The 137,696-nt window shown below is 40.4% G+C and overlaps 6 protein-coding genes and 1 non-coding gene across 13 annotated transcripts; 4 read left to right on the forward strand and 3 right to left on the reverse strand.

The window, feature by feature from the left end:
• The first annotated feature begins 317 nt into the window (after positions 1–317).
• wu:fa25f02 (uncharacterized protein C11orf24 homolog) lies at positions 318–14,080 on the forward strand. 4 transcript variants are annotated; one of them, XM_022218509.2, is made up of 4 exons: positions 318–544; positions 8,156–8,226; positions 8,355–8,532; positions 8,993–14,080. In XM_022218509.2, the coding sequence occupies exons 3-4, from the start codon at positions 8,361–8,363 to the stop codon at positions 10,072–10,074; spliced, it is 1,254 nt and encodes a 417-aa protein (XP_022074201.1). In that variant the 5' UTR covers positions 318–544; positions 8,156–8,226; positions 8,355–8,360; the 3' UTR covers positions 10,075–14,080. The 4 variants fall into 4 exon arrangements, with proteins under 4 accessions (XP_022074201.1, XP_051808012.1, XP_022074202.1 ...); XM_022218510.2 differs by lacking the exon at positions 318–544 and adding an exon at positions 560–4,074; XM_051952052.1 differs by having other exon boundaries at positions 8,156–8,532.
• Positions 14,081–16,087: 2,007 nt separating this feature from the next.
• Positions 16,088–25,151, forward strand: fem1b (fem-1 homolog b). Its single transcript, XM_022218504.2, has 2 exons — positions 16,088–16,836; positions 19,327–25,151. The coding sequence occupies exons 1-2, from the start codon at positions 16,589–16,591 to the stop codon at positions 20,960–20,962; spliced, it is 1,884 nt and encodes a 627-aa protein (XP_022074196.1). The 5' UTR covers positions 16,088–16,588; the 3' UTR covers positions 20,963–25,151.
• Positions 25,152–29,417: 4,266 nt separating this feature from the next.
• Positions 29,418–31,825, forward strand: pdcd2l (programmed cell death 2-like). The gene is made up of 2 exons (XM_022218503.2): positions 29,418–29,987; positions 30,671–31,825. The coding sequence occupies exons 1-2, from the start codon at positions 29,483–29,485 to the stop codon at positions 31,279–31,281; spliced, it is 1,116 nt and encodes a 371-aa protein (XP_022074195.2). The 5' UTR covers positions 29,418–29,482; the 3' UTR covers positions 31,282–31,825.
• A 1,021-nt stretch (positions 31,826–32,846) lies between these two features.
• Positions 32,847–70,637, reverse strand: LOC110968593 (nuclear factor of activated T-cells, cytoplasmic 3-like). The gene is given in 12 exon segments (XM_022218501.2): positions 32,847–33,551; positions 41,747–42,521; positions 44,753–44,808; positions 44,891–45,031; positions 45,244–45,416; positions 48,856–49,055; positions 52,583–52,633; positions 52,635–52,687; positions 52,690–52,745; positions 54,077–54,475; positions 55,616–56,297; positions 69,306–70,637. Coding segments are annotated over 12 exon segments (2,796 nt in total). The 5' UTR covers positions 69,379–70,637; the 3' UTR covers positions 32,847–33,414.
• A 3,530-nt stretch (positions 70,638–74,167) lies between these two features.
• dus2 (dihydrouridine synthase 2) lies at positions 74,168–100,931 on the reverse strand. Of its 3 annotated transcripts, none has more exons than XM_022218506.2 (16): positions 100,823–100,931; positions 100,019–100,156; positions 99,884–99,929; positions 99,029–99,120; positions 98,895–98,938; positions 94,253–94,313; positions 94,130–94,177; positions 93,913–93,978; positions 91,032–91,102; positions 90,259–90,345; positions 88,962–89,130; positions 88,357–88,478; positions 86,866–87,006; positions 85,190–85,277; positions 78,231–78,304; positions 74,168–75,023 (listed from the first exon to the last, which is right to left on the reverse strand). In XM_022218506.2, the coding sequence occupies exons 2-16, from the start codon at positions 100,139–100,141 to the stop codon at positions 74,735–74,737; spliced, it is 1,521 nt and encodes a 506-aa protein (XP_022074198.1). In that variant the 5' UTR covers positions 100,142–100,156; positions 100,823–100,931; the 3' UTR covers positions 74,168–74,734. The 3 variants fall into 3 exon arrangements, with proteins under 3 accessions (XP_022074198.1, XP_051808199.1, XP_022074197.1); XM_051952239.1 differs by having other exon boundaries at positions 88,986–89,130; positions 100,019–100,153; positions 100,823–100,919; XM_022218505.2 differs by having other exon boundaries at positions 100,019–100,153; positions 100,823–100,919.
• Positions 100,932–106,354: 5,423 nt separating this feature from the next.
• Positions 106,355–137,202, reverse strand: slc7a10b (solute carrier family 7 member 10b). Of its 2 annotated transcripts, XM_051952237.1 has the most exons (12): positions 137,056–137,202; positions 136,930–137,024; positions 131,213–131,417; positions 125,593–125,744; positions 116,139–116,264; positions 115,871–116,024; positions 114,838–114,961; positions 113,706–113,809; positions 113,520–113,616; positions 112,381–112,530; positions 111,879–112,056; positions 106,355–111,783 (listed from the first exon to the last, which is right to left on the reverse strand). In XM_051952237.1, the coding sequence occupies exons 1-12, from the start codon at positions 137,163–137,165 to the stop codon at positions 111,653–111,655; spliced, it is 1,626 nt and encodes a 541-aa protein (XP_051808197.1). In that variant the 5' UTR covers positions 137,166–137,202; the 3' UTR covers positions 106,355–111,652. The 2 variants fall into 2 exon arrangements, with proteins under 2 accessions (XP_051808197.1, XP_022072278.1); XM_022216586.2 differs by having other exon boundaries at positions 136,930–137,197.
• On the forward strand, positions 116,948–117,054 carry LOC127535286 (U6 spliceosomal RNA). The gene has a single exon (XR_007944134.1). It is a non-coding gene; the product is annotated as a U6 spliceosomal RNA (small nuclear RNA).
• Positions 137,203–137,696: the final 494 nt, after the last annotated feature.

Consider the following 137,696-nt stretch of genomic DNA (forward strand, 5'->3'; position numbering starts at 1 on the left):
ACAGGTTAGGGCACTCATGGATTTTTTAAAGGGGACCGGGGTTTATAATAGAGTATGATGGTTAGGTAGGGATAACGATAGGAATAAGGGGTTGTAGTTGGCTTGGGTGTGGAGAGTGCAAGTTAGAGGTTGTTTTTTTTTGTCTTTGTTTGGTCTTTGTAGTGTGCGTGTGGGTGTGTGTTTGTAGATATGATAGTTTGAACTAGGTCGGGTGAAGGAAAGTCTGTAAGTCTACTGAAAGTTCCACACTCCGGAACAGAAGGTGGCGGTAATGCACCAAGAAGCTGGATGCCAACCGCCGTAAAACAAGAAGAAGAAGAAGAAGAAGAAGAAGAAGAAGAAGAAGAAGAAGAAGAAGAAGAAGAAGAAGAAGAAGAAGGAGGAGGTATCTTGTTGTGACCAGTAGGGGGCAGAAATACGCAGTGGATGAGTGGACACTACCGGAAAAGAAGCGAGGAAGCAGCCAGGCTACCTCCAGCCTATAGGAGGTGTCGTGTACCTGCCAGTACCGTTCTTCAATTAATACACACACAAGATACAGCTGGTAAGTCTCCGAAACCACGTTCATTATAGTGAACATATCAGCTTTATATTGTTGTATACAGATTAGCGATACTAAAGAAAACGGCTTGTTAGCCTTAGCCGGAACATGGTGTGGCAGTTCACCGTCCTCGCTGCTGATGGGAAATGTTTTGTCGTCAGTTAATGCTACCGTAAAGTAATTTATTGTTCCCTTTATTGGCAAATCGTGTATCTGTTACATTATTAAATCGCCGTTGACTTAACTCTGAGGTTTAAACTATTTACGAGATGCTTTCTGTCACTGTGCTCGCAGGAGTACAAAATGGGCTAAACTTTGAGATGTGACCTGACGTTAACGTTGTGGACTGGTATCATTGCCGCTCGGCCCAGTGCTAGCTGTAGAGCTACAGTTCCGGTTTTGATCATTCCGTCATTACTGAGAGCTAGGCACGAGTCAGACCCAGCCACGTATTTTTAGTAACACTTGCAGCCTGTGTAGATGCCCCATGCAGCGGTGTTTGTGCATGTGAAGAAATTCCGACTGCATGTTGGCTCTTATTGTAGTCTTAACTTTAGTGATGTTGACTTCACCGATAGCGTGTCTCACACTACATGTCTCCACGTCAGCGTCTGTAAATGACCTTTGAACCTTTGACAGTGTATGCTGTTTACAATCGGGCTACTCGTTGTGTAAAGCTGCCATATACAGAGAGTCCCTTTTAAACAGGCAACTCCTATTAAGCACCTTTTCAGGCATGCAACATTGCTCTCTTCATCAGTCCCTGATAGTGACGGCACTGTAGTCAGTTAGACTAAGGTCACATTTCCGATAATGTTTCTGACTCCTGCATTCAGATAAACCCGCCAGAGAGCGCTGTGGTACTTATGGGATATTTGTTAGTCACGCGAGACTAGAAAATGCGAAATATTGCAATAACAGACTAAAACTAAACTGATAGCAGCTGATCAAAGTGCCCACTTTACTAACAGCTCTGGATTTTTAGGAAGTGAACCTGATAGCTCAGGGCTCATTCTGAGGTTGTCCACGATGTGACAAATATTAAACTGCAGCTGATAAACTGTAGCCTAGCCGCGCTAGGCAACGAATTTAATTCTCTGCCAGGGTGGGTCTAGTTACCCTCGGTACACCTCGAGGTTGGATGTTCCTAAAACTGGCTGACGAATCACCATGAAGTGTAGAGTCAGAAGGCGGGCGTAATTAAGTGACGACAGAGGCGCGACGATTCTGACAGAAACAACGAGCCTAGCTGCGCTAGACAACCCACGGCAACGAATTTAATTCTCTGCCAGGGTCGACAACAAAAATGACAACAGTCGTTGAGCTCCATTAGCACAGACTCTGAATAATCTTTCTGTTAACATGTCTGTAATATACTTGAGCTTCAGCCATTGACTGTATAAATAAGGCTTCACCGAACTACCGTATCCTCTGATTTCCAGCACTCAAGGAACTACTTCAGCCTATTGGTTGTATACCTACCTACCTACCTACCCAATTGCCGCAGAGTGATTTGAAAGACAACCTTTTAGCCCGCCTCCCTCCCTGTCGAGAGTTCCTAGACCCTTGTGTCTTCAGAGCTGGGTCTAGCGCGGCTAGGCTAGATAAACTGTGCTTCAGTGTGACAACTCACCTGTTTGAGGTGAGCACAATTAGAATAGTGGTGTGCGATACTGCAGGATTTGGTATCGATCCGATACAAAGTAAATACGGGGCCAGTATCACTGATGCCGATACTCCAGACTAACTTTTTCAGTAGTTGGTAGGTGTAGAACAAAGGTTAGGTGCTGTATACGGTCCAGATCTGGAATGAAGATGGGGCTGTAAATGCTCACAGGGTCTAAGAATCAGACTAATTCCTGGGTAGGGTTTCTGTGGGTCAGATGAGGAAGAATCTGGGTTGCTGATAAAATCACAGTGTGAGGGATACCCTCCTTAAACAGTATTCATTTTTGACAGTTTAGTCAATATTTGTGCAATACTTGTCACTGAAATAGGAAATGCTGTTTTAAGACGTACTTTTGCATTGGATTTTTTGCACAGAGTTACTTTTGTAATGTTGAATATGATCTTTAAAAGAAAAAAATCCCCCATGGTTATCATCTTTGATAATTTAGTATGCCAGACATTGTCAGTCTGTCGGTCCCACCTGGTTACAGGTGAAACACCTCACTAGCTGAACATTTACTTCTTAACAGACTGTACATTTACCGGTGTTCCCTAAACGCCTCACAGTGCAGACTGCAGTACTTGCTGCTCAGTGGCTGTGGTGCTCAGACAGATGTGTGAAAGCAAAAATTACTTTGAAAACACTGAGATAAAATGTTCTTATTTCAGGTTAGTTCAAGATGAAAGTGACTGATTTTTATCGACGTGTTGTTTTCTATAAATGGAGAAAACAGTGCATGTTCTGTGCTACGTCTTTTAAGAGCATAGCCCATTTTTAAATTTTAAAGACTGCAGTCAATTGTTTTTGTATAGTTAGAAGCTAAAAATCCTGGTTGGGGTTAATGATTATTTAATTGTTAGCCGTGCTACAGCTCTAGTACTTGTAATTGACTCACTGATTCAGTATCTTCCTGCCTGCAGTCTGATCATCAGGTCTGTCTGACTCAGACTTCTCCTTCTCTGCCTGCTATTTCCTCAGTTTTGGTTGAGAACGCACAGCAGCAAAACGTCTCATTTTACGCATCAGGCAGGAACAGGCTGAGAGAGCAAAGAAGAAATTGAAGTTTTACCTTCCATCACTACGATGTTGTATGATGCAGCTGCTGAGCCTGCTTGCTTGTTTGTCTGGTGCCACTGAGTCACATGAAGGTTGAACGTCCAAACACAAGAGGAGCAACATGCTGCTGCTCGGTGACAGGAGGAGCTCTGACAGACAGCCAGGTCACTTGTTTGATGAAGCCACTTCAGTTCAGGCATACAGGAGAGAAACTGAATCAAAAGTATGAATCTGATTACACTGGTATTGTTCAATATCAGTACCAACAATGGTATCAATATTATCGACATTGGATCGATCTGGCCACCTCTAAAATACAGAGTATGACGTGCTGTTAGATTCTGATCAGCCCTTTCTCCATGTCAGATAATCTGTTGTCAGACCTAATTAATGCAGTTACTATCTCATTGGAGACACTCATGGATCCTGCTGCTGTCTGAAATAGTCTTAAACAGCTAAAAACTGAACTGTCATTCTGTGTGTGATATCTCACCTGTCTGATGTAATGCCAAGTATACCTACATAGTGTAATTTGCTGTCAGATCCTGGTCCAATGTGAGCTGCTGTCCATGCTCTCTTGGCCACAATCTGTAATTATAGAAATGTAGTTAGTCACCGGCACTATTATTCTATGTGCAAATGTGAGTACCTCTGTCTCTTTGGAGATGCACAAATGGATCCTGCTGCTGTCTGATGCTGCAGGTATTTATCAAACTTAGAGGTAATGGTTCTAGACAGCTGGAAGAGACACATTTCAGCTCCTCGTAACATCTTGTGGCGAAAAACACTGGAATTGCATTCATTATTGGTGAGTGTCTTTGATCTTGAAACTATTTGTCTGTTCTCATTACATTGAAGCTTTACTATTATGGACATATCATTTTGTTGCCTAATAGATTTGAAATTGCAGTCCAAGTACATGAAAAAGGTGCGCTGAGATTATGACAGACAAACAGTGTATCAAGCATGTCTGCCCTGTTTTCAGATGAATAATGATGCTGAAACGTGGAAAAAGAGGGTTTGAGAGATCCGAGTATTTAGATCTCAAAACTGATATTCAGATATTCGGGTCTAGCCCTAGATGTAACAGGACATCTGAGTATTTTTTAGCATACCGCATTTGGCATTCTATGTATTGGGACATACTAAATCTTTTTCTTACATACTACACAGTATGGGAGTATGGCTGTTGGAACATAGCCACTGATTTTCTCACGTGCTCTGTTGATGACCCTAAATATTGTACTTCCAAAAATAATAAATTGGGATCTGTACATTTCATGCAACCATACTACTACTCCTGTAGTGTAGTTGGCTAGAATTTGCGTTGGTGAAGAAACAAAATTTGAGCTGCAGGCACACGTCTATTCTGTAGACATGATGTTCCACTTAATTTGTGTTTGTGCTGTTGGGTGAATGTAGGACCTATGGTCATTCTTTACATTGCCTCAAACAAGTATTGCCATTCACACAGAAGTGTTTGATTGAAATTTAAAACTACTGAATATGTTAAAGAAACTCCTTATGTTATCAATTGACAATCTCTTGACTGTAAAGGAAACAGGCCTGTACAAGCAACAGAATTGGGGATTCTTTCCTGGTTTGAGTAAGACAGTGGTCAGGGTCTGCTCCAATAACTCTGGTATGCTGCCTGTTTCTGGAACATACTTAAACATTATGAGCAGAGGTTCAGTTTAAGACTAAATGCCTTGAAGAATGCTTTTGGGAATCTGTCATGGCCTGGTGATTTTGATGAGGGGATTACTGTTATAGTCTGATGCATCATTAAATGATGATACTGCTGCCTTGAGAGTACCAGCTGAAATCTGCATTATTTTGACACTAGTTGGTGGTCAGTTTGGTCTGTGGTGGACTGACTCCCCCGTCACCTGTACAAAGCCTTGAACCATGTTTTTTTTTTTTTTGCATGTTACACATGTAGTGAGAAACTGAATTCAGTTGGTGTTACGTTGGTACAGCAAACCTTGTAATGAGTTTAAAAGTTTGAAAGCTGTCTTTCAAGCCTGCAAATATCTAACTTTGGCCTGGACAATTCAAGATTATAAATACCAAGATTGTGGCGAAAGCCTTGAAGCTTCCATTAGAGTTTAGTTTTACCCAGTGAACGGTGACATTGTTCCCGATTGAAAAATACTTAAAACAAGAAAAGCACTCAAAGAGCTCAGTACTCCGCCAAGGCTGCTCAGTCCTTGTATGATTTCCAACAGATAAATCCTCATGCAGCAGTGGATTTGTAGTAGGATTGCAATCATGTGATCGTCAGCAGGCAGCTGACGTAGCGTTCACTTGTAGTCATAGTTACAGTGACGCCATACCGCTATCTTGCAATCATACAGAAATCTTTAACAAATATGTGGATCCAGACTATAACCCGCATCACTGGCAAAATCTAATCAGATGGTCCTGGACCCGTTATCCTGACCTTCCCTGAAAGTTTCATCCAAATTCGTTAGTCTGTTCTTGATTAATGTTGCCCACAGATGGAAAGATGGATTAACAGGCAAACATACGCCAATTGTCACATAGCGGAGTAAAAAAATCTGTTGTATAATTTTGGCTTTGATTAAAGTCATCACGTTTCCTATTCAATGTACAGAAACCATAAATAATTTTAAAAAAGCCATTGTTTTACTGATTTTTTTTTAAATTAAATTGCTTATGAAAGGTAGTCATCTACTTGTACATTTTTATTTATTCAATTTATGCATTTTTTAATCTTTTGAGTTGCAATGCAGGGCTGTACAGTGCGAGCGTTTCACTCGCATATGCGCCTAAAAATAGATCGGTGCGAGTAGAAAAAATAAAAAGGGAGCACGCGTGCGAGTACAGATGTCAACCCTATCATTCGCATTTGCTCCTAAAATAAATCCACACAAAGTGGATCAAACTAAAAGTCATAGCCTACACCTTCTTCTTCAACAATTTTTTTTTGTCACATCGGCAAGCTACAACACGACATGGTCAGAAAAACCGTGAGCTCCTCTCGACTCTCAGACCGTCTCCCCCATAGATATGTTTGTATATATCTATGGTCTCCCCCACACAGTACCGAGCATCACACAGATCACCGCACTTTCTTAAAGCGACAGGCTCCTATTTTGTCTTTAGCTTTTATGAACACATTAACTTGAAATAACCAAATTATAATAATGCAAATGACACTAAATTAAGCATGTGAAACAGTTTAAATACCATAAAGTAATAACTGAACTAAAACTGTCATCAGTTAACCCAATCTATGCATGCCGCACCTATAATCAGACTCCCCTACAAATGCAAGATATGGCATCAAAATATGTCTGGTATTTATGTATAAAGTCTTTAATATAAGTATAGTTCTTAAGTATAAAGTTATTTGTGATTGTTGTTATTTTTATTGGGCCAGTTAACAATATAATAGAATTGAAATTCTTTATCCCACACCTGGGAAATTATTTGCTACAACAGCTACAACACCAAATTACAAGTTTTTTTTAAAAAAAAATCCTATTAAATTACAGTCTGTAAGAACAGATCGCAGTATGGCAGATTAAGAACAGAGAGACTATTTCAAAACAAGGACTTTAGCAGAAATATGCAGGTTGAGTTAACTGTGCAGATTGTATGATATGAAATAAAATCTGCAGTCAGATTTTGTTGGGCCACTTAACAAAATATGACTCCCCTTATTGTTTTGGCAAAGAAGTGGCAACCTCCAAACTTTCTCAGCTACAACATCTGTACCTCTGCTGCTGTTGTATAATGTCTTGTGTACATGGTGGCTTCCACCAAGTTTTTTGCTTGGAAATTGGAAAAATGTAACACAATGCCATCTGAGTGATAATGGAAAATATGACAAAAGAAAGAAGTCAGTAGACCAATCACACTCCAAATGAAAGGAAGCCATATTGGTGAAAGTTTTGTTTTCTTTTGTGAGAACAAAATCAATAATTCTTTACAAACTAATTACAAAATACACATACATATGTACACCTCCTTTTATGAGAACAAAATCAAACATAATTCTTTGCAAACTATTTACAAAATACACACACACACACACACACTCTAAACATGGGCTTTGGTGTTTCCTTGTGACGGCTGTAGTATAGATGTCCAGCTGTAAAAAATACATTGGTTTATTAGTTCACAAAGTCCTGAGGACCAATGAAGCTGATGTATCTGACACTGGTGAGGGATGATAATCTATTTTGTGGGAGAAGCTTTGTTTGTGCAATGTCACTGTTAGAACTACATCCATTTATTTGACCACCACCGAAGACCTCATGAGGATCAGCTTGGAGGGGCCATGTCTTGAGGACTTTGATCCAAGTCCTGCTGTGGACCACTGGATGAACTCAGCCAAGCGTGCCAGGCAACAGGGATGTTCTCTGTGCTAAATAACTGAGCCTACTGCTTGGCTTGTTGTGTGAATGTTAATAAAATTGTGCGATTCATAGTGAAAATTCATAGTGCTCCTAAATGTTTTTCTGTGCTCCTAAATTTTTTCATTTAGGAGCACCTGTGCTCCTAGTGAAAAAGCTAAGCGTACAGCCCTGCAATGAATGTACAGTAACTGCTCGTATTTGACTGATGAATGGATATTGCTTGTTAAGGATCAAAATGAAAAATTTCTACAAATGATCTGGAAGAAACTTTTTAATGACGCATAGAAAGATAAGATAATCACCCTCTTTACAAGGTCCAAGATTACATTATCAAGCAAATTATTTCAGCAAATACTCTGTCTGTACATAAAGTAATGTTAATGTGGTTTTGCAAATATGAACCCATCAATCATATATCCAGTATAAGTATGACGAAGTAGTATTTCTTCCCTATGTTTCAGTGCTGCTGTTCATACATGCTTGTGTTGATGTCTTGTGTAGGTCCAGGAAGCGGATGCTGACTGAAGTCCTCCTCGGTTCCATCCTCCAGTTCAGCTGAGCATCAACTCCTTGTGTGTGCAAGCTGATAGTGTGTGAACCTGAATGTACTTGTTGAATGTGTGTGAAATTTCATTCTAGTCCTATGTGAGTCTGTAAGGTAGTGTATGTCAGCGTGTATGTCTGTCTCATTCCCTCCCAGCCCATCATGTCCCTGTATACCTCTGTGCTCCAGCTGAGTCCATCAGTGTGTCTTCACCTTCTCTACCTGCTGGTGCTCCTCACTCAGTCCTGCTCCACAGCATCTAGAAAGGAAAGAACTCCTCTGGACAGTCCCCTAAACCAACTCAACACAACACAATCCGACTGCGTCACTGGATGTGAGTATGTAACGGAATTCAATTAAAAGTAGCAGTGCCTATGTTATCTTGGCAGAAAAATGTCATCAAATCCTTTACAAATAGACTACCGGTCAAAATTTTGAGAACATCCCAATTTTCCCAGTTTTTTATTGCAAATTATGCCTGTTAATGTCTCATTGCACTCTGAAATTAAAACATAGAACAGATAAACAAATGAAGTTAAAAAAATCAATTTAAAAATCAATCAGTTAAAAATCAGTTTCAATTTTACATTCATTTGAAGTGGATAAACTGATGGTGTGCAATTATTGAGAATAAAATCAAAATGTAGGTATTTGTTTTGTCAATGACGCCGGTGGAGAGTTAAGATTTTTTTGTCGTTATTTGATGTGGTTAGGTTAAGATGTTTTATAATTGGTGTTTTTCCTCCTCCTTTTTGAACTTGTGTCATTCATGGATTATGTTTTTTTTCCCACAGGTGCTAATGATTCTGTCAGTAAAAATGCAACAGCTGATGATTTCTCCAACACCCAAAACCCACCAGAGAAGAATTTGTCCTCTGTCTCAGACCTTAATAACACTAGTCCAGTATTCAACCAATCTTCAGTTCCGGTCATGATGACCAACTCCACCGTTGTGGACAACGATAATCAAAATTCTGTTTTGAAAGGGAACACAGAAAGCACCCAGGAGATTCAGCCCTCCCCCAGCTCACCTTTATCCATCAACGCCACCACTGTAAGCTCCAAATCGATTCACCCTGTTACGTCCGTTATCCCACCCAAACAACCAGCAGGAGAGCTCCATTCGTCCACTACCTCACCATCCAATCAGCAGCCAGCATTACCCAACCATCAGCCTCCATCACCAGAGACGACCACTTCACCTGAATCTGCTCTGCTTTTTACCACCATAGGCTCACCCACTCAGTCAGCAAGTTCTGACTCCATTACCAGCACTGGTAGAGCTACAGCTACTGCTGCAGAGACTGTTGGGAAAACAAACACTGTAGCAGGTACTTCAACACCACCACAGTCTACAACAACAACAACACCACAGTCTACAACTACAACAACACAGTCTACAACAACAACAATCAACACCACACCAACAGATCAACCAACAACAGAAGCCTCACACCTTCCAACAACGCTGAAAACAACGGTTCACACAACCATTATCACAACCACATCTACAAAAGTGTCGCCATCGTCATTAGCTCCCACGCCAAAGCTAAGTACTGCAATGCCATCAATTCAAAAGACTTCTTTAACCACTGGGACTGCTACCGTAACTGCTACCAGTGCCATTACTTCTACCAGTCACAACAAGACTTTTGCCTCCTCAACAAAGGTTGCTGTGGTAGAGGTTGCAGGGGCTGCTCTGACCAGGAAGTTGGTGGATACCGCATCTTTATTGGCTGTCCTGCTTTTTGGCTTGCTCTTCTTCTTGGTCTCGGTAGCAGTGTTTGCCACACAGGCCTACGAGAGCTACAGGAGGAAGGACTACACACAGGTCGACTATCTGATCAATGGCATGTACACAGACTCAGGGGTGTGAGAGGAAGAGGCTAAGCACAACTCACGGAGCTCGCTTTTGCACTTGGAATCAGAGACTCTAGAATGGAAGATAAACCGAAAGGTAAGACTGACCAGTGGCCCACCAAACTGAATCCAAAACAGGCTGATTTGTTTCTGTTATAACAGTTCCACTTGATGCTTAGTTCTTTCCTGCTTCATTCGTTGAAGATTTGAATGTAAAGAGTTCAGTCTCTCTCATTTTTGCCAAACAGTACGCAAACTGATGAGTAAGTGAGCACATATGGAGTCTGGTTTTCGCTGTTCACCCATGACATAAGCTTCTTCACATTGTTAGTTGGTTCCAGTGTAGCAGGACCAATCAGGATGCTTCCACAAATCGGCAGATGTTCTATTCAGCAAACCTTTCTTAGTTTGTTGTCGTACTAAAAACGTTATTAAACAGCAGTTTTTTTTTCCTCTTAAAGATGAATGTCACGACTGTCACTTTTTCAAAAAAGTTGAATTTGAACACACTGAGACGTAATTCATTTCAGTTCATTTGAATGCCATCCCATACAACGTAGTGCAATTTTTCCCCACATTCAAACGTGTTTGAATTTTAAATTAGTGACAGCCCACATGCGGACCAAAGTTTATTTGTGAGTATTATGTACAAGATTCAGATTTTGTGGTGATCACCTCGTTACTTATTTTTTTCTCCATAGAAAGACATTAACATAAACCTAATGGCCTACACTTGTAGCTTTACACTTGTGACCATTTCTACATGGGAAATGAAATCTTGCTAAGTTACTTGAAATTTGGTTTTGCACATTTTGATAATTTTGTTAAATGTAGTGAAAAACAGTAGAACAGTTAATTGCAGTGAACATCAGTTTGATCAGTTTAGCCATTCTATATATCATTTTGTAAGCATTGCCCAGCCTTTCGCATGCGTTTCCATTTCCTCCTCTGTCAAATATTTCACTATTACTGCATTGTCAGTCGTTCTGATGATGCAAAATTTGTCATTTTGTCTTAATGTCCAACCACAAACCCAGACTCACTGTTGTCTGTGAAAGTGATCATAGCTCAGTCAGTTCCTCTGAAATTTAACAAAGTTAGCACTAAGCTTTGGTGAATTCTGTGATGTTTTGTTGTGAAACCAGCTGATTTTGGCTCAGTGCATTCATTATGGTCAAATGAGAAACCTGAGGAGTCTGCTCACTTTTAGTTTGGCCTCAGATGCTGGTTTGCTTCAGTCTGAGGATGTACTTTGGTGGATAAAACAAATTTATAACTTAATATAACTGTGAAATGTCAGTCTAGTCAGTCGCAGTCGGGTGTTGTGTTAAATATCTGACCAGAGTGGACGGCTAAACCAGAACCAGCCCGTTTTGTACTTTATTCAAACTGAAACTTCAGTCGTCCATAGATGTGTTGGAGCTTTCTCAGAAAGACATTTGAATGTTTAACATAGGTACTCCTGCCAGCTAGATACAGTGAGAAGTTTACCCTGTGGCCTTGTGTGTTGAAGCATCAGGGCCAAAGTTCTTTCAGTGCCGTGTCCATTTCATGTCAGGCAAGTTCATACCCACATGAACTGACTAAAAATGACGTGGGGTCAACATTTCTTTTGATGCTTTTACCACATTTATTTTTCAGTGCTGTAAAAGGCAAATTCTGAAATTTTTGGAATTAGATTTGTTGTAAAACCCATAATTAGACTGCACTAGAAAAGACTAGTTCAAGTTCATGATTCAGGATGTTTTTGGTTTAGCGAGTATCAGACTAACTTAGCTGTGGTTTAGAATGAGTTGGGCTAAACCTGGTTTGCAGATTTAAGGTAAACCTTGAATACAGTGATGTCTAGTGGCTTTTAGGTGTTCTCCACAGGTCACAGGAACTAGCTAGGGCTACTAAAAAGTGAAGAATTGTCTCATATTGGGATCTCCTAGTGGTTTAGAGGTTCGAATCATTTCAATGAACACAATGCCTGCTGGAGTATTTGTTCACATTTACTGTAGCTCGGCTACCACTTTCCCCTGCTCCCAGTCTTTGCACTAAGTTAGTCTATACGCATCCTGGGCTCTTATTAGAAATCTCTTTACAATTTCAAATGAAAAAATAAGCACATCTTTGCATTTCACTGTGGTTTAAAGCAAATAAGATTTAGAAAAAGATGGATGCATTTTTCTTAATCGTAACATTTCACTTTAATACTTAAATGACATTCCATTAGCCTTCTTTAATGCTGATGATTTTTTGCGTTTATTTACACTTTTCAGTGTCTTCCAGTGAGTTATGGGAACAAGGCCATGCCAGATTGTTTATTTCATTGCGTTTTATATTTTGGCTTATGGTGAATGTATGTTTTTCAACGTTAGCTAGTTTGAATATATTAAGCGGTATGTCCTTCTGTAATGATCCTCTGTCTGTACCTGTTAATGACCAACGTCTATGTGATATACATTTCACACATTCTTTATTTACCTTCATGTGTGCATCACTGTATAAGTTACCATGTTAAGATGATTGTGAATTTTAAGCCATTCATTAACTTACTTGCAGTGCATTTTTGAAACACACACTTTGCATTCAACAAGGAAAAATCTTACCCAAGTTCCAGTGCAAAATTGTTCTGTTTATCCCATAAGGAACAAAAACATGAGACAAATCCTAGAAGTCAGTATCCATGAGGGAGACTTTTGGGCAGATTGTACTTTTCCTTTTCTTCTAAGGTTTTTGCATTTCATGGAAGTTTTCTAAATGTTCACTGTTGCACATTATTGTTTGACAAGGAAAACATCAAGCCATTATCATTTGTGGCCTCTGGAAAGGTCAACATGAACTGTACTCCACAGCAGGAAAAGAGCATTGAATCTGAAAAGGCAAAAAGAAGATACTTTCAAATTGAAAAATGTTTCTAACCCACTGTGTATTCCTGCAGGATGTAAAATACATTGAACTTGCCAGTTGTCTGTAAAATGTTCATGTGTTAAAGGTTGATGTCATGCCGAACTGATTTGCCATTTCCTTCAGTATTTTTGAAGGAGAAGATCCTCTAAAAGAGTACTTGAAAAATATCTGGTTTTACAAATGTGCTAAAAGTTCAGATTGTTTACAGAGAACACAAGAGATTGGAACGGTGACTTAATTTTTTATAGTTTTTGAGAATTTTTGTTTTCTCAAGAAAACAACCTTGTCAATGAAAAGCAGGCCTTTATCCCATTACCTTGATAAAATGAGATCCTTGTCTTGTTGAGGTTAGAAAACTAGATCACCGATGATTGGAAAACAAGACTAAAACAAGGCCTTATTTCTGTGACTTAAAAAAAATATCTCATTCCATTTATCTTGAACAAATAGTGTTTGGTTTGGTTGTCTTTTGTGTCACTTATACAGCAGAGTAAGGTATTGGTCCCATTATTCTCAACAAAATGTTAATCTGTTTGGTTGTTTATATTTAAATAACAAAATAGCTCCTTAAATGTAACCATGGCCGCTCTCAGCTTCCTTACAGAAGTGGAATATTTCTGTTTATTTACTTGTTTTCTCACCATCACAAACTGTTTCCAAATTGATGTATGTTAGCATCAACATTAAGATATTGGGTAAGCATATGATGTCTCATGGTGTCTGTTCACTAATGATCACTAGAAAGGTTATATTGAGGTTGCAACAACTATTCATTGGCCATTAGAAACAAAACTTTCCTGAGCTTTGTGTTATTGATGTGATGTCTTCAGGGATGACACAAATTGCTCTTGTGGCAGGCAAAATGTAGTATATGATGTATTAAAATGTCTTGGATGATGTCATGTCACTGTGTCCAGTAAGTCAGCAAGGCATTTTCAAATGATGTTGGGTTTTGGGTGTCAATAATACCAGTTTTCAGAATCCTGGTGGACTGTGTTAAGGATGGATTTGTGTTTTCAATGAGTGATGTGCAGGAGATGACACCTGCCATGTGCCAAATGAATATTGTACTAATGCACTTTGAACAGATATTTTTACTTTGCAGAAAATAAAAAAACAATACCCAATTTTTTCTTGTTGGTGTTTCAATAAGTCATTTTAGTATAATTCTACACTACCATTCAAAAGTTTTGGTGTCACTCAGACAATTTCATTTTTCCCATGGAAACTCACACTTTTATTCATTTGCTGACATAATTGCAGAAGGGTTTTCTAATCATCAAGTAGTCTTTCAACGTGACTAGCTAATACACTGCACCATTAGAACACAGGAGTGATGGTTGCTGGAAATGGACCTCTGTACCCCTATGTAGATATTCCATTAAAAAGCAGCCGTTTCCAGCTAGAAGAGTAATTTACCACATTAACAATGTTTAGACTGTATTTCTGATCAATGTTGTCTTCATTGAAATGAATGTCCTTATTTCAAAAATAATGACATTTCTAAGTGACCCCAAACTTTTGAACAGTAGTGTATGTTTGACTTTTACCTGTGAGCTGTAGTACAGTTCCAGTGTAATGCTGTCGTGAGGAGAGCAGTCATTAAAGTGGCAGTGCAGAGTGATGCTCGCGGTTCAGTTTGTGTGCTACCCTCTCCCTAACCCGTGCTGCTGCTTCTTTTCCCTCCATTCTTTCCTCAGTAATGGTTCCAATACCCGTTGTAGATTAAAATGCTCCCATCTGGACTGCTACAGGACTGTAGCTTTTTTCTTTTTGTAAGTAGTCCATTCACTACTAGGAAATGGAGACGAGTGATAAATCAAGACAAAACAGAAATAGCACATTTCTGGAGAAAATCGCTGGAGCAAAGTTCAGTCATTTTTAATTTTGGTCCAATAGTGCTGTCATACCATACACTGACCAGTATAAATATCTTGGTTTTATGCTGGATAAACACATGACTTTTAATGAAGCTGTTCATGTTTTAGCTCAGTCACAAGGCAGAGCTCTGGAATTTGTATCGAAAAAGGTTAAGCACTAGGTAATCTAGGATTCCATACTTATACACAACTATACAGTTCATGTGTGTGTCCGGTGTGTGACTATGCTTCTGGTGTTTGGGGCTTCCAAGAACATACGTATTATAGTTATAATACAGTGCATCATAGAGCAATTGGATCATTTCTGGAAGTCCATAAATTTACTTCAGTTTTTGACATTACTGGAGATTGGGATGGGAAACCTCCAAACATCAGACAGAAATGCCAAATGCTTCGCCTTTGAAATAGACTGGTGAAGATGCTTAACCTGATTCAAAGCAACATTAAAAACTACAATGAAAGCAGCTCTGTCCTACCTGAACTCTCTCATTCAGGTCTACACTCCCTCCCGCTCACTACGTTCAGTCAACAAAAGGCCCCTGATACAACCTCCACAACAGGGTCGGTCCATAGCTAGACTCCTTCCCTCTGTGGTTTCCCAGTGGCAGAATGAGTTACCAAACTCTGTTCAATCTGCAGTCTTGCTCAGTCTTTAAGAAAAGACAAAAAAACAGCTATTCACCGAACTCCTTTGCATTTGACAGATTGTAAAAGCAAAACAAAACAAAAAAAAACATCCTAGTACCTCCCACACTGTACACCAAGATCCTACTTGTTTCATGGCACCTATCAAGGTTTCCTCCTTGTTTCCTCCTAACTAGATCTCTTGCATTTACTCTGAGATGTTCGTCACTTTGGATAAGGTCGTTTGCTAAATGAAATTGTAGAACTGTAGGTACAAAGTCACAAACGAAAAAGAGATAATAGACCAGATGGGGACACACAAACCAAACTAAATTCATCTTTGCACTTCAGTGGAAAGCTTATGGAAAATGTAGTGATGCAATTACCTGTCCATACTATGGGCCACAATATACAAACAGAAGACACGAGATTAAACACGTGGGCCATTAAACAATCATCAGAAATAATTTTGGAAATTCTGTTTTGGAACATACCTTAAACTATTTGCAGGACACGAAATTGACAAGAACATAAGCATTTTGTAACAGTAGGTGGCAATAATGCGCTGTCTTGTTGCAATTCGCGGCTAAAATTAAGAAGAAGAAGAAAGAGGAACCCATATCTGCTGGAGAAAGTACTAGTCGGAGGTGTTTTTAAGTTGAACGGCAACTTCCGGCATAAGACTAGATAGCGAAAGGTGATAGTACCTGTGTTTGGTTCTGAATTATATGACACTTGTTTTAGTTTTTAGACAGAAACTGCACAGTGTGAACATTTACAGCGACAGACAATGCACAATTATGTCGAATCTTGGCCCTAAAACAGGTGTTTTTTGACCAGCTCGCTGTCGTTTGCGGCTAGCTAACCGGCTAGCTTGCTCAGCTGACGCTTGTCACTTGGAGACGGACACCCAGAAGCTGGACGCCTGGTATCGGGCGTTTACCCTGTGAAGCTTCACCAGCTTAGACCAGGAACATCTCTGTTGGGGCTGTAGAGGAGACGAGCCCTTTTTCATGTGATCACTGTGGCTTGTTTCTACATTTTAATGGGAGGCCGCTTCCTTTGGAGGAGTGGACATTACGGGCGTCAGCTGCGAAGGAAGCGGAGGTCCTGGCTGCCTGTCGGGCTCAGATGGAGTCTCTGGCCGGCTACGTGTACAAGGCAGCCAGTGAGGGCCGAGTCCTGACCCTGGCCGCATTGCTACTCAACCACTCCGAGTCGGAGACCCAGTTTTTGCTGGGCTATGTAACCCACCTCGCCGGCCAGAGGTCCACCCCACTGATCATCGCGGCGCGGAACGGACACGATAAAGTGGTCCGTCTGCTCTTGGACCACTACAGAGTGGACACTGAACAGACCGGCACGGTTCGGTTTGATGGGTAGGAGCTGTCATTTTCACGTTTTCTTTACGTTGACAATGTTGCAATGAAGGTTAGGTTCACCTAAGTCACATACAACTTTCTTTCTCACTTATGTCAGTGCTATCAACCTCAGTGGCATTTAGATATTATTCTATTGAAATATCCCACTACCTCTGGGTTTACTGACTATAATCCAAATCCAACATAGCTACTACTGAATAACCTCTTATGTAGCAATCCAAGTAGTGGCGAACAGTTCTAATTGAAACTACTTATACATTGCTTGTACAATATTTATCCATGTACAGAGGCATATTTAAGACCTTGAAACACTGGAGCCCAGTCTATAAATCTTTAGATAATTATCCAATAATTGCACCATTTTCAAATTTTTCCCTCCTTTTTTTGGAAGGAGTAGTAAAATAGATATAAAATGTGAGACGGTGTGCTCTACCAGAAGGTTTGATTCAGGTGTGGAAGCTACCTCTCACTACAAGAAATCATAAAGAAAATAAATACAGTCTGAGCTGCCATTTATCTTTATTATTTATATTTTCAGCAGCAGGAGTAAAACCTGAAGAAAAAATCAGACTTGACACAGATAAAACAGTCATATGTCAGACTTTATGTTACCAGTGCTTTGTTCACTTTTAAAAACTCATCCACCCTGGTCCCTTTTGTCTTCTGTTGTGTGATAAGGACTCCCTTTGTACTGTGACAAATAGTTTCTTATCTATCTGACATTTTCCTCTTCTTCACCTTGCCGATAGCTCTTTTGATGTCTTGTCGCTCTCCTCTGCTCGCTCTTCCTGTTCATCATTATCTGTCCTTTAAAGTGATATGGTCAGCATGTGCCAGTTAAACCTGACCAGCTGTACATTTACTGCTGTGACAGTTCAATCATATACACCTTATTTATCAGTTTTTTTTTTTATACATAGACTTTGATAACATCTGTCTGCTTGACCTACGGTCCTCTGCTCTGCACCTATTGCATTTTCAAATTCTCTTTCTTGCTCTCTCTTACTTTCCGTTTCTCTCTCTGGAAACATCACATAAGATTTCCCAGAAGCACCCTAAAAAGTGTTTTGTCATGTTATGAAAATGCATAGAGCCTTTAACTTTTTCAAGCACACAGACATCTTTCACATCAGTTTTGAACTAGAATCTATTGTCAATATGTTCCTTGGGCTATCCAAGGTAGCAGATACACCATTGATTTTAAGTTTGAAAAGTTGTAAAATGTGAATGGAAAAAAACTAAATTGCCTTCACCTCTGCTCCATCCCATGTTAGGCAGAACAGACAAGTGTCCATGAAGTATTTGCACTGTGATATTCATTTGAGGATCCAGATTTTGAAATACCAAATGTTTTTGATAGTTCACTATTTCTTTATTTGTAAATCGTGAGTCAAAAACAGGAAGTTAAATGGTATGTAATCTGTCTGATTTGTGTCACTACCAAGTCTGTGCGTCACGCTTGATTAGCTTACAGCAAATATGCTGAAGTGAGGGACCTACCTAATTTAATGTAATGAATATGAGCTAGAACCTCAATATAAGTTTTATTTTTTCCAGTGAAGTATTTTGGAAAAATTGAATGTTAAAAGTCTTTACTTGTTTAAATGCAAAGAGAGAAAAACTAGAAAAGCACTCAGATCACAGTACTTCACCGAAGCTGTTCGTTCCCCCATATGGCATTGACAGAAATGCAGCTTATTTTTTTAAAAAATGAAAATCAGCATTTGTTTTAGTTATTGACGATGAGAAATCACAGCAACATAGAATGTGACATTTAATATAGATGTACCCACAAACAAAATGACCTTGCGCTGAGCACAGACATGTTATGCATGTGTACGTTATGTAGGGATAACGAATCATGTGACCTAAAAATATGTAGCGAAAAGCAGGAATTGATGGGACTCAGAAACACCCCCACTATTTAATCAATTGTTCCTTGTATCATTTCCAACGGATAAGTCCCGATAAGTCTGCAGCGGTGGATTTGTAGTAGAATCGCAATCATGTGATCGTCAGCAGTCAGCTGATGTAGTGTTTACTTGTTGTCATAGTTACAGTGATACCGTGCCGCTGTGCCGCTGTCTCACTATGATACAGACATCTTTAACAAATCTGTAGATCCAGACTATAAACTGCATCACTGCCAAAATCTGATCACTTGGTCCTTGTGACATTTCTGACCTTCCCTGAAAATTACGTCCGAATCTGTTTTTGAGAAATGTTCTACACAGACAGACAAACGTACGCCGATTGTTACATAACTCCACCGCGTTTCTTGGTAGAGTAATGAGGCAATGAGATAACACTGAAACAATGCCACTCTATTGCCTACAAAGAGTTTGGAGGGAAGTCAATTTTTATACTTTTTTTGTATTTAATCCTGTTTTTTTCAATTGTTGAAGCTTTTAGGAATGCTTCCTCATCTTGGGGCAAGCGCTGTAATAATAATGATGATAATAATAATGTTTTTCATCTGTCCTACAGCTATGTCATTGACGGGGCCACAGCGCTGTGGTGTGCTGCTGGAGCGGGCCACTTTGAAGTGGTGCGCCTGCTGGTCAGTCACCATGCTAACGTTAACCACACCACCATCACCAACTCCACTCCCTTGCGGGCCGCCTGCTTCGATGGACGTTTGGACATTGTCCGCTACCTGGTGGAACACAATGCAGACATCAGCATCACAAACAAGTTTAACAACACCTGCCTGATGATCGCTGCCTACAAGGGCCATGTGGATGTAGTAAAGTTTCTTTTGGAGCAGGGGGCAGATCCAAATGCCAAGGCACACTGTGGAGCCACTGCCCTGCATTTTGCAGCTGAGGCTGGTCATCTAGAAATTGTAAAAGAGCTAATGCACTGCCAGGCAGCAATGGTGATGAACGGACATGGCATGACGCCGCTGAAAGTCGCTGCAGAGAGCTGTAAAGCTGATGTGGTGGAGCTGCTGCTGGCACACGCTGACTGTGACGCTCATAGCCGCATTGAGGCCCTGGAGCTGTTGGGAGCCTCTTTCGCCAATGACAGAGAGAACTATGACATACAGAAGACCTATCACTACCTACACATGGCCATGATGGAACGCTACCGTGATCCAGATACTGTCATTGTCAAGGAGTTGTTGTCACCCATTGAGGCCTATGGGAGACGTGGTGAGTGTCAAACGCTCCAAGACCTGGAGGCCATCCGAGTGGACCGGGATGCTCTGCACATGGAGGGGCTTATGATCCGGGAGCGTATCTTGGGCTCAGACAATATTGACGTGTCACATCCCATCATCTATCGTGGTGCTGTCTATGCTGATAACATGGAGTTTGAACAATGCATTAAACTGTGGCTTCATGCCCTTCGCCTGCGTCAAAAAGGAAACAGGAACACACACAAAGACCTGCTGCGCTTTGCTCAGGTGTTCTCCCAGATGGTCCACCTAAAGGAGCATGTGCTAGCCTCTTCTGTCGAGCAGGTGTTACGCTGCAGTGTCCTGGAGATTCAGCGCAGCATGGCTCGAGTCGAAGTGGCAGGTGAATCTGAGCTGCCGCAGGCCATGGACAATTATGAGTCAAATGTTTTTACCTTTCTGTACCTGGCCTGCATCTCCACCAAGACAACCTGCAGTGACGAGGAGCGCGCCAGTATCAACAAGCACATCTACAATCTAATCCAGCTGGACCCACGGTCACGTGAGGGCTCTTCGTTGCTACACCTGGCTATTAGCTCCAGTACGCCGGTTGACGACTTCCACACCAATGATGTTTGTAGCTTCCCCAACGCCCAAGTCACCAAACTGCTGCTGGACTGCGGTGCGCAGGTCAACGCGGTTGACCATGAAGGCAACACCCCGTTGCATGTCATTGTCCAGTACAACCGACCCATCAGTGACTTTCTAACGCTACATGCCATCATAATCAACCTGGTGGAGGCAGGTGCTCACACTGACATGACCAACAAGCAGAAGAAGACACCGCTAGACAAGAGCACCACAGGAGTGTCAGAGATCCTGTTGAAGACACAGATGAAGATGAGCCTCAAGTGCCTGGCAGCGCGCGCCGTCCGACACCACCAAATCACCTACCACAACCAGATTCCAAAAACGCTGGAGGAGTTTGTGGAGTTCCACTGAAACAGACCTCAGAGCTGAAGCTCAGCATGAATGAAGGACAGACTTCTGTCTTTTTAAAGTATTTCTAAGCAATCCAGATCATGCGGAGCATGATGGTGTGGTACTAAAAGATTTTGAGCAATTTTATATAAAATGTGTTTTTGTTTTAGGTTTTAATTGCAAAGTAACTGCTGCCATGGAGGGACGAAAGGCAGTCTGTCTGTCTGCATCTCTGTGGCTGGTGGGCAGATAGTCACTGCTGAAGCTCATTTACTGCAACACATCAGAGGAAAACAACGGGCCAGCAGCTGCTCTCTGAAGGTCTGGCAGAGGCCTGCAGTAGGTTTTTGCGGTGAGAGGACAGTAGTGACGCTGCCCTGCCTGCCTCTTATTTTGCCTTATCTCCATGCCAGGGAACTGTCATGTACGCCATTTAACTGTGATTCTGCAGTCTGAGAGAATGAGAGAGTGGGATGGAGAGATTATCAGACAGAGACAGAATGAGTGCCTGCAGGGGAACCAACATACAAACCAAACTCACCCGCTTTCAATGTATTCATCTCACAATTCAGCTGTCACACATTATTTTTATATGAAAAGTTTCTACTGGGTTTATTTTTACTGTAACGGCAGCAGTGGAGCATTAAGAGAAGATGCTGAAAAGACAGAATTAGGAAATGAAATCTGACTGTCTGATATAATTTATACTAACAATCAGATTCTTGGTTTGATGTTTGAAGTAATTTTATTTTGAAAAATGTACTGGTAAGCTTTTGGGGAAGATATGTTTTTCCTCTTGGCCATTTTCACTGAAATGACACTAGATGGCCAAAACTATGCAGGCAGCCCTATCTGTATGCTTTGATGGCAGTTTTGTCTGGATAAACATTTTAGAAAGCCAGCACATTAACATAGTTGCTATTTTTCCAACAAAAACAAAGGAAGTGAGCAAAGCCTCCTACATCTTAGAGTAACTAAACATATCTATGCCCATTAGATTATCTGAAAAAATGTGTGAAGCCTGGTGTTTCTACTTTTTAGCTCAAGAAACATTGTATAGTTTTCATAGGACTGCGATGTTTTTTCAGTATGCGATGCAATATATACCAAAATCTGAAACCGCAGCAGTGGAGAATGTTCTAATAGCATACTGGTGCAGCGTTCAGATGTCCACATACTTTTGGCCTCGTAGTTTGCTTTTTCAAATAGTTCAAAATATATTGACCAGATTCCCTCAGAACGACTAGCTAGGACTAAGATTTAGATAAATACTCTGCGCTTGCTGATGCGTGTTTTTATTTTGAAAGATGGATCTGAGGACATCAGCACATGGACCGTCATCTCTAAACAGTTGAGGACTACACCAAGTGGTTTGCATTTCTCATAGTGCAGCTACGCCTTTTGCTGTCGCCCTGGTTTTTGTCTTCAGTATGTCTGCAAACACCTGAGATTTTATTACTCAGTCTGCATGATGTCACTAAACATTCATTCTCAAAACGTGCTTTGTTGTTTTTCTGGGCCTGCCTATTCAAGTCGATCACATTTTGGATCCCGTCTAACTTTTTCTGTTGCTTGCAGTGTTTTCTATATTTTAGACCAGGGCTCAGGGTCTTCTTTTAAATGTATCCCTCACACCCTAATCTATGTTTTTCCACAGGTTTTTTGAGGGCCAACATCTAAAATCCATGACAACCTTTAACTTCAACAAACCAGTTGTTTGGTTTTATTAGTGATTCATTTGTTGATCAGTTTCTCAAGTAATTGTTTAGTCTGGAAAATGACAGAAAATTGTGAAAAATGGTTTTTATAACAACCTAAAGCCCTACTTAGATTACATCACTTAAATTGTTAAAAAAAAAAAAGGGCACGGTTTCCTGGTTCAGTAAGTCAAGAAAATGTTTGATATCTATTTTCTCTTGGAAAGGATCCCCGTAAGTTGCATATTGACACTTTGTAAGTCAATGCATCCAATAATCCAGCAGTTTTTTTTTTTTTTTTTTTAATTTTGTGAATGGCACTGTTCAGTTCATTGTTTTCTATTCTTTTGTTTTGAAAAACCATCCATAAACACAAATTGTTAAGGAAGGAGAAAGGATATTAGTCAGGAGATAAAAATAATCACATTTATGTTTGATATAAAGTTAACAGCTGTTCCTTTAAGTTTTCTACCAATCTGTAAAATGACACAATCTGTTGGGACAAAAAAAGAAATGTTGCACTTTTTGAAAATGGACCATTACATGTCCAGACCGTGTCATGTCTGCCTGTTAGATAAGGAACTGCAGCCGTTTTTGCTTGTCTTGGTGTAGACTGGATAGGAGTAATGTCCATCCTGGTTCTGTCCTAAGGTTGAACATACAAGAAGTATTTTTTGTAAGTAGTGACCCGTTGGGGGAGATTGAGTTACTTTTAAACAGATGCTAAGCTAAGCTAACCAGCTGATGTCTGTGGCTTTATATTTACAGTAAAAATATGACTGGTATTGATTAAAATACTAAGTAGAAGAAGAGGATTTCACTATTTTCATCATCTATTCTTCTGTACATTATTTTTATGTTTAAATCACAGATTTTTTTTTCTTTTGTCCAACAGTCCAACCCTAGAAACATGCAATTTTAAATGATATACAAGAAAGCAAAGCAGCATCTCCATCCTTGCAGCGCTGATTCTCTGGTTTCAGTTCCTAATTGTGAACATTTGCTGCTGTTCTGTTTTATTGTTGTACTTTTTTTTTTTTTTTTTTGGACCGCTGTTCAAAAAAAGTTCTTTTTTCACTGTTGGATATATTAATGGACATTCCCCACATTTTGTACTATTTATAGACTGAAGAATGACTTGAGAAATGTCATTGCTGTGGAGGAAAATCTTTAGCTGCAGCCTTAAGTAATACGGCATGTCGCTGAAAGTTCTAGTTTCACTTTACTGACAGGCTGTTGATTGTCAAGGTTGTGACGGAGCACCTCTACTCTTGATAGGGAACATCTGGATAAGTTTGTTTTTTTTCACTGTATCCACCACAAGTGTTTTTTGTTTCTTTAAGGTGCACCTTGTCACAGTCGGACTGTCGTTTGACTTCAGCTTTCAATAAAACCTTTAAGTGTGGGATCGAATGAGTAAACTGCAGGAAATACTAAATAAGCTGTTTGTGAACTTCCAGTCTCTGTACGCATGAATTTATTTGGTTTGCTTCAGGCGTAAAATGAATCATAATTTGGCAACTCTTGGCCTATTGGTCACTTTGTTTTCTTCGGATACTGGTACTGCTGAATCCAACGTTGGGAATATCTCATAATCCGGCATTGAAAGTTCAGGTGGAATTGTTTCATGTCCCATTTTTGTTTAGCATTCTGAAGCTGGTCCTATGATAGAAATAGACCCACCATTAAACATTAACATTACTCCAGTTCATTGCTTTTGTTGACCATGTTCTGGGCATCGCTGGGGGGTGGGGACTTCTGCTTGAATGTTTTAAGGTTTGATGTGATAATGTGCCATTCAGTGCTGATTTTATTTTGAGCACAAAGGTTTTTATGTAAAAATGCAGGAGCGTTTTTGTCCTGATGGGAAGCTGGGAGCTTTTGAGTTTTAAACCAGGTTTCTGTGGCTGAAATGAAGCCAAAGGTTCTCCATGTGTCAAGAAACTTTAGAAGATGTCATCTGTTGTGTACTGTCTGCAGAATGAATGCTGCCAAATTAAAGGTCTTCTATCCGCCTTTAATGTCCTCTTATTGATTTGCTCTCCAGAAGTGAATTTGAACAAAAGCTACTAAAGGGAGCATGTTGACAGCTTTAAAAGAATCAAAAATGTTGGTGCACTCTGGTTAAAAGCCTGGCAGCTACGTTCTGTGCCGTGTGAAGTTGATTAATAGATTAACCAAATTGTTATACTGTAATAACTTTTTATTAATATAACAATGTACTTGAAGACCATATTTTGCATCTGCATTCTGCTTCTTACTTTTCTTCTTACCTTTCACAGCTGCAAATATTGTCTTACCAAGGCTGGGTTCTTATGGAGGACTTGTACAGTATACGTTAGAAATGAGTCCACCCCTGTCCAATATCATTTACATTTTGAATGATTTGAAATTGTCACCTCTGAATGCATTATTTGTAAGGTTAAATGTGAAGTATTTCCTCTTATGTCAAAATAAAAGTTATTTTACTATATGATTTACTATATTAAAATGCAGGTTGGAACTCAATGCAACACTGTTATTACCTGTTATTACTCATTTTTTCAGTTCTTGTGCCAAAGGTTTGCTCTGTCCACCTTTGTTTCTTAGGACAGACTCATTCCTCCACCGCAGGACACCAGCATTGTATAAATTTCTGGATATGTACAGTACTGTTCAAAAGTCTGGGGTTACCCAGACAATTTCATATTTTCTATGAAAATTCACACTTTTATGTGTTAACGTAATCACACAAAGTTTTCTGATCATCAATCAACCTTTCAGCTCCATTAGCTAACACAATGTAGCATTAGAACACAGGAGTGATAGCTGCTGGAAATGTTCCTCTGTGCCCTTATGGAGATATTCTATTAAAAATGAGCCGTTTCCACCGAGAATAGTCATTTACCACATTAGCAATGTCTAGACTGTATTTCTGATTCATTTATTGTCATCTTTATTGAAAAAAAATGTGTTTATTTCAAAACTAAGGACATTTCTAAGTGCCCCCAAACTTTGGAATTTTAACTTATTCCTCAGGGACATTTTTCACTGCTCTTAATCAGAGAGGTTATGTTTTTCTAGCTTTGTTTTTAAAATACCCCAAAAATGGCCTATTGACTTCAAGTCAGCCAGCATATTTGGTCAGGTCTTTCACTTTTTCCTTCTTTAGAAACCGTTGTTACACCGTTGTATAACTTGTATGGTTGTCATGCTGGATATTCCTCTTCTGCAGATTTAAGTCATTTCGTCAGCCAGTATCTCTTGGCTTCTAATTGCTGCCAGTATAAAATTCAAAACTCTGACACTTGCATACAAATCTACAACAAAAACAGCTCCCTCCTACCTGAACTCTCTCATTCAGGTCTACACTCCCTCCCGGTCACTACACTCGGCCAACAAATCGCCTGATACAACCACCACAACAGAGCTGATCAATAGCTAGACTCTTCTCCTCTGTGGTTCCTCGGTGGTGGAATGAGTTACCAGACTCTGTTCCATCTACAGAGACTCACTCAGTCTTTTTAGAAAAGACTAAAACCCAGCTTTTCGATCAACACCTTTGCACTTGTAAGCCTGCTAAAAAGCAAAACAAAGAAACCCCATCCTATGACCTCCCACACTGTCTCTAGGCACCACAGTCCTATTATTGGACTTGAACTTGTTTTATCCAGGTTGCTTTCTCCTGACTAGATCTATGCTTGTGCTGTATCTACTCTCAGATCTACATCGCTTTGGATAAAAGCGTCCGCTGAAGGAAACTGTAGAATTTAAAAAAAAAAAAAAGTGATTCTATGATTAATCAGTATTTCATCAAGCAAAGTTTACTCTGGCCGGTGTGTGCTGAACAACAAGGAAGGGTGTTTTTCTTGGAAATTGTCCTTCAAGTTATGTAAAACAACTTGATGCACAATGCAATGTGCTGAGGTTAGTGATCTTGATCTTCATGCTGCCTAAACCCTCTCACAAACCCCAAATTCCAGTAGAGGAATATTAATGTGGATGCAGACTGATGCTCTGATGAACTGACAGGTGTCCTGGCACTGAAAAGGTCTCTGTAGCAGGAAGGACTGTCATACACACGTGGACAAAATTGTTGGTACCCCTCAGTTAAAGAAAGAAAAACCCACAATTCTCACTGAAATCACTTGAAACTCACAAAAGTAACAATAAATAAAAATGTATTGAAAATTAAATAATCAAAATCAGCCATCACTTTTGAATTGTTGATTAACATAATTATTTTAAAAAACAAACTAATGAAATAGGGCTGGACAAAAATGATGGTACCCATAACTTAATATTTTGTTGCACAACCTTTTGAGGCAATCACTGCAATTAAACGATTTCTGTATTTGTCAATGAGCGTTCTGCAGCTGTCAACAGGTATTTTGGCCCACTCCTCATGAGCAAACAGCTCCAGTTGTCTCAGGTTTGATGGGTGTCTTCTCCAAATGGCATGTTTCAGCTCCTTCCACATATGTTCAATGGGATTCAGATCTGGGCTCATAGAAGGCCACTTTAGAATAGTCCAACGCTTTTCTCTCAGCCATTCTTGGGTGTTTTTGGCTGTGTGTTCTGGATCGTTGTCCTGTTGGAAGACCCATGACCTGCGACTGAGACCAAGCTTTCTGACACTCGGCAGCACATTTCTCTCCAGAATGCCTTGATAGTCTTCAGATTTCATCGTACCTTGCACACTTTCAAGACACCCTGTGCCAGATGCAGCAAAGCAGCCCCAAAACATTACTGAGCCTCCTCCATGTTTCACCGTAGGGACAGTGTTCTTTTCTTCGTATGCTTGGTTTTTGAGTCTATGAACATAGAGTTGATGTGCCTTACCAAAAAGCTCCAGTTTGGTCTCATCTGTCCAAAGGACATTCTCCCAGAAGCTTTGTGGCTTGTCAACATGCATTTTTGCAAATTCCAGTCTGGCTTTTTTATGAGTTTTTTTCAGCAGTGGTGTCCTCCTTGGTCGTCTCCCATGAAGTCCACTTTGGCTCAAACAACGACGAATGGTGCGATCTGACACTGATGTACCTTGGCCTTGGAGTTCACCTTTAATTTCTTTGGAGGTTGCTCTGGGCTCTTTGGATACAATTCCAACGATCCGTCTCTTCAATTTGTCATCAATTTTCCTCTTGCGGCCACGTCCAGGGAGGTTGGCTACTGTCCCGTGGGTCTTGAACTTCTGAATAATATGAGCCACTGTTGTCACAGGAACTTCAAGCTGTTTAGAGATGGTCTTATAGCCTTTACCTTTAAGATGTTTGTCTATAATTTTTTTTCGGATGTCCTGGGACAATTCTCTCCTTCGCTTTCTGTTGTCCATGTTCAGTGTGGTACACACCTTTTCACCAAACAGCAGGGTGACTACTTGTCTCCCTTTAAATAGGCAGACTGACTGATTATGAGTTTGGAAACACCTGTGATGTCAATTAAATGACACACCTGAGTTAATCATGTCACTCTGGTCAAATAGTTTTCAATCTTTTATAGAGGTACCATCATTTTTGTCCAGGCCTGTTTCATTAGTTTGTTTTTTTAAATAATTATGTTAATCAACAATTCAAAAGTAATGGCTGTTTTTGATTATTTAATTTTCAATAAATTTTTATTTATTGTTACGTTTGTGAGTTTCAAGTGATTTCAGTGAGAATTGTGGGTTTTTCCTTCTTTAACTGAGGGGTACCAACAATTTTGTCCACGTGTGTATAACTGTGAAGACCTTGTGTCCTCTCCTCAATCTCCTGAAAGTTAAACCTAGCCTCCGTGATGATTCCAGACTCATTGTGGTGAATCATTCAGGTGAATCTGGAGAAATGCGTTTTAATGATTCACCCTATATGTAATTTGGGAATGAATGTTTGAAAAATATTTTTTTAAAATACCAAATTAGTCTGGAGTTGTCCCTAAAATGCCATTTCTCTCTTGTCTCACCCCCCTGATGACCAAATTGAATCTTAAATAAAACAATTAAAATGAAACCTAAACCTCCCTTTTTATAGATGTCTCTTGTAATTATGGGAACATTTTATTAGTCATCATAATATTTTAAACAGAAGAACAGTGAATCACATGATACGCTGGAATTAAAATCATCAAACAGTTTTCCAAAAGAATGGGTAGAGCAAAGCTATGTCCTCTCTTCTATTTTTCATAATTTCATAACAATGTTAGCCTTGACTGAATGTCTCACTCTGCCTCATGCAACCCCGTTTTGCATATTATAATGATAAGATTTTTTATTTTTTTTTACTTTTTTCTATCAGTAAGTTTGTCCTCTTGGTCAGCAGTAACAGCTAGCTAAATATCTAGCCTCTACTCCTGAGAAAAAGCTGACATTAGCATGCTTTACTGTTACTGTGATTCGGGTAGGGTTAGAAAACAACAAATAAAACATGGAAGAAAAATGGTACTTTTGATGTGTAAGTTCAGAAAATCAAGCCTTCGATAGTTTATTGCCTATAACCGATGAATATGTATCATAAAATTGTAAAAGAGATGGTTTATTCTTCAAAAATCTTGAAGCCTAAAAGTCCTCCAATTCTTGAATGACCTATGCATAGATATATACAAACATATATCTATGTATGGACCTATGTGCTGTTAGTGTGATCTACAGGGTCTCGGGTCCGACCATAGACTTTATATGGGTCCGGTAGGAACTTTTGTCTCCCTTCTTCAAAAAAAGTTTCATTTTCACATTTGTTTGAGTGTTTTTCCTTTACGTGGTATGTTCACTATTGTAAAGCCCAAATTATTTGCATGTGTGTGTCTGTATTTGTACAACTTCGACTTGTTTCCAGCCGGGCTTGTTTTTGTGAGGGACCTCAGGCTCCTACTCCAATCTAGCACACGTGTGATGGCCGCAGCCATAGCGGCTCAGGAGTCCACTCTGCTCGGTCTGTGTGATGGAGAAGTTGACTCTAGAAGACATCAGTCCTCCTATCAGACTAACAAAGTCGGGGGTTCTCCGGACTGGTTGCCGGTCATCTCCCGGCAGTTTCTCCGCTGTGGTCGCTGCGGTGCTCCGTTAGCCCTTGTGGTGCAGGTGTACTGCCCGCTGGAGGACTCCCCTTACCACAGAAACCTCCACCTGTTCGCGTGTACAGATGCTGAATGCAGCGGCCGCTCGGACTGCTGGGTGGTGCTCCGCACCCAGGCTCTGGAGAAGGAGGTGGCGGCGGTGCAGACTTCCAGCCGGCCTGCCGCGGCTCAGGAGGCCGCTCTGTCGGCCACGGATTGGTGTGACACCGCCGATGACTGGGGGGTGGAGGTGGAGGTGGAGGAAGGTGACGATGGTTGGGGGGGAGATATGCAGAAGGAGATCCAGGTTCAGGAGGAGGCAGCAGTTCCTGAGACAGAAGGTAAGTTTGGGCAAAGTATCAGTGCTGAAAATAACAAATTTTTGCATAGTTTTGTCGAAGCAAAACTGCGCCGTTCTTACTTTTTTAACCTGTTAGAGACATTTCATGGTTGTTAAGAGCTAGTTGTTGAGATTTGATTCAATTTTGGCCATCTGTCCAGGCAAAGGGTGACTGTTTTGAAGAATCTAAAATTTATTTCACACTTTTTTATTTACTAAATAGTTCCATATATGTTCATTCACTGTTCTGATGCCTTCAGTGAGAATCTACAATGTAAACAGTCATGAAAATAAAGAAAAAACATTAAATGAGAAGCTGTGTCCAAACTTTGACTGGTAGTGTATGTTCCATGCATCAGCTGATTAGTTGCGTCCCTGCCATCATATAAAAAATTCTTCTGGTCCAATGTTTTTCTTTATTTTTTACATTTATTTGTGTATAGCTGGTAGTGTGTTTGGTGTAAATTATTGTTGAATCCCTCAGTGAAAATCCTTGCCAGTATGCATCATATAAATCTACAACTTAGTTTTGTGTTTATGCCTGTCTGTTCAAACAATAACTTCTTTTCAAAATGGTGAGGGATGTGTTGTTCCATATCTAAGCAGGCACATACTCTAATATACATATGTAAGGTGAAGCTCTTGTGCTTACTGTGAGGTTTATTTTTTCTCTCCATTGCCCAGTAGGGGCAGTCAGTGAGATGGACGTCAGCAGTGGACTTCAGGGCCTCAGTCTGAGGGAATCGCCAGAGGACGTTGCTGTCTTCCGTCCCTTCTTCATCAGTGTGGTGGACGAGTCAGATCTTTGTGGGGAGGAGGACGGCCTGGAGCACGCTCAGCAGCTACTGAGAGAGTACGAGAGGAGAGAGGGAGTGGCGGTTGGAGAGCTGGAGGAGAGTGGGCTCAGCCGCGAGGAGAAGTATGAGAAGACCAGAGCCAGACACGGAGATGCCGTCTTCTCCAGGTTCATGAAGAAAATCTCCCTGTGTCCACAGCAGATCATGAGCTATTGCCGTGGCGGGAAGCCGCTTTTCATCTCTGAGCCGCCATCCAATATGGCTCAGCTGGTTTCAGCATGCAGCTCCTGTGGAGGGCCCAGGACCTTTGAGCTGCAGCTGATGCCTGCACTGGTGAGCCTGTTGCAGAGAAAGGACAGCAGTGTAGAGGCAGAGCTGGAGTTTGGGACGGTGCTGGTTTACACCTGCACAAACAGCTGCTGGACACCCGGATCAGAGACACCCGTGAAGGAGTTCTGCTTTGTTCAAACAGACCCGGACCAGCAGCTCTTTAAATGACTGAAAAGGTCAATAAGTCTGATCCTCACATCAAAACATCCCAGTTAAAGAGGACAGACACCATCATTCAAAAGTTTGAGGTCACTTAGAAATGTCCTGAAAAGCATTTTTTTCAATGAAGATAACATTAAATGAATCAGAAATCCAGTCTCGACATTGTTAATATGGTAAATGGCTATTCTAGCTGGAAACGGCTGATTTTTAATCTAAAAATAATAATATATATATAATAGAAATTTTTAATATCTACATAGGGATGCAGAGGCCAGAGGGAAAATTTTAAAATTCTACACCATGAAGCTTAAAATCCAAGGGGAGTAACAATTTGAAAAATACATGTTAGAGTGCAGCTGAACCAATTTGATCACTTTTGAGGTCTTCATTTTACCCCAGAATCAGTGTAAGCTTTACACAGGAGTAGTGTAAGGCATTTGGATCCCATGGATTAGATGGACTGATTCTTTAGAGGGATTTGGATGCTGAGAAGTAGAGGTTAGTGATCATAGTGCTCAGTGAATAAAGCTCAACCAGCTTAATGACTTTACACACTCAGGTGTTTGAGTTTTTCTTGGCTTGACCTCCTCTATTTTTTCCTTTTATAAATACTACCATTCAAAAGTTTGAGGTCACTTATAAATGTCCGTGTTTTTGAAAGAAAAGCTGCTTTTTTCCAATGAAGATAACATTAAATGAATCAGAAATACAGTCTAGACATTGCTAATGTGATAAATGACTATTGTAACTGTAAACAGCTGATTTTTAATGGATTATCTGCATAGGAGTACAGAGGAACATTTCCAGCAACCATCACTCCTGGGTTCTAATGCTACATTGTGTTAGCTAATGGTGTTGAAACGCTAATTGATGATTAGAAAACCCTTGTGCTATTATGTTAGCACATGAATACAAGTGTGAGTTTTCATGGAAATTGTCTGGGTGATCAATACTTTTGAACGGTAGTGTATGCTTTTTTTTTTTAAATCATACGCTGTCATTTAACACTTAAGATGTCAGTATTCTGTTATTCATGGCCAAAGAATGATCTGAGCACCTTGATTGCGATGGTTCCTTTACCTCCTCAACCAGCTGACGTTGCCTTGTTTTTGCAGAGTCCATTTGTATAAAGCCAAGAAATAATTTTGCCTTCAAATAGATCAGTGACATATTTTTTCCTCAGCTTGTTTGAACACACTTCAAAAAGTATCTGTAAAGCCACGGGGCATGGAGCTTTCTAAAGAGAACATTAGCAGAGGTAGGTTAACCCCAGGCTGAGCAGAGCAGCAGCAGGGTTCTGACAGTGTGATTTAATATTTACCATTCTTCTTCCTTTGATAAGCTGCTGCTGTTAAGAATCATTAACAGTCCTTAGCTTTTACCATGATGTCCTGACATGTTGCTGCTCTAAAACAAAGCATCACCGGTGTCTTCAGCATATTGCTACATGAATGACAGGGAAATGGTGCACATGCTGCAGTACATGTGTTGGTAAAAAAGAAATGTTGGTTCTAAAATCCTTAGTCAGTCAGACACCTGTCAGTCATCAAATTACTCACCCAGACACAGAATACCAAATATTCTTCTTTTACTTTCACCTCACAGTACATTTTTACAGTTCAGTGTCTGTAGCTTCACTTCACAACAGTTCAGGTTGAACAGCATTAATGTATTTCAGCGAGGAAAATGTAAACCACAGAGTATAATAAAGCTATGAAAATGTACACGATGAGCTGAAGGACTACAGTTTTTACGGGACCAGATCCAGAGTATCAAAAATAGATTTTTTTTTTTTAAATTTACTGGCCAATAAATAGTGACAAGACTTGCTTATTTTTGTGCAACTTTAGCCTTTGTAAGTAAATTACCAATTGATACAGTTGTGTAAAATTCAAATTACAGCCCTGTTGTAATGTTCTACAGTTATGAAAAGTTTAAAAATCTTTGGTTTGCCAGTAAAGTCACACTGAAATTCCTGAGACAGAGGAGGAAATGGTAATCTGATGTGGTACCCTGATGATATGAGAGGCTGCTGACTAGTTTTCAGGCACTTGAGGATCAGTTAGGAGCACTTTGTGCACGGGTGACCGGTGATTTTGTTGCCAAGGACTGCAGTCGTCTCCTGAGAAAGCTGTGGAGCTACTGAGGGCCTCCGCAGAACGGCAAGGCAGCATCACTGGACTTGTGCTCCCAGTCATACTGGTGGTACTGGTCAAGCTGGTCGGGCTGAGCACTGCTGCTTAGACTGCCAATGTCTCTATCGATTATCTCATTCACTGCAACAAAAACAGAACCAGGAGACAGAAATGCTATGTCAGACATAATTATTACTTCATCAGAAATCTGGATCATGCTTGGTTTTCTGCTTAGTTACTACAGTTGAATGGAATAACATGAAAAGAAACGACTGACACCTTCGTAGAATAATGTTTGGAATTTCAAAACAAAAGTCAAAACACATAAATCTCAACGGTTCTGTATGAAGCCTCTCAGAACTATATCAAGCATCACAGACCAATATCAACAGAATACAGCACACTCAGAGGGTGTGGCTTAATTCTCTGCTAAGGACACCATTGCTCCACTACTGTTTAATTCGGTTCAGTTAGCAGCAATTCACCGCCACAGTCATGGCAGCGCTCTTGACAAATGCATGTTTAAAATGGTATCTTATAGAGAGATCCAACACATCCAGACTATTCCCTTTGAGCAGTTCTTTGTTGAGTTTATATAACTTTTATTTAACCCTCCTGTTGTCCTCATTTACGGGCACCCAAAAAAAAAAAAATCTGCCTGAAAAAAATCCAAAAATTCAGCAAAAAAATTCCTCAAATTTCTGAAAATTTGCAAAAAAACTTTCAGGAAGAAAATTCCATACATTCCTTGAAAATTTCCCTTAAAAGTTTTTTTTTTTTAAATACCCCAAATTGGCAAGAAGTTCTTGTAAATATTCTCAAAGAGTAAAAACCTTCCAAAAAAATCCTAAAAATATCTGAAGCGATTACATATGTCAGTAAAACTTCTGTTTTATTTAAGAACATTCACAAAAAAAATCAAACTAAATCCAGCTAATTTGCTGGATTTTTTACATTTCTTTTTTCCCACCAAAAAATGTTCAAAGTTTCCCAAAAATGTTGAAAATGTGGACATCAGAAGTTTCACTGTGAAAATATAGTTTTTTTCACATTTTCATACTTTAAAACGGGTCAATTTTGACCCGCAGGACGACACGAGGGTTAACAGGAAAGTTAGTTGAGAACGGATTCTCATTTTCAATAATGACCTGGCCAAGAGGTGGCACACAAACAAAACAGATTACATGTACAGCAAATCACAACATTTGGTACAAAACAAATTACACAATGATTTGTTAAAACAGGCTAAAAACAGCTACAGTCGTACTGAAGTGTTACTCGAACTGACTTTTTAAACGACGAGAGTGATACATATGAGGTGAGTTTTATTGATTGCTGCAGAGAGGTCCAGTCATTAGCAGCTGAAAACTGGAATGAGGTTCAACTGAGAGTGGTACGGACTTTGGAAATGTGGAGGCTGATGAAACTGTGAGAACGAAGAGCATGAGTGGAGGTATGAATGGTAAGTAATTTGGCTGTGGGAAGTGAGAAGAAAAAATACTCTTCACAAGAAGAAAGCTCCAGTAGAACCAGGCTCAGAGTGAGCAGCTGTCTGCCTCAGCCACACAGAGCGACAGGTTAGAGAGCGAGTCAAAAGAACAGCAGAGAAAACACATAGCTGCTTGCTGCTAGAATTAAGCTATAATAATTTTCAAAATCTGGCACCTTGAAATTCCACAAAAGCTTTCCAACATCCATATTGCAGTCTCCAAAGGCAATATTTTAGAAGTATCAAAAAGCTGTGTTTTAACCCTCGTGTTGTCCTGCAGGTCAAAATTGCCCCGTTTTAAAGTTTGAAAATGTGGGGAAAATATATTTATATTTTCACAGTAAAACTTCTGATGTCCACATTTTCAACATTTTTTGGTGGAAAAAAAGAAATGTGACAAATGTTTCATAAGAACATTCACACACACACAAAAAAAAAATCAACCTAAATTTTTTTGTGAATGTTCTAAAAGAAAATATTAGAAGTTTCACTGATATATATGTAATCACTTTAGATATTTTTAGGATTTTTCTGGAAGATTTTTACTCATTTTTTGAAAATATTTACAAGAATTTTCTTGCCAAATTTGGGGGATTTAAAAAAAAAACTATTAAGGTAAACTTTTAAGGAATTATTGGAATTTTCTTCCTGAAGGTTTCGCAAATTTTCAGAAATTTGGGGAATGTTTTTGCTGAATTTTTTGATTTTTTTCAGACAAGGAAACAATATTTTTTTGGTGCCTGTAAATGAGGACAACAGGAGGGTCAAAGCGAAGTCAAAAAAGGCTGAATGTACTACTTCAGATTTTTCCTGACCAAGTGACCTAAAGAAAGACCTTTTGGCTTTGTTACTTTAAACAAATGTTTTTTTTGCTTGCATGTCTGACAGACACTAAATTAATAATTATCTCTACAACTGAAATAAACGTACATTTTGAATGGCTGGAATGGCCCTTTTGCCATTGACCTGCTGCAATGGCAAAGGGGGACGAGCTGTGGACACATCCATAAATCCATAAACTTTTATCGTTCATGTTACAGATCAGAAATGAAACAACACAAATATCGACACTCTCTTAAAATATTGGCGCAAGTATTTTTTTTCAGAAAACACAAAAAACTGCACTACCATACTGAACCTTGACCTAGGCCATTATACCACAAGGTTAGAATCACATGATCTGTTCAACTGAGGATGAAGGCGATTTTACCAGAGGTGGCCAGCATCGTGAGGACATGATTTAGGTAAAATACGTAGTAACTTTCATCAAAAATGACTTTGGCTATTATTTTAGGAAGGTGACAATATTTAAAATCTGGATTCTATGCTGCAGTTCCATGTACAGCCACATGAGGGTGCAGCTGAGAGCGTTTGGCTTTTGCTTCAACAGGTTTGTGTGTGGTTGTAAAGGACAAACTGGCCTTACTAAACGCTCTACAATTCATCTTCTGATTATAAACTCTCATACATAATTGATAAACGAGTACTGTGGGATAGGACACATGCTGTGTAGACTGGGTTCTCAGTGGAGGTGTAAAATTATGTTTATTATTATTAACAGCAGCACTAAAAGATGGTCTCTGCTGTGTTTATTTGCAGAGCAGCAAATGGCTCCATCTCTGCTCCATTCAGTCTATTCATATCTCTGCTCTGAAACTTGAAGCTGACGAGGCAAACACACACATCAACAGTTCAACAATTAGTGCTGGAGGAAGTACTCAGATCTTTCACTTTAGAACAAAGAGCAACATCAAAATGTACAAACAATATTTATGCAGAATGGGCAATTTAGGATAATGTATTTTTAGATTAGTGGACAATAATGAAATGTGCTACACTTCTAAATAAGAGTCCTTTACAGGTGTTTTGAAGATTTATAGCGGCTGGATGATTTATTTTTTATGAAACAGGAACAACACTCACAAGAATAATAAAAATGAGGAAGTTTATATGTGAGCTAACGTAATCTGCCATTAAACGTTGACATGTTGCACTGATGACGCTACAATATCAAAAATTTCAAACAGATTTTGAGATGTGAAAAGAGGCTTACCAGGGAATCTCAAATATGTTGACTTTTAAAAATGAAACACACTGCCTCACACTTCTCCCTGTGCTAGACTGTCAAAACAGAAGCTCCCTGATGTTCAAAAGAGCTCACCAGACAGAACTGTCTCTTTCGGTCTCATATATATTGATGAAAAAAAACATCTGTATTATTGCCTTCCAAATAAAAGTCTTTACCCATTTTCAGAGCTTAGTGAGAAACTCTGCTGTAACTTGGATTTTTCTTTTCTTCAAAGTTTCAATTCTATAACCAAGAAGACAACCTGGTAGTTACAGGATGTCACCAGAGTTTTTTTCAAATATGGCAAGATACAAAAAATATGCATATACCGGGCTTTGCAAAAGTTCTGTTACACTCGGTTTCATGATCTTTAGAGACGTTTACATGTCGGAGTGAAAAATTCCATTAAATAAACTGAAAGTTCTACCTTATAGGCAGGTGTCATTAATACAAATTTTTTCTCCAGTGAAGTTGTATCAAGATGGAAGTCAAAAGAGTTGAGATATCTGCTCTCCTTCGTGCTGAACATCAGCCGGATGACCGTCCACAGAGTCGCGGAGAGGCTAAAGAATGGTGAAAATCTTTCAGGTCTTCACCATTCTTGAGCCTCTCCGCGACTCTGTGGACGGTCATCCGGCTGATGTTCAGCTGCTTGGCTCTGTCAGACTTGTTGTGGCCAGCATGAAGGAGAGCAGATATCTCAACTCTTTTGACTTCCATCTTGATACAACTTCACCGGAGAACAAATTTGTGTTAATGACACCTGCCTATAAAGTAGAACTTTCAGTTTATTTAATGGAATTTTTCACTCCGACATGTAAACGTCTCTAAAGATCATGAAACCGTGTAACAGAACTTTTGCAAAGCTCGGTATGTTTTAGTGATATTTAAAGGAAATTAACAGGGTGTGTCAAATATTCTGACTTTGGAAAATAAAACACGCTTTTTAAAGTTACACACATTTGTATGTATATTAAAATATCTGACATCTTGTAACTATACTGGCATGGATTTTAGGAGGAAGTTGATGAGCCAGATTTAACAAATAAAAGGCATTTCGTCGTTATAGGAAGTCATTAGGATCCTGAAAAGTATGCTAGACAGTCAAAATTGACCATCAGAGTATGTGAAATATGCTTAAAGTTCTATATGCACTGATACAAACTATACATTACATAAATTATATATATTTAAACAGCAGTAGCTGCACTGGTGCACTCAAAATGTCTTCAGAAATAGTGGCCAACAGTTACTAATGTATTTACGTGAGAGCATCACGTGAATCAAGTTGCAGCCGGTAAAAGCAGGCATCATTTTTAATACTGTATACTGATGGGTAGTTTAAGCTATAGTAAAACATAATTTCTTTTTATATGTTCTATCAGTAATCAGACATTGAAAAATAACTGTAATAACAACTACATTTTCCACCCCTGTCAACAATCATCACTATCATGCTGCCTAACTATATCTGAATCTACATACAGCTCTGCCTTATAACACACAGATCAAACTCAACTTCTTACATATAAAACCTTACAGCTGACACTGCCCAACCTCACTGATCTTCTCCAGCATCACCAGTAATTGTAAAAACTGACTGACACATCCAAAGTATTTGCAGGAAGTAGAATGGCATTGTTTCAGTGTTATCTCACTGCGTTATTACTCCGCTTAGTAAGTTATGTGATGATCAGCGTACGCTTGTCTGTCTGTCTGTCTGTCTGTCTGTCCGTAACATTACTCAAAAACAGATTTGGATTAAATTTTCTGGGTTTAGAAATGACACAACAACCATTTGAATAGATTTTGGCAGTGATGGGGCTTGTAGTCTGGTTTCACAGATTTGTTAAAGATTTCTGGATCATTGTGAGATAGCAACATGGCATCACTGTAACTATGACAACAAGAGAATGCTATGTCAGCTGCCTGCTGACGATCCCATGAGTGTGATCCTACTACAAATCCACCACTGCGGACTTACCCGTTGGAAATGATACAAGGAATGAGCAGCCTTGGTAGAGAATTGGGCTCTCTGAGTACTTTTCTTATTTTTATAATGCATTACTTCTACACTGACTGGTGACCTGTCCAAGCTGTCCTCTGCCTTCACCCTAAGTCAGCTGGGATAGACTCCAGCACCCCGTGACCCTAATGAGGATTAAGCAATGTATAGATAATGAATGGATGGATTACTTCTACATTTCCATCAGTCTTAACTTTGTGTATGTTGTGAACCTGTTAACATGTGACGGTAAAGCCCAAATTTATTCATGCCAATGCCAATTTAAACTAAAACCAAAGAGCTCAGGGATCTCAGTATTAGGGTCCATCAATGATTTGTACATGCTGCTGTGCATACTGCCTCAGTGTGCCTCAGTGTGTTACAGAGGCTTATATTTCTCCAGCTGGGACAGATCAGGCTGCTGACAGTCAAAGTCAAACTGAAATGCAATTGGATTGGGAGGATGGGGGGCTAAGAGCGGGGGGGGGGGGGGGGGGGGGGGGGGGGTGTTAGATGACCCGACAACAGCTGGCACCCGCTAACTGAGACACGGCAAACAAATTTAACCCTCATCTGCTTCATTCAGACCAGCAACCAAGAGCCACAGCTTTTATCAACCCAGATCAGAGGGAGAAACAGGACTCGCACACAACCACACAGCAGCCCAACATATAAATAACCAACATCACAGAGCAACAGAGTGTGAAGACACACCTCAACAGTAATTCCAACATGTAGATCTAAATCCCAGAACACGTCATCAGTCCCTACAGAGCTGCAAGAGAGTTTTCATTTTTCTATGCAACCTCAGTGTTCTATATTAAAACAATTACAAATACTTTGTGGAATATTCATAGCACCTGAGTGCAGACAACACATAAATGAAACAATCATTTGTAAAATCAAGAAATTAATAAGCTGTACTGTAAAAAAGAAAAAAATAGACTGAAATTGATTTCTGGTGAGGCTGCATTCTCTCAATTTGTTTGCTGTAAGACCATCAGGAGACCATCGATCTCATTTTACAGGAACAAAATCCTTTAGTGTAAAGATTACACAGTTTACATTCACTCCAACAGTGCCCAGCAGGCACTTTTCATAGAATCTGGAGGTAAAGAGACTAAAGAAAAGTCTATTTGACTACAAAACAAGATTAACTTCGGTAGAAAATTGGAATTAAAAAAAAATATCTAGACTCCATATAATTATTAATTTAATAGCGTTCATAATTCTATATTTCGACATGTTTTCAAGTCCTAAACTAAGTTAAAATATATTTATTCAATATATCCCTAGAAGTTCTCTGACCAAGTAATCAATGCTGTATTCTGACACCAGAATTAATTCCACTACAATGAAGGTGACAAAATTGATAATACTGCATTAGCTAGACCACTGCTGCAAAAGGACAAATGGCAGCAGATGTCAGTTTACACCTCTCTGTTCCCATAAAGTGAAAAAAATGTGTAAAATATACTAACATTAACTTGAGCTTCAGTTGACAAAAAGTTGAACTAGATCTGAAAGTACAAATTATTACTCCGCCAAGAAACGCGTTTGTCTGTCTGTGAGCAACACTACTCAAAAACAGAATGATGGATTTGGATGAAATTTTCAGAGAAGGTCAGAAATGACACAAAGACCACCTCATTAGATTTTAGCAGTCATGTGGCTTATAGTCTGGATCCATAGATTTGTTAAGGATTTCTGTATGATTGCAAGATAGCAGCACGGCGTCACTGTAACTAGGACTACAAATGAACGCTACGCCAGCTGCCTGCTGATGATCACATGATTGCAATCCTACTACAAATCCACTGCTGCTGACTTATCCGTCAAAAATTATACAAGGAACAATTGATTAAATTATGGGGGTGTTTCTGAGTCTCATCAATTCTTGTCGTCTGCTACATATTTAAGTCACGTGAGTCAGTATTCATGCATAACGTACACATGCATAACACACGCCTGTGCTCAGGGGAAGGTCATTTTGTTTGTGGGTAAACTAGTATTAATTGGCCACATTCTATATTGCTGTGATTTCTGATCATCGATAACTAATAAAAAATGCTGCATTTCTACAAATATATGCTGCATTTCTGACAATGCCATATGGAGGAATGAACAGCCTTGGCGGAGTTCTGTGCTCTCTGAGTGCTTTTCTTGTGCTTAGTGTGACAAGCAGTCAGTGATTTGAGACTCATCTGAGCACCTGACTTTGAATGACTCCATCATGATTTGCTATTATTAGTATGTACAACTGATTTTAATTTAGATATGGACTCTTAATATGCAATTTTAATCCTGTAATCACTTCAATGGCCTTTAGAAGGACTGTGTCTCAGCAGTGGAGGGATCTATTCCCCTTCCAGTTAACATGGGGACAGCTACTATGTGTTTTTGACTTGATAAATACGCACCATTTACAGCTTGTTCCGCAGCAGCTATAGCAGACTTTAACTGCGACACAAAGCTACTGTACAGTAAAAACATGTTGATACTTCAACAAAAACCTTAAACTGATCTCTTTGTTTGTCATTTCAATTATTCAGCCCCTTTCAGCAGAGCTGCAGATACACTCGCAGATCAAAGAAAGTATGAATGTTATAATCATGTGAATCAATGTTCAGAAGCAGATTATGTTACAGGAATAGTTTGAGAGGTTTTTCTAGATGTTTTGGAATTTGTTTCTTTAAAATCACAGGACTGGCTAAAGCCAAAGACCAAGTGACATACTTTTTTGTGAATTAATGAAACACTGAGATTCTAGTTACCATCATCCAGTGTGATCTCCTGGAGGCCCAAGGAACCCAGATTTCGCTGATCCTCTGGTTCCTGCTTGATGCTCAGCGTCTGTCCTGGGCTGGACAGCACAGAGTCCTTCTGTGGGTCAGTGGCAGTTACGAAGGTACTTGTCGAGCTTTGTGAAACTGCAGACTGTCCCGTATGTAGTCCTCCAGAGGAAATGTTTGGAGAGATGGTGAAGGTCTGAAGAGGAACCGAAGAGCCTTGAGGAGGAATCGTGGTGATCTGAGGAGGGACTGGGGTCTGAGAAGAGATGGTGAAGGTCTGAGGAGGCTTGATGGAAGTATGAAGTGCAATCAAGGTCTGATGAGGGCTTAGAGGGGTTTGTGAAAGCATGGATGTACTTTGGAGTGGGATGGAAGAGGTCTGAGGAAACATTAAGGTCTGAAAGGAGACAGAGGAGGGTGGAGGGTGGTGGAGACGGGGGGCATTGTGGGAAGCAGGATAACGCACCAGGAGGTCACAGGAATCATAATAAGCCACATCTGAACTTAGCACTTGGTCATGGGAGGGTGTGTCAGAGGAGGGAGAACAGAAGCCAGGTGCATTGTGGGAGATTAGGTCTGGCTCCCAAGGCTCCTGTTTGACTCCAGCAGCCACCGGAAGGTGACCTCTAACCTCAGGCAGATAGGTGAAGGACTGTGGTACACTTCTTCTTCTCTTCCCATTTGAGACATAGAACTGGACTTGGACTGGACAAGTTGTCTTCTTATTGTAAGGAGGAATCTCCACCACAACTCTGGTCTGAAAGACAGAAACACACAAGTGAGAGGACTGTGGCATCTCAGGGTTAATTGACACTGCTCATCCAAATAACACATAACACTATCTGATGTTTCAGATAGTTGTGTTCAATGCACAAAGGAAACAGTTATATTAATATACTGTTTCTAGGGATGCCTAATTGAACAGTGATTCTGTAAGAAGTTTGTTAAATGTATAAGCCATGACACTGGTACAGACTTAATCTGTGTATTGTTTAGTCAAAGTCAGAGTACCATTTCACAGTAGAGACACAGTCTACATTGTGTCTCAAACCACATTCACACTAACAGTGCCCAGCATGCATTTTTTGTAGGATCTGGAGGTGAAGAGACTGAAGAAAAATCTATGTGACTATAAAACTGGATTAACTGAAAACTGGAATTAAAAAATATATATCTAGAGTCCATATAACTATGAATTTAACAGTGTTCATAATTCTATATTGCAACATGTTTTCAAGGCCTACACTAAGTTAAAATATAGTTATAAGTAATCAATGCTGTTCTGACAGCAGAATTCACTCCACTACCATGAAGGTGATAAAACTGATAATACTGCATTAGCTAGACCACTGCTGCAAAAGGACAAATGGCAGCAGATGTCAGTTTACACCCATTTTTTCCCATAAAATGAAAAAAGGTTGCAAACTTTACTAACATTTACGTGCATTTCAGTTGACAAAAAGTTGAACTAGATCTGAAAGCAATTTATTACTTAGCCAAGGACCACGGTGGAGTGATGTGACGATCGGCGTACGTTTGTTCTTCTGTCTATGCACAACATTACTGAAAAACGGACTAAAGGATTTGGATGAAATTTTCAGGGAAGATCGGAAATGACACAAGGACCACCTTACAGATTTTGATAGTGATGCAGTTTATAGTCTGCATCCACGGATTTGTTAAAGATTTCTGTATCACAGCAAGATAGTCGAACAACGTCAATGTAACTTTGACGACAAGTGAAAGCTACGTAAGCTGACTGCTGACAATCACATGATTGCGATCATACTGCAAATCGACCGCTGCAGACTTATTAGGACTTACCCGTCAGAAATGATACGACTGAGCAGCCTTGGTGGAGTACTGCGCTCTGAGTGTTTTTCTTGTTTACTTTTGTAATCTGTTTCTATACTTGTCTCCTCTCTGCTCTATGTAAACACAGCTTGCAGTTCAGCTGAAATATCCGAAAATCTTTGTTATGGTTTTATGGCTGTGCTAAAGAGTGCAGACTTTATTATTGTCTTTACAGGATCTGGTGCAGACTGAATTTTTGCCAATTTTTAAAATGAGACTGGTAGAATAAAGTGAATTTGATGACATACCATGATTTTGAGGTTAGATTTGGTACATTTTCTGGGTGTCAAGGTGACAAATAAAAGAAATCTGACATCACTTTGCTGTGACATGTCAGAAAATAGTCTCCTCCAGCAAACACCTGACAACAGGGTCATCACATTAGCAGTACTGAAATAAGTATTCAGACCTTTTACTGAACTCCAAGTAGCAATACAATAATTTATAAATACTAATTACACGTAAGTTTGATTTTGGCAACAGTTTAAGTCCTCTATTTACCCAAAAATTTAACAGATAGCCTATAATGTACTACATAGCAGGGTAGTACACAGTATAAAAGCATTATACAAAAAACAGAAGTTTGTTTGGAACTGGGGCTGTTTGTCTTGAACATTTTCTAGTCAAAACACAAGTACCTCTAAACCTTGGAATAGCCTCTTTCTATTATTATGCATTAAAGTGGAAAAATATTTCTCTCTGTATGTATTACTGTATATGACACTGTATTTTTGCATCTATAGCACATGTTAAAATTTAAAAGTGGAGACCATAGGAAATGAGCTGGATACAACCAGCTTTTGAAAGAGAAACAGCTCAACTGAGTTTCCTAAAATGCATCCAAAAATACCACAATCCTTGTGGGAGAGAGTTCTTTAGACGGACAAATAAAACTGAAATTAGACCTTTTAATAAGTTACAAGAGCACCATGTTGTCATAAAAAGGAGCAAATAGTTGAATAATTGTAGTCACTGTAGAATCATTTCAGTACAGCCCCACATTTTATACCATGCTGTCCGGTATGTTTCCTATTATTCCTATAATTTGGCACGCTGTATTTATTATTACTCTTGCTCCCATATTCCAATTTTGTCACAAGGAACCCAAAAGATCCTGATAATGTTGGTACTCACTGCACTGCTTTTTTCTGACAGAACTCTAGCGTCCATTTCCCACAGTGTTCTTCCATCTGAAGGGACAAAATACGTAAAAGTTGGTCAAAAAATGTAATTTCACCTAAAGTAACGTAAATTGTTTTACACTGATCTTACCAGGCCCTTTCTCCATGAAAACAACTCTGGACTGAGCAGCGATGTTGGATCCGATTATGACTAGCTCCTGCCCTCCATCTACAGAGCAGCTGGTTGGACTGAAGCTCTCCAACTGAGGAAGATCTTGGCCTGAGCGCTGGGCTAAAATGCAACAGAATTGTTTTACAATTGAAGTACAACTGTGGTTTCTTTCTATAACATGACAGAGCATTTCTGTACAACAAGAAGAAACACAGATTGGTATATGTTAAAATTTAGCACAAGCATTGAGAAACATCTAACATCAGCACAAATGAAAACATTTGTCTGTGACTGAATGTATTGCACTGTTGATATCACGGGATTTCACTCACAACACTCAACAGGAATAGATACTGTCTGCAGCCACAGCATCTGGCCATCCAGATGAGGAACAGCAACCCTGAACACAACTCGCACCCTTGTATTCTTCCGGCCGATATCCGTCTCTCCTTTCTTCAGCTCAATGTCAGCGTTACGCAACTTCAGGATGCCAGCACAGTCAATGCTTCAGGAAAAAAAACAAAGACATAGTTTTGATCATAATGCATTACTTGCTACATTAACAGCATCGCATGAAATTTCTGTCTGCTAGTAAGGTTCTAGAAAAATTATTGGGCTTCGTTTTTTGCATCTTGTGTTCTCGCATGGACACTGGCATTCAGGGGTGAAGTCCACATTCCTGTCAATTCCAGAGGGCAGTAGCTGAAATGTATGCAAGCTATGAGATGCAGGGTACAAGTTACACAGAGGAACACTGTCTCCTGGAAAATCATCTCATTAGAGTTTTGTGTGTGAAAAACAGGATATAATAGCTCCCCTAAATAGATGCTAAAAACAGAACCATTGCCACTACTATATATGGCTAGTTCTGCTATTGCAGCTACTACTACTGCCAATTCAATTACTGCTACCAGTACTACGACTACTTCCACAATATCACAGAACAATATTCAGACTAGCATTACTTCTACTGATACCACTTCTGTTCTAACAACATGGCTACAACCACTACAGTGCTGTGAAAAAGTATTTGCCCCACAGATATCTTCCACTTTTATCTATTTGTAACACTTAGGTATTTCAAATCGGGGGGGGGGGGGGGGGCAATATTTGGATATCCGGATACCGCCGTAGCGAACGAATATCGGATATTCGGGATATTCGGGTCCAGCCCTACAAGAAAACAGAAAATGCAGTTTTTAAATGATTTCATTTATTGAAAGAAAAATGCTGTCCAGACTCACCTTTCCCTAGGGTTAGAAAAAGTAATTTCCAATCTACCAAATGACCAAACTTATTTGGCAACTAGGTTAAATCTCAACAGCCACACTCACAAATGATTACTCCCTGGCTTGTTGAATCTAAACATCACTAAATAGAATCTGTCTGGCATTGTGAAGCAGCTAAAGCCACATGATGCCACGTTCTAAAGAGATTCAAGAACAGAAGTGAAAAAGTAATTGATTTCATCAATCTGGAGGATTACAGAGACATTGCTAAGGCTCTGGGACTCCAGAGAACCACAATGAGAGACATTATCCTCAAATGGAGAAAATATGTAGCAGTGGTGAACCTTCCCAGGAGTGGCCGGCCAACCAACATTTCTCCAAGAGCGTGTCGAAATCTCTTCGAGGAGGTCACAAAAGAACCCAGAAAAACATCAAGGGAACTGCAGGCCTCACTGGCTTCATTTAAGGTTTGTTTACAAGACTCAACAATAAGGAAGACACTGGGCGAAAATGGCATCCATGGGAGAGTTGCAAGGAACAAAACAAACCTATCCAAAAAGAACATACAGATAGGTCTGGAATTTGCAAAAAATATATCTGGATGACCCCAAGACTTTTGGGATAACATCCTGTGGACTGATGAGTCAAAGGTCAGACTTTTTGGAAAACATGGATCCTGCTATATCTGGTGTAAAGCTAATACTCCATTCCATATGAAGACAATGATTCCAACCGTGAAACATGGTGGTAGTAGTAAACGGCTTGATGCTGCTTCCACAGGACCTGGACGACTTGTCATAATTAATGGAGCCATGAATTCTGCTCTCTATCAGAAAATCCTCCTGGAGAATAACCACCATCAGTTCATGACCTAAAGCTTAACACAAATGGGTTCTGCACCATGATAATGATCCAAAGCACACAAGCAAGTCCACCTCTGAGTGGCTCAAAAAGAACAAAATGAAGGTTTTGGAGTCACTGAGTCAATATCTGGACTTGAATCCAATTTGAGATGCAGTGGCAAGACTTTAAAGGTGCTCGAAAACCATCCAATGCAAGCTCTTCTGCAGAGAAGAGTGGGTCAAACTTCCTCCATGGTGTAAAAGACTGATCACAAGCTATCACAAACATTTAACTGCAGTTGTTGCTGCCAAGGGACCAACCAGTTAATAGTTAACCACGCCTGACGAACGTCAGCGGGGTTACTGCATTCGGTGCGGTATCTGGCTGGGTAAGTATGTATGTATGTATGTGGCTATGTCCGTTCCGATATCTCTGCAAGTGCTGAAGTCAGGATAATCAAACTTGGCACTGAAGATCAGTCTAAGGTCTCCTGCTCAGTTGTGGAGTTACAGGTCAGCAGATCAACTAGGAAGGGAGATACGTACGATGATCAAAATGGATACATATTGCATCATTTGTATAGGGAGGACAGGGTTTTCGCCAGTAGAGGGCGTGGTTCTGCCCTCTACTGAGGGCTCGTCTAGTTGTAGGGGGCGATTACTTTTTCACAAGGCTGATACAGGTTTTCAATAAATCTTCAATAAATCATCATTTAAAAATTGCATTTTGTGTTGTGTGGGTTATCTTTAATATCAAATAAATTTAAATATTAGTTTGATGATCTTGAACATTTAAGCGTGAGAAATATGCAAAAATAGAAGACATCAGTCAAATACTGTTTCCTAGCACTGTACTTGTGTCAAAGACAACTACCTGTAATAGCATGATAGCACCTGAAAAATATTTTTAGTATCATGCTCAGCCTAGAACTATACTTGGGATTTCATAAGCAATAGAGAAGTGTGTCACCTACATGGAAGTGAATGGAAAGATGTAGTCTAGAAATGAGCACTGTGGCACTGAGTACTGTGGTGCATGAACCACCCCTGCAGAACCTGTTACTAGAGGAGAAAAAAGTACCCGTTGCACAGTGGGTATTTCCTAAAGAGCCCTGAAAAACTACTGTGCAGATGTCAATGCTGATTTGTTAAAATTTGTAGAAGACAAAGGATAACGAGTTAAGCTTGGACAGGAATATGTGGTTTTTTCTGCCATCTCGATGTTCTTGTCAAGATGCAATCTTCTTCTTCTCCTCACCAACAATGCCATCATACAACATAACATTTGCCATACAGGCTAACAACAAATTCCCCCCCCCGTTGTTTTTTCTTTTCAACTTTGTCAGCGCTAAATAAGTGCTTGGTTTTGGACCACTTGACTTATTCTACCCCTAAGGTGGAGTCAAATTAAGCGCCGAGGTGTTCTCTGAACAATTGAGTCTTCGATTGTCTCTTAAAAGTAGAAAGGGACTCCGCAGAACGCACAGAGTTTGGTAGCTTGTTCCACCATTTGGGAACAACAGAGGAGAAGAGTCTGCCTAGAGATTTCCAGCCATGCTGGGCTGGAAGCACCAGGCGTCTCTCACATGCAGAGCGAAGTGGGCGTGAAGGGGAGTAGACCTAGGCCGGGGCGTTCTTGTAAATGTTTTGTAAGCCAGATAACTTTAAAGATAACTTCAAAAAAACGTTGCTGTGTAAAATCAACTGGTAAAAGGGCCCCTTAGACACAAGCTTACAGCTGCTGATGTCCAACAGACCGGACTCTATATTATATCAGAGTCAAAAGAATATCATCAGTACAGATATCAAGGTGACCCTAAAAAAAAAATCAATAGTGATACCAAACCCAGGTTTGGTACTGTGGCTACTGTACCTGGCGGCCATGTTGTTTTCTGGAAGCAGAGGGATCTCCAAGACTTTGGTGCAGCCCATTATTTTTTCCTGGCACATGGTGGTAACCGTCTTCCCTGTTACTCGGTGGACCTGGTAGAAGGAATGGGGTCGAAGATATCGGTCGTCCGCGGTGCCTATGAACAATAGCAGGCTGACCGGCTGCTCGCTGTATCCATTCAACTGCAGAGAGAAATTCAACAGTCTGACAAACAGGTGCTTGTTATGACAAACAACGGTTATGCTGCTTGATTTGTTGAAACTTGGAAGGTCAAACATCTTTATACTATGTCTTCAGAAAAGGTGTTAAAATTAAAATTCGACTGTAAAGCCAAGTGTGATATCTTTGAGTTGTTGAATTTGGCAGCATATCGTGGTGTTTCATAAATTGATTAGCCTAAGAGAACTTTTGGGAAATATACTTAATTGATTCTCGCAGAATGCCACACGTCTACATTGATACCAAAGAGAACAAAGAAAGCAGAACACAAACAGAAACGTAACAATTATTTTTATATTTATGCAAATGCTTAATAACGTGGTTTTTAGTGAGTTTTAAATGTGTTGCACGTATTTTTGAACAGGCCAGCCTTGCTAACCTCCATGCCTGGATTGTTTATATGAAAAACGCGTTGTTCAGCTTGTATAATAATATATAAAAGCAATAACAAAAGGTTATGAAATCAGTTTTAAGTACAGCTAAACATAAACTGGGCAAGTTCACTGAGAAATAAATTTATCAAGCTTAAATTAAATGTAAAGTAGGTTTGAATATGAGATAAACACTGACTTTTACTTTAATCATTTAAAAAAATAAAAGGCTTGAAAAACACAATGAAAGTGAAGTCGGCAAATTTGGAAAAAGACTGTTGATACTAGCTAGTTAGCTCATTTACATGGTATGGATGCATGATATATTGTTTTAGCTTTAGGCTGTGGGTACCAGACATGAAGTGTGTAATGCAAAAACATCACAGGAATTACAATGACAGGTAATGCAAATGAACTCAGACATATCATGCTCCAACTTTTTGCTGCTTAACAGAAAAATAAAATTCTCACAGTTCTCATTTCCTTGTCTAAGAGAGAAGGCCTGATACCAGTTAACACATTTAAGTTGGTTTTAAAAACATAACCATTTCTCCCTGTCCACAAACACACACAAAGTTCACTGGATCAGTGCTGTGTTGATCAACATGTTCAACTTACTTTCTTATTTACAGAGCCAGGGCTGCAAAAACACTACATTGTTTTTTCTGTTCACACAAAGAATGGACAGCTGGTGGGTTGTAATTAGATACTACCTGAATTTGACAAAGGTCTATCAGAATAAAACTGTAAACTCCACTTTTAGGTCAGTTGCAATTAGGCATCAATTCCATTCTATGCAATTATTTTTATACAGTGCTAAATAATAAAACATTTCATCTGAAACACTTCACATAGTAAGGTCTGGACATTACAATACTGTGGAGCGAAACTCAACAAAAACTTCTGCTCTCTTTGTGGATTTCACACATATACACACACCCACATGTGCATGCACGAACAAAACACAATTTTAACACATCTTGCAGCATGAAGCTCATCTAGCTTCAGCAGCAGCCTAAGGATGTGACACCCAGAATAGCCCTGCTGGTGTCCGTTACATATGAGGCCTTGATAGAGCTTTACTTGCCTCAGCCTGCCTCTGTTGTCTGATTCGGATGATCCACAAGATTGCTCACCCACAGCACCAGCAAAACACAACTCTGACAAAAACCTCTGTCTCTCTATGATTTTAACTCAAGGGAATGATCACAGACTCAATCCTTGTTTTGAGTTTTTAAGAATATATACAGTATTTGAGAAGAACAAACATTTCCTTCTTTACATGGACTCTAGCACTCTGATGAACAGGTGGCCATTGATGGGTGTCGTCTTTTTCTGAATTCATGTATTGTTATGCCACATTCATGTCAAGTCAGAGTTGCATTCACAAGTTTAAAATGAGGAAACAGCATTTATATCAACAGTCACGTTTCAGTTTGGAAATGGAATACCTACCAGACCCTAACCCTGGAATTTGGCAACAGCAGAACTGTTACTATTTCAGTATGTGCAAATATGCAACATACAAATACAGCTGTGTTTCCTCTCTTTCTTATGGTGTGATATTGACATATCTAGACACTAACTTTGCAATGCAATGATGAGTTCAAGGGTAATTCAGACATGAGAGATGGGTTTGTAGACACACACAGCTGTATGCAGGTTGTAACTGACTTAATTTGGTGTGAAAGATTTTTTTTCTTGTTGGCAATTCATGGCTCAGACAAGTAACTAAAATAGTTCAAAGTCAGGTTGCGTACTTCAGTTTGATATGCCCTACCTCTTGCTGCAATGACTGCTTCCAGAGCAATTCAACTAAGATGAAGGAATGTGAATATGGGATGCAAAGGTTAAGGATAGTAATACAGACAAGAATGAAAACAAAACATGCTATCTCCATATCAGACTACTAATCAGTGTAATGAAACCGAAGATAATGGACATGTTGATATGTTGACTGTGTGCAAAAATCACACACTCGTTTCATAACAATAATATTTTTCATTATTGCATTTGGAAAAAGTAGTGTTGCAGCCCAGATTGCCTGCATTGGGGACAACGCTTGTTACAGTGTTGTGCTGTCAGTACACCGTATCTGTCTTAAAGGGGAACTTCTTTTTTTTTTCAACCTGGGGTCTGTTTTTCATATGTCATTTCATACATGTGAGTGATGGAGAAATTAATTTTCGACATAGCTCCAGTATTTAGCCAGGCAGGCAGCTTAGCAGCTCAGCTAGCAGCTCAGCTAGGGAAAGTATGGGGTAGCTGGCCCCCCCGCGTCAAAGTCCGCCCTAACGTGCTTTTTGTCCCACAGTGACCGGCTCAGATAGTCTCAATGAGTGTCCCACAACATACTAGAGATGGGAAGTGAACGAAAACCTCCACATTACCTGGCGATCGCTCTTTGTTGTGGTCTGTATCCAAATCTCAGGATGCTAGAAAGCAAATCTCGTTCCGAAATCGCGCGATAGCTCGCCAAAATCACGTAACCAATGTTTGGTGGAGTGTTTTGGTATAAAATTAGACCCTCCAGAAAAATGCAGGCAAAAATCCTTGATTATGCGGGCTAAAATCCTTGATTATGCAAATAAATATGCGGGGATTTTATGCAATTTTATGCGGGGAAATTGCAGAAAGTTGCAAAGTATGCGAATAGTTGTGAAATATGCAAATGTGCCGTCTGGCCGTGGAGGGATGTGTCCTCTAATCAGACACTGGGACTGCTGCGTGGTTATTGGACTGACAGCCTGTGTTTTGGGAGGGGGAGAAGCTCACAGCAGCATCTGCTGCTCGTTGAAAACAGTAACTGCGGAATGATCCGAGTTTTCCTGTCAGTCTCCAAAACGGCAGAAAAGTCGCTAGATTTGTGGCTAGTCGCTTTTGACAAAAAAAGTCACTGGGACGCTTTGGAAAGTCGCTAGATTTAGCGAGAAAGTCGCTAAGTTGGCAACACTTGTGCTTCTAGTGTGTGTGTGTGGTGTGTGTGTGTGTGTGAATGCGCGAACTGATGACGTCAGGCGAGGACTGACAACAGAAGTCAGAATCAAATTGTGAGGTTTTCTTTATAAGTGACAAATAAGAGTAATACAATGTGTAACGTATTGTGATGAAGGCCTCACCTTGATAACAGGATATCCTCCAGTAGCTGCCTTGATGGACCCTCGGCTGCCCCTCTGTCTCGTAATGTGCCCTGTGGTAGGACCTGGGCTGGACCTCCAGCGTCACTCACACTGGTCGTATTGATTTGGCAGAGGCCAGTCCAAGGGAGGGGGTGATGAGGTCCTGGAGGAGACAACAGACACATAATTGTCAATTGCTTCAATTGCTGATGAAACCAATAATTTATACTGTTGCTTAAAATGGATTCACTCTGATGAGCCTAAACATTATGGGCCACAGCTGCCTATTATGTTGTCAGTCATTCATGGTCAATCAAAACAATTGACACACTGAAGTATGGTGCTCTGAATGTGCCCTGTGGTATCTGGCTTGAAGGGAAGACCAAATTCTTTAGGTTCTGTAGGTTGCAGTTGAAACAGTCACTGTCATTGTTAGTGGGTACTCTCCACTGTACACTGTAGCAGAAATACCTCACAAGCCTTTTAATAAAAGATAAGGATTACATTATGTTGATGACATCCTAATGGCCTAATGTAGTGATAATTCTTGAAGAAATTAAACAAAACTACATGATTTCTCAGAGGCTGTATGCCTATGAAGTAAGATCTGAAATTGAAAGACTTTCCAATATTAAAAAATATTTTATTGGTTATATTTATCAATATTTTTGATTTTGGGGTACAACTTGGTATATCAGCTCAGTTATAAAAGTTTAATTAACAAAAAAAAAAACATTTTTGTGACCAAGTACAGTAGTCCTTAATCTATCATGGGGGTTACATTCCAGACCGTGATAGGCAAAAGTCCACAAAGTAGCAACCACACACACATATATATATATATGAGTGAGAGAGAGAGAGAGAGAGAGAGAGAGAGAGAGAGAGAGAGAGAGAGAGAGAGAGAGAGAGAGAGAGAGAGAGTAAGGCTTTATAAACCCTCCCTACACTCTTGTAAACCTTTCCCACACTTGTATAAACACTTCCTATGCGCTGAAACATTTTCTATACTCTTAAACCTACATAATTTTAACAACATACAAATTCTATATGGGTTCACCAGTGAATATACTAAAAATTAATGAATGGAATGGAATAATGAAGATGATGATGAATTAGCTGTGCAGTACTGATGATGGTGAGATGAATGTACTGCACAGTGAGAATGGACAAGGTGAGATGCTGAACGCATGCTACACACAGAAGACGGAGGAGACAGAGGAGACGGAGGAGACTGATGCTACGGTCGCTGAGTCAATTTTCAATTTCAGTGCCCGAAAAAACGTGATGAAATCATTCCTGCTCACTGCAACCATGCTGTACAATGATTCCCCTCTGTAGACTTCTGAAAGATTTTGCACATTCAACCTTTTTTTTTGTTTTTCCTACTTAACTCATATCATGTTAATGTAACTTACGTGCATTTTATGATATGTAAATTGCTTCTGTAGCACTGCAGTGCCCCTTATGGGATCAATCAATCTATTTTTTGCCAACCTGAACAACGGTGATGCTCCAGGTTTGGGTTTGTTCCAGCTGAAGTGGGAGGGCACCTGAAGAAACAGCACAGGCAGGCCATCTTTTTCCTGTCCCTCTTCTCTGGAAGAATCCTGAAAGGACTCCAGACCAGAGTCTCCTCGACCAGTCAGGAGGCCCAGCTGGCTCCCTGATGTCCTCCTGGTCTTGGAGGGGACATCCAACTCCTGAAAACCAGACATAAGGAGGGGTCCGAGGGCACCAGCGGGGCTTCCCACCCAGGTGTCATCCGTCACACTGCCGCGTGGGGAGGTACCTGGAGTGGGGCTGGGTGAGTGATGAGGGGAGGGTGAACGGGCATAAGGGTCAGCACCGGAGTGGCGTCTCTTCCCGCATGGGGAGGTTGGTCTGGATGACGGCCTGAGAATGGAGGTCAGGATTAGTACAATTTTACAGATGTTAAAAACCAATGCTGTATTAATTAAAATGTACACCCAACATTTGACTCAAAATTTAAAAATCAACATTAACTTTCTGTACAAAATAACTGCAGTCTGTCTTTTCCAAACTGTAAAACTTTTGTTCACTCAAGTTTTATGTCTGCTCCTTCAAGGCGCATCATTTCTTGAGTAGTAAAATTTTAGCAAAAATATGACGTACTTTATAAATAACAACAAATTTGGTACCCGTCATTGCAGCCTGTGTCACAACATGAAATGGACTTCTCTACGACAAGATTGCTGGATGCTTGAGCCTGTGCTGTTCTAGGATATGGAGCAGGGTTATAGGCAAGACACAACAAAGGTCTGTGGAGCATTCACTGCTTGTAGCATAGGGAGTGAGGGTGATAATTGGATTTTTCATGCCAAGACAGTGTTAACTTTTTTTTTCAATGAAAATATCCATCTATACAAGATTTTAGCACCATAGCAGAAATCATCTCCATCCATATTAGCACACCTTCTAAAGGCATACCCCATGGCCATTCATGTACACTGTAAAAATGTACCAGTGCAAACTATTCCTCCATTTCTGCCCCTAAAGCACTAGAAGAGTCAGCATTATCTAGAAAAGTCTCCTTTTAGGTGTTTAGAAAAGGGGTGCTAAAATGCCAGATTTGTGTGGACTCTTGGAGGAAACGTAGCAGAGGAATATGTGTTTTAAAATGAAAACAAAATAGTGTGATAGTGTGGATGTAGCCTTTTAGAGACATGGTTTTCCCACACTAATGGCTCTTGTAGTTAGGTTCCATTTCTGCCCATCAAGGCTTAAATAAAACTCCGGAGTTTTCAAAAGTAAAGTGAAGTCAGCAGCATTTAAAAAAATCTTCATTTAAGGGTTGTAAATACCAGAGTAGTGTGGACTTTTGGAGGAAACATAGCAAAAGATATGTGTTGCAAAACAAAAACAATGTAGTGTGGGTGTAGTCTCAGTGTCACATGTTTCAGCAATACTAATGGTTTGTGTCCTCTTGTACTTGAGAAAACGCTCAAGTGCCAGTACCTTTTTAAAATATGAAAAGCTATCAGCTAGACGTTTTGAGACCATGATGACTTGTACCTGGAAGTGGGCCGGCAGTTCAGCCAGTTCTCCTCGGTGACACTGGTGCGAGGGGAGTGTGAGGGTGACTGACGGGGTGACTGACGAGGTGACTGATAGGGTGACAGCGCTGGGCTGAAGGCTGAAGGATGCTGGTACTTTTGCTGCCAAAGCTCAACCCCAAAGGCCCCGCCCCCACAGCCTGGGGACCCCAGAGGTGACCCAAGAGGGGATCCCAGAGCAAGGCAGGATGCATCGCGCAGCTCCCCCTCCACGTCATCATAGACATTGGAGATGGACTCGCAGGAGGATAAGTCAGACATCCAGCTCCTGGAAGACAGGCTGCTGCAGGGGCTTGGACATAGTGCTGGGTCTCGGTAGCAGGGGTCCAGAGGCAGGTAGAGCTGGTCTCTGGGCCAGGATGCCTCAAGGTAACCCCCCTCTGCCCCACCTACTGCGGAAACTACTTGACTATCGCAGGGCTCCACATGGTTGTTAGGGGCAATGGAGGTGATTTGAATGCTGGGGCAGTCAAAGGCTCTGGGGTTGCCCCTGGTGTTGTACTGGTTCCCTTCAGAGCCAACATACTGGTAGTTGTCTGTGGTGGGAAAATATGACGGGTGACTCTGCAACTCCTGGCTGAGAAGTTGCCCGGCCAGAGTCTGTGTCGAGGAGGGAGGCGCCTTCACATCTAGATCTGGACCTGTGAGGTGTAAGAGAAGATGAAGATGAAGCAATATGTAAGTCAGATGTGTGATCATTTGCATTGTAAAGGTGTGTGTATGTGTGTGGTAGGGACCAAGCAGCAAAGCAGGGACACAAGAGAAAATTTCAAACTTAAAGGCTTTATTTTGCCAAACAAAACTGTCCACAGAAAAACTAGGATTTCAAAAGATTAAAATACATCAGCAAAGAAAAAGTATCAACAGAAATTTGAACTCTGGGCCCTTTAAATAAACTGATGTCAACAAAACAATAATAGCAACAGAAGTCCTAACTGAACAAACCTGACCTCCTAAATGACACAAAAGAAGGGGTATATGTACACAAAAGCTAGACTACAAATGCACAAAAGGTGAAGGGACCTATTCCCTCCACCAAAATATACCCAATTGCCACTTAAAGACATAATACACCTATTAATACTAAATAACAATACCACCCCAAAACTCAAACAAATGCACACACACTGCTTTTCTTGAAGCCTCTGCAATTCAGAACTCCTCTTCCCTGCACTCTGAGTTTGCGCCTTCCAATTCCTGTCTGCCAGCATAAAAACCTGCCTTAAACTCCACCTCTCACTTTTTCCAGGAACTCAGCAGCATGTGGAGCAACAAAGACAAAGGTACAACGTATTAAAAATTCAAACCAGTTTGATAAACTTGTGATCACTAAATGCTAACCAAAATGCAAGAACTGAAACTGATAACAGTATCATAATGTAAATGACAGAAGTTAAACATCTGCAACCAAAAATTGTGTTCGTGATTATTTGTTTGAAATGAAAAGAAACATTACTAACACTACATGGTGCCAATTGTTGATGGGTACATCACAGTGTGTTGTAAATATTAGTATGTACAGTAGTTCTCCAGTAGACACCTGACAGTTATTGTTCACCAGGATATAACCAGCAGGAAGATTTCAGAGTTGAGGAGGTGAACCATCTTGAGCCAATCCCCTCCATCAACATTATATTTATGAAGTACAGTAGCATCAGTTTTTATCATCTTCTTTTAAAAATAGATTTTAGAGACTAATCGATTGAATAATCTAAAAAATGATAAGACACCACAACAAAAACAGCTTTTAGTAGCAGTTCTACTTCTGTTTGTATGGCCAACAATCAAAATCTATGGATGTCATAAAACATATGTCTAATGATACATGCAGCAGTATGATCCACATACAGGCCCCAGTCACCATTCTTAGCAAAGAGATGGAGGTTGTCTCCAGCTATAGGTACCTGGAAGCGCAGCTGGATGACAAGTTGGATTGGTCCAGCTACAAGAAGGCAGTGTAAAAGATGGGCCAAAACAGGCTTTACTTCCTGTGAAGGTTAAGGTCTTCTAACATCAGCAGGCCTCTTCTATGTACATTTCGCCAGACTGTGATGGCCATTGCTTTGCTACTTGGGGTTGTGTGCTGGGGGGAGGGTGCTCACTCCAGGGACAGAAACCAGCTGAATAAGCCAATCAAGAAGACGAGCTCCACAACTGGTGTTGAGCTAGAGTCAGCGCAACAGATGGCTGGGGTGAGAATGCTCAAGAAAATGAACTCTTTTATGAACAATGCCTCTCACCCGCTACACAATCTGGAGGTGTTTTGGCAGAGCACCTTCAGCCACGGACTCATCCCCTCTCAGGTGTGAGCACAGCAGGAAGTCCTTTCTACCAGCTGCAATCAGACTTTTCAATTCACAGTAAGGCATAATAATATTTTAACTCATGATATGCTGTGAATATGTTTGAAATTTTAAACCTTTTTTTGAACTTATATACTATGTATTTGGTCATACTGATGACTTTTAGTGTTGGTGTTCTGTCGGGTTTGTGGGTTGTCTGACTGTAACAAGTAATTTCCTGTAATAGATCAATAAAGTATTATTCTATTCTATTCTGTGAGAATATCTCTACAACAAAACTTGAAGTAATGTTAACTGTTTGCAGTTTTTGTGATATTGGTCTGTGCAATGTTAAATGTTCAACTGTCAGTAGCTGCAGTACAGTAAGTATACAGCAGTAGTTAACGGCACATGTACTGGACTAATTATGGTGACAGATAATCTCAGACAGTTCAGTAATTTTACTCACACAGCAGCAAACCTCACCACAACCCTACTATTAATAAACCTGTTTCTCTCTGTCGCACTCATGCATGCACACACACACACCTTGCACGATGTATGCAAAACAGCCAAATAGATGATCCGTGAGGAGGCGATACCCACCACCAGATGGGTGCCACAGAGCAGTTAAAAAACCAGGAAGTAAAACCCGGCAGCAGACAGGCAGGGCGACACACTGTCTGCACAAAGCATGAAACACAAGCAGCCAATGCAATGTGCAGTACACATTTGTAAGGACCAGATTAAGTTCCCAATGACTTCTATTACTCAGATTTGATTTTTTCATGATGGAATCATTGAAAGGCATGCCTCTTTGTCACACAAAAACTAATCATGTGTTTTGGGTCTTTCATTGATATATTTTAGGTTTTCTGGAAATATGACAAAATCTGCTGGGTCAATAATACTAATATACTAATAATACTAATATTTCGTTCTAGCCTTTCTTTATCCATTTCTTTACCGCTGTTGATATGTATTTGGGGTCCCTGTCTTGTTGGAACACCCAACTGTGTCCAAGATCCAGCCTTCTGGCAGATGACTTTAGGTTTGCCTGAACAATGTGGAGTTAATCCTCCTTCTTCATTATTCTGTTTACTTTGTGTAAAATACCAGTTCATAATACTACCACCACCATGCTTGACCAGGTTTGGTGTTCGTGGGATTAAGGACCTCACCTTCTCTCCTCCAAACATATTTCTAGTCATTGTGACTAAATAGCTAATTTCTGGTTTCATCTGACTATTGAACTTTCTTCTAGAACACCATTTCATTGTCCACGCAAAGAGCAGCAGATTTTAGCTTAGCCATTTCTAGAGGAAGGGCTTCCTTCTTGCACTGCAGCCTCTCAGTCCACGGCAATGAAAAACACACTAGACCTGTGTCCCAGCAATTTCTAATTCATTGCAGATTTGCTTTTTGATCATTCTTGGTGACTCTCGACCATCTTGATCAACTGTCTCCCAGCAGCAGGTGATAGTGTTTTCTTCCTGATCATGGCAGTGGCACAACTGTACCACTCACTTTATACTTACAAAAAATTTAGAGCTGCTTTTGATCACAACTTTGCAGAGCTGGAGGCAATGCCTTTAAATGTCTTGTTCAACCAAATATTGTTTTGATGATATAAGACAAAGACAAACAGCAAATCCTTCCATTTGTTTGTCAGTTTTTTTTAAATAGTTTTGCTGAAAATGTATTAAAGTAGTTTAATTTTCTGTCAGTCAACTAACTGATGAAGCAACTAGTCTTTTCAGCTCTAAATGAATTAACTACAATCCATTAATTAAATATAAATTATTCTCTTCAGTGATTCAGCTGCTGATTAAAAGGATGAACTGACTATTCCTTTAGTCAATATAATGTCAGAAAATGAAAAAATAAAAAACCCAAAACTGCAGTTTAGACATACAGATAGGTATCTCGTTACCACAACAGTATGCTCAGCACTTTGACAGGGAGGGGAAGATGCTGTTATGAAGCAATCAACCATCTGAAACCAAAAACAATGACTCTTACATTTTCAATTCCATAAAGCTCGAGTATGTTTCTCATGTATTTTTTAAAAGATTGACTCATTGATCAGAAACAGGATTTTTTTTTAAATTATTCACTAATCTGCCTCTTAGTTTTTTGTTTAACAATTCCATACGTAAATTGTTACATCATGTTAAAAAAATGACCATTTTGTTTGTATTTGCTTTTTTGTAAAGGCCATTGAGAGGTCTTCAAATGTGTTTATTGAAAACATTCTATTTAATATCAGGTGCACAAAATGAAGCAGTATTTCAGTCCAACTGAAAGGCTGAAGCCAGCAAACGGTTGCCATTTTTGTTTGACTTAAAAGATGGATTGTCAAATAGCTGCTTAATTTCTAGTCCACAGATTACTGTAATAGTCACCCTCAAATTTTCAATTTCTTAAATATCAAATCTTGGTGCATTTTTTTGTATATTTTTTTAGATTTTGGACTGTTGCTAGGACAAAAAGTAATCTTGTGACATCAACCAGGGCTTATGGACATTGTGATGGAAATTATTCTCTATTTTCTGACAATTTACAGTCCAACCAATTTATTAAAAATGTACTAAAAAATAATCTTCAAATGAATTGATAATAGTAGTTGAAGCCTCATTTCTCTTCTTCAAATATACATGAACCCTCCATGTTCTGTAGTCACTGGATTGCGAGATTAAAACACTTAAATAGACCAATAGTGATACGTAAAATCTCAGCTTTAGTGCAATATTATTTCAGTCAACATCAAGTGGCTGGTCCAGTAAGGTTAGGTGAGTGATATCCAAAATTATCTGTAAATCTTTCAGACTCAGATTCAGATTCAGATTCATTTATTAATGGCCACACATCAAAGTTGGTGGAATTTGTTTTCGGTACAGCATTTCATGCTCACATCTACTGTGTCATTAAATAATACAATGAACAATACAATATGAATACAAATACATGACAAAAACAAACAAAGCACAACATGTCACATCAGGGCATTGATTTGTTTAGTGTCCGTATGGCTATGGGGAAAAAACAGTTTTTGAATCTGACCGTCTTTGCATTTCAGACAGTATTCACAAATTCCAAACTTGTCGAACTGCCTACTGAATAAGAAAAATTTTTTACTTCGGTTTGTGGCGACTTTTTCAATGGGGTTTCTGGAAGATAATTTAGTTTCTTCTTCATTTTTAGAAAATACAACTGCCTTTATAACACTGCCTTATCACCTTTGGTTAAAGTGCAGGGGACAAGTCAAAGACTGAACTAAGCAGACCCAGGCAATAAATCAATAACAAAACGTATCTATCAATCGACAGTTCAAACCAGCAAGCAGTCCATAATGGAGAGCTATTCTGCAACAGTACTGTACTAAAAAAGCATTAAAACGGCACAAGGACATAATGCACACAGTAGCGCAATGCACTGCTAAAGACACACAGCCACTCAGAGCATTTGAAAAGCCTGTCTTCAGAAAGTTTCTGAGTGTTGTTGGAACCTGCTATGTTGGTGAAGACCAAAAACACTTTTCAAACCCTGTATTTTTTTAACTTTATACTGACTGTAGAGAATCTGTGGAAAAAGAGCTGTCATCTTTCCTGTACTTTGCCACAACCTTTCACATCTGGCTAAGTTGCACATTGTCACATTTGAGCTGTATATTAGCTTAACTGTTTATTTTATAGACACTGAAGTCTAAGGAGCAAATGCTTGGAAATGGCATATTTTCCAGAGGGCCATACGGGAGAAGTGCATCAGACAAGGCTAGTCTGATCCACTGGTCTGATGGGGTCTGAATGGAAACAACCAGGTATGCATCGCCACAGACAGTTGGACAAATACAGCTAAAGCCACTTCACTGAACAACTGGACTTAACTGCAATGTTTTGTATATCGCTTGCATTCGGCTTTAGATGAGCAGCATTGACAATTAGTAGTTTCACAGTCTTCCAGGAACACTTTTAAAGTCACTTAGAAAACACACAACTAATTTTCAAGTCATCATAGTCTCAATTTCAATAATAAAGATAACTTTTTCATCAAAAACTTGTGTGTTAAAACAACATTACAATTTCATCTGTTACCTTACATGATCTGTTTATGGATGCTTATAATACCAGTTTTCTTTCTTCTTTTTCAGGTGCAGCAGTGAAGGACAACAAAGTGAAAAGGGCTGTTGGGGTGTGTAAGAAAGGGGTGGCAGTATTTTCATATTTGTGGGGGGAAAAAAAGAGAGATCTGACAACAGCTCAGGAGCATCTCAATCTCCCTAAGCACCAGCTTGTTACTGAATCACCAACCAGGAGGAGCTCATGCCTCTCAAGAGTGGTAGCAAGAGCACTGCCATCACCAAAGTCCCCGCTTCAGACAAAAACACTCCACACTAGAGTCCATGCAAGAAGCAATAAGTCCTCTACTGGAGTTAACAGATTCACTTTCTGGAGAGCTCTATGTGACTGTCATATGTGAAGCCGCTTCTCCAACCATTCAGAAGAAAAATGACTGAATGTTAGTTAAAGGGATACTCAGCTGACAAAAGAATTAAAAAAACTAAGTACCGTATTTTCTGCACTATAAGGCGCACTTAAAAGCCTTTAATTTTCTCAAAAATTGATGGTGCGCCTTTTAACCCGGTGCGTATTATGTGTGCACTGAGTTCCAAAATCTGACTGTTGGACCAATTCCCACCGACATAGGGACGTAATACGTACACTACACACGCTGGCAGCGATAAACCTATTAGAGAACATTACATAAAGCTACGTACAGTACTGACTACTGTCCGAGCTTTCGTGAAAGCCGGCATCATTGCTGAACAGCCACCCGGCAATGAGACTGACTCCGACAATGACGAGAGTGAACCCGGCATGTTTGATGTCGAAATTGCCCAGCTGTTCAATTCAGATACAGAAGATGAGGACTTTGATGGATTTGTGACAAAAGATTGATCAAAAAATGTGAGTGTATTTTTAAATATGTAGTAGAATAAAGTTCAACCAAACTCACTGTTTTGCTTCTGTTTCCTTGTTTTAGCATGCGCCCAATATTACGGTGTGCCTTATACATGGCTTAAGTACAGAAATAAACCCTGTAATCGAGAATGCGCCTTACAATCCGATGTGCCTTATGGTGCGGAAAATACGGTAATTAAGTAAAGTTTATTTATATAGCACCTTTCACAGATAAAAATCATAAAGTGCTTTACAGTAAAAGAAAAAGTAAATAAGACATAAAAAACAGTAAAATAAACCCCCTCAATGTAGAGCCCCGTTGCTCATAAAAATCACACAAATAAAATTACACACATAAAATCACATGAAAAAGCTAAATCATGGCACACTTCAATGAAAAGCATCCAGGCCAGGTTACTGACAAGTCGCTTGATGCAAGTTTCAAGGGTCAGTACATCAACCCAGAAAAGTAGAAGCCATTAAAATGAGGTCATTGTCCAAAATTATCAACAATGTCCAAGGCCTGTCCCACGCAAGAGCTACAGGTCCAATAGCAGTTGCAATAGGAGGACCACCAATACCACTGAGTATGAAGTGGCAATGACTGTCCTTAGACAGTTTCTTCAAAAACTAAACCTGATGCAGATGCCTCGCATCTCACTGAAAGGCAAACAGTCAAGAGCAGACCAGGAAGACTCTGATGTCTCCTGCTGCAGACAGTGAGTCAAAACCCCTGGACTGGCAACATAACCACAACTTCCCAGAAGTGTGCCAATAAATATTTAAGCACACCAGTCATCAGTACCCCCTCTGAAAGAAACGTCAATACAGCGGGAAATGTTGTCACATGTTGTCACAGCATTAAAACCAGAGTGAAACGACTTGTCTTTCTTGCTCACAGTTTGAAATTATTGGTTATTGTAAGGTCTTGGCAGTTATTATTACAACATTTCTGTGTACTGACCCACATATCTTAATTAAGTTTATACATCTTGATATTAGGTCTCTCTACCTTAAAGATGAATTAGATTTGGTAAGTTACATTATATTTTATGTCATTTATATTTGTGTTTTAGAGGGTTTTATTATATTTGCTACATTTTACAGAATGTCAAATTGATCTACCTCAAACTTTACTCTAATTTTTGACACTGATAAAACATTCTTCTATTTTCTATGTTGCACAGCTTTTGTGAAACTTTATTATGTGTAAAAGTTTCCTTCAAATTAATCCCTTACTCTCGTATCTGAATATTTTAGGATTATTTGCTCTTTATTTAAAGCTGCTGTCCGGAGTTTCCGTTTGTTTTCAATTTATGTATCATTTTTTAACAAAGCTTAAATGTGTTAGTCTAGTTCGATACTATAATATAAAGTTAGAATAACGCGATATGAAAATTTATTCCTGAGCTCCGCCTTCCTCTCATAGACCCCCATGTTATTCCAAAAAGCGCCGGTTGCTGCCGACCAATCAAGTTCGAGCTTCAGCTTTGTCATGCTGTCAATCAACGGTTACGCGCACAGCAAGCAAGCCCATGCAGAGGTGGACGAGCTACGCACTACGCAACCGCGCGCACATTTGTTTTGCTTGTGGAGGAGAGAGCATCAGGGCTCAGCAACTTCCAGAAAAGTTACCAATCCCACGGCTTGTCAGGCCAAGAGACTGCAGGACGTTTTTTGGCTCGGGGTGCTCGCGTCGCTCCCCGACCACGGCCTCCATAGCCCGCCTGACGGCTTCGTTTAGATGCCCGACCTCTGGAGGAAGATGTTGGGGCGTCTGGGACATACTCTTCGTCAGAGGAGTCATGCAATTCTGAACTCTAGATAGAAATAAATAAACAATGTAACACATATACACGCGTAAATGCACTAAGTTTGATAAACAACGTCATCGAGAGGGATACACGAGTGTAATCACATATTGAAACTTTACGAGTTCGTCCTAGCAGATTCATGTTATTTTGGTATTAGGACAAGTTAGACTCAATACAGCATTCTAACGTAATTCCTTTATTATTTACTAAATGTACTAAATGTAGAAGAGTGGAAAACAGCAAAACAGGCAAGATACTGCAGCACTCCGGGCACTTCTCTCAGGTACTGCGCGCGTGCACAAATAAAGGGGCGAAATCAGAGGGAGGGAGGGTGGGACCAACAGTGTTTTGGGAGACGTTGCGATTCAAACTCCGGACAGCAGCTTTAATGTGGATCAAGGTGAGCTCATTCTGAAATGACCATTTTTATTTATTGGTGTTATTGTGTATAATTATTATTTTGCTGAAGATAATTTAATGACATTTAAAAGTATCAGGGTTTCTTTAATCCTGAATAAAGTTGTTCAATTCAATTTTTTTATTGTCTTGATCGTCATTTAAAAAGATCATGATATTTTCAGTAATTATTGATACTGATTTTTACAAAGGACTGCACAGTGGCACAGTGGTTAGCACTTTCGCCTTGCAGCAAGAAGGTCCCCGGTTCAAATCCCGGCCTGGGCCTTGGATCTTTCTGCATGGAGTTTGCATGTTCTCCCTGTGCATGCGTGAGTTTTCTCCGGGAACTCTGGCTTCCACCCAGAGTCCAAAAATATGCTGAGGTTAATTGATTATTCTAAATTGCCCGTAGGTGTGAATGTGAGAGTGATTGTTTGTCTGTATATGTAGCCCTGTGACAGACTGGCGACCTGTCCAGGGTGTCCCCTGCCTTCGAGTCAGCTGAGATAGGCTCCAGCACCCCCCGTGACCCTAGTGAGGATAAAGTGGTGTATAGAGAATGGATGGATGGATGGATGGAGGATTTTTAGAAAGACTGTCCACGGCTAACCTTTGTATCTAAATAAATAGGCCTAAATGGTTGAATTCTAAAGGACTCTTTCTTTCCTCCAGGCCTTTATTCATAATTGGTCATTTAAAAATGATCAATGATTATTGATTAAATCAGCCAATACATTTTTTTTATTGTGAAAGACTTTTCAGCGACATCGGCCAGCTCTAGTACTAGGTATTTGTAAACTGTGTCTTAGAATGCAAACCTTACAAACTGCCTGTGGTCCGGGTGAACTGCTTACATGTAAACCAATCCCCCAGACCAACTGCATTCAGAAGATGAACATTTTGAACTTTGTTCAAGTAAGTTTGTAGATATTTGTTAGCACACAAAAGACAGATACCTCCTCCTTTTACTTTTCCTTGCATCCAAAGCGGAAACCAATCACTTCGCTCCCTTGTTTAGGACACTGTATTTCCTCTCAGTACTGCTATGGCCTCATTCGCTACTACAGTGTTGACCATCGAGACAAAATTAAGAGGCCTAAAACGAAACTGCAAACAGTAACCCATGGGAAGTGTTCGCTCTACCAACGGAGAGAGTACACATGCACGTCTCTAAGGGAGATCTGCTGCCAGCTGACTGAGTTTAAGTACTGTAGGTGGAGGGCTGACACCCACAGGTGTGCCGGCTAGGAACAACCTCACTTGACTGCTCTGATTTATTTGGTCTGTGTTTTTTTTAAATGAAGTGTATTCTTTCTTTGTTGTAACATTTGTGTTCATGCAAAGAAGTGGGGGCATCTTTATTGGGGCATTGAAAGAGTGACAAATATTGTGAACATTTTTTTCTGGTGACCAGATAAAACATTAAAGCACCCAAACTGAGGGCTCACTGAGACAACAAAACTACATTTATGTGGATGGGGGAAATAGTGCTTGGGAGACTGTTTTAGGGGAAAGCAGTGCCGTTTGGGGCTCAATCCCTGAACAGAACATGGAATGCACCTCTTGGGCAGCAACAAATGAGGGGTAACAGTGTCTCTCTCTCCTGCTGGAGCCCCTCTCCATTCAGTCCTTGAGTTAGGATGACTGATTTTTCTTCTTCCTTGGTGATGAGTTATTCTCATGACCTGGATGGGGGCCATGGTGGTTTAGCTAGTGGCTACAGTTTCAGCACGAACTTTGGCTTGCAGAGGGCACTAGCTTCTTGAGAAGGGGTTGTGGTGCTGCAAGCTTGCGAGAGCTGGAAGAGGATTTTTACACTTTACATCCTAACTGGGCATGATGCTACACAGAAATTCTGTCTGCTTCTTCCTCAGCTCAATTTTCACCTTGATGGCATCTAGCGATTGTCCAAACAAGCTGTCAGTGGTGACTGGTTGATCCAGACAAAAGGACCTGTCTCCATCTGGAACATCAGACAGTGTCAGCCACAGGTGTCTCTGTGCCACGACTGTGAAAGCCATTTGCTGAGGGAGAGCACTGCACAGAAGAACGCACAAAGTATCTAATCTGTAGTGACTCTGACTTCATTGAGGAGAGGTGCCAGTGGACTCTCTGAGGGCATCAGAGACCCAAGCTCCGACACACACACACTGCCTAATGTGTCTGCAGCATAGTGACGGAGTTCAGCACGCCTGAGCTTGGTAGATTTCATCCAGCTGCAATGCAAAGCGCTGGAGTGCTTAAACGGGAGAGTTGTGGGGCTGCCGACGCCGTGGTTGTGGGACGGAGTCATGTAAACAGCCAGGGATGGCTCCACAGTCAGTGCATTAACCACACCAGCTTTTTCAGTCCTATCCCAATCCAAATAATGTCTATCGCAGGCACTGTGATGCAGGTGGACAGCAGTTTGTTACATTTTTAAGATAATTCTGAGACAAATATAAGTACATGGGCATGTTGTTTTCACCGTCAGTGGCTGGGGAAGACAAAATCAAACTAACCGTGGTGGTTCTAAGCTAGCGGAGGAAATGGCCATTCCACCTCCTGTCTCTCAGCTGCACAGCAGTACGGAAAAGAGAAAGCTGTATTGTTGTGGCTAACATGTGAAGCAGCCATGGCATCTTGACCCAAAAACAAACTTGCGTGCTCATCCTCACATAAAACATGTCAAAGCTGAAGTCAAGCACATCGCCATCATCATGTTGAGCTGCTAATCCTATTTAGCTCCGACAGAGACTATGCCTTGAACTTGGCCAAACAGTAAATATATTCCGTGCGGTCAGCCCAGCCAGCAGCAAAGAATTCAACCAGAATCTTCATGCCATCAGACCTGGGCGAAGAAGGTTCTTTTGACTTGGAGAGGAGAGGGTCATGCCATGAGTCCTCGGTCTTTCCTAGCACTTTTTCCAGAATGTGGGTCATCTATCCTGGGTTAAAGGTCGAAACTGGTGACAGAACTTGGACATCTCAGACTCTATCAACACTCTCCTGGCATGGACAATTCCCAGGCAGACAAGACATGCTTCGCGCTGGTCTTTGTCAAGAGCCCCACCCCTGAGGACAGGGTTATATAGAAGACTCCTTCGTCTTACGCTTGGTGCTCATATCGAAACAAAAAGCTTATGACTTTGTAAGAAAACTTAAAATTAGCGCTTCGATGACAGCCAAACTCACTATAAACATAATGGTGGCTTGCATCAACAGGGACACTTAAGATAAGCACAAGCCCAGCAGTAGCCTGCAGAACACAGAACAAACTAAAAAAGTTAGCCCATTTCAGAGGAGGTGGGTCAGTGGAGAACTGAGGGCTGACTGTGATGACAGGTGCTTATAAATGCAGACAGGACCTCATGCATCATCACAGATCATCTGCCTTAAAGGTGTGAATAGAAGCGTCTTCAGTCAGGCAATATGAGGGTGTGATATCCCGTACTGTAAGTGTTGCACTGAGTGAACGGCCTGAAAGGAACTAACAATTACACAAACAATTCATCAAGACAAGTTACATATCAATCCTGAAAATTCTAAAATAAATATCCTTTAAAACGATTTTTTTAAGTATAAGTTAAAGTATTCTGGATATGACCAACAAGTTTTACCTTTCTACAAAGATGTTTCAAATAATGCACACTTCTAAAATGATCAATACTTGACACTGTCATAACTTTTACTGCGGAAAACAATGTTTATATTTCGATTCTATGAGTCTTTGGAGAAAAACTGAACAATATTCTTCACCATTTTCAGTTCCTTTGTAGAGCAAATTGAGTAAATAATTAATAGGTTGATTTACAACGGAAACGATAAGTACGCAACACTTTGCTACATAAGATATGATCATTTAATACTTGTACTATAATCATACTGACCAAAGTATGGGAAATGCGATGAAAAATAGCAGGTACACAGCTAAAAATGTGCATAATAATGGAATATTTACACTCCATCTTTTTAAAATAAGCATTTTTACGGTTTTATTACAACTATAAAAACAACAAAAATAAAAACAGAGTAGAATATGAAGTCTTTTGATAAGCTGCAGAGGTCCTGTATTGAAATGTAACGTTTACGTGTCGTGCTGTTTCGTGTATATTAACCAGACTGAGGTGTTTTCAACCTCCAGTAACTCTCGCTAGCTTTTAGCTCAGTGCAGCTGACACATTGCTAAGTTACGTCGCCAGAAAGACACGTACCTGCAGCCTGTCTGCCGTCGTCCTCAAAGATAAGTCTGAAGTCCAGCTCCTCTGTGCAGTTTACTGTGGACATTGAACTCAAGAGACGCTAAATATCCTCAAAGAGAGACTTTCCACCGAGCTCTGTCTGTCCGTCTGTCTTCTAAAACTGACCCGTCTCACTCACTTCCATCCGACTGAAAGCAGAACTCCGCTTCAACTAAAGACGCGCCAACAACCCGTCGACTAATTCCGAAATAAAAGTTGTTAACCAACAGCTACACGATCAATAAATATGCCCCCGCCCCCTAGTATTAAACCACATCAGTGTGGTTGTTTTGTTGACTGCTTGTCTTCGCTGTTTGTGTTCGTTTGCAGCGAGTTTACTACCCTCCAGCTTGATCCGTGTGCTGCTTTCAGGCTCTCCTCGTAAACTCCTCTCCCGAGGTGATGGCGGAAATGAGTAAACCGGCTCTGAAATACAGTTCAAGAAGCTGGTGTGGTTTATTTACTGCAAAACAGAATCCAAGAATTGACAGTGCAGATCTTGCTGTTGTATGTATGTGATGGCCTTAATCGTTGACCATAAATCTTTATTTTTAAACCAATTCAAGAGCGTTTAAGGTTTTGTAAGATATTTGTAATTCATGTTAATTTGGATGTCTCCTGTTAAAATGAAAAAGGAGTCAGTGACTTTCTGTAAGACATAGTGACAGCGATGTATCTTTTTTTAATCTATTTATATGCCTACACATTGCCCTAACTACAATGCCTGTGGCTGACAGGGTTTTTGTAGTGTTCCTTGTCATACATGGAGAACCCAACATTTCCCACTGGAATAATTAGTCCGCTAAGGAACACAGCAGAATTATGTGATGGTAAGCGTTGGTTTGTCTGTTTGTCTATCTGTCTGTTAGCAATATTACTCAAAACCGAACTAACGGATTTGGATGAAATTTTTAGGGAAGATCAGAAATGATACAAGGACCAAGTAATTAGATTTTGGCAGTGATCAGACTTATAGTCTAGATCCATGGATTTGTTAAAGATTGCTGTATCATTGCGAGATAGCGTCATGGCGTCACTCTAACTGTACTGTGCTCTCTGAGAGCTTTTCTAGTTACACACTGTCTATAACCCCTTGACGCCTATTGTCACAAATTCGCAATTTAACACTTTCATTCAGACTGCAGCCGAGATAGCGTATCCATTACGCCAATGCCGGCTTGTATATATTCAATACGTACGTTGGAACATTTTGCAAGCACTTATTTCTCGTAGGACCATTCAGAGTGGAACCTAATTATTATATATCTGTTTTATTGTTGTATATTTGTTCTATGTGTAATAGACAAATTAACAATTTCCATCAGCTGGAAGCAAAAACACACAAAAGTTTTTTTTTTAATTTAAGGTGTCAAGGGCTTAAATTTAAGCAATAATAAAATGGAAATTAAAAACATGCACATTTGTACAATAAATTGTGCACATTATGTTAACATTCTATTTTTAATCATAAGTTATTTACGGAATATGAAAAAAATATTCTCTGAAAGTTGTGGTGGAATAGTCAAAGCTCTACACGTGCAGTATGGCAGATGTTCATAATGTAGTATTCTAATATTATTACAATAATAATTACATCTGTACATGCAGCTGCCCTTGCGGCTGAGAGACTTTTATGTCCAGTTTTGGCTCAGCTAAGTTTATCATGCATCTTGTCAATTAGCTGGTTTGTTAGATTTGCAGAGAGATGTTTAAAAGACGTGCAATAAAAAATTAGCAAAAAACAAATGCTTGCCAATTCCAAAAAAATTGTTGTGTTATTTTTATCCCTTAGATGTGCCAGTGATTAGACCAACACTCTTCTTTAAGTGGGTCAAAAATGATCTGTAGAAAAATCAATATGTTTTTATGCCATTTTTGTCATTTTTGTTCTGAATAATCATTTGTATTATTGTTTGTATTATGTTTTGGTCCACACAAGAATGATTTCATGTTTGACATGCAAATCTATCAATCAATATGTAGCTATATAACAAATGCACACATACACGTGTACACACATATACTCAATACATACATAGAGTAATGTTGGCAAGTTTAGTTAGCTAGGCAGTGTTGGCTAAAGTAGACTAATTTGATCATATATAATAATAAGACATCCTCTTTCACACATAAGTCATGAATGTGAAAGTATGTTCAAAAGGATCAATTTGATGACATCAAATTTTATCTGAGGTAAAACATGTATCAGGTCTTTTGTGTAAAATAATCTTCTTTATCGGTGACACGTCTGACATAGTGTGTGTGGTCCACAACAAATATATTGCTGACAGTTATAACTGATAGGAATCTCAGCATACAGGTCATTTTTGACCCACTTTTTCAAGCTTGGTGTAGTACTACAAATATAATTTCTTAAAAAGTATAAAAGATTACCTAAAAGTTTAATAGAATGATATCAAAAACTTCATTTTTTTTTAGGAATGGCTGGAAAATGGAACTTTTCAGAAAAAATAAATTGCAAGAAAACGACCTCATCAGGTCATTTTGACTCACTTATGCATCTAAGAGTTAAGTACTCCACACACAAAGTCGTATCAGTATAGGTTATTTTACATCTTTAGGGAATTACAATAGTCGCATTTAATGTGCGGTCACGTTGCACTGCAGCCGTTCCGTTTCAGTCCCTCTGTTTACTGTGCTGGACGGTGATGTCCATATTTCCCAGCACACTCGAAGGGAGCATCAGACCGCCCCGTGGTGACGTCAGCAGCAGGTTTTGTTGCTGCTATTTTAAATTCTAACTTATTTTCCTATTTTTTTTTATCATAGATATACCCTGGTCAAGAGCTGAAGGGGTTCAAACAGCTACATCTGAAGAAGAATCCTCTCTCAGTAACATGTTGGTCTACATCTAAATAAAGAAAAACTAGACTAGACTTGTTCTCATATACTGTTTTGTTTGTTCTACTTAATATTAAAGCTTTATATTTGTCTTTTTAAGGAAAGTACAGCTACCCAATGAGAACAATGACTAGTCAGGGGTGTCAAACATATGGCCCATGGGCCAAAACCGTCCCACCAGATGGTCCATTTTAGTCCGTAAGATGACTTTGCAAAGTATAAAATTTGCAGAGAAAACATTAACTGCAAATGTGTAAATTTGTAAAACTGCACATTTTTAATAATTTCTAGATCTTGACAAGTTGTTTTGATCAAGTAAAATACCTGATTGTTTAGTTCCAGATTAGTTCCAGATACCTGAGACTAAATGTTTGGTGCGTTTGTAGATACTCTGTGATCTGGAAGTTGTAATGTGTAAATGATAAACTGAGATGTAACCTTGTTGAAAGTGAACTTATTTTTCTTAAAAAATTTCAGGATGATCATAATGTTTTGTAGAAAAATAGCACATTAAATGTGATTATTTTCAGAATGTACTTTTTTGACCCAAAACAAAGAAAAATTTGGAGTTGTGGTTATTTATAGGCTATTATACGGTGATTTTACTGGTCCAGCCCACTTAAGATCAAATTGAACTGTATGTGGCCCCTGAACTAAAATGAGTTTGACACCCCTGGTCTAACTTATACATAACCAGATACTTAATAAAGCAGGCTTGTTGTGGAACTCAACATGTTTACTGAACCATATGAGTTTATACTCATCACAGTAACATTAACTGTAAAACAAAAGGCCCAAATATACAGGTACATGATTCCTTAACTCTAGTATTTAAATGGTTTTTAAGTAGCCTCAATACTACAGTACGACAGCTTTTCTGTTTGAAATTCAGTAACTGTTACTCTGCCAAGGAACGTAGCAGCGTTATCTGATGATCGGCATACGTTTGTCTGTCTGTTGGCAACATTACTCAAAAACAGATAAATGGATTAGGATGAAATTATCAGGGAAGGTCAGAAATGTGACAATGACCACCTGATTAGATTTTGGCAGCGATGTAGCTTTTAGTCTGGATCCATGGATTTGTTCAAGATTTCTGTATCGTGAGATATTGGCAAGGTGTCACTGCTACGTCAGCTGCCTGGTGATGATCACGATTGCAATCCTACTAGAAATCCACCACTGTGGACTTATTGGGACTTATCCATCGGAAATGATACACGGAACGATTGATTCAATTGTGGGGGTGTTTCTGAGTCCCATTAATTACTGCCACTCCTGCATATTTCAGTCACACGTTTCAGTATCCAGGGCTGCACAGTGGCACAGTGGTTAGCACTTTCACCTTGCAGCAAGAAGATCCCCTGTTCAAATCCCGGTCTGGGCCTGTGATCTTTCTGCATGGAGTTTGCATGTTCTCCCTGTGCATGCGTGGGTTTTCTCCGGGAACTCCGGCTTCCTCCCAGAGTCCAAAAATATGCTGAGGTTAATTGATTATTCTAAATTGCCCATAGGTGTGAATGTCAGTGTGATTGTTTGTCTGTATATGTAGCCCTGCGACAGACTGGCGACCTGTCCAGGGTGTCCCCTGCCTTCGCCTGAGTCAGCTGGGATAGGCTCCAGCACCCCCCGTGACCCTAGTGAGGATGAAGCAGTGTATAGAGAATGGATGGATGGATTTAGTATCCGTACGTAACAGTGCTCAGCGCATGGGATTTTCACTGGCCCTATCTGGTGCTCCACTGATCTGCTGCTGTTTTATTTCATCAAGATGAATAATTCTAAATGCAGCTTTGCTCCTTCTTGTGTTTCTGATAAAGAAGAAAATCCATCAGACTACAGGAGCACTGACAGCAGTGATCAGTACAATCATTTCACACAAATTTTAGCTATTCAGTGAATTTCTAGAAAATTAAATAAAAAAATAACAACTCGGGCCATTCCTTTCACATTAGAATAAAAACAGTACTGTGTTGAGGATTTGGAAGATTTTTAACAAGAAAACTTAAAGAAATAAGGAACCAACACAAGTACACATACAAACATATGGCACCATATTATACATCTCGACACAAATACTGAATTTACGGCTCTTTCAGAATCATGATTTTAAAAAAAACACAAGTTGCTCTGTAAGGCACCAGGGTTACAATTCCCGCTCTTCTCTGAAATACCTGATATGACGACCCTTCAACATAAAGCCCTACTGACTGCAAATCCACATTTGAACCTCCTCACCACTCATATTCATTAAAATGATATGTTTATAAAATAAAGAAACTACAAGGTGAACTTTGACTCTTACAGCTAATTGGCTCTGAACAGATTCCAGTTTGACTGAAGCCATGGCAAAAAAAAGTCCAGAGACTTAAAAGGCAGCTTCCAACTTTGTCTGAGTGTCTGAATTTAGTCTTAATTTTTAGATTAAATAAAAATGACCTTGAAATGATAATATGACCAATAACTGCTGCTCTTTATCACTAACATCAGCCTCAGTGGAAGCTTGAATTGCTCTCGCAGGTCCAGTCTTCTCTTCCTGTTTAAAGAGTCAACTGTTCTGGACTCTCTGGCGGTTTTTCATTTGTGGTTGGTTTGTGACCGTCACCATTGGTCACCACCGTGGGCTCTGAGGTTTCTGTTGAATGCAGGATGTCAGCCACATGTCGTTTCTTGCTCCTGTCTTCCTCTGTGGTGCCATTCATCCTCCCCTCCCTCTTCCTCTTGCAGACCAGGCCAGAGTCTTCCTCACCAATACGGCCTTCTGGTATTCCCAGAATTCGCAAGCAGACGATGGCAGCTGCTTGTTCTGCAAATTTCTTTGATTTCTCCCTAGAAACAACAGGATCATGTAAGCTCAGCACCTAAAAGATTACTACATATTACTGTGTGTTTTCTGATTTACCCAAATTTCCTGTTAACACTGCCTCAACAACTGGGATACAATTATTACCTCCACCAAGGAGGTTATGTGACACCCAGCGTTTGTGTGTCTGTCTGTCTGTTAGCAAGATAACTCAAAAACGCCTGGGCAGATTCACATGAAATTTTGAGGGGATGTAGACTATGGTAAGAGGAAGAGCTGATTTCATTTTGGTGGCAATCTGGAATGGATCCTGGATTCTGGATCACTTTTAATTTTTTAGTATGTTTTAGTATGTGGTCCAAAATATGACAAAAACATCATAGGTTAGTATGTCGTCCAACAAATTGGAGCAAGGTGCCAAGATATTTCAACTGGTTAAGAAGGTGATTCGTAAACAGAACTGTGTCAGAGACACAGGTTCGATTCCAGCTCATGATCCTTTACTGCATGGGTTTCCTGTTTTCCTCTCTATCCTTGGCGGAGGTCTGCGCTTTCTGAGTGCTTTTCTAGTTATGAGTTCTGTGACGATCGGTGTTGGTTTGTCTGTCTGTTAGCAACATTCCTCAAAAATGGATAAACGGATTTGGATGAAATTTTCTGGGGAGATCAAAAATGACACAAGGACCAAGTGATTAGATTTTGGCAGTTATGTGGCTTATAGTCTGATGCATGAATTTGCTAAAGATTTCTGTATCACTGCAAGATAGCGACATGGCGTCACTGTAACTATGACAACAAGTGAACACTATGTCCCATGACTGTGATCCTACTGCAAATCGACCACTGTGGACTTATTGGGACTTGTCTGTTGGAAATGATACAAGGAACAATTACGTAAATTGTGGGGGTGTTTCCGAGTCCCATCAATTCCTGCCACCTGCTAAATGTTTAGGTCACATGATTTGGCAATTACGCATAACATACACATGCGCAACACACGCCTCTACTCAGTGTAAGGTCATTTTGTTTGTGGGTACATCTACATTAAATGATAACATTCTATGTTGCTGTGATTTCTGATAGTCAATAAGGAATAAACAAGTGCTGCATTTACAAAAAAAAAATGCAGCACTTCTGACAAAGCCATATGGTGGAATGAACAGTCTTGGTGGAGTACTGTGCTCTCCGAGTGCTTTTCTAGTCTTTATACACACTTTCTCATTCAATGGTTTGTATTTAATTATTTTCTACATACAGGTTAATACAGAAGACAGCAAAACTATAAAAGAATAAATATGGAATTATGTTGTAATAAAAAAAGTGCTTATCTTTATTATTCATCTACAATGTAGAAAACAATGTAAATAAATAAAAAAACATTGAATGAGAAAGTGTGTCCAAATTTTTGACTAGTAGTGTACATGTAGCCTAAAATAACTAGAGAATCTGTACATCACATGACTCCATGTATGGTGTAATATGATGTTTCACTTGTTTCCATAGTATAACTCAGTGTGGTCAAAAGTTTCACAAAGTGTGCTTAATCACACAAGATGTCACAACAGCTGCAGGAAATGAACAAAGCACAAATACTTAAAGCCCACGAACATCACCAAACATTAGGTTTCCTCCTTTGTACTTTGTCACACCTTTTCTGCAGCTGTTTTCATGTTGTTGTTTGTTTATGGTTCTCTCTGCTTTTAGTTTTGTCTTTGTGTAGTGAAGCGAAGTGAAGGCTTGATCGGGTGATACTTCGTCACTGCACAATATTCTACTTCTTCATCCATCTGTATTGTGAGGTGCTGTGAGCTTTACTGCATTTAGCTGAGTCAAAAATGACAGTACCTCCCTGTTCACTTCAGACTTCACCCTGCTGTTTCTGTCACATCATCATGAAACAGTGAATCCATCAGCAGCCATGCCATCACACTGTCTATACAATGTTTTATAGCTGATGTTTGGTGCTCATGAGTTGTTTAAATCTTCTCCATACTTTTTCTTATCAGCATCCTGATGCAGGTTGATTATAGTGTTATTCATCCAAAGGATGCAGTTCCAGAATTTGTAATCTGACTTTTCTGTTCTTGAGGCTTACGATTGCTTTGCACTTTGTGGTGAACCCTCTGTATTTGCTTTTGTGAAATCTTGTCTTTATGATAGTCTTGGATCAGGATATACTTTCCTCCTGGACAATCGTCTTTCCTTGGCTGGATGTTGTCAAAGTTTCTTTATACACCATGAAAATGATCTCCTATACATGCTGAGGCCTTAGGTTGAATAGCTCTCCTGTGTCTTTTTTCTCTCATTGTACCAACTTGTTTTTTTTTTTTTTGGCCACTCTTGTATTTTCTACCATGTCTCTGATGGATGTGTTTTGTGTTTGTAGCCTAAACACCGTCTGTTTTACTGGCACTGAGAGCTGATTTGACTGCATGTTGTGGGTTTAAACAGCAACAGTTTATTTTTTACTGATCAAGGGAAGTTACCTGGTTACAAATGGTAACCATGTATAACTGTTCACTGTAATAGAATGCACACTTTTGCAAGAAAGAGTGACTAAGTGTCAGGCGTCTATAAGTAGACTTTCACAGAGAACAGACGCCAATGGTGCCTGTAAAGAAAAAATTCAAAATGAAGACTGATGTATGATTTAGAACCTGGAGGGCAGTGAACTATTAAAAATCGGTCGTTGAAGAAGTCATAATGAGAACATTTTTGCAGCTTTTTGGAATATAGAAAATGAAGTAGCTGACATTAGTAGATGTAATTTTAAATTTTGTGCAGTGGTCTACTGTGGTTAGAGAACTCCAGACTGATGCAGGATAGTGAAGCACATAAGATCACACTGGAAGCTGCCAACAACCCAGCACACAACTGTTTCATTCATATTCCAGGCTGGATCAAAGGGAATCTTTCTGAGATTTTAGCCCATCAGTGACCTTATTATGAACATCAAAACTGAATGAACGCAGCTAAATAAAGCAGAAAACAATATCCACTGAGCACTGAAAACTGCTTTCAGTTTGTGAGCTGAACACAGGTGGAACATTTTATGACAAACCATCAAACTTGACAATACTGTGCCTGCAGGTCAGCTTCAAACTGTGATTACAAACTACTCCTCTCCTGAATGGAAGTCTGAAAAAACATAACTGCACATGTTGCATGGCCTAAATGCTTTCTCACAATTTAAAAAGGGTTAAAAGAATAAATAACTTGAAGTTTGTACTGACCACAGTGAAGATCTGTACTTCTTCTCTGCTACAGTCACAGTGGACTGAAAGGCTCGATCCTGAGAACGCTGCACCTGAAAACACAACATACACTTTGACAGACTGTTCACAGCAACAACCAGTGGTGGAGTGGTGCCAGGACTAGAGAGAATACTCTTAAGCTATGCCCCAAATCTTTTTTAAAGTGACCCATTCAGCAAAACATAAACTTTTATATGTACACTACCATAAAAAGTTTGGACACACCTTCTCATTCAATGGTTTTCCTTCATTTTCAAGACTATTACATTGTAGATTTTCACTGAAGGCATCAAAACTATGAATGAACACATATGGAATTATGTAGCAAACAAAAAAGTGTGAAATAAACATGTTTAATATTTTACATTTTTCAAACTAGCCACCATTTGCTTTGATTACTGCTTTACACACTCTTGGCATTCTCTCCATGAGCTTCATGAGGTAGCCACCTGAAATGGTTTTCCAATAGTTTTGAAGGAGTTCCCAGAGCTGCTGAGCAATTGTTGGCCCTTTTGCCTTCACTCTGCGGTCCATCTCATCCCAAACCATGTAGAGACCAGCCGTTCACCTTTCCTGTGTTGCACAAAGATCTCAAATTTGGACTCATCAGTCCAAAGCACAGATTTCCGCTGGTCTAATGTCCATTCCTTGTGTTTCTTGGCCCAAATAAGTCTCTTCTGCTTGTTACTTTTCCTTAGTAGTGGTTTCTTAGCAGCTATCTGACCATAAAGGCCTAATTGACACACTCTGAACAGTTGATGTAGAGATGTGTCTACCACTAGAATTGTGTGGCATTTATTTGGGCTCGACTCTGAGGTGCTGTTAACTTGCCATTTCTGAGGCTGGTGACTCGGATGAATTTATCCTCAGCAGCAGAGGTAACTCTTGGTCTTCCTTTCCTGGGGCAGTCCTCATGCGAGTCAGTTTCGTCGTAGCACTTAATGGTTTTTGTGACTGCACTTGGCTATTTTGAAGAATGTAAAATATAAATGTTTTGACTTCTTTTACAATTGTTTGTTGTTTTACTCTTTATTTCGGAACTTTTAAAATTCTCATCTGGCGACCCGTTCAAGCACGGCTCTATTGTTTACACTCGAGATCAGCTGTTGGCGCTGAGGCAGACCAGGACACAGCGGTGGGAGAAACCAGACATCCTGGCTGAGCTCCTCAGGAGGAGGAGGGGAACCCGGGCGGGAGTGAAGCGTCGCCAGAAGAGGAGACGCTACAAGCCGCCATTTCCATCCGTGATAATGGGAAATGTGAGGTCTCTCCCAAACAAGATGGTAGAGCTTACGGCGTTGGTCAGGCAGTGGGAGTATAGGGAAAGCAGCCTCTTGATGCTTACCGAGTCATGGCTGAACGAACAGACTCCGGACTCAGTTCTAACTCTGGATGGACCGGGACGTGAAGGAGTGTGGTAAGAGGAGGGGAGGGGGCCTGGCGATGTATGTAAATGAGAGATTGTGTAATGCTGGGCACATCAGCATAAAACAGCGGCTCTGCACTCAAGATGTAGAATTACTGGCGGTCAGTCTACGTCCGTTCTATCTGCCCCGGGAGTTTTCACATGTAATAGTTGTTACTGTGTACATCCCCCCTTCGGCTGATGTGGCTGCAGCCTGTGAATGCATCCACAGTGAAGTGTCCCAGCTGCAAACATCTCACCCTCAGTCTCTTATTATCGTCTCAGGAGACTCTCTGCCACTCTCCCCACGTTCACTCAGTACGTGACATGCCAGACCAGAGATAGTAAAACCCTGGACCTACTGTATGCAAACATCAAAGATGCATACAGCTCCTCACCGCTCCCCCCGCTGGGCAGCTCAGATCACAACCTGGTGAGACTGCATCCATTTACATACCAATGGTGAAGAAACAACCCCCCACCATAAGGTATGTGAAGAAGTGGTCTGATGAGGCCACTGAGGCGCTGCAGGACTGCTTTGAGACCACAGACTGGGATGTGCTGTGTGGTTCACACGGGGAGGTCATCGATGCACTGACAGACAATATCACGGACTACATTAACTTCTGTGCGGAGAACATCGTACCGACTGGGAAAGTACGGTGCTTCTCTAACAGCAAACCCTGGGTGACCCAAGAACTGAAGGCCCTGCTGAAGGAGGAGAGGAGGGTTTTTGGATCTGGGGACAAAGAGGAGCTGAGGAGGGTGCAGAAGGAGATAAAGAAGAAGATCAAGGCGGACAAGGCCAGCTACAGGACCAAGATGGAATCTCACCTGAAGAACAATAACACAATGGAGGTCTGGAAAGACCTGAGATCCATCTCTGGTTACAGCAGAGGCGATGAGAGGGGAGCTGCAGCAGGAGACAGGGAGTGGGCCAACGAGCTGAATCTGTTCTTTAACAGGTTTGACTCTGCTCCCACTCCTCCCCCCTCTCATCAAAGCACTGACCAGCCAGCTCCTTCTTCACACCTCAGCTTCATACCACCAACAACACCTCTCCTCCCTCTCTGGACTCCACATACGGTCTCCTTGTCACCCCCCACCACCACCACCATCACCCCCTCTCCTGTCATCCTCCTCCACCCCCAGCCTCTCCATAACAGCTGATCAGGTGAGAAGTGAGCCAAAAAAGATCAAGACCAGGAAAGCCACAGGTCCTGATGCAATAGGCTCCAGACTTCACAGAGACTGTGCAGACCAGCTGTCAGGTGCTGCTGCACATCTTTAACCTGAGTCTGAGTCTGGAGAGGCTTCCTGTGTTGTGAAAGACTTCCTGCCTGGTTCCTGTCTCAAAGACTAGGAACCCCAGGGAGCCAAACCACTTCAGACCGGTGGCCCTCACTTCTCATCTGATGAAGACCATGGGGAGGATCATCCTCAGGAACCTACGCCCCCTGGTGAGCACTAATCTGGACCCACTGCAGTTCGCTTACCAACCGAACATTGGAGTAGATGATGCAGTCGTCTACCTGCTGCACAGATCGCCGACTCACCTGGAGGACACCGGCAGCACTGTTAGGGTCATGTTCTTTGACTTCTCCAGTGCTTTCAACACAATCCAGCCTTCTCTGCTCAGGGTGAAGCTGGAGGGAGCGGGAGAGACTGTCACCTGGCTGCCTGGATCATCAACTACCTCACCAACAGACCACAATATGTGAGGCTTCAGGACTGTGTGTCTGATGTAGTAGTCAGCAGCATGGGGGCCCCACAGGGGACAGTGCTCTCTCCCTTTCTCTTCATCCTGTACACATCAGACTTCCACTACAACTCTGGGAGCTGTCACCTCCAGAAATTCTCAGATGATATTGTTGGGTGTGTGTCTGATGGGAACGAGATGGAGTACAGGAGGGTCATCTCTGACTTTGTCGACTGGTGTGAGCAGAACCATCTGCAGCTCAACGCCAGTAAGACGAAGGAAATGACTATTGACTTCTGCAGGAGGAGGGCACCTCAGCCTGCACCGGTGGGCATCCAGGATATGGACATTGAGATGGTGGACTCATACAAATACCTGGGTGTTCACCTCAACAACAAACTGGACTGGTCACACAACACAGAGGTCCTGTACAAGAAGGGCCAATGTCGTCTCCACCTGCTGAGGAGACTGAGGTCCTTTGGAGTGTGCAGGACTCTGCTCCGGACATTCTATGACTCTGTGGTAGCGTCTGCTGTTTTCTATGCAGTGGTCTGCTGGGGAGCAGGGAGCTCTGAAAGGGACAGAAAGAGACTGAACAGACTGGTCAGGAGGGCCGGTTCTGTGCTGGACTGTTCCTTGGACTACATAGAGGAGGTGGGTGAGAGGAGGATGTTGGCAAAGCTCACATCCATCATGGATAATCCCTCTCACCCACTGCATGGCACTGTGAAGTCTCTAAGTAGCTTTTTCAGTAGCAGACTGAGACACCCAATCTGCAAGAAGAAGCGCTATCGCAAGTCATTCATTCCATCTGCTATAAGACTTTATAACATCAGCATCACTGGCTGATGTTAACATAAAACAGGATTCTATCACATCATCTTTCACCACATAATCTGCACAGTTCCTGCACCATTTGAATGTTTCTGTACTTTACATCACTCCTTAAGCCACTTTTCCATCCTACACTCTTGAACTTACTGTGAATATTACCATGCTTATAATTATAGTTGTTTATTGATGTTTATTGTGCTGCTGTAACATGGGAAATTTCCCTGGACACGGGGAGTAATAAAGGATTATCTTATCTTATGTATCCATCCCAAAGTTTTTAATGTCTTCAGTATGTATCTACAATGTAGAAAGTAGTAAAAATAAAGAAAAAACATTGAACTGGAAGGCATGTCCAAACTTTTGACTGGTGGTGTAGTGGCTCTGCATATCTAGTTCACTCAAAAATGAGCAAATATAGTATTTATAGATTGTCACTTAAGTTCTGTTGCTTGATTTTCAAGAGTAAAAATCACAATGAAAGCAATCTTAAACTGTTTCTGGGTGGGCTTTTTTGTCACATTTTTCCTCCCTGTGGGTTCAGTGCTAAACCTCTACGGAAACAGCACAACCATGACTAGAAGAAGAGAGAACTCAGAACTGCTGGCTGTGCATTATGACACAGTTATCGTGCCATAGATCATTTAAAAAAAGCAAAAGCAACAGCTGAATTTCTTTAAAATTTCTTTCTGGTGTAAACAGTTGGAACACATTTTTCCTCTCTGTGGGAGGAAATGTGACATAAGTCATCTTCACGTATGATCACGCTTTAAGCTTAAATTTGGATAATTTTCCTTCTAATTATTACTCTGCCAAGAAACGCAGCAGAGTTATGTGACGATCGGCGTACGTTTATTCATCTGTCTGTTCGCAAAATTACTCAAAAACAGACTAGCGGATTTGGATGAAACTTTCAGGGAAGCTCAAGAAAAGATTTTGGCAGATATACGGCTTACAGTCTGGATCCACAGATTTGCTAAAGATTTCTGTATCATTGCAAGACAGCGTCTACTACAAGTGAACACTGTGTCTGCTACTTGCTGACGATCACATGATTGTGATCCCACTACAAATCGACCCCTGTGGACTTATCGGGACTTATCTGTCGGAATCATACAACTGAGCAGCCTTGGCGGAGTATGGCACTCTTGGAGTGCTTTTCTTGTTCTTCTACTGTTTCTGGCTGACAAATGGTGCAATTTTGGTGAATTTTTTTCAAGATAACATGGCTTTCAAATCTGCCAGTGGGTTTGGTGGTTCAGAAAGTTAATCTTGGCCATAGAAGAGGTGCAGATTTTGAAATCTACCTTGATAGAGGTTGTGGTGGGAGGGCACCAGTGGTTGTCATTGTAAGAAAGGCTTTGTGGTCTAAAAACAGCCTGCAGTCTGTGTCCTGCACCACCTCTACTGAAGCAACAAACTCCCTGCAGCCTGCTCTAATTATCAAAAGATTACTCTGAATTCAATGAATGGGGCAACACCACCCTGTAAACTACTTGAACATAACTCAAACCTATCAGCCTTCTGCTTTACATGTGGCTAAGGTGAAGGCATTTTTGTTGCAGAGAGTAATTACTTAAGTGTAGCATGTTATCACTCATTTGTTGCAGTACTATTTTTTATAATAAAACATACAGAAAAATAATATGTAATATTGACAGAAATCTATCACAGCAGGTTCTATTTCATTCTTCCTGACCGCCAGAGACCGTAGGTAATACCTGGATATCATCACGCTGTGGCGCATGAGGTCGAGACATAATACCAACAAAGTAACCATGTGACCTGGGTGATGAAAGCAATCTGATAAGAAGCCCTGTCACCCAGCAGTCGTCTCCTTTTCATCTTCTCGCCATAAGGCGCAGGTTGCTGATACTGATTTAGCCGCCTATGCTAGTAGCCTCATAACCCATCGGTTGGAGCTACGTTCCGTCCTCCAGAGGCTGCATAGCCGGTGTTCACTGCCGAACCGGCAGTTTTGCCGCACCTTTCAGGTAAGTATTACCCTTTTGCAGGAAGACCTTACGCACGCTGCCAGTTGTTCCGGGACAGATGTTTGGGTCCGCAGCCCAGGAGGCCTTGGAGCGCAGTGCCCGAGCCTTGAGTACATTCAGATCTCTGCAGAGTTTCGTAAAACTGATGCACTGTTTGTTTGTCATGGTGGTTCCAGGAGGGGACAAGCCTTGTCAAAACAGAGGCTCTCTAACTGGATCGTGGATACTATCTCTATAGCATACAGTCTGGGAGGCCTCCAGGTTCCTTCTGTGAAATGTCATTCCACCAGGAGCGTGTCTACATCCTGGGCTGCTTTGAGGGGGGTGTCGCTCAGTGATATATGTGTTGCAGCTGCTTGGGCTTCATCCTGCACTTTCGCTCGGTTCTATCGGGTTAACGTGGGAGCCCTTCATCCTGTGGCAACGGCAGTCCTGTCTGCTTCTTCAGTTCATTGTTAGCGAGGTGAGTGTGTAATCCTCGTGACTTTGTTGGTATAGGTCATCCAGGTATTACATGCCATCTCTGGCGGTCAGGAAGAATGAAATAGAACGAGAGTTACAGATGTAACTAAGGTTCTATGAATTCTGGATGACCGCCAGAGTTCTTTGTCACTTGGAATCCTGTCAGGAAGATTCTGTAGGAGACAACTGCTGGGTGACAGGGCTTCTTATCAGGTTGCTTTCGTCACCCAGGTCACATGTGACTTTGTTGGTATTATGTCTCGACCTCATGTGCCACAGCGCGATGATATCCAGGTATTACATACCGTCTGTGGCGGTCATCCAGAATTCATAGAACCTTAGTTACAGCTGTAACTCTCGTTTTATCTACTACAGCTGACTTTTTTAAAAGTTAAGATGTTGAACTGATTGATAAACCAGGTTTAGTGATGGCTCTGGATCACAGAGTACACACTTTCACTTTTAGAATTATGACCCCAACCTACAGACTGAATCAGAAGTGTATTCTATGGAGTGAAGTAAAGTTTTATACAAATTTTTTTCTTACTGTCTCATACTGTGGTTGCTCCAGTTTCTCCTTGCGGCTCCACTCCAGCAGAAACATCTTTGGAGTGATCTGAGGTGGATACTCCCTCCTGGCCAACACACACACAAATCACATCATCAGTCTTCCATGTCTAGTGACCTCTTTCCACTTCAAAACACTTGTCACAATACTGGAAAAAACAGACTCTGCAAAAGTTTCTTTTTTACTCTGCCAAGGAAGCGGAGTTAGTGATGATCAGTGTACATTCATCTGTTTGTCTGTCCACCTGTCCGTCTGCTTGTTCGCAACATTACTCAAAAATGGACTAACAGATCTGGATGATATTTTCAAGGAAGGTCACAAGAGTCTGGATCCGCAGATTTGTTAAAGATTTCTGCATCATTGCAAGATAGCAGCACGGCGTCACTGGAACAATGACTACAAGTGAACACTACGTCAGCTGCCTGCTGACGATCACATGATTGCGATCCTACTACAAACCCTGTCAAGAACCTGTGGACTGTGAAGATGAAACAATGTGTGTCAGAAGCTACTTCACCAATTCTTTAAAGAGGAGTTGTCAAAGATACAATCGGAAGCTTGCCAGCCTGTGGATGGCTAAGAAAAGCGCAGAATTGAGGTCAAAATGACGAAGGGACTTTAAACTAAGAATTATTATTCTGTAAGTGTATTTTGGACCCAGCAGATTTCAAATATTCCATCACACAAAATTCAGAGCTACAGAAGTCACTGGAAACTCAAGGCAGTCATGATATCCATGATCTTTACAAGTGGATGGAAACTTTTGTAGCATGATGTGTTTAATTCAATTTGCCTTACATCACATTGCATCTCCTCTGATGTGACTGTTGTATACCACAATGTCAATGCTAAAATGATAGTTTGTGCAGCCCTATTTGCCAATTAAAATAACCAGGAGAGATAAAAGCTTTAATCTGAGATTCAATTGAGTGTCATTAAGGCCCCATCCACACGAAGACAAAACACTTAACAGTTTCAAAAACGATCGCCATAAAGATGAAGGCGTCTCAGAAAATGTGTGCGTCTACATGAATGCACTCGATACGCATGGAAACGCTGTAAAACACATGCCAGACTTTTAGGGGCGCTGTAACGATATGACGGAAACACGCGCAAACAGTGGGTCCTTTTCCGGGGTGTATCCATAAAGTTTTGTAATGTGTCCTCTATAATTGTTTGTTCAACTCGGTGGCGATTGAGACGAAGGAGATTTTGCTGCAACAGGGACAGTAGGGTCACTAGCTTCATCAGCACATTTGCTACACTGTACGCCGCCATTGTTGTTGTCGTTGCCGCGTGTGGCGCATGCGTGTCAATGAAGATACGAAACTATGACACACGTGTATCTGAAAAGCAGCGGAGAGCCAGTAAACATGGAGCTGCGTATACGGCATTTCAAAATCTTTCCACTCTGGAACCTGGTTTCAAAAATGATCGTTTACAGAACCCCAAAACGTCGTCTTCGTGTGGATGATACGCAGATTCGGCAAGAAACTTTTGTGTTTAGACTTCGGTTTGTCTTCGTGTGGATGGGGCCTAAGTGCCTTTCTGCGAAACAGAAGCTGGATCCAAAACGGATTATTCTAATTCAAATGTTTCACAAATTTGATAGGAGTAACTGCGTATTCTGTTAATCGAGACAATAGCAAACTGACCGTTCAAACTTCACAGCCATGGTGGTGACGTCTCCATCCATGATGGGTCGATCTGGCTGGCTGCTGCTCTGTAAGGCGCCTCTCCTGGCCTGCAGCTGCTCGAGAGTTTGCTGGTAAAACTCCTGCAGCCCGTATGCCTCGCTGCAGCAAAGAAACACATTCACATCATGTTATAATACATCATTTCTCACAATACCTGACACCAGACACAAACAGCATGCTCCATTCTCCATTCTCTATACACCGCTTTGTCCTCACTAGGGTCGCAGGGGAGGGGCGGAGGTGCTGGAGCCTATCTCAGCTGACTCGGGCGAAGGTAGGAGACACCCTGGACAGGTCACCAGTCTCCGACAGCATGCTGTGCTTCCTATTGTTTATGAAAAATGTTATCCTTTTAATTTAAATAATTTACAAAAAGATCTCCATGTCTATAAGCAAATGTATTTATCAGATTTACTAACTATATAGATAAATGTTCAAAAGTTCGGGGTCACCCAGGCAATTTCATGAAAACACTTTAATTCATATGCTAACATAATTGTACAAGGGTTTCTAATCATCAATTAGCTTTTCAACACGACTAGCGAACACAATGTAGCATTAGAACACAGAAGTGATGGTTGCTGGAAATGTGTCTCTGTGCCTCTATGTAGATATTCCATTCAAAATCAGCCGTTTCCAGCTAGAATAGTCATTTACCACATTAATAACATCTAGACTGTATTCCTGATTCATTTAATGATATCTTCATAGAAAAAACTGTTTTTTTTCTCAAAAATAAGGACATTTCTAAGTAACCCCAAACTTTTGAATGGTAGTCCATCCATTCATTATCTAAACACAGCTTAATCCTCATTAGGATCGCAGGGCGCTGGAGTCAACCACAGCTGATTTAGAGTGAAGGCAGGGGACACCCTGGACAGGTCAGCAGTCTATCACGTAGCTATACACAGAGAAAAACCATCACACTCACGGACAATTTAGAGTTACCAATTAACCTCAGCATGTTTTTGGACTGTGAGAGGACGCCGGAGTACCCGGAGAAAACTCACATGCACAGGGAGAACATGGAAACTCCATGCAGAAAGATCCCAGGAAGGCGGGGACATGAACCGGGAATCTTCTAGCTGCAAGGTGACAGTGCTAACCCCCGATACACTGTGCAGCTCCTTGAACGGTAGTGTATATCCAATATATTTAATTAGTCATAGCTTGTGGTCTTCTAGTGAGGTTTACTGAGAGCTTCCTATATGGAGTTTGTCTGCACAGCATGATCAGACCATAGAGTATTTAGAAATGTGTCTTGTGCCTCGAAGCTTTTGTGTCTGGTGAATTCGGCACAGTGCTCCTAGGAAATGAAATGTATCTGTGGTTGATTCTAACTTTTACCTGTATTCAAAGACATCCTATAGGGAATAACAGGACAAAAATAAAATAACAAGAATAACTTGTAAAACTGTGAATTCTAAAGTAAGCCCTTTAGATCTGTACCTGATATCTGCATTGGTCTGAGCCGCCTGCACCTGTTTCCCCAGAGGAGACTCCACCTTGTCTCTCAGCATCTGACACAGACAGTACTTTGTGTTGAAGGCATTGTTGTCATATTGGATCGCCTGTGAAGCATAAGAGAGACAGATGGTCAGCTGTCTTTCCAGGCAACAATTCCTGCTCGTTCTGACAATGTACCACTTTGTGGTAGGAAGGAAAATACTTCAGAGTATTGTCAAAATTTCCCCACTGGTTCATTGGAGTACAGGAACAATTACAGTAGTTACAAATCACACTAAGATCGTAATTGTACAACCTCACCAGAACAAAGAAACACTGGCTATACTGCTTTAATCTCCTGAACCCCAAAAACACTACCAGCAGGTGTGAAAGGCACGTTATTTTTAAAAGAAACATCAATACAACTCCATCAGTCAATATTCAATATTCTCCATTTCTCTTTTGTATCTCTGTAATCTAAATGTTTGATTTTTGACTGTTGGTTGAAAAAAAAAAAAAAGAGATTTAACAATATCAGCTTACAGGGCTATTAAAGACGTTTTACTGATTTACATTTAAAACAGCTGGCTGCTACGATGAAGACTCACATATTTAAGATATTCTTCCATGACCTTTTCCACAGGAAGGGGTCCTTGGCTGGTAAATACTGATGCGTTCCACATGGCAGCGCGGGCCAACATGACCGACGAGGTGCCTGTCGCCTTCCTGAACTCCTCGATGTCGGAGTTGGTCTTTACCAGATCCAGAGATCCTCCACTGCAGGAGACATGGGACAGGAACTGTGTGAAATGACTGGTAAAACAGGTGCTTAAAATCATGTTTGATTGTCTGATATGGTTTGTCAATTTTGTTGTTGTTTGTCTTTCACTGTGCAACAAAAATCAACTTCTCAGGACAAAACTTCTTTATGCAAATAATCCAATACAAATATTTTTTGACAGAATTTACCGTCATCACATTTATGTTATGTGACAATCTGCGTCTGTCTGTTAGCAACATCGCTCACAAACGGATTTGGATGAAATTTTCAGGGAAGGTCAGAAATGACACAAGGACCAATTGATTAAAATTTGGCAGTGATGCGACTTATAGTCTGGACCTATGGATTAGTTAGAGATTTCTGTATCACTGCGAGATAGCATCATGACGTCACTGTAACTATGACAACAAGTGAACACTACATTAGCTGCTTGCTGATGATCACATGATTGCGATTCTACCACAAATCCACCGCTGCGGACTTATCAGGACTTATCCACAGGAAATGATACAAGGAACAATTGACTAAATTGTGAGAGTGTTTCTGAGTCCCATAAATTCTCGCTGCCTGATACATTTTTAAGTCATGCGATTTGGTATTTGTATATAACGTACACATGCATAACACAAACCTGTGCTCAGCGCAAGGTCATTTTATTTGGGGGTACATCTATATTAAATGGTCACATTCTATGTTGTTGTGATTTCTTATCACTAGTAACTAATAAATAAATGCTGCACTTCAAAAAAAAAAAAGCTGCATTTCTGACAATGCCATACAGGGGAACAAACAGCCTTGGTAGAGTACTGCATTCTCTGGAGTTATTGGAAACACAAGAATGCCAGGCTATACAAGTTTATGTAAACTTTTGTTCCCTACTGTAACTGAAATGAGTGCCCATTCAGAGGAAGAAAAGTCTGACACCTTATTGACAAGTTGTACAAACTGGTCAGCTGTAGTATAAAAGGGCAGCACACAGTTTTGTTCTCTGTATCACAGAGTGAGTCTGGTCAACATTTCCTTTACAGACATGCCAGAGACTGTCCACACTCCTGCTACCAAGATACACCCTAACCAGCGTGACATTAGAAGTAACATTTGAGGAATGGGTGGTGGTTGCTTACTTTGCGATGACAGGGATAGAAACGGCTTGAGCGACAGCCTGAATGTAATCACAGTGGACAGGATGTCTGGGTCGCTCCTCCTTAAATCTGAACAACAAATCGATTGAAGACAACATGAATGAATTTCACAGAAAACTCATCAGCATCTAGTTTGATATTTAAAGACTTGTGTCATTGTTTTGCTGTTTTTCCACACAGTAATGTGATCTCTTTTTATTTTAGACAGATGGGGGATTAAAATGAGCAATTTCAATGCATGACCTTTCACTGTGAACAATTCTGTCTTTTAAAAAGGAACATCTAACATTGTACAGAGAAGACAAAAACATTAATGAGCAGACTTATGGAGATGGAATGTGCCTTTGAATGATGCAGTTTACAGGGTACCTCAGATCAAAATGCATCACTCCTCCAATTTTACCAAATCAAATCTCAAAATTTTAGAGCCCTGATCTTTCAAAGAATTCAATTTTCTTTAATGTCAACCGGAACATTTCTTAAAAAAAAACAATCATCTTTCCATCATATTTTATCCAAGTTATCTATGTATGTACAGTTAAGTCCAAAACTGTTCATATACATGACAAATACTGATTTACAGTCAATATCTGACCATGTTTCTTCTGGGATAAAATGACAAATATGTGAAATTCCCATGTAGAAAAATTTATTACAAAAGTGCATCAAATTATTAAGGAGACAGCAAATGCTCTGATGTGTGTGTTCCTGATAAAACAAGTCACCGTGTGAACTTGGTTATAGAAGCAGTTTACCTGCCATGAACAGCGACGGCTGTGACGCCAGTCTTCTCAATCCTCTGGACCAGACTGATCGTTTCCTCCAGCTGAAACAACAGAGAGTTAAGGTCTCAAAAGATGATCATTCTGCTTCGCACTACAGAGTTGAATGAAATATTTTATCCTACGAAAGATTTCTTCTTTTCAATAACCCATCTTAATTTAAGCTTTTGTAATCAGGATCTCCAGGATCCCCACCTACACTTTACACTTTCAACATCCAATTCCTTTTGTAGCATCCCTTTTCTTTGTTTTTTCTTTTCATTTTCTGACAGCACTTTAATGTTTTTAATGTCTATATTTACGTTTTTTGATGGCAAAACAAGCCAACAAAGCAATAACTACAGCAGCCATGCAGTCACATTATTTGTAAGTTATTACTGTTGTGGCTCAGGTGGTAGAGTGGGTCGTCCAATGATCGAAGGGTCGGTGGTAAGACTTGGGCAAGACACTTTACCCACCTTGCCTCCAGTGCTGCTCTCACACTGGTGTATGAATGCGTGTGAATGTTGGTGGTGGTTGGAGGGGCCGTAGGCGCGGATTGGCAGCCACGCTTCCGTCAGTCTGCCCCAGGGCAGCTGTGGCTACAAATGTAGCTTACCACCACCAGAGTGAGAATGTGTGAGTGAATGAATAATGGAATGAATGAATAATGGATCCATTGTGAAGCACTTTGAGTGCCCAGAAAAGCGCTATATGAATCTAATCCATTATTATTATTTCTTAATGCTGCAAATCAGCATTAAGAAAAATGACAGACAGGTAGGAGGACAAGACAAAATGATGCATCTTGTAAATAATATCCCACAGAAGAGGGCGCCCGTATAGCTCAACGGGTTAAGCGGGCGACCCATGCACAGGGGATGGTCCCGACACAGCGGCCGATTCCCGTTCGTGGCCCTTTGCTGCATCTCTTCTCCCCCCATTTCCTGTCTCTCCTTCACTATGCCTATCAATTAAAAGGCCAAAAAAAATATAAAAAAATATCCTACAGAAGAATAATGTCTTGTAGAATTACTGTGGAATCTTTTAAATTTAACTACAGAGGCTACAAACACATCTGACTGCATTTTAAACTTCTTACTGTCTGGTCAGGGTAAAATCCCTACATTCACATGTTAATGCACATCCATGTTACCATGGTTGGCAAATATTTAACATTAACATCACTTTTACAGATTAAGTTTGATGACTTCTATCATGAACAGTGCAGGAATATGAAGGTATTTATTGGTAGCTCTTTTCATTGTAGTTTTGAATGCAAGTGTCAGAGTTTTGAATTTTATAAAAAAGAATTGCAGGAGACAAACTGTTTCATCTCAATCAATCCCACAGTAAACGAGAGTGTCCAAGCATCCTGTGATGCTCTGAGTACAGATTAATCTACAGTCATTTTTATTTATGAAGAAGTCTAGTTAAGAATGACTGATTCCTTGCTATCACATGTTGTTAAAATATAACACTTAATGCACATCAGTTTCAAATATTGGTCATCTGTCTTTCATAAATACCAATAATTGCCATTGGCCCTGAGAAGCCCATACCTCTTACTATAGCCATGCAAAGTCCCAACTTCTAGCCATCACTGCATCATGCTCAATTTTACCCTCAAAATAGGCCATTGCTGGCCTACTCCTTATGATAATATCTTTAATTCATCCTGTGTTCTACAAAAAGTTGATTGCAGGTATTTTAAATATAATTATACTTGCCTATGTAGTGACATAGGGCCTGAAAGAGTTTTGTTCTTCAAGATAAGGTTTGCCCAGGAAATTTTCGAGGTGAAATGATTTGTTCTGTAATTTCTTGAATGAAAGTAGGTATGTTTATTCTATTAAATTCAGAAGTTCAGTGGGCACAATTCAGCCCTTGCAAGTTATCTGAAAAATGTAGAAGTTATTTTTCCAACTCCAGTTGTACACACCAGCATAAATATGCATAACAGGTAATGTTCAGATTCATGACTACCAAAAATGGCATAGTTTGAGGGTACAATTGAGCATGATGCAGTGATGGCTAGAAGTTGGGACTTTGCATGGTTATAGTAAGAGGATAGATGAGTTTCTGTGCAAATTTGCAGATCTCTACCACCTGTGCTACATTGACTTCAGGGTCCTTGAAAATTAGGCACTTTTCATGGGGGGCAATGTTCAGCAGTCCATATCTCTCTAAATAATGAGCCTAGAGGGCTCCCCCTGTATAAGTTATAAGCCAATCTGGTCTAGAGCAATACTAAATGGTGCTAAGACATTAATCTGTAAGATTTCTGGTATTTTTAACACCCTTAACCCTACTCGCGAGTGTTTTTTACAAATAATTTATACATTTTGGGCAAGCACCCCTGCTCTGTAGAGACTTCTCCTGAGTGTGTGTGTTGTTTCTAGGACATCACCAACATGTAGAGAGCTGTGATACCCAGAAGCAGAGATATAAGCATTGTAAAACCTAAAAATTCTATGCAAGGATTGGGGGGGAGGGCATTTTGGCCTAAATTATTAAAACTTGAAAATGCCATAACTCAAAAACTACTGGGAGTAGATGCCTGTAATTTTGCACATACAGTTTTTTTTAAATCATGATCTCCCACCACTATCTTCCGAAGCCAAATTGAAAATGGTGCTGCAACCCCCATCTGTGAATTCAGACGGAATCACCCATTGGAGGATTGTAAAGGCAGAGCAACAACAAAACCCCTCCACAGTGCACAGGGGTAGACTCAGCTTAGTAATATAAATGCATCTGTAGATATAATTGATGCAGAAATACATCAACAATCTAATATGTGCAACAAAGGTAAAAAAAATGAAAAAAAAAAATCAGATAACAGATGCATACGATTATGATTTTCACTTCTTACCGAAGGCAGGATTCGGATTTTACACGTCACTGGTATGGAAACTCCCGTAACAAGTTTCTTAAGGATCTACAAGGGAGAAAAATATTATTTTTGAAGCACAGAATCTTAAATTAACTGTTTTTTGTCCATAAATGATCAAAACAATTGATATTGAACAGAAAGAGCATCATGGAAGAAGTTCATTTTCAAGTCATTCTGTCTTTGTGGAAGTACTCACAGCCTCAATCTTGTCAGGATCTGACAGGAGAGCAGCTCCCATTCCACCCTGCAGGACAGCAGAGGTCAGACGTCAGCAGGAGGATCAGAGGTCAAAGGAGAAACAGGTTGGCAGGTAACTCACCTTAGTGGAGTATTCCTTTGGACAGCCCATATTCACATCGATAGCAGCTACATCTTTCTCCCTATACAACACAGGGACAGCACAGTCAGATTTCAACTCCATAATTCATAGTTCTGAATCCTTCAGTTCTGTTCTACACTGTACACAGTGTAGTAAGCAGAAAGAAAATGCTTGACTGAGTAGGTGTGCACGAACGTTTGACAGACGCTGTGAAACATTTGACTTTGTAGTTTCAGTTATCCACCATCAGCGGTTAGATCCTTACAGGACATTATAAATCAACCAATTATCAGCCCAACCAAAATAAATGCATTACTGTTCTGTCTGCAGTCACTTTGCGGTCTGATAGCCGTTATGTCACACAAAACAGCCAATCACTGGAAGCTATTGTGTACACAGAGAGACAGAGAGCTCATTTGCAGAGCAGAGCTGCTAGGCTGAAATAACGGAGCTGTGTGAGCTATCAGACATTGTTGAAACACAAACACTGCAGTCTTCTAAAAGCAAGCCTAGCATGTGTGTTACATAGAAAACACCCAAATAATGAATCTGTGTGTGTTGACAAGTGGTGCAGCCGCAATGTATTTGGTAGGCTGAAGCTATGACTAAGAGGTTTGCTGTGCATGTTGGCCTGTGGCTGATGCTATCTGGAGCACCAGAGTAACATCTTTCTAAAGTCAGATTGACTTCGACAATCTGCTACAACTGACAGATATTTCTGTCTAGCAGAGACACATCGCACAAAAACTGAAAAGGAAGCTCAGTCATAGTTAGAGATCAAGACATCAGCTACTTTCACAGTGGCTAAGGCTGAGCCAACAGCTCATAGTTACGTTAGGAGGCAGCAACAAATTACCCTGAAACTGGGTCTGGAAAACAATAATAAATAATGCTTTAAGATATTTGTCTTAATGGGAAATTAAAGGGACAATGGAAAAAGGTAAAAAAACAAAAACAAAAACAGAAGTGAAACACATCAATCATCTTGTTAAAAGGCAGTGTTCTGCTGGGAAACCTTGAGTCCTGACATTTATGAGCATGTCTGACTTGTATCGCCCACCTAAGTATTGAAGCATCAGCGAGATGTGCCATGATAAGCCTGTGTATGCTGTTAATGTACACTGATGAGGCATAACATTATGACCACCTGCCTAATATTGTTTTGGTTCCTTTATGCTGCTAAAACTCTACTGGCCCAGTGGGGCATGGACACAGGACCTCTGGGGATGTCCTGTGGCATAGAATTCTGTGGGTCATGTGGGTTGCAGGGTGGGACCCATAGAAATCATAGAAGCCTCGCGCCACTGTCCAGCATAGGCTGGCAATGTGTCACCGGCCGCCATCTTGGAACGGGAGTGAAGTTGTAAACAAACAACGTCTGGTACATGCGAGACCATTACACAGCCACAGTTTTCCGGTCATAACTTTGCTTGTAATGCATAGATTTCGACATGGTATGACTCATTTGAAAGCTTACAAGGTCGTCTTTGATTACACTCCCAAAGAGATGGTGTCAATCAGCACAACAAGTTTAGGGGACCCTTTCCTGCAACTGTTTTGTTGTGTTGACCTGTTGTGATGTCAGGTTTCTCTGATCACCATGATAAGCAGCTTCTAAGTTTTATTTATTTAGTCTACTGATTTTCCTTTTTTGTGCCGCATTTCCATATGGGATTAACATCTTTGAACAATTACCTAGAAATTACGTTGAAGTTTAATATTAAGTTATAAAAATTTTGAGGGTTTTTCTCTTTTCTCATTTTCAGTGCTTTCTACTAAAGAATTTTCAAAGCTGGCACAAAGTTGGAACCATGGCCTAAATTCTTCAATTTACATGTTCCATACGTGCATGAAAAAAAGCTAGATATAATATTGATTTCATTAACCAACTAACTGAAAAACAATGATGTTAACACGTCCTATGCTGAATGAATAAAGAGAAATTAATGAGAATAGCGGTCCATGACACCTGGCTAACTGTACTTGATCCATGGCATCGTGGAGTGACAGACTGACAGCGTCTTGGTATCACACCATGGTTTCTGCTACATTATCTGGTGAAATCTGTGAAAAGTTTCATGGAAAGGACATACTCACTTGTGGAATGCGATTCCCTTTTGCCTTTGTGTTTGGGTTGCGTTGTATTGTACAGCCCCAGGCCGCCACAAGACTGTGGCATTTTGAGATTTGTTGTCATTCGGTGTGTGATAAACACGCTTATCGCTGGTTTGTTTACTCCCGCTTGCTCCCGTTCCAAGATGGCGGCGCACTGACACATTGCTCATTGGCCGGCGAGGCATCTAGTTTCTATTTATATCTATGGGTGGGACCTACCTAGATCAGGCTGATCCTGGAACATCCCACAGATGCTCACTAAGTTTTGGAAGTTTTCGTGCAGTAATGCATTTGAACTCATAACACAATTAAGAATTGTTGCTTTAGTTTAAGGATTTTTCAGGCAAGTATGTTCTGAAGTTTTTGTATAGTATAAGCCTATATAGGGATATATTACCTGGCAGGTAAGAAAGTGTGTAACACATTGTTATAATTATTAAGATATTTTAGGCTTTAGCTGCTTAAATATAATACCAATGCAAGCACCTTTGCAAAGAAAAGTATAAGGATAAGTAACAAACCGTTCTTGTTTGAGGCAAATGGGTTTTATGGTGTGATAAATAAATTTACTAGTATTTGAATTTGCCACAGATTTAGTTATCACAAATTTGCAATGGGGTCATCAACAATGACCATTTACTGATGTATCCTTTTTCAGTTTTGACGGTACTATATCACTTTTGGAAAGATATATGTGAAGTATTACCTGACTTTTTCCTAGAGAAATATGATAAATCTGCAGTGTGATATACCAAAATCGAAAAATTCAATTTTTGCAACATTTTGCAAACCGATGATTTAGATCTTGGGCTCAAATTGAAGCCAAAACATATACTAGAAGACTGCATTGACGGAATTTGTGGGCATTTTTTAACCCTGGATTCATTCAGGACACTGTGTGTGGCTCATCAGCTTTATTCCTCTGTAGTTGGCACAGCACTGCACATCTCCCTTGTTCTTAAAGATGGGCACCAGCACACTTCTCCTCCATTCCTCGGGCATCTTCTCACGATCTAAGATCCTGTTGAACAACCCAGTCAGAAACTCTACTGCTACCTCTCCGAGACACTTCCATACATCCACAGGTATATCATCAGGACCAAGTGCCTTTCCATTCTTCATCCTCTTAAATGCCCTCCTCACTTCATCCTTACTAAAATTTGCTACTTCCTGGTCCACAACACTCACCTCTTCTACTCTTCGTTCTCTCTCATTTTCCTCATTCATCAACTCTTCAAAGTACTCTTTCCATCTTCCCATCACACTATTGGCACCTGTCAACACACTTCCGTCCTTATCCTTTATCACCCTAACCTGCTGCACGTCCTTCCCATCTCTGTCTCTCTGCCTTGCCAACCTGTACAGGTCAGTCTCTCCCTCCTTACTGTCCAACCTAGAATACAAGTCATCGTAAGCCCCTTGTTTGGCCTTTGCCACCTCTACTTTCACCTTACGCTGCATCTCCCTGTACTCCTGTCTACTCTCTTCAGTCCTCTCAGTGTCCCACTTCGTCTTAGCTAACCTCTTTTTCTGGATCCACTCCTGCACCTCCTCATTCCACCACCAAGTCTCCTTATCTCCTTTCCAACCAGATGACACACCAAGTACTCTCCGACCTGTCTCCCTGATCACATTTGCTGTAGTTGTCCAGTCATCTGGAAGCACCTCCTGACCATCCAAAGCCTGCCTCAACTCTTTCCTGAAAGTCACACAACACTCTTCCTTTTTCAGCTTCCACCATTTGGTCCTCTGCTCTGCCTTTGCTCTCTTCATCTTCTTCACCACCAGGGTCATCCTACACACCACAGTCCTTTGCTGTATGGCTACACTCTCATCGACCACTACTTTGCAGTCACTAGTCTCCTTCAGATTACACCATCTACACAAGATGTAGTCTACCTGTGTGCTCCTACTTTCACTCTTATAGGTCACCCTATGTTCCTGCCTCTTCTGGAAGAAAGTATTCACTACAGCCATTTCCATCCTTTTTGCAAAATCAACCACCATCTGTCCTTCTGCATTCCTCTCCTGGATACCAAACCTGCCCATGACCCCCTCATCATCTCTGTTTCCTGTACCAACATGTCCATTGAAGTCTGCACCAATGACAACTCTATAAATTCAGTAATTGTAATCCTTATTAATAAACAAACCTGATTATGAATGACAGGTTATCTGCTATGACATGCTGGTAATAAATAACTTTTAATGTAGATCTATCCCAGATATCAGATATGGGTCTTTCTTGATCACCAATAATCCATATAGATTTCGGGCCCAACAAAAACCATAGTGATCCCTGCAGGACATACATATTATTAACTAAATAAAAGGGCTACTATTGGATAAAATGCTAAATTGCTAGCTAAATTCGTTTGTGATAAGAAGGAGCCCTAGCTTGTCCTGCTCTGCTCAAGCTGTGTTTGGTGACCTCATCAGTATTAGCGGAGTTGACTAAGGGGAGAAAATGACCGCTGTGCTTCCCTGAAGAAGAACTTAAAGCTCAGAGATTAGGTAGTGAACTCACACAAGTCGGGCTACTGCCAACGCTCTGTCTGGATCAGCAGTTCCCTAAAAACAAAGAAAGTCTCACTGCTTTTCAATCTACAGCAAGATGAAGGAAGAAAAGTGCAGAGCTGGGTCAAATGTTTCCTGTCTCACCATCTGGAAGACCACTCTGTCCGTCTCCCTCTTACAGGTCCTGAACATCACTCGATCATCTGGAGCTACGAAATCCACCGTCTCCAGTACCTCTGACAAACACACACACATAATTTGAAAGGTCTATTTCATTAGCTGTTGGTGTGTGGTATAAAGCAGTAGTGTCAAACATAAGGCTCCAGCACGCTAAAAGGTCCAAACCGGCCCGCTGGATGACTTTACAAAACACAAAAATTTCAGAGACATGACTGCAGTTTTTCCGATAAAAAGCAATGCTGTTTGAAATTTGCCCACTGCACCGTTTATGTATTTTTTATGTGTAAATTTATACATTTGCAAGGCAGGGGGACAACTTAACCTTCCTCCTTAATAGTTAACTTTTAGTTTGTACGGTGTGGTGGTCAGGATTATTACACAGATGTGGGAATGAATGTAAATATAAAATAATTTCTAGATCTTGACAAGTTGTTTTGATCATAAAATAAAATACTAGATTTTTCAGTTCCAGATACCTGTGACTAAACGTTTAAACTATGATCTTTAAGTTGAAATGTGTAAATTATAAACTGAGGCATAATGTTGTTGAAATTGCACTTTTTTAAAAAATAATTTTCATTTTGCTCATAATGTTGTAGAAAAAATGTTCATTAAATGTGAATATTTTCAGAATGTACTTTTTTTGCACTTTTTTGCAGACAAAGGTAAACATTTGGAGTTGTGGTGATTTATAGGTTATTATTATTCAATGATTTACTGGTCCAGCCCACTGGAGATCAAACTGGGCTGAACGTGTCCCCTGAACTAAAATGAGTGTGACACTCCTGGTGTAGAGGAATGGAGGATCCAGACTCTTACCGTTCACCACCCTCTGACACTGGGCCATTTTGATGTCAATCAGCTCCTGAAACAGAAGTTGTCAAGACTTTTTTTAACACTGACAACAACACTGAGTTCATTGTGATGTGTCTGTGCTGAAGTCCTGGTCCTCACCTCGCAGTAAACCACATCAGCTCCGTAGTCCAGAGCCAGCAGCCTCATGGGCAGAGTCCCCACCCGGACCATCGGAGCCAGGGCGGTGATGTTACTGAAGCTCAGCCTGCCTGCTGCCATCATGGCGGCTCAGTCCTGCTGACAACACACAGGACTCAACATCACAACATGCACAAGAGGGCTCTGAAAACTCCGGGGTTTCAATTAGAAGCTATTCTTCGTTGCGTAGTCGCACTTTTATGCACCAACAGATCACCACATGGAACTCCCCTCAAAAATATACGGATTTAAAGCGCCTCCGGCTCCTGCCCAGCTGCACAACATAGAACTAACATTTAAGACCATAATATACGATTCATTATCGACAGCAGTCAATGACATATCATATAACAAAAATAAAAATAGCCTTTACTGCTGCTTCATATAATCTAGCTACTCCGACAGCTTAGGATGTTTATCAGACTCCACAATAAAATAACATGTCATTGAAACTATTAACTGAAAACAAACTTTGGCCGAAATTACTACAGCACGATGGCATTTTGTAGAAAGACTGGATGAATGCTCTGTCAGGTCTGTCAGCTAACCCACAAGCGAGCTACTTTTTAACTGAGACTTTCCTGAACGGGCTTTGGCGGAACGGATCCATCATCGCTCTGCTGTGTTAACAACAGTACAGATCCTTCAACACCGTTTCAGCAGTCCACTCACTAAGAACGGCACTAATACGACAGCAACCCTTGTGTTTATCTACATGAATATAGACATACATTGTAACGCTAAGTTCCAGATAGAAAAGCTCACCGGCATGTATATGTCGTAACACCGATGACTGCGGCTCATGTGTGAAAACGCAGCGTGCTACTCATGCTACTTGCTGCTGCGTTTCCACACTTCCTGTTTAGACTCCTACGTCATCACGCTCTCTTTGATCACACACGTAGATCAGGGGCCTATTTCACGAAGCAGGTTTAACAAACTCTATTTGGAGACAACGTAATCCTAATGAACAACAATATACCTGGAGCAACAAAATTTTACTTTATCATCTAGAATAGACTTTTGGTTGATCTCAAGAGATATGGATTTCATAAACTGAAAAATTTCATAAACTTGAAATTTCATAAACTGGAAACTTAATAACTCTCTTCTGTCGCATAATGATTTTACCAAGTCTGTAAAAGAACTCTTTGAACGATACTGGAATTTTGCAAATGCTGACAATAATTATGGAAGGTGCTGGGAACTTCTAAAGTATGAAATCAGAAAATATGCGATACGTTTTGGGAAAGAATTGGCTATAAAGAAGAGAGCAAAGATTGAGTATTTAACAAAAAATATCTCAGATATGACTTTAAATTTATTAAATGATAACGAAATAACACCTGACCTAAATAGACTTCAAAATGAATTAGATGAATTGTATACTGAGAAAGCCAAGGGCGCCTTTGTACGTTCAAGGGTAAAATGGATTGAAGAAGGGGAAAGAAATAGTAAGTACTTCTTCAACATAGAAAAGAGAAATGCAGAAACAAATTTGTTGTCTAAATTGAAAATAGATGATGTGTTAACTGAAAATGCCAATTTAATCTCAAATTTTGTTAGTAATTTTTATGCAAATCTTTATAAAGAAGATGCCTGTAGCAACAGCTGTTCTATACTTAACTATTTAGAAAATGTAAAAAAAAAACAAGCGACGGCTTTAAGAAAGAATGTGATGAAATCTTATCAGTTGAAGAAATAAAATGGGGTATTAATAACCTTAAACATAACAAGTCACCAGGGAACGATGGTCTTACATCCGAATTTTATCAGAAATTTTCTATTGAAATTTCAGAATTCCTACTTGCAGTGTACAATGAATCCATCATTAGGGAAGAATTACCTCATTCAATGAAGCAAGGTTTAATTACCCTAATTCCGAAACCCAAAAAGGATCTACTTCTTATTGACAATTGGCGAGGAATTACTCTATTAAATAACGATTATAAAATTCTTGCATCCATTATGGCTAAAAGACTGAAAACAGGATTAAATGAAATTATTCATGAATCTCAAAGTGGTTTTATGCCAGGAAGGCATATTTCTAATAATATTAGGCTTGTGCTAGATTTAATCGATTACAATGAGTTAATCCCAGATGATCCTTTAATACTTTTTCTCGACTTTCAGAAGGCATTTGACATTGTCAGCCATAAATTTATTTTTGATGTCCTTTCTTTCTTTGAATTTGGAACCTTTTTTATAAGTGCTATCAAAACATTGTACAAAGATAACAATAGCTCAGTGAAACTTCTACATGGTACTTCTCCAAGATTTAACGTAAGTAAAGGCGTGAGGCAAGGCTGCCCAGCCTCTCCTTACATTGTTTTTTACTAGTTGCTCAAGTGCTAAATTATTTAATCTCTCAAAGCCCCATTAAAGGAATCAATGTTCTTGGCAAAGAACTTAAAATAACACAGCTCGCAGATGATACGACAATATTTCTGAAAAATGCAGATGAAGTTCCCATAACTCTATCCACTTTCACAACATTTTCAAAAGCATCAGGCTTAAATTTAAATTTTAAAAAGTGTGAAATTCTATCTATAAGAAAGATCAATCGCGCTGAAATTTGTAGCATTCCAGTCAAAGATTCAGTTACTTATCTTGGTATTAATATCAGTCATAATTCTAACGAGAGAGAACGGAATAACTTTGCTCCAATTGAAGATGCTATAAAAAAGAAATTTAGCTGTTGGCTGGTAAGAGATTTATCAATATATGGAAGAGTCTTATTAAGTAAGGCAGAGGGAATGTCAAGAGCTTCTTATGCCTTCAGCTCATTATATGTCTCCAAAGCTACATGTTTACAACTAGACAAAAATCTCTTCAAGTTTATATGGAAAAACAAACCTCATAAAGTGAAGAAAATAGTTCTTACCAATCCTCTGGCTGAAGGAGGACTAAATGTGCTTACATTTGTTGTTTTTAATCAAACAATTAAAATAAATTGGATCAAAAGATACTTTAAAAATGTCGATAGTTTTTGGAACACTATCCCTAATTATCTTCTTCAGAAAATAGGTGGCCTTAATTTTCTCTTGAAATGTCCCTTTCTAATAGGAAAACTACCAATCAAACTTGTAAACTTTCATCATCAAGTTTTAATGTGCTGGCAGCTTCTCTACAAACACAATTACTCTCCTCACCACTGTATCTTATGGAACAACTCTTATATTACACACAAAAATAAGACTTTGTACTTGAACAATTGGTTTATGAACAATGTAAACACTGTAAAGCAACTCTTGAATGATAATGGTGAGTTTTATAACTATGAGGCATTCTTAGACATTTATCATTCTGAGGTTTCCAGGCAAGAGTTTCACACTGTGATTAGATCAATTCCTTACAATATAAAAATCCTCGCTTGTAACATTCAGAGTACCACACACAGCCCTATTTCCATAAATAGCATGGATTTGTTAAATAAAAAATGCTCAAATAATTTTATTAGAAGTGGTCTAGAGCATATCACAGCTCCAGCTTGTACACACGTGGACAAAATTGTTGGTACCCCTCAGTTAAAGAAGGAAAAACCCACAATTCTCACTGAAATCACTTGAAACTCACAAAAGTAACAATAAATAAAAATTTATTGAAAATTAAATAATCAAAATCAGCCATCACTTTTGAATTGTTGATTAACATAATTATTTAAAAAACAAACTAATGAAATAGGGCTGGACAAAAATGATGGTACCCATAACTTAATATTTTGTTGCACAACCTTTTGAGGCAATCACTGCAATTAAACGATTTCTGTATTTGTCAATGAGCATTCTGCAGCTGTCAACAGGTATTTTGGCCCACTCCTCATGAGCAAACAGCTCCAGTTGTCTCAGGTTTGATGGGTGTCTTCTCCAAATGGCATGTTTCAGCTCCTTCCACATATGTTCAATGGGATTCAGATCTGGGCTCATAGAAGGCCACTTTAGAATAGTCCAACGCTTTTCTCTCAGCCATTCTTGGGTGTTTTTGGCTGTGTGTTTTGGATCGTTGTCCTGTTGGAAGACCCATAACCTGCGACTGAGACCAAGCTTTCTGACACTAGGCAGCACATTTCTCTCCAGAATGCCTTGATAGTCTTCAGATTTCATCGTACCTTGCACACTTTCAAGACACCCTGTGCCAGATGCAGCAAAGCAGCCCCAAAACATTACTGAGCCTCCTCCATGTTTCACCGTAGGGACAGTGTTCTTTTCTTCGTATGCTTGGTTTTTGAGTCTACGAACATAGAGTTGATGTGCCTTACCAAAAAGCTCCAGTTTGGTCTCATCTGTCCAAAGGACATTCTCCCAGAAGCTTTGTGGCTTGTCAACATGCATTTTTGCAAATTCCAGTCTGGCTTTTTTATGAGTTTTTTTCAGCAGTGGTGTCCTCCTTGGTCGTCTCCCATGAAGTCCACTTTGGCTCAAACAACGACGAATGGTGCGATCTGACACTGATGTACCTTGGCCTTGGAGTTCACCTTTAATTTCTTTGGAGGTTGCTCTGGGCTCTTTGGATACAATTCCAACGATCCGTCTCTTCAATTTGTCATCAATTTTCCTCTTGCGGCCACGTCCAGGGAGGTTGGCTACTGTCCCGTGGGTCTTGAACTTCTGAATAATATGAGCCACTGTTGTCACAGGAACTTCAAGCTGTTTAGAGATGGTCTTATAGCCTTTACCTTTAAGATGTTTGTCTATAATTTTTTTCAGATGTCCTGGGACAATTCTCTCCTTCGCTTTCTGTTGTCCATGTTCAGTGTGGTACACACCTTTTCACCAAACAGCAGGGTGACTACTTGTCTCCCTTTAAATAGGCAGACTGACTGATTATGAGTTTGGAAACACCTGTGATGTCAATTAAATGACACACCTGAGTTAATCATGTCACTCTGGTCAAATAGTTTTCAATCTTTTATAGAGGTACCATCATTTTTGTCCAGGCCTGTTTCATTAGTTTGTTTTTTTAAATAATTATGTTAATCAACAATTCAAAAGTAATGGCTGTTTTTGATTATTTAATTTTCAATAAATTTTTATTTATTGTTACTTTTGTGAGTTTCAAGTGATTTCAGTGAGAATTGTGGGTTTTTCCTTCTTTAACTGAGGGGTACCAACAATTTTGTCCACGTGTGTAAGTATCGATCAGTATGTCTGAATAGAAAACAGTGGAACACAGTCTTTTTAATGCCTCACAGATATATACTCACAAATAAAATAAAAGAGTTTCTTTATAAGATTACCCACAGATACTATCCTGTTAAAGCAAATGTATGTCGTTTTATGTCAAACATAAGTAACCGGTGCACTTTTTGTAATTGTGAAGGAGAAACTGTTGAGCATATATTTGTTGACTGTTTTCACACCACTTCCTTTTGGTTCCATTTAGAAAGATATCTCGCAAGAATATTTAAAAAGAAACTACACTCAAAAGAACAGATATTTTATTCTACTGTGACAACCCTAATTTCTCTGGTGATGAAATGTATATCATTAACCTGATTTGTATACTAGCAAAAATTTTTATTCATAAAATGATTTGGATTGAGAAATTACCCTCCTTTTATGTATTTGAAAATACAGATTTCCAAAGTTACTTAAAAACTATTGCAAAATTAAAACAAATGAATAAAAAAATGATAAAAACATTAAGAATTTTAGAAAAATACAACTTTATTACCCCTTCTTGACAGACTCTATATTTTTATTTATTTTTTCTTATGTGTTTCATTTATCACTGTACGATTATTGCAATGGCAATGTATGTGTTTTAAGTTTACATTTGTATGTTGTTTCTGCTTAAAAGAAAATAAAGGATGTTAATTCTTAAAAAAAAAAAAAAAAAGGTTTAACAAACTCTGAGTTTAATCCTCAACTCTGAGTTGATCAATAGACTCCCTCTGTTGGCTGTAGAAAGATAAATCCACCGTTGATGTGACAAAAAAAAAAAAAAATTGACTTGAATAAGTAGATCAGATTTGTACAAACACTAAAATAATACACAGTGTTTTTGAAAAATTGTGTCATATTATTTTTGTGGGCTTTAAGACATGATTGGATAGACAGATGCATGGATCCAGAGCTATACTTTTAGTGTTCAGGAAGCATTGGAGCTATAGCGGGAATATGTGTGGAACAACAGATGGAACTTAGCCTTGTGCTAAATCCGGGGTATTTACTGCAACCTTGAGTAAACTATTATGAGATTGTACATTCATTAACATGTGCTGTCCCGTCCAAATAAATGAATAAATAGCCTCAGATCCCGGGGCTAACACCAATCCATCAGCACAAACACCACCAGTCCTGTTCCAAGCCATTCTTGATTTATTGTGCTGCTAGAGTTATTTACTCATTTTTACAAAAGTGCTGTAAAACACACCCAAGTTAACATTCCATGTGATGATCCCATTGTAAACACTGAAGGCTTTACAAAAAATTTACAGGGTAATAGCGCCTGTATCTCAAGACAAAGTGAGACAGGTGAAGACCCCAGCTGCCACAGATCCTGTACTGTGATTTTCCCCATCCTCTTGAAAGGGGATACAACAGGATTTTAAGTGTTTTTTTTACATTTTAATTTTAGCTGACAACAGAATTAACCCCATCTACACTGATTTACATAATTTTGTTACAAAAAACACAGCAGAAAAACTGGAAAACACTCATATGAGTAGAAATGAGACTTGATAAGTAAAACGATGAGATCAGAATACATTTTTGCAAATTATTATAGCATGTCTAGAAGTGCTAGTTAAAAGAAGTTATGATTTGTTTTAGATTCTCAAAAGTTATTTGGCCTCACACCAAAAAAACTTCTGAGATTTTTGAATGACGCCAAACATCAGAATTCTTCGACCTTCCACTTCTAGATAACCAATGACCTGATTGACTAAACATCTTACCAGAGGTGTATTTTCTATTAGCATTTACATTCTGCTTAGTGATCACAGTGTTCAGTTGAGGCCGCACCTATGACAGCTGAATTGACCTATTTCTCAATTATCTGCTTTCGGTACAAACCCAAGGCTTGAAAATAGAATGCAAAGCGTTTAATGGTATGCTTCTTTAATTAAAAGGCAGCTGCTGGAGAGAGTGTAAATGAGGGGTCGTCTGGATGGGGGAATTTATTAATACTTGAATAATGAATTAAATATCAAAACACAAAAGCGGTTTCAGAGTCACCTCTTCCCACATTCAAGCAAAAGCCAGAGCAACAAAGAGGAAACACTTATAAACTGGGTCTTAAGTAGCTGAGGCTGGGTCCCAGTTCCATATGACATATGAACTCTAAGCATGTTTGCAGTATGTAGTGTGTATTTAGTGTGTTTGCAGTGTATAGTAAGTACTTTAAAATGTCAGTATGCTGTGTAAAGAAATTTGATTCTACTGTAGGCTGAATGTTAATATGTTCCACAGGGCAAAATTCAAAGCAAATAGAAGAATTACTCTCAGATGTAAACAAACAAAAGTGCTTACTCTTGAACATAAAGCCTGATGGTGCACATACTGTTTAATATCCAGTCAGTGTAAAGCAGGATGTAGATTTTGTGTACTGTACAGGTAGCATATTCTATGGAACTGGGACACAGTATGTATAACAACACAGTCTTAAATTTTAAGCGTGTAATCTCAACTTTTTATACAGACATACGGATAAAGTAATTTGGGATTATAACTGGCTAACTGTATTGGCTGTTTTTACAAATATGGTCAACATCCCACTGCTTCTTTCTAAACTAAAATGCAAGGGCCATTTAAAAAAAAAAAACTACCACTGATTATTGTACTGTGCATAGTGATGTATCCTCCAGCACCTCTTTGCACATTTATGTCATGAGACAGGTGCATAGGAGAGAGAAGAGCTTTTCCAAAAGTTTCAAAAAGACTCCCACACACACTGTCTAATCTGCAACAATACATTTATTTCTGACGTTTTGTGCTAGACCTTCATCAGGCGTTGCAGTTTTGGCCATTGAGGGTTTTATGCATTCGCATCCAAGAATTTACTCACTCTATGCAAACAATTTTGAGATATATTCATAAGCCTTATTTTGTATATGGCTTTGATATCTATTCTATGTGGAAAATTAAGCCACAGGCATTCCCTATTTAAGATCGCTTTGCACCAAACCATTTGCTTGATGAAGATCCTGCACTGAAATGTTGCAAATAAATTTATTTTTGCAAGTTAGAGAGTGTTCAGTTGTCATTTAACTGGGCAGGTATGGAATAATGATATTAAAGGTCTAAAAAGGCTGATGTTAAGTTGTATATCCATCCATTATCTATACACCGCCTAATCCTCATTAAAGTTGTGGCTGACTTGGGGCAAAGGCAACGAACACCCTGGATAGGTCACCAGTTTTGGACTGTGGGAAGAAGGCGGAGTACCCGGAAAAACCCACACATTTATGGGGAGAACATGCAAACTCCATGCAGAAAGATCCCAGGAAGGTGAGGACGCGAACCCCGGATCTTCTAGCTGTAAGGAGAAGGTGTTAACCACAAATCCACTGTGCAGCGAGCTGTATATCCACTATATGAAATCATACAATAAGTGACCAAACAGGCAAAGGTTACAGACAGTTGACTTTGTACAATTTGGCCCTGTAACTTTATAGGGTCAACTTGAGCACCGGATCACAGAGATTCAGTCCTTACAGAAACAAGTGCTACTGAAATGAGTACTTTTGGTGAAAAAAACCAATTGTGTCTCATTTGCTTACTGCATTAGCATGATTTAACATACACAGCACAAGGTGCCACATTATGTTAGACTCTTTGTAAAAACAAAATTATGAAGGCTGCAAGGATTTGTAAGTATTTCTATGTGTGGTTACAACCACAGTATACATCACAAAATCATTTCATGCCACCAAACCATGGTGTTGGGCTGAGAGTAGCAGATAAAGTGAATACAACTACTTGTTTAGGAATAGATTAATAAGTTAAACCTTGGTCTCTTGAATGGGATGGTGATTCGTGCACCATGTGGTTTGTGTACAGCTATTTATATTCTGAATACCAAGGGAACAGAGAAAGGAAGACCAAAGCGCATGCAAATGATCAAATGTAAAACACACAGCAAACACACCTGCAAAATATATTAAAATCTAATATAATAAATCAGTTAATAAACCAAATTTGAATATAATTTTTTCCCAGTCAAGAACTTTTCACACCAAGTCTGAAATTTACACTACATAGCTATTTTTACATGAACACATTCATGTCTAGAATGTCTTGCACACTAGTATATATTAACTGTTTATCAGCTGTAATTTATGGCTCTACTGCTAATTAATAAACCACTTACTAATGCTTTGGAAAGCAGTTAAAAGCAATGACTGACAACAAAATTTTGTGACTGCCAGTTTGTAGAAAATCGGGCTTGAAAATGACTGCTTTTGAAAATGCATAACTACAGTCATGATGACTTGGAGATTCTCCCTGCTGGCGTTGGAGAAGTGTCATGCTTGAAGAGGATTTAACAGCTTTGCAATGTAAAACTTTTAGAAATAGTTGGCTTATAACAGTAAGGCATTAGTAAGAGATTTATCAACTTTTCACAGTCATTAATTACAGCTTTAAACTTTTCACAAATGATGCCTTAAGTTTAAAAAAAACTGAAAGAAATAGTGTTTGAAAAACTGATGTTTCTTCCCCCACCGACCCCTCCAAAGAATATTTAAAAAAATATATATATATCTTTGTAGCTGTAATCTAAACATGTCGATATTGTTTGGTCCCTCCTGCCTGACTTCTGATATAACCATTTCTGACTAGTTGACCGGCTGTGGCCATGGCCCTCATCCATTAGGCTGGTGACATCATTGCAGTGCTCATCTCATATTGAGATGCTCTGAATTTCCATCTTGTTTGTTTACGTCAACCTTAAACTTATGATTACAACTACAAAGCAATAAAAATATGGACACCTTACATCAGCTAACAGATCTCATAAATGTCAGAAAACCTAACAGATATGGGCATACATTGCATTTACTAGTCCTTCTTTTTTATCGTTCATGCCATGTAGTCATTGTGTCGAAGGTCTTGAGCTGGTTGAAATAGTGTGTGCAAAAGATTGCCACTAAATGTAAAAAAGCCAATATCAGCATGAAAACAATGTTCACACTGACAAGGGCAATGTCTTAACATGTTTAACAGACATACACTACTGCTCAAAAGTTTGGGGTCATTCAGGCAATTTCATGTTTTCCACGAAAACTCACACTTTCATTCATGTGCTAACACAATTGCACAAGGGTTTTCTCATCATCAATTAGTCTTTCAACACCATTAGCTAACAAAATGTAGCATTAGAACACAGGAGTGATGGTTGCTGGAAATGGGCCTCTGTACCGCTATGTAGATATTCCATTAAAAATCAGCTGTTTCTAGCTAGAGTGGCCATTTACCACATTAACAATTTCTAGACTGGATTTGTGATTAATTTAATGTTGTCTTCATAGAAAAGCAGCTTTTTTTTCAAAATAAGGAAATTTCAAAGTGACCCCAAACTTTTAACTTTTATCAACCATATTTGCCATCTTACATTTTCTAATTAGCATTAAACACAAAGGTGAAATTAAGGATGAAAATATGGGGAAAAGGGAAAAAAAATGACACTATGGTGGTGCTAGATATAAAGTTACTGAAGTTACTGAAGTTATTGGGATTTATCTGGAGGTGGATATTAAAGTCTGCAACAAATTACTTGGAAATTCATTCAATCGTTGCCGCAATTTCAGAAAATCCTAATCCTTCACACATTTTCCTTTCCTTCCATTTCAGTTGAAACCATCAATTTGTGTTAACAATTTTTTGATATAAAAACTCTGATCAATATTGTTAACTGCCAGTGTGATTTGAAATTACATTTTCTCACAGAACCCAAAGTTATCACTGTGACTCTTAATGATGATGGTGCACATTTGTAATTTTTATGGATCCTCACATCTGAAAGCGTGTCTCTACCCCTTGTTCCAGTAGGATTTGCTCTGGGTGAAACTTCAAAAACACATACTGTAGGTGGAAAAAAGGATAAATGATACTAAAAGCAGTCAGGCAGAAAAAAAGTAAAAACAGGACTGTAGAATTTGTGGTTGACTCTGCACAAGACAACATGTGTGCTTTGAGGTTTCTTCAGTATTTGCATCAGGTGTACTATAATGTGCATTTTCCTTGCTGTTTTCAGAAGAGTGGCGATAAATCTGTTATGGACTTGGTGTGAAAAGCTTTTCAGGCACAATAAAACAACAACATTCAGAAGGAATTACCATGCGTTGTCAGTTTGTCACTGTTCTGTCATGTTACAGAAGAACGAACAAGTAGATTCAAAAGGAGAATAAAGGTCTTTTTCACAACATGACACTGTTGGCATTAGGTTGGTGGACTTGAAGACTTAGTAGAGAAGTGAAAGCAGCCCACACAGAACAGCAGGCATTTCCACTTTACTGCAGGAAAAAAAAAAAAAGAGTCTTGCAGGGTCAAAGGTCAGACAGGAAGCTCCAATAGCAGGAACAGTTGTCTGGACTTACAGAATGACAGAATAAAAACAGGAGAAAAAAGATCTTCATATATTCAGAGAAGAGTTTTAAGAATTGGCAGACAAGCTGCTCCTGCCTGATGACCGGTCAGTCCATTCTGAAGGATTAGCAATCTCAATGGGGTCAATCTGAGGAAAGACCACAAAACACAATCTCTGGCCCACGTATGTCGCCCTCTCTGCAGAAAGACAAGTCAGAAGTCAAATATCAGCAAAGTTAGACAAGGAATAATACAAAAAAAATACTTCCACCAACCATTCTTTAGAAACTTACCAATAAAGTTGTAAATGCACTTTGGTTTTTCTTTCCAATGGACACCAAGGAAGTAGACAGGCACACCGGTAAGCATGATTACTAGGCCAACACCACAAACCACAGGCTCTGAGTAAAGACTGAATCCCAGCAGCAGCGCCCAGAACATCAGATAACACACAGGAACCAGAAGGTTCACCTGAAGAAGAATCAAGACAAATATGTGCTGACTAGTTCATAATTTTCACTCATAGATTAGAAATGCGAACAGTTAATAATAAGGTAAATGGGATGACAGATAACTTCTAATTATTTATTTATTGCCTTTTTATTGTGATAGTCACAGTGAAGAGTGACAGGAAATGGGGAGAAGACATGCAGCAAAGGGCCGCAGGCAGGAATCGATCCTAGGCCGCTGCATCAGAGACCAGCCCCTGTACATGGGTCACCTGCTTAACCCAATGAGCTATACGGGCGCCCCAGGATGATGGATAACTTCTGACACTTAGTTTGTTCGTTGTACCTTGATGGGTCGGTACAGGTTGGGTTTCTTCCAGCGGTAGTACAGCAGACCTGCAATGGTGACGCCGTATGACAGGTAGTTGATGAAGGAGACGTAGTTGATCAGGTTGTGTGTTTCTCCGATGCAGAGTATAACAATAGTGGCAGCACACTGTAAACCACAGCAAGGTATGACAATGTGATCAATATCAAGGGAGAACTACGATGATCAAAGTTCATTTACAGCTCATGGTTAGTGCTATTCAGCCTGATGAAATTATGGCAGAAAGTTTTTTGTGGCCATGTAGGAGATTTGCCAAGCACGATAAAATGACCGTGATCATGTTGTTGTGATGTTACTTCTGTAATCTCAGAAGGGAGAGACTAGTGTCCCAATACCACCACATGGGATGGATGGTAGTAATCAGGAAGATGGCCATGTTAGTGACTTGTATGCACTCACCAAGAAGATGAATTGAACACTGTACATTGATAATGTTGTCTCTACATTTAGTCACTTAGGGTTTTATTACTGCTACTTACGTATTACTATTACTTTCATCACTTTCATCTTGCCTCCTCCACACACTTAGCTGCTCCACAAGGATAAAGAGCTAGTCCATTGATCCACAGTAAAGACAAAATCCACATTGTTTTTCATCAATCTGAGGAATAAACTTTCCTGGGGAGGCTAAATAGTGTGACACCCTGATAACTGAAGCACACCCTTGAATCTCCCTTTTTGAAACTGAAGACACATGTCTGCCAAGACTGCCCCACCAGTGTCCAGAGCTTCGATCATCTCAGGGTGAACCTCATCCACATCTTCCACTTCTGGGTTTACCGGGTCTATAGCCTTCTCTGTCCCGGAACTTTGTAATAGACTGGTTCTAGTCAGAAAATGATAATTATAGCAGCTCTTCTACAAAAGCAAAAACAGCTTCTGAGTGGTATTATGAAAGTATAGGATCCAGGGCCACTTGCTATGATTTCGACCATTTCATTTAAAATATGTCTCATTTGAGTTATCGTGCTTTATGGTAATGCTATGCTAAATGCCGTTTTGAAACTGTGATTTTACATATAAATCAGCAACATACATACTATATATAAACATAAAAATCGAAATTTGACCTGATTTCAATCAAAGACTTTACATACGCAGACCAGGAGGGCAGGGATGGGAGTACAGTTCTTATAGTGGATCATAGCCAGCAGGCTGGGCAGGTGACCTTCTCTGGCTCCTGAGAAACACAACCTGTAAACAGAAAGACCGGACATACCATCAGCAGCTGTGTTTGACCAGTATCAGCTGTCAGAGTACGCAGAAACAGGCAGCGTGCTCACCTGGAAGAAGTGAACAGGTAGCCGTTGATTCCTCCAAAGGTAGACAGAGCCACAGAGATCGGCATGATTACAGAGAACATTCCAAGCAGCTTCTCACCGAATGTCTGAACAGTAGAACAGCAAAGAGAATCAATGACGTGTTCAGACCTGAATTAAATATTCAACCTGAATTATGGGGGGCTGATTTGTGCTTTGAAAGATGGCATATGTATCTATACCTCATGTTCCATGAAAATGGTCCAACAAGCAATTCTACATCAAGATGTCCTGAACTATTTATATAATACTGATGAAAATTCTGGGGTCACTTAGAAATCTCATTATTTTTTAAATAAAAGCATTTTTTTTAAAGATAACATTAAATTAATCATAAATCCAGTCTAGACATTGTTAATGTGATAAATGACTATTCTAGATGGAAATGGTTGACTTTTAATGAAATATCTACATAGGGGTACAGAGGAACACTTCCAGTAACCATCATTCCTGTGTTCTAAGCTAAATTGTCTTGAAAGGCTAATTGATGATGAGAAAACCCTTGTGCAATTATGTTAGCACATGAATAAATGTGTGAGTCTTCATGAAAAACACAAAATTGTCTGGGTGATCCCAAACTTTTGAGCAGTAGTGTACATTAATATGAAATTGTGCAGAGATGGGACTCAAGAAGATATGTCCCAGACTTTTCATCTAGCACCACCAACAGGTCAAAATTGAAAAATGCCAAACACAGAATAAAGCAATAACTAGATTTATGTCAGCATGCTAGATCTATATATGCTGCTACTGGTAGCTCCACTAGCAGTTTATTTGCTGACTTACTGTTAGCAAATGCTGTTACTGAGGAGTCACTAAGCTCCAAGTACAGTTAAGCTGAAATTCAAATCCACTGGAAAGCAGTTTGAGCAAATTTAGACTTTCTGACATAGTGCATTATCATGTATCCATTGGAAGATGGTCAACTGTGGCCATAAAGGGATGTCCATGTTGATTACAAGAGCGGCACAGTAGTGTGGTGGCCCCTATTAAAAACTTGCCATGTTCCTGATCTAGGACTTTTTTGTGATGTGGTAATTGCAAAAATGTGAAAGCACACTTTTGCCACCAGTCTTTGTTTCACCACATTACTCACTACAGCCACGGCATTGGATGACAGCAGCTCCTCAGGTGACATAGAGGAGAAGTAGGCGATGTTGGTGAGCGTGTACACAAAGGTCACCAATGGAATGGAGATGTAGATGGCACGGGGTAGATTCCTGAGCCACGCCACACACCATGCACAAATAATACAGTCAAAACCAAACATCAAATAGACATGCACTAAAGCTGATCACAGGCAAAAGACGTTAAAGAAGAAAGACTGGTTTTCATTTAACTTCAACATCACATATTCATGTTGAGTTGCTTTTCATCAGGAAGCAGGTGAGTTGACCATCAGAAACAGTCGAAGCTGTGGGCGACAGTTAGTGTAGAAAGACCCTAACTATAGGTGTGATTAGCACAGCTAAGAATTTTCTCTGTTCAAAAGATGCAAGAAGAAACTAAGGTGAAAATAAAATTTGCTTATTTTACACCAGACTCCTGTGCTCGTTAAAAAACTGAAGAGAAATGATTAAACTACAGGGTGTTTATGTTGAAAAAGTCTAAGTCCCTCCAGATTATAATGTATAGATTTACATATTCTAAATATGATATTATAAACTTCAAAAAATTCAAATCTGATAATAATGATCAACATGGAACACCACTCACCAGAAAGGTCAATGTATAGGAAAAAGCTTCAGTTATTAAAGGAATGGCTTGACCTCATCTTATTTGTTAAAATGTTGTAAAAAAAACAAAAAAAAAACAACAACAAAAAAACAAATGATCATGTGTTGTTTTACAGGGGACATATAAGTGGCAGACTGTCTTTTAGACTTTTTTTTTTTTACTTTGAGTAGTTGTCAGACAACCAGCAGGGACTCTGTGAAGCTACCTTTCCTACTAAAGAAAAGTCCAGTAAATAATTTTCTGAACATATTTTTCAAATTGTCAAACTATGGCTTTCAGCTTTCATTTAGACAAGAATTGCACCTCTAAAACCCAGAAATGGAAACAAACAAGCAGAAAAAAATAGAGACGAGCTGAGATCTGGGAAGGTGATGAGTTTTGTAAATATTCACCGTCTGGGTTCAACCACCTCCTCCGTGACATAGTTAAGGAAGTTCCAGCCGCTGAAGGCAAACGACGCCTGCAGGAAGGCCAGAGCAATCTGTCCAACTGAAGGCATCCTGTCCAGTGAAAAGGCCACCTGAGGTGTCAACGCCTCATAGTGCCCTGAAAGAGAAACAAGACCTTTTTTTTAATCTTTTTAAAATTTTAGGATTATTATTATTTGTATTTTAAATTGATGGAGCAGTAATGCTTCAGGGGACAGGTTTAGAGATTTACCATTAAAGATCTGGACCAGACCAACTACAATGATGAGGCCCAAAGCCATCAGTTTCCCCACAGTGAAGATGTCCTGGATTCTGGTGGCCATGCGAACGCTGGAGCAGTTCACCCAGGTCAGAAGCACTGAGCGGGAAACACATCAACATCAGAACACATTTAAACCAAAAGCATGCCCAGCACACTGACTGATCAATCAATAATTATGGCTAATAAAGTATCAATAAAGGTGAGATCTTTATTATCTGTAATTAAGGTAAGCCTGCAACTCAGTTCACGTGTCCTTCCTCCTTGACCAAAAAAACAAAACACTCACAAACATATAATACTATCTGGGCCTCGTGGCTGGAGGTCGACTCGGTGAAAACACTGACTCACCACGCTGTGCCCTGTTCTCCGTTTGTGATACATTGACAAACAAAGGGTCTTCTGAAGAAGTCATACACTGAAACAAAAATTGAGCTATTTGGCCAGATTGACCAGCACTATGGGGGCTGTACAGTAGTGTAGTGGTTAGTACTTTTGCCTTGCAGCAAGAAGATCCCCAGTTCAAATCCCAGGGTGGGCCTGGGGTTTTTCTGCATGGAGTTTGCATGTTCTCCCTGTGCATGCGTGGGTTTTCTCCAGTACTCCGGCTTCCTCCCACAGTCCAAAAATATGCTGAGGTTAATTGGTGACTCTAATTTGCCCGTATGAATGGGCGAGTGATTGTTTGTCTGTATATATAGCCCTGCAACAGGCTGGCGACCTGTCCAGGGTGTCCCCTGCCTTCGCCCGAGTCGGCTGGGATAGGCTCCAGCACCCCCACGACCCCAGTGAGGATAAAGCGGTGTATAGAGAATGGATGATACAGAAAAGATTGGCATGGCCCCCGCGAAAGGATGGCACATAAATTTGTGAAGCAGTTCTCATTTTTTTCTTACGTCATTGTACAATCTGCTGTACGTGCCTTTTAATTGCCCCCTGGGAACAAATAAAGATTTCTGAATCTAAATCTGAGATCTTTAACCCCAAGAACACCAAGCGTCCCACCAAGCATGGTGGAGGTAGCGTTATGCTCTGGAGCTGTTATGCTGCCAGTAGAAGTGGTGCTTTGCGCAAAGTAAGTTGAATAATGAAGAAGGAGGATTACCTCCACATTGTTCAGAAAAACCTAAAATCATCAGCCAGAAGGTTGGATCATGGATGCAGTTGGGCATTCCAGCATGACCTCGAAGACACATTAGAAATCATAAAAAAATGGTTAAATCAGGCTACAATTAATGGATGGCTACCAAGAGTGCCTTAATGAGATATGGATGGCCAAGGGACATAACCTAAAAATATTAACCAAATATTAGCATTGTTGTATGTGCAGTGCCTATCATAAGTATTCACCTCCTTTGATGGTTTACCCTTTTATTCCTTTCATAAATCAATCATGGTCAATAAAATTTAGCTTTTTTAACAAAAAAATTTATTGGAAAAAACTCTTTAATGTCAAATGAAAACAGATTTCTATAAAGTAATGTTAATGAAAGAAAATTATATAAATAAAAATAATTGTTTGCATAATTATTCGCCCCCTTTTTAATTTAATGGTCTAATTCAATAGAGGTCCATCAAATTGCTGTCAGTAGTCTCATAATTAGTGAAATGAAGATCACCTGAGTGGTGTGGGTGTGTTTCAAGTGACTGAGTTGTAAAACACCTGTGTCTGAAGGGTTCAGAGAGTGGTTGATCAGTATTCCTGGCTACCATTACACCATGAAGTCAGACGAACACTCTAAGCAACTCAAGGAAAGGGTTATTGAGAAGTACAATTCAGGGGATGGTTACAAAAAAATTTCCAAGACACTGAACATCCCCCGGAGTTCAGTGAAATCAATTATCAAGAAATGGAAGGAATATGGCACTTGTGTGAATCTGCCTAGATCAGGCCGCCCTCGTAAACTGAGTGACCGTGCAAGTAGGAGACTAGTGAGAGGAGCCACCAAGACCCCTACAACTACTCTGAAGGAGTTACAAGCTTCAGCTGCTGAGATGGGAGAGACTGTGCATGTAGCAAGTGCTGTCCGGGTTCTTCACCAGTCAAAGCTTTAGGAGAGATTGGTAATGAGAAAGCCACTGTTGAAGAAAAGTCATATTAGATCTCGACTAGAGTTTGCCAAAAAGCACGTGGAAGACTCCATGGTCAAGTGGAAGAAGATTCTTTGGTCTGATGAGACCAAAATTGAGCTTTTTGGCCATCAGACAAGACGTCATGTTTGGCGGAAACCAAACACTGCACATCACCAAAAACACACCATCCCCACTGTGAAGCATGGTGGTGGCAGCAGCATGCTGTGGGAATGTTTCTCAGCAACTGGACCTGGAAGGCTTGTAAAGATAGAGGGCAGAATGAATGCTGAAAAGTAAGACACGCTGTCTTCATGTATGCTTCTATATTTTATGTATATGTGCATATGAATATGTGTATGTATATATATTTAATTTTGTGTTTGGGTGCACTTTGGTGTTGACAAGCTGTTCCTCATTTCAAGAGACTTAACTGGTGGAAGGGTGGACATGGACCCCCGTCTGTAAGCGTGAGCTTTTTGGGAGTTCATTTTTCACAACTTAAAAAACAACATATAATATGAATGTAAATAAAATTGTGAAATAAATAAACAAAAAAAATGCTGCAAAATACACTGAAATCCTGGGGGACAATCTTTTTCAGTCTGCAAGAGAACTACGTCTTGGGAGAAGATTTATTTTCCAGCAAGACAATGATCCAAAACATACTGCAAAAGCTACACAGGAATGGTTAAAAAAGAACCAGGTAAATGTTCTGGAGTGGCCGAGTCAAAGCCCAGACCTCAATCCTATAGAGAATTTGTGGCTGGACTTGAAAAGGGTTGTTCATGCCCGATACCCGCGCAACCTGACAGAGCTTAAGCAGTTTTGCAAAGAAGACTGGAGCAAAATTGCAGTGGGCAGATGTGCAAGACTGATTGAGACCTATCTACACAGACTCACTGCTGTGATTGTAGTCAAAGGTGCATCTACTAAATACTGACTTGAAGGGGGTGAATAATTATGCAAGCAATTATTTTCATTTATATAATATTCTTTCATTAACATTACTTTATAGAAATCTGTTTTCACTTTGACATTAATGAGTTTTTTCCCAATAATTTTTTTGTTAAAAAAGCTAAATTTTATTGACCATTGACCATTTCATGAAAACAATAAAAGGGTAAAACATCAAAGGGGGTGAATACTTATGATAGGCACTGTATATTGTTTAACCATCAGACTTCGTCATTTTTCCAAAAGATCTCTAATAAAAAAAAAATAAGAATAAAAAATTGAGATGTTAGAAAATTGAGTTATTGAAGTCATTGAAAACCCAAGATTGCAGTGATAAACAAGGTCTTTACAAGTGTATGTAAACTTTGCTTTGTGATTGTAGTGATCTTGAACCAACAGTGGTTGTTTTTTGTAGTAAATTATTATTATACTCACATAAAATTGGATGACTTCAGAGATTTCAAAATAACATTTTTCATTCATAGTATGGCCTCTGTTCTTTATTACAGGTAATTAACGATGACGTGACTACAATGTGGCATCATCAGGGTTATTTTTGGACTCCGCCAGAGCCAGAAATCACCTCATTGCTGTTACTATTGAGAGAGCAGTGCAAATTATGGACAAACAGGCGGACTTCTGCTTCAGCAATGTCAGCAGCAGTATATGGTTCAGCTTTTCTCTGAGATGCTGTTGCTCTTGCCGGCAGTGGGCGGCAGCAGGCAGTTGCCATGGGAGGCAGGAATGTGGGAAACGTCCGAGTGAGGGAGGGCATGATTGTTTCACCTCGTCCATCATTGTCACCGACTTTGCCCCACTCTCTCTCATGGTGGCCTCGCTCTCCAGCACAAAGACAAGCTGTCAGCTCCACAAAACAAACCACTTCCGTTGCGAAGGGCAAACAAAACCGTCTGCGTCCCCCCTCCCACCCTTCAAGGAGGCCGGGTAGAGCTCACGTTTCAGGATCCAGTCCCAAAAACAAGTGTGAATGATGGCGTCAGAGGTGAGAAATCACACGCTAGAGTCCTGTCGTTTCACCTCACCAACAAGATTTCAGGCCAGTTGTTATTTACTCACTAATCAGACAAAGAGGCTGTGTGAATTAATGGTAACAGGCCTACTCAGGCAATACACTGAGCAATTAGGCAGCCTGACAGGTTCACGGAAACTAATGTACAACTGAAGTCTTCCATGACATTTGCTTGGCCTCCTGTATCACCAGGAAGCCAAACATTGACTGACTGTTGTTACTGTCCGAATGCTGTATCATTTTAGTCATAATTTTTTGATGCAAATGTGAATTTTTGAGTAATGAATTTCTCTGTTGTTGTCACATCCCATCAAAGCTCAGAAAACCCAGCAGGATGCTTGGTAATATCTGTAGTTACTTCAGGTCTTGCTGAGCGTGATTCCATCATCATCATCATAGTTTTTTGAGGAGGGACAGTGTGGAGCTTATCACCTTTTGACCCTTTTGACAGGTATATATTTTTATTTAGTCTCTCCTCATCCAAAAATACAGAGCTGAAGAAATGGATTAGCAGCTTTGTAATCTAACATGAAGCACTTCCACTGACAAAGAACAGGTCATTAGCTAACTGCATTGTTTATAGATTACAAGTAACATGAGAACAAATCCAATTCAGGATCGCACTGAGGTGGTGTTCCTGCAAGTTGCTACCTTAGAATTTAGGATAATGTCAGCCACCTGTTCATAGGATTTATCAGGTTTAAACTTCAGCAACTCCAGTCAGACTCGCTACCTGAGACATCATTACTTTTGCAAACACATCCCTCTAAATTCTCATTTACAAATTCTTGTTCTTGTAAAGTTGAAACATATTATGTCAAAATTTGACTGTTCTCCGTATTACTGGTACAAGTAAGTTTTTCTATAATAAGTAATGGGAGGCAACAAGGGGTAAAAATGAAACTGACCTTGCATTTCTCTCATTGTTCTGTACTATGCTGGTGTGACTAACACGTTCTAACACAGTCTCTCAAGACTGCATGAATATAGTTGACATGACAGCTCCTCAGTATTAAAGGCCAAGTTACCTCACCCAGCGCGATGCTGATCATAAAGCGCCAGCCTTCTACTTTGGTTGACAAGACACAAGCCAAACTGAAAAAATATATCAGTTAATTTTTTTTCAAATTATTATTTCTATCATATTAAGCACAGGTCAGTAAATTATCGTCATGGCCAATTATCTTATGCAGTATTCGAATTATTATCTATACAGTACCGTTCAAAAGTTTAGGGTCACTTAGAAATAATTTAATTTTTGAAAGAAAAGCAGTTTTTCCAATGAACATTAAATGAATCAGAAATACAATCTATACATTGTTAATGTAAATGACTATTCTAACTGGAAAGAACTGATTTTAATGGAATATCTACATAGGGGTACAGCAACCATCACTCCTGTGTTCTAATGCTACATTGTGTTAGCTAATGGTGTTGAAAGGCTAATTGATGATTAGAAAACCCTTGTGCAATTATGTTAGTACATGACTAAAAGTGTGAGTTTTCATGGAAAACATTAAATAGTCTAGGTGACCCTAAAGTTTTGAATGGTAGTGTACATTAAACTGATTCCCATTAAAATGATTAATATAAAAATACTTTGGCTCCTTTGCAGTTGCTTGTATCACCACTCTATAGTCTCAAGCAATGCCCCCCAGAGGAAAAGAAAATTCAAAAAGAGATCTCAAAAATGTTTCATTTACTTCTCCTAGACAACTTTGAGATCTGTGTGACACCAAACTGAGACTAAGGCTTATTTCTCCTGTGTCTCATTTTTTCTCCTGAGCAATAAGATGCACTAAATCTCAATTTAGTCTCCTTTAAAGTTTCAGAAGAGAGCTCAACAAGCTCTCATATAATTCTCAGAGTTTCTCAACTTTTGTGTCTCTTTGTGATCTCAGGCAGAGAAATCAGAGAGCTCTCTCTAAGAACTCCATCTATTCTCATCCCAGCTTCAGTTCATGCATCTCATACTAAGCTCAGAGAGAACAAATGAAGAGATCTCCACAAGCGCTCATTGAATTCTCAGACTCAGATCAACGTTTTGGTTGTTTTTAATCATCTATCATGTTGACTTTATTAATCCACATGATATATTTTTTTAATTAATTAATAAAGATTCAGATTACTTTATTCATCCCAGAAGGGAAATTCATTTGTCTGTCAGCTCATCTGTTATTTGCTATAGAATTATAAAGCCTGATCGCTGTGGGTACAAAGATCTTCTATATCTTTCCGTCCTGCAGTCCAGAGAGAGGCCCATCACGATATTATGAGTGGATGATCCGTGTTGTTTAGAATGATAAATCCAGTCGAGTGGGAGGAGAGGGTGACATGATTGAAGTCACCATATATTATTATAAGTGCCTCAAGATGTTTAGGCTGTATCCTGGCAACTTCTTATTTGTTGCAGCATTTGTAATGTGTGTGTGTGCAGATTAATATATGCATAGGGTGGCATAGCTCAGTGGGTAGCGTGGCTGTCTCACACCCGGAAGGTTGTGGTTCGATTCCAAGTCTGTCATGCTCATGTGGAGGTGCGAGTGAGCGAGTCTCACATATTGCTCCGTAGGAGCTCCACTATTGTTCATTTTCTTTTCCAGAGGAGAAATAAAGGAGCCATTAAAAACACTGTGTTGAGATTAGCAAGGTATCTCCCACAAGTCTCAAGTATGACTCCCTCTAATTATCCTGTCTCACCTATTTCTCCTAGTGAATTTTAGGAGAAACATATGAGAAACATTTTAGACAAAATAGAAACTAAAATGAGGCTGACATGAGAATCTCAAATTTGTCTCCTGAGCAGTAGAAGAGCAAGCTTTGAGCAGTAAAATTTTCCTCTGGGCCTGACCATAGCACACACACAACTGATTAAGCCTATCAGTGCTAGGTAAATCTCTTGGTATTTCGCAATATAACAGGGTTATAAATCTGGCTTCTGTGGCAACAACCACCAATGATCAGGTTGCTGGAGATTTCCCCTAATTTTGCAGTGAAGGCGATACATATGATTCACATCATTTTCCTACTCATTAAACCATTCAGTGACCCTTTATGCCCTGCTTATGGGAGCACTGCCATCCTGGAAGAAACGTTCCCATCAGGACAGAAATGTGTCATGATAAGATAGAGGTGATCACTCAGAACTACTGTGTATTGATTCACTGTGACTCTTTACTCTAAGAGGACGAAACCATGGCAGCAAAATGCCCCACACAGCATAACAAAACCACTGGCTCACCTCACTGTAGTGGTCAGGGGTTCAAGCCTTTCTTTTAATTTGTCAATTATCTGTATCTGTCATTTGTAACTAACCAAGAATTTATTAAATTGTTTGAAAATTCAGTGTGTTGTAGTTTTTGACACCTCCTGTCTTGATTCGCCCGAGTCAGCTAGGATAGGCTCCAGCACCCCCCGCGACCTTAGTGAGGATAAAGCGGTGTATAGAGAATGGATGGATGGATGTCTTGATGAGCATCAGGAGGTTGCAGTACCAATGGTGGCTGTGTTAAAGTATTATTGCACTGGCCACAAACTATGAACCTGCTTTAGTCTAGCCTTGCTTTACACACAATTTTGAGAGTTTAACTGCCACTATATAAACTGTATACCAGAAAAGCTTGACAGTAACAGTAACTAAGAGAAGCAGAGCTTTACTAACAAGAAGAGCACTGAGAGAGTGCAGTAGTTCACCAAGGTTGTTCATTGCCCCATATACCATTGTCAGAAATGCAGCATTTTTCTTTAGAAAGGCAGCATTTGTTCATTAGTTATTGATTACCAAAAATCATTGCAACATAGAATTTGGCAATTTAATATAGATGTATCCACACACAAAAAAAAGACCTTGCACATGCATGTATTATGCATGTGTACGTTATGTACGGATACCGAATCACCTAAACCAAAATAGGTAGAGGGTGGCGGGAATTGATGGGACTCAGAAACACCCCCACAATTTCATCAACTGTTCCTTGTATCATTTTGGACGGATAAGTCCCGACAAGTGCACAGCAGCTGGATTTGTAGTAATGAGTTGTTCTCATTATTTTGACAATTACTTGCATGACTTTTTGAGTGAACAACCAACTCTACCACCACTAATGCCTTCAAGAAGAGACTGTCCAAAAGTGTGTGCCATAATCTACAATTGTACTGTTCACTGCACTTTGTCCCTGTCTATGAAAGCACACTTTTTAGCCTGCTTTTTAGCATAGTCTTTCAGACCAGCTATACACTGTCAGTCTTATACAAACAATTTCATTTCAAGCATATGAAAAAAGAAGCGCTGCTAACTCATCACATCAGACTTTGAGCTAGAAAACAAAATGGTATAGCCATATCCAAAATATTGAATAAATGACATGCTGTAAAGTAAAATATCTCAAAAGTGTACTAGTAAAAGCATCTTCTCTTACAATTAAAAAAATAAAAATCTGGGAGACTGAAAATTTGTTTAGTCATATTCAAAGAAAAAGGACAGAAACATTTTTCTCAAATAACTGTGTTAAATTATCAAATACACTACAGCTCAAAAGTTTGAAGTCACCCAGACAATTTCAAGTGTTCCATGAAAACTCACACTTTTGTTCATGTGCTAACATAATTGCACATGGATTTTAACGATCAGTTAGCTTTTCAACACCATTAACTAACACAATGTAGCATTCGAACACAGGAGTGATGGTTCCTGGAAATGTTCCTCTGTACTCCTTTGCAGATATTCCAGGAAAAATCTGCTGTTTCCAGCTAGAATAGTCATTCTCCACATGAACAATGTCTAGACTGTATTTTTGATTCATTTAACATTATCTTCATTGAAAAAAAAACAAGGTTATTTCCAAGTGGCATCAAACTTTTGAACGGTAGTGCATGTTAATTTCAGAACAACTCATTTTGGATTTTGTTAGATGTTTTAACAGAGCACGTTTGAGTTCATTCTGTTTTCTATCCTGCTCCCTTCCCTCCTCCAGGGATGAAATGCATTTTTTACTATCAGGTTTCCAAAACACTTCAGTCAGCAGTTACATAAGAGAAGTTTCACATGTGACCACATTCCCCAGCAGAAAGTAGTAGCACAGATGAAAGATCAGCATCCACCAACTGGAGCAGCAGAACACCCACAAGACAGCATGTCACCCTTCATAAATGATGCAAACACACTGTGGAGCAGTCAGCAGGCAGATGCTTCAACCCTGTGAACCGCATCAGTGTAGTAGTGGAGATGTTGTAGCTTGTCACCGTGTGATCTTTTTGTGTTTTAATACAGCCTCCCTATCAATGGAGACCACATTTAAGATCCCCAACCCTGTGCACTACACATTAAAATTAAAAATGAATCTCAGACTCCTATTTGGTGAAGACACTTACAGAGACATGTGGCAGACAGCATCCTTGTTGCCATGTATGGGGGAACGCAGTTTGAAAAAACGGGCTGCAGCACGTAGTTGGAAAAGGTGAGAGCAATGACAGCGAGCGTTGTTGGGTACATGATGAGGACGGCGCTCCACAGCAGGAGAAATCTGGAAGAGAGAGACTGTCAGTAACATAAAACAGATTCAGAAGATCTCCATAAGTCAGTATGAGAAAAAAATAGGTGAAAAACTTTGACCTTTTGATGCTTTTATGCCACTAAGGGTAAACTCATAATGAACATGCACCTGAACATAGAAAATTAAATTACTTACATATACTGTACAGGGAATTGCAGCACTAGCATTCCAACATTTAGCTTTCATTTTGTTCTTTCTCAAACAGCCATCCAACTGTCCTGATTGGAGCCCTACTTCCTTTTCCTTCAGCTAAATCAATCAGAGGCCCAGCAAATAAACATTCCTTAAGACCTCTGGCAAATGTAGTTTTTCCCTTGAAAGCCCATTGCATCCAAACATCTTTTGAAATCAGCTGTTCAGAATTATGTAATTCAGGAAGGCTAAGGAAAGGTATTGTACATTTCAAAGATCTGTGCATAGATAACACCTTAGCATCATTCGAGCAGGTAAGTAAAATCTGCAGCCTCCCGAAATCAAATTTATTCAAGTATCTACAAAACTCCATTATCATTTATTAATATTGTGATTTTCATTCACCGTTTATCTATAAATCAAATAAGCTGGCTACACTATGTGATCTCAGCAATGTCCCACCTACTGCGCATCTGATTGATTACATGCCACAAGTAGCAGCCAATCAGCACTGAAAATTGCTGTGCATAGACAGACACAGACAAGCACATTTTCAGAGTGAAGGTGTGTTTGGAAGGTGAGGTAGCAGATGTTCCTGGAGTTGCAATAAACACCTCAGTCTTACAGAGCAACATTGAGAGGTTTGCTGTTGGGCAGGCAGCTAATGCTAACACCACGCTAAAGTAAGGTTAACTTCAGCAATCTGTTCTGTCAGACACGTCTAACTAACAGAGACATGATCTGCACAAGAGATACAAATAGTCACCACAAATGAGAAAATGTGCTATTTTTGCAGTGGTTGAAACCATGCTAACAGACAGTGGCTCAGGAGGCAGCCACAGATTACCTTCAGAACATGTAAGGTATATTGGTTCCACATATCAGTTATCAGTCTTTCGTGATTATCAATAATCAGCATCGGTTTTGGCCTGAAAAACCTGTAGCAGTGGATTCCCAATCTACAGCTGTCTAGCTCACCCACAACAAACACGACACGTGCCTCTCTCTGAATCCATCTCATGAAACTCTTTGACATTGACATGCTTTCAGGCCTAAGGTGTGCTTCCATGACTAAGACCTTCTGGTTGCTTTGTTTGAAGAAGGAACAAATAACTATGGAAAAACTACCGGCATTACCCTTTGTATTCCTTCTTTTAAACTGTACTGCTTTGGTGGAAGCAGTGTTCCTCACAGATAGAAGATAACTGATCCGTATCCTGGCCTGGAATTTTTCTGTGTCAAGTTTGCATGTTCTCCCTGTCCTGTGTGGGTTTTCTTCCAGTTTGCTTCCACAGTCCAAAGACATGCTGAGGTTAATTGGTGATTCTAAATTGTCCGGATCTTCAATCTGGTGGTGGCCAAGAAGAAGTCAGGTGGCTTGCGCCCCTGCGTCGACCTCAGGCAGGTAAATAAGGCAGTGGTCCCAGACAAATACCCGCTGCCCACGGTGGAGGAGCTGTCTGCTAAGTTCCACGGCTCCTCTGTCTTTTCTAAACTCGACCTCTGCCAAGGCTACCTGCAGGTTCCCCTACATCCAGACAGCCACAACCTCCCAGCCTTCGTGACGCACATGGGTGTCTTCCGGTACACTCGCACGCCCTTCGGCCTCAGCTCAGTGCCCAGCTGCTTTCAGAAAATCATGGCCACCATCTTTGATGGCATTCCCGGCGTCGTTGTGTACTTGGACGACATTATGGTACACGGGGAGTCTCCCACCGCGCACGATGAACGCCTGTCCAAGGTGCTCGACGTGCTTAGCAGCCACAACCTCATGCTGAATGGGGAGAAGTGCATCTTTGCAGCACCTGTCATCGAGTTTGTGGGGTTCCGCCTGACCAGTGAGGGCCTGAGCCCGCTCCACTTGAACTTTGACGCCATTCTGCGCCTGACAGAGCCCTCCTGTCCGGCTGAGTTGTCCTCATGTCTGGGCATTAAAGCCTTTTACCTCCGTTTCCTGCCCCGCTATTCTGAAACCACAGCTCCGCTACGTGCCCTCCTTAAATAAGACGTACCATGGTCGTGGACCCCTGCATGCTCTGCCGTCGTCAGTCAGCTCAAGTCTCAGCTCACCTCCCCACCAGTGCTCGCCCACTTTGACCTGCTGAGTCCGACGTTCGTAACCTGCGATGCATCCAACTCCACAGTCAGCGCCGTCCTGTCCCAAGTCCAGCAAGGGACTGAGCGCCCGGTGGCATTTGCCTCGAGGTCCCTGACCCCAGCCGAACGCAAGTATTCGGTGGGGGAGAGGGAGGCCCTGGCTTGCATTTGGGCATGTGAACGCTGGCATATGTACCTGTACGGGAGGCACTTCACATTGCGCCCCTCCAACCAGCAATATCCCTGCAGGAACTACAAGCAGCATCTGCTTAAGACCCCCTGTTTGCCCAGCTCCGCACCTTCATCCAAGAGGGCTGGCCCACTAGTGTTCCAGAGGAGCTGTTGCCCTTCAGCTGGGTCAAAGGGGAGCTCTCTTGCTGGAACGATGTCGGTGTGGCGAGAGGGCTGTGTACAGCAATCCCCAACACTCTGAGGGCCCGCATCCTGGCCATGGCGCACGAAGGCCACCTGGGCGTTGTCAAGGTGAAACAACGCTGCAGGAGCTTGGTCTGGTGGCCGGCCATCAACAGGGACATTGAGGTAATGGTGAAAGACTGTACAGCTTGCCTCATCAGCGGCAAGACCGGCCCACCCCCTGCCTCTGCCCCTGCAGCCTCTGCCGTGGCCACTGACACCGTGGAACCACATACAGGTGGATATCTGCGGTGAGCTTCATGGTGTCCCTCAGCACCAACGTTTTCTTCTGGTGGCTTACGACCTCCATTCCAAATGGCCTGAGGTCCTCCTCGTTGGTTCTGTTACCACCAAAGTGGTCACGGACTTTCTCTCCTCCCTGTTCGCCCGTTGGGGTATGCCGGATGCCATTACTACCGATAACGGGCCACAGTTCATCTCGACTGACTTCACGGCTTTTGTGGAGGGGAGGAGGATCAAACACATCAAGACTGCCTTATACCATCCACAGGCCAACGGTGGTGTCAAGAGATTCAACCAGACACTGAAGAATGGGCTCAGAGCACACCTAGCGGATGGTCTCCCACTTTCGTCTGTATTACAAAGCACTCTACTCCACTACAGAGCAACGCCGCACTCCACAACAGGCAGTTCCCCAGCTCTCCTGATGCTGGGACGTGAACTGCAGCTTCCACTGGATCGCCTACGGCCCCCAACAGAGAGTACCTCGGCAATGACATGTTCCCCAAGTGCCAGGGTGGCGGAGCAGCAACGCTGCAAGAAGCAGCGTTTTGACAAGAAATGTAGAGTGAAACACCAAGCCCTCGCAGTGGCTGATTGGGTCTGGATTCGCCGGCCCAGTCGATCCCACAAGTTGCTCTCATTCTGGTCGACACCACGACAGATCACAGCACAGCTAGGACCAGCCACTTTCCGCCTGGCTGATGGCTCGCGGTGGCATGCAAGCCGCCTTAGAAGAGTGACACCACCACCCATCATGGACCAGGCAGTTACAGCGGGTTTGCACCACACAGACATGGACTGGGACATCCCTGAGGCACAGCCTGTGCATCCAAACACACAGCAGCCCGAGCCGGGTGCACCTGCTCATCCACTACAGCCCGAGCGATGTCCTGTCCGGGCCCATCAGAGGTCTTCCTATCTCAAGGACTATGTGGTGGACTTGTGAAACAGTAGGAATAGCCGGCTAGGTGGCAGAATAATCCACACGGCTATTCGGGTGAACTGGTAGTCTACCCGGTTCACCCAGTTAGGTTGGCTGCGTTCAGGCCTTGACTGCAGGGCACACCTCTGTTGTCTGTTCTTTATGAAAGGGGGGGTAAATGTAGCATACTGCTTATAGGCGCGTCACGACAGCATGACATCAGCCATAAAGCAGTCTGGTGTGTGTGCGTGAGCCGCAAAGTGTATGTACATGTGCTGGTCTGCAGGTTTGTTGAATAAACCGTTTTCTGGATGTAACAACATTATTATTTTGTTAAAAGCAATGACAAACTTATTAGAAAATGCACACATATAAAGTAGGGCTGCACAGTGTTGCAGTGGTTAGCACTTTCGCCTTGCAGCAAGAAGATCCCTGGTTCAAATCCCAGGGCCTGGGATCTTTCTGCATGGAGTTTGCATGTTCTCCCTGTGCATGCGTGGGTTTTCTCCGGGTACTCCGGCTTCCTCCCACAGTCCAAAAATATGCTGAGGTTAGTTGATCACTCTGAATTGCCCGTAGGTGTGAATGTGAGTGTGATTGTTCGTCTGTATATATAGCCCTGCGACAGACTGGCAACCTGTCCAGGGTGTCCCCCGCCTTCGCCTGAGTCAGCTGGGATAGGCTCCAGCACCCCCTGCGACCCTAGTGAGGATAAAGCGGTGTATAGAGAATGGATGGATGGATGGACACATATAAATGTTAAGAGCGAGGCGAGGTGAACCCAAGCAGCAGGCGACAGGCAGGCAAGTGAATCAATAATAAATTTATTTTACAGAAAATAAAACAAAAGGCACTCCGTAAGGGAGGCACAGAAAACAAACAGAACAGGCAACTGAAACTGAAACCAAGGATGACGGCTCACGGCTGCCATGGGGGCCGAACCAAAACTAACGGGAAAGGTGACTCACATAAAGTCCAGGGAGAGTTGGAAGACGAGGTGGGGAGCTGAACCGAGGAAGCTGGCGGCAAGGATATGGCAGAGACCGAGGAGCGGGCAGACCAGGGGCAGATGCCGGAGCGGAGGAAGGAAGACGAGCAAAAGGGGGTTCCGAGGTGAGAGGGGGAGAAGACGGAGCAGGCGAAGAATATCCAGGGTGGACAAGTCCAGACAGAGGTGTAATCCTGACGGGGAATCACAGTCAATGGCCCAGCATGGCGTAGTGCTGAGAGCCAGGCTTTGAACTGCCGGTGATTGCCGATTACGGCCAGCTGCGCTCCTTCGCAGCCGTCTCTAATTAGGCTGAGAGCCGAGCAGGAGAGGGAGGAGCCATAACAATAAAGTTCCAAATAATATCAGCTTTAGGGTATGTTTTCCATTTTGTGGGATTATTTGATCATCTATAGAGATTTATTTTGTCTTTTATAGTATTCTCAAATTTTTGTTCAGTTCATAGAAAGCCAAGTATAGAATCATCTCTGGAAACCAAGAGAAGTCTACCACAGTGCACTACACAGACAGAAAAGCAATGACCATTTTGCTTTTTAATTTTCCAATCTGCCACACAATGTGATGTTCTGACATGACCATGGACCTTGACTACACAAAAAATGCAGAAGAGGCTTCACTCACCCCATCAGGCCACCAAATATCTCTGTTACATAAGAGTAGTCTCCTCCAGATTTGGGAATGGTGACACCTAGCTCCGCGTAGCAGAGGGAGCCCAGAGCAGCAATACAGCCTCCCAGCAGCCAAACCACTAATGCCAAACCCACTGAGCCCGAGTGCTCCAGAACCCCCTTAGGAGAGATGAAGATCCCAGAGCCAATGATGTTCCCTGAGGAGAAAAGAAGGTACATTATCTAAAAAGGCAATAAAATTTTTATAAAGCACCATTTTCTCAGTAATGATGTGAAACTGGCTTTGCAGAGAGAAGAATATCTAAACGGCAAAATGTACTGGCAGCATAGGGAAAATATGAAAACAACAAATAGGGAAAACTTACAGAATATAAAATATTACATGAATAATTAAGAAAAACAGGCTGCACTGCACAGTGAAACAGTGGTTGTCACTTTCGCCTTGCAGCTACAAGATCCCCGGCTCATGTCCTCGCCTTGATGGGATCTTTCTGCATGGAGTTTGCATGTTCTCCCTGTGCATGAGTGGGTTTTCTCCAGATACCCCAGCTTCCTCCTACAGTCCACAACCATGCTGAAATTACCTGGCAACTCTAAATTGTCTGCAGGAGTGAATGTGAGTGTGCATGTTTGTTTCCATGTGTAGCCCTTTGATAGATTGTTGACCTGTCCAGGGTGTCCCCTGACTTCGCCCTAAGTCAGCTGGGATAGACTCCAGGCCCCCCGCAAGCCTAATGAGGATTAAGCTGTGTTTAGAGAATGGATGGGTAATTAAGAAAAATATAGCATGTGTTGAACAGAGTCAGAAAAATAAAGATGGCAGTATTAAGATGGAAAAAAAAAATACAAAATATGGTTCTGCTTAAGGATCAAGTCAATAAATGGGGGTCCTTTAGACTGGTCAACAGACCAAAGTGTATCTTTGGCAAACATATGTCATACGACTGCTTAGTTAATTTTAAATGTGTTATCCAAAAATATGTAATAGCCCATGCAACCCTAAAGGCAGTTTTGTTACCCTGCCAAGGAATACGGCGGGAGTGATGTGACGATAGGTGTTGGTTTGTCTGTCTGTCTGTCTGCTGGCAACATGACTCAAAAACAGACTAACAGATTTGGATAAAATTTTCAGGGAAGGTCAGAAATGGCACAAGGACCAAGTGATTTGATTTTGACAGTGATGAGACTTATTGTCTGGATCCACAGATTTGTTCAAGGTTTCTGTACCATTGCTAGACAGCAGCACGGCATCATCTTAACTATGACTACAAGTGAACACTACGTCAGCTGTTTGCTAATGATCACATGATTGTGATCTTACTACAAATCAACTGCTGCGGACCACAAATTTTTCAAAGATTTCATCTGTCAGTTATAGAACGACTGAGCAGCCTTGGCGGAGTAGTGCGCTCTCTAAATGCTTTTCTTTTGACAACATGTAGCAAAGTATACAGCCAGATTCATAAGTAATAAACACAGTCTATGTAATTTTGCCTTTGTACAACCCCGTGATAGATTTGAAAAGACACAGTCTAGATGTGATGGATGTGTAGGCTTTTTGCTATCATTAAAAGAGTCTGACTAAAATGTTGCATACACTGTTCAAGAACTGGACATTTTGCAACATTTAAACATTGAATGCATTTCAGTGAATAAGCTTTATAAATTAAAATGTTTAAATACTGTTTATTCAATCAATTTACTAAGGTTGTTGCATCTGTCTTTTAGACATGGTTACAGTTATAGTATATAGATGAATGGATACATAATGTGTCCTGATCGTTCTCTGTGGATGTTTGTTTCTTGTAGACCACACACCACTGTCCTCCTAGTGCAGTACTGTAGATGTCCGAACAGATACGTGCTGTCCACATGTGACTTGTTAGGAGGAGTTTTCACATGCTACACACCACACAGAACATCTCAAACATTTCTGCTGCTGCACTCTAAAAACACCAGTGAGACTCTTGAGCAATCTCATTCACACAATCCAAACTGTTCCCCCTTAAGTTTATACAGAGGGCATTAAAACACAAAGAGCTCTATACCAGAGGGAGTTAGAGAAGGATGTAAAGGCCATTACTCAGGATGGGGACAATCCCTCCTGCCTAGAGCCTCAGTATGCAGTGTAGAGTACCAGCAGATCCAACACATTCAGAGTACAACGCTACCAGTAGCACAGCAGAAGGCAGCCAAGTGGCACACACAGCCATTACATAACCAGACATAAATTATCCACTCCAGTCTGCAGAGGTGGGCAGTGACCGACTCACCTTTTGCAACTGTTTGTTTCTGCCACTTCCTCGAACACAGACAAAAAATGTAATTGTGTTGGAGGTATTATGGTCCAGAAAAAAGATTTAGGTTTAGACAAATGACCTCTGCTGTTGAGCCTGGTCCTGTGTGCCGAGCAGCCAGCTTGTTCTCTGTGAATGGAAAGGTGCTTCAGCATTCTGCACACAGGACTATTTATTGTTCTGGAGAAGGATTTTCTCAAAAAAAGCCAACTGTGGAGGAGGTCCAGCACCAAAAACCATGACGGTCGCAGGTCAGACATCAGAAAAGCCATTGTAATGTGGTTTCTAAGCAGAATTAGCCACTTACTATAGATGTCAGTGAACTTCTCTGTAGCAATCTGCGGTTCAGTACCTTGCTCAACAATACTTTGACATGCAGAGCTGGGGTTGGAACCACTAACCATGTATGTACACTACCGTTCAAAAGTTTGGGGTCAGCCAGGCAATTTCATGTTTACCATGAAAACTCACACTTTTATTCATGTACTAACATGATTGCACAACGGTTTTCTAATCATCAGTTTGTCTTTCAACACCATTATCTAACACAAAGTAGCATTAGAATACAAGAGTAATGGTTCCTGGAAATGGGCCTCTGTACTACCCCGATGTAGATATTCCATTAAAAATCAGTCTTACAGCTAGAACAGTCATTTACCACACGAACAATGTCTAGACTGTATTTCTGATTCGTCTTCATTGAAAAAAACTTCTTTTCTTTCAAAAATAAGGACATTTCTAAATGATCCCAAATTTTTAAATGGTAGTGTATGGAATAAAGTGTTGCATGTTGTAAACCACAGATTCCTCCAAAGGTCCCACTAGCAACCTGACACATGTTTAAACCTCACTGCATACCAGACAATAGAACTCCTAGATTTGATAGTCTTTCAATCCTTGTATTCTTAACAATGGTAAGGAAAAAAAACATGTAAATGTGTTGTTCGATGTTACGTGCTGTCATCTAAACCAGGGTTTTTGCAACCGCGGGTACCACAGTCAGTATTGAAGTAAAATGTAAGTCACACTGACCCAACAAACCTTTCACCATCCACAGTGATAACAAAACAAACAGCTGTAAAAATGATGAGCAAATGCTACAAAGCATCACAAACACTGAAACGGCAGAATAAACAGAAATCTAGCTGGGATCTGAAATTGAATTTGTAGAAGGCATTACTTTAAATCCACTACTTACTATCCAGTTTTTGTTTGTATATACAGGGTTTCCCCTCTGTTTAGTGGACATGTCACAACATCTAATGCCAGGTTCAGACTACAAAATCTAAGCCTAATATCAGCCTGCCTCGAAATAAGTAATCTGCCACGACTGTAAATAAGTATTAGGCACAGGTGTAGCCCAGTTAACAGTTGTTTTTTTCTTTATTTTATTTTTTACTTTATCATTATTGGACAGAATGAATGGTATGGTTTAATTATATATGTGTTGTTTAAAGTATTGTACAGAAAGTTTTTTTTGGGGGGGATGTATAGTAACCTCTAATATTAATGATAATCTGGCACTAACCTACCTACCTACTTATGTTTTCAGGATGAATGAAGTATCTATCTATCTATCTCTCAGGCTCAGCTTTAATCAAAAATGAACTTTTCAGCTTCAGTGGACATACAGACCACTGTTGCCCTGGGTGACAGTGTACATTGCCATAAACACACACTTTAGTATTTTTTACCAAAAATCCTCATAAAACATTGCGTTGCAGATTTACTAGGGACAGTTTTCAGCAGCAGATTAATACAAATTCTTGCTACAACATCAAATTTGTATTAATCTGCTGCTGAAAACTGTCCCCAGTAAATCTTTGCTTGTGCAGTGACATGTAATTCTAGGGATTTACCAAAAGTATTGATTTTTGTCTTTTGGACCAAAAAGCCAGGAAGTCAAGGTGCCAAATGCCATGAGGATTCACTTTGTAGGATTTCATAATATCTGAACCAAATTTCATAATAATGTTTCCTTTCCTACTATTGAACAAAAAAACATAACTAAACACAATGCAGTTTCTCCTCTTTAGCCTCATCAGAGGTGCCCACAGGTGAATGCTGTAGACACAACCAACATGTGTGTGCTGTCTGTGATTTTAAAGCAACACATTTCGCACCACCCTGACTTTACCACTGTATCCTAAAGTATTTTGTATTTACTCGGATTCTTCTCCATCACGTTCCTGCACAGTGAAGTGCTTTCAAAGTGCTCACATGAACACTTGAACAGGTTTGCTTGCTGTAATCTTTCCTCTTGTTCACGCCGGACTTAAAAAGATTTCTAATGAATGAAGTTTCAATAGATGTGATGGGAGATGAATGAAAAGTTTTTTACAGTTGTATCCTTCCAAGTTTCTTTTAAATATGAAACACTACCTTTGTGTTTATGCTACAATGCAGGAATTACAAAAAAAGAGGGAATTGTACAGTGAAAAGTACTCAAGCACAATCATATCAGCATCACTACTAATATCTGACAATGAAGGCTTTAAAAGCAATTCTTGTCGGCAAACATTTCGCAAATCTGTTTGAAAACGTTACCTAAAACTAATGTGGCATGTTGTATATGTAAGTTAAAATAGTTTTTTGTCATGACGGCCCACTGTACCCACTGGTCTATCATGACAGGAGTCTACATAATAAAATGCTACTTCCACTACAGGACAGACTTAATGCTCTCTGTAATTAGGTAGGAAAATATATGCATGTGTCAATATGAGCAATCAGTCAATATGCGTTGGAAAATATCTGTATTTCAAACATTGGCAAAAATCAGTACTAAAAAGGCTTTAAGTTTGATGAGTATCTATTTACTAAATTAATCTGGATGCCTCATGTTGACTTCAGATAAACTTTTGAATCTAGTTTTTGCACAGCCCACTTTGTTGATTAAATGGATGCGTATTTGATAATGAGGAACACCAACAGACAGTTTTAACCGGACAGCTGTTTAAGGACAAACTTTAAAAAAGTGAACCTGAGAGTGAGCAGAGCTGAGCAGCCATCAGTGGACTCTGAGCAGACCTCCCCCGCCATCCAGCCTGGATAATGCTCATATTTACTGTGCTTAGGTGTGTTTAAAGGTCCCTGCTGCTCTTCTGCTCCAGCAGACAATGTTCTTCTGCTTGACCACTAGCCTGCTTCTGGACTACATATATTTTAGCCACGTAAGCACTACAACTCAATTTGATCTGGACCCACATGCCACAAACTATTTTTTTTCCTCTAATCATTCAATTTATCACCAAACCACGGGGAAGGTGGGCTTTGAGCACTTGTCAGTAAATCAGCCCTGCTGCAGTCAAAGAAGTCAAAGCAGACTAAGCTGTTTTTGAAAAGTTCCTCAATAATAAAGTGAAAGGCATAACTGATCTCCAGTGGCAGCTCTCTTGTTTTCCTGCCTCACCTATGATGATGGTGCAGGCGCTCAGCAGCCCGATCTCCTTCTTCAGAGTCACTCTGTCGGGAATTTCCTTCTTCTTCTTCCCGGCCGTCGCGGTGCTGCGCGGCCGGGGGCAGATGCTGCTGCTACGGTTCTGTCCATCCATGTCCGCCTGCCCGGGTCCGTCCGGTCCGTCCAGTCCACTGTGTCGCTCCCAGTCCCAGTACTCCCAGTGCTCCTGTCCTCTCCTCACTCTGCATTCACACAGACTGAATGGGCTGCGCTTGCGCAACAACCTGCCGCTGTCCAGGGTAGAATGTTAAATACCCAGGACTCACCATGAGGCGTTCACGAACCGTCCGGATTAGTCTCTGCAGGTCGAGTGGAGCTCAAAGGTCCAAGTGTCCAGTCCTTGCATCATTTGTGGTTACTTAAAGTTTGCAATACCACAATGTACATGTGTTTAGCATCTCTCAACAGTAAGTCAACATAGCGTTTTGAATGTTATTAACCCTTAAATGCATCAGTCGTGCCAATGCCCCATTCAGATTGATTTTCTTGCAATGTGTTTGTAATAAAAAAGTTTTAATCATTTCATTTTCCAGCCATTTCTCAAAAAATGTATTTGTGCTATCATTCCATTAAAGTTTTAATAGACTATTTTACAGGTAAACTACATGTAGAGTTAAAATGTGCAGCGGTTTGACAAAGGTTAAAGTCAAAATGTCTTGAGATTTTAAGATTTCTATCACTGGGACTAATCAGAGAAAGGCAAACTTTTTTCTAAGTAG

Source organism: Acanthochromis polyacanthus, chromosome 8, assembly GCF_021347895.1.
Source record: "Acanthochromis polyacanthus isolate Apoly-LR-REF ecotype Palm Island chromosome 8, KAUST_Apoly_ChrSc, whole genome shotgun sequence".
NCBI classification, from domain to species: domain Eukaryota; kingdom Metazoa; phylum Chordata; class Actinopteri; family Pomacentridae; genus Acanthochromis; species Acanthochromis polyacanthus.

Coding starts and splice junctions, on each gene's coding strand:
- wu:fa25f02 (XM_051952052.1), top strand. CDS start 8,361: ATGTCCCTGTATACCTCTGTGCTCCAGCTGAGTCCATCAGTGTGTCTT. Junction 8,533..8,992: donor ATCCGACTGCGTCACTGGAT/GTGAGTATGTAA, acceptor TTTTTCCCACAG/GTGCTAATGATTCTGTCAGT.
- fem1b (XM_022218504.2), top strand. CDS start 16,589: ATGGAGTCTCTGGCCGGCTACGTGTACAAGGCAGCCAGTGAGGGCCGA. Junction 16,837..19,326: donor GGCACGGTTCGGTTTGATGG/GTAGGAGCTGTC, acceptor TCTGTCCTACAG/CTATGTCATTGACGGGGCCA.
- pdcd2l (XM_022218503.2), top strand. CDS start 29,483: ATGGCCGCAGCCATAGCGGCTCAGGAGTCCACTCTGCTCGGTCTGTGT. Junction 29,988..30,670: donor AGCAGTTCCTGAGACAGAAG/GTAAGTTTGGGC, acceptor TCCATTGCCCAG/TAGGGGCAGTCAGTGAGATG.
- dus2 (XM_022218506.2), bottom strand. CDS start 100,141: ATGATGGCAGCAGGCAGGCTGAGCTTCAGTAACATCACCGCCCTGGCT. Junction 99,930..100,018: donor CTGATGTGGTTTACTGCGAG/GTGAGGACCAGG, acceptor CTTCTGTTTCAG/GAGCTGATTGACATCAAAAT. Junction 91,103..93,912: donor AAATCCGAATCCTGCCTTCG/GTAAGAAGTGAA, acceptor CTGTTGTTTCAG/CTGGAGGAAACGATCAGTCT.
- slc7a10b (XM_051952237.1), bottom strand. CDS start 137,165: ATGCAGAGTGAGGAGAGGACAGGAGCACTGGGAGTACTGGGACTGGGA. Junction 131,418..136,929: donor CGCCTGCACCATCATCATAG/GTGAGGCAGGAA, acceptor TTTTCTCCTCAG/GGAACATCATTGGCTCTGGG. Junction 116,025..116,138: donor TCTGGTCCAGATCTTTAATG/GTAAATCTCTAA, acceptor TTTCTCTTTCAG/GGCACTATGAGGCGTTGACA.